Source organism: Zootoca vivipara, chromosome 6, assembly GCF_965207765.1.
Source record: "Zootoca vivipara chromosome 6, rZooViv2.hap1.1, whole genome shotgun sequence".
Taxonomy (NCBI): Eukaryota; Metazoa; Chordata; class Lepidosauria; order Squamata; family Lacertidae; genus Zootoca; species Zootoca vivipara.
In genome coordinates, this window is record NC_142589.1 from 57416877 (window position 1) to 57561055 (window position 144179).

Here is a 144179-nt window from a genome sequence, read left to right on the forward strand (position 1 = left end):
GTGATGAATGTGCTTTGAATGTATAGTGTGGATCTGCCCTGAGTGGTATATAAATCCTATAAATGAACAAATGAATTAAGATATATACTCCAGGTTTACAGCCGCGGCCCAATCCTAAACACAGTAGCCTTGTACAAGGGTCTTTCTTTCCTTGCCAATGAAAGGTCACCCCTTCCTTTTCTGCCAGTTTATTCCTTTTCCATTTATTTCCAGGCAGCATGGAGAATGTGTCCTGCCTTCCAGAACAGCCCCTGCTTTCTCCGCCCACTCAATTAACATTCTCTAGTTTCTATTCTCTCATTATGGAAGAGTCAACATAGCCATGCTGAAACCAGCTGTTTGGATTCCCTTTCCCAGCTGTGCCCAGAGATACAAGAGAAGCCTCCTTCAAATTGTTGGTGATAGGGATGGGCGGTGGTGGAAGCGACTATGTTTACCCAGGGGCTGTATATGACAATCAGTCTCCACAGGCCCGTTACAAAGCTATCTCCCTTGTGGCAACCTGATATATTAATATATTTCTCTTCTTCCCCCGCCCCATCCCTCATTTAATTTGGTTTTCATTTCTGCCTATTTATCTCCCAGGTGGAATCTGCAGTGACAAGCTAAATGAAGCCGCTTGTCTCTAAACACTTAAACAGAAATCACTTTTGGACTGACAAATTCCTGTGTCTGCTGGAGACCACGATTAGGAGGAAGCGACAGCTTAGCAGAACACACTTTTTGTGAATCAGGCTATTTGATGCGCCGTAAAGAGTCATGGCCCCTAGAACCCAGAACATGGACTGTTATTTAACCCATTGTGACATTTGTATCACGCCTAAGACTGAGCTGAAAGTGAACATTCAGCTCAAGTTTCAGGAGGTGGAAGGAGACATAAAAGGTAAAGGTAAATAACCCCTGACAGTTAAGTCCAGTCATGACTCTGGGGTTGCTGCGCTCATCTTGCTTTACTGGCCAAGGGAGCCGAAATTTGTCTGCAGACAGTTTTTCTGGGTCATGTGGACAGCATGACTAAGCCACTTCTGGTGAAACCAGAGCAGCACACGGAAACACCGTTTACCTTCCCACCTGAGTGGTACCTATTTATCTACTTGCACTTGGACGTGCTTTCAAACTGCTAGGTGGGCAGGACCTATTTTGCTTGCTTTCTTCTTGAACTGAAATTACAATTATACCTACAATCAAATACATAGTTGTGAGAGACCTCAATAATCTTCTAGTCTAACCTCCTGCTGATCCAATAAATAGATAGATGCCTTATACCAAGTCAGACCACTGGTCCATCGAATTTAGTATTATCTACACTGACTGGTATTAACTCTCCAGGGTATGAGGCAGGGACCTCTCCAACCCATACCTAGAAATGACGAGGATTGAAACTGGGGCCCTCTGCATGCAAAACAGATGCTCTTCCACTGAGCCATGGCCCTTCTCCAACAGATGGTTAGAAATGACAACAGATGGTTGGAGTGGAAGGCAATTTGAAAGAAGGGTGGCAGCCCAGACTGTGTCAACTCAGCCTACTTTCTCCTTTGGTGAAGAGTATTTTGTATCGTTTAAAACTCTGCATTACTGGGGAGAAGTTTCTGTTTGTCTCCTGCTTATATGCTATGTCAATCACCTGTATCTATATGCTTGTTGACACCCTCAAAGAACTCTAATAGGTTTGTGAGACAAGACTTGCCCATGCTGGCTCTGCTTCAACAAGCCTTGTTGTTCTACATGCTAGCTTATTTTATCTTTAATACATTCCACCAGTTTTCATGGGACAGACATTAATGTAACTGGCCTGTGATTTCCAAACTTGGATCCTTAAAACAAAAACTGGTGTTCTCTTCATTTGGACAAGACTTCAATTTTTTGAATGAAGCCTTCTTACCTTTAACAGCCTCTTTGACTCTGCTTGTTAACCACCCAGGCATCCTCTTGGTCCTTGTGGTACCATTCCTGATCTGCAGGATGCACCCCAACACAAGCCCCAGTTAAGTCGAGTACAGATCCCAGTTTAGCCCCATAAGGCCATTTTTCCTATAGTTAGAATCATAGAATCATAGAGTTGGAAGAGACCACAAGGGCCATCCAGTCCAACCCCCTGCCAAGCAGGAAACACCATCAAAGCATTCCTGACAGATGGCTGCCAAGCCTCCGCTTAAAGACCTCCAAAGAAGGAGACTCCACCACACTCCTTGGCAGCAAGTTCCACTGTTGAATAGCTCTTACTGTCAGGAAGTTCTTCCTAATGTTTAGGTGGAATATTCTTTCTTATAGCTTTCTTATAGCTTGAATCCATTGCTCCATGTCCGCTTCTCAACCTTTCACCCACTTCTATATGACATCCTTTCATATATTTGAACATGGCTATCATATCACCCCTTAACCTTCTCTTCTCCAGGCTAAACATACCCAGCTCCCTAAGCCGTTCCTCATAAGGCATCGTTTCCAGGCCTTTGACCATTTTGGTTGCCCTCTTCTGGACACGTTCCAGGAATACAGTGGTACTATTACTTCCCTTGATCTAGATGTTATACCCCTATTGATGCAGCCCAGAATTGCATTGGCTTTTTTAGCTGCTGCTTCACACTGTTGACTCATGTCAAGTTTGTGTTCTACCAAGACTCCTAGATCCTATTCACATGTACTGCTCTCAAGCCAGGTGTCACCCATCCTGTATTTGTGCCTTTCAGGGTTTTTTGTTTGTTTGTTTGTTGTTGTTGTTGTTTGCCCAAGTGTAGTACTTTACATTTCTCCCTGTTAAAATTCATCTTGTTTGCTTTGGTGCAGTTGTCTAATCTGTTAAGGTCATTTTGAAGTGTGATCCTGTCCTCTGGGGTATTAGCCACCCCTCCCAATTTGGTGTCATCTGCAAACTTGCTCAGGATGCCCTCAAGCCCATCATCCATCGTTCCTTGGTCAAGGAGGCTGTCCGTCAGAGTCAACCAACAGTGGGAGCAAACCACAGCAGCAAACAAGTGCACTATGGAATTTCTCACTGGGAACTTTATGGTGCAACCAAGTTCAGTGGGCTAACTGGAAGCACTGAACAGCTGCTTGGTGCTCGCAGGGAGTCCACTGGGATTGGCTGCCCTTCAGAGTTCCTGATGGGGAACTTCATAGCACAGCCAACACCTGCCCAAAGCTGCCTTGCTTTAAGTGCCAGTCAGCTGATCTGTACAGACAAAGTGGGGGTTTCTGTACATTTGCTCATTACTGGATTGAAAAAGCAAGCAGTGTGAAGAATGTTCTTCTGTAGGTGTAGCTTGAGCCACACCCTTAACAGTTTTTGTTTTGTTTTGATTAACCTGACATCATTGTGACATAAGGCGATTAACAGGTGGGAATTTCTATGCACTTGTCAAAAGAGCTGTTGAGAATGGGTCAGAAACACAAGGATCCAGCTCTCTTGCCAGATCCTGTTCCCCACCCCTGATCTACAGCCCTACCCTACATCCTTCCTGAGGGGCCTTTCACACTCATGGGTGGGGGGAGCTGGAGCTAGGGAAACCCCAACACATTACTTCAGTTTCTCTCATGTCTTCTCTGGATCCAACCCCGCATAGCTATTTAATTTAAGCAAAATTCCAGTGGTCAGCTCTTATGTGTAGTTTACAAGGGCATTATACTGTATGTGGTGCTTTAAAACCCAGATAATTCTTTGCAAGTCAGTCATAAGAGCCAGGAGTTCCCCCTGGGTTGGGGAGATAGTCAGATATTAAAGTCTAAACTGAAGGGTTTAAATTTTGAAGATTTTGACTTTTTTTGTGAAGCTTAGCTTCACCCCTCATTTAATATGAGAGCTACTCAAGTTGGTTGTTGAATTAAAAATGAAACGGGTTTGTTAGCTGATGTACTTGTCCTAATGTGAATTGGAGCCGATCACACCACATCTAAATCTTCCCTTTACTTAATAATTTTGCCGCAGCAGAACAGAAACCACCTAATTTGGGCATAAAATGTTTGCCATGTTGACTCTGAAGCCAAAGGATTCTGCTTACTTTCTCTTCAAAGGTCTGGCCTCTCTTCCCATATGACTTGGAGTTGCCAATTAAGCCTCCCGAAGGAGCCAGAACTGTGAAAGTTATTGATTAGGGGCTTAATTGCTTATCTCTAGGAATTCCTCCTCATACGCCAGTGAAATGAACTCAAAGGGAATGCACCGAGAAAGAGATGGATCATGAAGCGCACACCCTCTGCTCCACAGGGATCATGTTTAACAATTGTTTCCAACTGGTACAGGCTTTGCGATCACATCATCTCTTCCAACCCTCGTTGCAAATGATTTGTTGAAGAGGTTCCAGAGTGAGCCACGTGCCAATAAGCCTTTTCCCATTTTGATCAACCGGGGAATGATTCACATATGACTTCTTGATGCGCTACAGTCATTTTAAGATGGTTTCTCTTTGTGAATGACACACCAGGGCGATTCCTCCAAGGGGAGGCTGCAGCTTTTACCAGTTGTGGAATTTTGGTAACATTTCGTTTAAGTTAGCACCTTATTATTACCGGTATTTATTTACTGTCTTTATATCCCCATCTTTCTCTCCAAGGAACTCATTTCACCCCATTTAATCCCTGCAACAACCCTGTGAGGCAGATTAGGCTGAGGCAGTGACTGGCTCAAGGTCCCCCACTGAGCTTTATGACCAAGTGGGGACTTGAACTTTGGTCTCCCAGGTCCTAATCTGACACCCTAAAAGCAACAGCACACAGACTCTTTTAACAGCACCTTTCTGCACAAATTATTGCGTGAATTATTGCTCCCCTCACCAACCTAGGCATCAGGTTTCCAATGGCTGGTTTATCGCAGTACTAAACTGAAATTTGCACCCCGTTTTCAAGAAGATGGTCCATGCCTTATAAAATGAGATGCTACATGGGGATGAGATAATGTTTATTGAACTATTGGGGAGATTAAGGGAGGATTAGTCTTAATTTGGGACGCAGGTGGCGCTGTGGGTTAAACCACAGAGCCTAGGGCTTGCCGATCAGAAGATCGGCGGTTCGAATCCCTGCGACGGGGTGAGCTCCTGTTGCTCGGTCCCAGCTCCTGCCAACCTAGCAGTTCGAAAGCACGTCAAAGTGCAAGTAGATAAATAGGTACCGCTACAGCAGGAAGGTAAACGCCGTTTCCGTGTGCTGCTCTGGTTCGCCAGAAGCGGCTTTGTCATGCTGGCCACATGACCTGGAAGCTGTATGCCGGCTCCCTCAGTCAATAATGCGAGATTAGCGCTGCAACCCCAGAGTCGGTCACAACTGGACCTAATGGTCAGGGGTCCCTTTAGTCTTAATTTACCTAAATGAGATGCTGATATACCCCCCCCCCTTTTAGCATAGATAAACAAGCCTCATGTGACTAGCCTGAATAGGTGCAAATCAACTTTGGAAACCTCTGCCCCTGATATGATTCCTACTGGGTGTTGGCCCCAAATGTCCATTTATGCAAGGAAGGGATGGGGCACCTGCATCCCTCCAGATGCTGGACTGCAAGTTGCACCAGTGGGTCATTCATGGTTAGAGATGCTGGGATTTGTAGTCTAGCAACATCTGGGGGGCAACAGGCATCCTACCCCTGAGGCAGGAAAAGCTAAACCCTTCCCTAAACTGAAAGGTTCAAGGACATTCATCTGCCCCTACCCCATCTCCAAGGGCTCCTCCACTTCAAATGACTAAAATAAAGCAGGATGTTTCAGTTTGGCATTTGTGTATTTTGGGGAGGAGGTGAAGATTTTTATTTCATTTTGTAATATATATAGCACAGAGAGAACAATTGTAACAACAGGAGAAAATGAGAAAAGGGAAGCAAACTATAAAATAGGCACGCAGAATGAGCACAGCTGCACATAGTGGCATTAATGTATTGATCTGTCCTTTGCTGCTGCTTTTTCTACCCTGTCTTTCTTCCAAGAAGCTCAGCATGGTATGCACGGTTCTCCTGCACATTCTGTCCCCACAACAACACAGTGATGTAGGAGAGGCTGAGAATTAATGGCTGGCCGAGATAATCCAGTGATTTTAGAGACTGAGTGGAGATTGCATGCAGCTCTCCTCATTCACTACCCTGTCCACTGTGTGGCAATGGTGTTATGGTGGCTGCATGAGGCTAGTCAACCTTATATAGAACCATGGAGTGGAGCTCAATTTGAGTGGCCCACCACTTGAGGAAGGAATGGCAGATGCGGGAAACAACTACTCACATCAGCCAAAACAACTTCCTTGCATTTATAGAGCTGAGTGGGCCAGGTGATAGTCAGGGCAGTCTCGAGCAGGTCGCACGCTCTGGCGCTGAGGGGCGGAGATCGCTCCGGCGCCCCCGCCCTTGCAGGGCGCAGCATGGCTTCCGCGTGGCCTTGCCGCGCAGCGCACGGCCTACCGGCCCGGCGCCCTGGCACCCCGCACCACCGGGACTCTACCTAGAGCCGGCCCTGGTGATAGTGTCTAACCCAGAAGTGTTTAACCATCCAGGTGCTGTTGGGGACGGCAACTTCCATAGCTCTTCTGGCTGTGGCTGATGGGTGTTGCGGGCCGAAAACCACCGGAGGGCCACAGTTTAGCCACCCATCCCTGCCCTGTCTCCTAAAAAATCTTCCAGATAGCTGCCTGTTTGTTTAAGCAGCTAGAGGTCCCAGGCCCTAAGGAAGTCAGATTAGCCTCAACCAGAGCCAGGGCCTTTTCAACACTGGCTTTGACCTGGTGGAACACTCTGTCTCCTGAGACCAGGGCCCTGCGGAATCTGATTTCATTCTGCAGGGCCTGTAAGACAGAATTGTTCTGCCTGGCCTTTGGCTTGGAATCAACTTTATCCCCTCCCCCTCTTTCCTTTTTGCTTCTGTGATGGAACCCCTATTTGGGGACTTCCCTGTTTGGATAGTTGACCTTGGTGAAGATTTGACATTTTCTCCCCCCAAAAAAGTTTTAATCTGAGCTTCCACTGAAATGAGGCTGCATTTTAATTGTATTTTAATCCTGTATTTTAAGTTGTATTTTAATCAATTGTTTTTATACCTGGTGTTAGCTGCCCTGAGCCCGGTCTTGGCCAGGGAGGGTGGGGTATAAATAAATATTATTATTATTATTATTATTATTATTATTATTATTATTATTGGGTTACTGTTGCCTCAGACCACCAGATGAGCCAATTCTGACTGCTACGTCCTTCACCTTGCCTCATCTCTAAAAATAAAGGTGACATTGTATCGCCCCTCCCAAAAAATAAAAATCCCATGCAGGATCACATCACAGCAAAATTCACGAGCCATTAAACTCAGCATTCAGCTTCTGTTGATTCTTTACACCAGTGGGTGTTGAACTGAGGGAGATGTGGTGGGGAAGAGACATCAGACTCTTCCTCCTCCACTGTAAATCACCCCATCTAGTCCAAATTGAAAAGTACAACACTAGAAGCACAATGAGGCGCTTCTTTACAGTTGAGATGGGAATATTTGCCAACTCTGCTTCTCTTGCCAGACCTCATAACTGTAATAGAGATTCCTTGCAGGCTTCATTTGGTGAAGAATGAAAAGCTGTGTCAACCACTAAAAATGACTTGCATTGTAAAATATTATTTTTTCAAATGCTTCTTTTATCCAGTCTTATTATTATTATTATTATTATTATTATTATTATTATTATTATTATTATTATTTATACCCCACCCTCCCCAGCGAAGACCGGGCTCAGGGCAGCTAACAACAGATATAAAACATTTAATTAATTCAGCTATTTTATTCTGAAGCTTGCTCCTAATGTGCTCTCTAACCCCCCTGTGTCTTCCCCTCCTTCTGTCATTTTCTTCATTCTCATGCCTCACCATTCCCTTCACACCATTCCAGTCCTAACTAGAGATGGACATAGCCATCAAGTTTGGGTTTCACTCGGCTTCTCATTTTTCCGAAGTTCTGTTCGGTTCATCCCATTTCCACATTGGTTTGTGATTTGTTTTCCGTCAACTTAATGTACATTTCTCCTGATACACACATTTTTGTGTCCAGTTTTGCCTAATATGCAATCTTTACAAACAACTTCCCTTAATATATGCATTCCCCCAATTTTTCTGTTTGGAGAACCCTTATCACAAAATTTGGACAATTATAACTTTCAAAGGTTTTCTGCAATTCAGCTTACTTATTGGTGTGAATTAGTTACAGTAGGTTCGCATTAAAAAGTGAACAGAATAAAATTTATCCTCCATCCCTGCTACTAGTCCAGTTCTATTTTTCCTTTGGCAGAGTGAGGGATGCAGCAACACCTGTTACTTTCTTGTACCAAAGTGAAACCCTTATTGGGCTAATGCAGGTATCCCTTGTGAATAACTCCAGCAAGATTGTGCAGTGGTACCTCTGGTTAAGAACTTAATTTGTTCTGGAGGTCCGTTCTTAACCTGAAACTGTTCTTAACCTGATATGCCCTCACAAGCGACAGCTTAATTGTGAAGGGTGTTGTACAAATGAAGCCAACCGCATATCAAATACCCAACCTTAACCCAGACTTGCAGAATGCCAGGCCTTGTGCAATCAAGCCTATTGCATGTGCGATGGGCAGCATTATACTGCTTGACTTTTGAACGGTGGGGAGCAACTTGTCATTATGCTGATTTCAAACGCCACCAATAGAACGATTCACAAATGGGAAAAGTCATATTCTAGTTTCAGCAAAATTGTATTTATTTATTTGTTGCATTTATATACCACCTTTTTCTTCCAAGGAGCTCAAGGTGGTGGGCATGGTTCTCTTCCTCCCCATTTCATCCTCACCAGAACCCTGTGAGGTAGTGAGGTAGTTTAGGCTAAGAGATGATGACTGGCACAAGGTCACCCAGTGAAGTTCATGGCTGAGTAGAGATTTGAACCCTGGTCTCCCAAGTCCTAGTCCAATACTCTAACCATTACACCACACTGTATTCATTATGTATCCATGATGCCAATTTTCAAGAATTCAAACAAAACAAAAAAAATCTGTGCTGTGCAGGTTGTTGTATGGGCTCGGACAGATGTAAACATGGACGTGCAAGAGATGACATGGTCCCACTGACATCAAGGCTACAATTTCCTAACATCACCCCTCCTCCCATATAAGCTGCAGCTGCAGTAGGAGTGTGTGCTTCTTGTGAAGCATCACCCCACGGGATCGAGTCCCCTTGCTCTCATTTGAGAAAGAGGGGGTATACTCCTCATCCCAACTAAAGCCTTCTTAAGAACCTTCTCAAGGGCCTCATATCTGTCACATATGAGTTGAATGGATGTTCCCCTTCTTCCAATGGAAACTCTACTTTCTGTCTTTGTCATATATATCTATACAAAGTTGTATACACAGATAGAATTCCTGCTTGAACAAATGCCACATCATGTTGACATCACCTCACTGTTGGGCTGTGTGTGTGTGTGTGTGTGTGCAGGCACGCGCATATGCCTGTCAGCATGTGAGATGGCTCTGTAGTGATCAGATGTCAGTGAATGAAATCACACTGCCGTTCACATCGTTTCAAGTCCTTGACAAGATCGCAGTCCCTTGGCCTTCATTCTGGGCAAACCATGTCAAGCATTGTATTTTATTTTATTTTCCTGAGGTCATTGTCACAGCCTTCATTTCTCCCCCATTTCTCTCATCTCTCAACAAAGCTCATGAATAAAGAAATCTTCTCTCCATGGGGCTACATGGAGCTAAGTCAATAGAGCAAAGGTCAAAACAACTGAGGACATCACTGATGCTTTCTGGACTTGAAGACAATAAACCCACTGTACAAGCCCTGGCCTTGGATTCTTTTGGATGTGCACAGACAAATGTAGCAAATAACTATCCCAATCCAGTTCCAGAAATTCTTTTATAAGGTAAGTACTCTTGACTGGAATGCACATTCAAATGCATATCCCAATAAAGCATTTTTTTCTAGCTCAAATATCTATTCTGATGTGCATGCAAATGTTCATCCTGTTGAAGCAAAAGTTATATGATAGCCAAAACTGGATGTATGCTCTGATGGGCATCTGATTTTCTAGTGCTGAGCCAAAGTCAGGAAGGCATTTTCAAAAATATGTGCATCAGACTTGGGATGGGGAAGAAAGTCATTTTGGTTTGCGTATAAAGGCGAACCAATCTAATTAATACTTTTCTGAATGCAAACCAAAACACAATCATCTTTTGAATTGTGCAGTACAGTTTTCTAGCCATGTAATGTAGGCAAAAATGTATATATTAGGGTAAAGTGTGCATAAAATATATACAAATGACAAGCAAATCACTTACAAAAACGTGTGCATTAGAGAAAAGTGCATAACAAAATGTGTACATTAGGAGAAATTTGCACTGAACAGTTGATGCATTTTCATGAGAACTTTAAAAAACAACAACAACACACACAAACCGATATGGCAATGTGGAGAATTGGACTTAAGAATGGAAAAAAACAACAACAGAGAAACCGAAATTCACAGAATCACCCATCCCTAGTCAAAACTGAAAGGCAGCATCTCCTTTCAGCATTTTGGTCCCAGAGATCATTGTGAAAGTGTTGAGCAACTGCCCAGTTATTATGGTGATATGTGATTGACTAGGATGTGGCTTAAACAGAAGGCATTGACCTGTCTAACAGGCTTGAGCTAACCATGAGAGACATCAACAAGTATCTTAATCTCACTGGTTGCATTCATCCATTCACTGGGTACTCTATAACAGAGTTCTCAGGGTGGCCTACAAATAGACAGTAACAACCCGGAGCCACGATGCCTCCACAGCCAGTACATGAAACTTCACTGGTTGTGATCAGTAAAGGAAGAATAACAGAGGAAAACCGGCTGCCAATTGAGCAGCAGAGGTTTCTATGTGCTGGAAATTATGAGTGTGCAGTGTGGATGCGCTTCTGGTCCTGCCTGCTTTAATGGAGGAAGCCCCTATGACAGTGGGGGATCGTCGGTGAATGGAAAACAAGGATGACAGAGGGTAAAACATCCTTGCAAAGTCTCCTCAGGGACAGGGGGAATGGGCTTGACTTGCAGTTTGTCTCGGTACCTGGCTCTCACTCCAGCATGGAATGTGGGTGGCAGGGAGGCGCTGAGTGCAAAAATACTTCGCCTGGCAAAAACCCTCCTAAAAGCAGAGACATCACCTTGCCGACAAAGGCCCATATAGTTAAAGCTATGGTTTTCCCAGTAGTGATGTATGGCAGTGAGAGCTGGACCATAAAGAAGGCTGATCGCCAAAGAATTGATGCTTTTGAACTATGGTGCTGGAGGAGACTCTTGAGAGTCCCATGGACTGTAAGAAGATCAAACCTATGCATTCTTAAGGAAATCAGCCCTGAGTGCTCACTGGAAGGACAGATCCTGAAGCTGAGGCTCCAAGACTTTGGCCACCTCATGAGAAGAGAAGACTCCCTGGAAAAGACCCTGATGTTGGGAAAGATGGAGGGCACAAGGAGAAGGGGACGACAGAGGACGAGATAGTTGAACAGTGTTCTCGAAGCTACGAACATGAGTTTGACCAAGTTGCGGGAGGCAGTGGAAGACAGGAGTGCCTGGCGTGCTCCATGAGGTCACAGAGAGTCAGACACGACCAAACTACTAAACCACAACAAATGCTGCCATTAAGAAGCAGAGGTTTTCAGTTTAATTGGATCTTGGGGAAAATGGCAAAGATCTGTGGCACGTTTTTCTAGTGAGACAGAATGGTTTCTAGCAGACTGTCACCTGTTCCAAAACATCGAAGCAAGGGATGGAGAGATAAGACCTCTGAGAAACTTCAAGATTCAGTTCCATCCCAAGCCATGATGGAAGAAACAACAGCTGAGAAGTGAAAGAGACAACACCATATATGGACAGGTGGAATCTCCATGGATATAACAGTTTTCACACGCAGGGCAGAATAAAGATAATAGTTTGGGTTCCTCACTTGAAGCTTTATGAATTATATATCGTAACATTACGAATGGAAATCATTAATTATGTAGTTTTTGACTGAGTTATTATTATAACTGAAATGTACAGTGGTACCTCTACTTACGAATAACTCTACTTACGAATGTTTCTACTTATGAATGGAGCTCCGTCCGCCATCTTGGATGCGGTTTAGATAGGATTTTTTCTACTTATGAATTTTTAGATAGGGTTGCTTCTACTTAAGAATTTTTTTCTCCCAATGCATTCCTATGGGATTCTACTTACAATTTTTTTCGACTTATGAATGTGCGTTCGGAACGCATTAAATTCGTAAGTAGAGGTACCACTGTAACTGACATTAATTAAGATTATGGAACGCAGTGATATAAGATTGGATATGCACCCAAACCACCATGCAGGGAGCCACTTTAATTAAAATGTGTTAACTGGAAGTTGATTGGCATTTTGATAAATGTATAATTTTGGAATTGTTATTGTTATAATTTGGCTATTATTGGGAGTATATTGGAAAAAAAATTAAAAAAAATATGCAGTGTGTCTGCAATCATTTGCAAGCAGTGACAATAAGGGAAGAATCGATGAGCTTTTCAGAAAATTCCCACTGCTTTCAAGGTGAAAGTTGAACCTGGATGACATTCAGCTTAGCACCAGTTTGCATCAATGTTTACTGATCCAGCAATTGATACATGTCCAGATCTGCATAGCTGGGTTAACGCACAAAGACATCAGTGGCAGGCAGAATAGGAAGGACATCCAAGCCCTATAGATTTCTTGCATTTGCATGCTGTGCAGATCACAGTTAGAGTGGAAAGGGATTTTGCCCACTCACAAAGGTAATGGCTGAGCTCCCTATAATTTGCCAGGTTAAAAGATTGAACCATCTAATTTTGATAAGTGCTGCTTGAGAGAACCTGTATCTGCCCCCAAAAAGGGACGGGTCATATCTCTGATGCAGAGCATCTGATCTGCATGCAGAAGGTCCCACACTCCATCACCAGCATCTCTGGGAAAGAATCCTGCCTGAAACCTAGAGAGTCACAGCTAGCCAGCACAGACAATACTAGGATAGAATGATCAATGGTCCGACTGGCTATAAGAAAACCTCCTGTGATGTTCCTCATTCCCTCTCCTGCACTGCTATTACAGGTGTGCGAACCCTGTCCTCATTTGCATTTGGTCACCCTATGGTTTAGGTTTGCTTTGATGTAAAAGGAAGCTCCTTTTTTAATCAACTCCCTCCTTTATGCTCATTACAGGAACGAACCTCACCGCAAACCATTTCTGTCACTTCCCAGATGTTCATGCTGGGTTCCAGCTGTGGGCAAAGATACCTTGAGTCAACCTTTCATTTCTGCACTTCAAACACACAGGCTGTGTGAGAGCACTTCATCCTGGTATACCAGTCCCCTCTGTGCTGTCCATAGTGGTCCAAATGAATGACACTTAAGGGAGGGCAAGCAAGACACAGAGTTTTCATCACTGGCATCAGAGCACAGGGCAACAAGACAGAGGAATGCATTGGGCAAAGGGATGACGGAACAAGAAAACTATCTCCCAGGAACAAGGAAAGAAAACGAGGGCTGTCAACCAGCTTTGGCCACAGCCTGAACTAAATTGGACCAATTCTGGGAGGATCCAAGCTTGGGCTGAGTTGCCCAGGGTGATCCAGGGCTGCCAGGGGGCAGGACATCAGGCAGGAAGGCTGCAGGGGTCTGCTTCACCAGTGTGTGTTCCCCACAGGGAATGTGCTGGGGAAGCAGAGCCCCAAGAGACTGAGACATGTGGGGTGCAAGTGTCTTCTCACTCCTGACTGTACAGTATGTTAAATTGGTTTAAAGGGGCGGAAAACACCCCATTGGGGCTGGATCTGGGGTGAGGCAGATAGTCCCTGGGTCAGGGGGTGATGGTGGGGAATGTGCCAAGTGCTAGGAGGACAAACGGGCACTGCCCCACCAAGCTCAGTCTGCCCTCAGCCAATCCCTGCCAGCCAGCCTTCTTATTTCCAACCTGTCCAGGGGCTGGTTCTGGCGGTCAGCTTCCTCCTCCTTAGCCTCAGTGTTGCCCCATGTAAGGAGGAGGATGGAGGCAAAGTTGGAATTAGTTGGCTCTGCGTGAAATTGGCTGTGGCCCCACTTCCTGCTGTTCTCTCTGCCTTCTGCCCTACCAGTCCTAAGAGGCATCAGCCATCACTGTGGGATGCTCAGTAATGATAGCAGAGGAAGATTGGTGTCAGGGAGGTCGTGAGTTGGCAGAGAGATGCAAAGCCTAGGAACTGGAGATATTCTGCAGAGAGAACTAGAGACACTATGAGACCTCTTGACCAATCATTGTTTAAAAATAAGGTTTTAAGGGGGGGAACAGGGATTTTTTAATATATAATATAAAAGACCCATTTAGCATGAGGACAAATGAGCCCCATACCTGACTTGAGAATTCAGTGAAAATCCCCGAAAAGCCTCCTTATTAGGCCTTGACCATAAAGAAGGCTGATCGCCGAAGAATTGAAGCTTTTGAATTATGGTGCTGGACGAGACTCTTGAGAGTCCCATGGACTGCAAGAAGATCAAACCTATCCATTCTTAAGGAAATCAGCCCTGAGTGCTCACTGGAAGGACAGATTGTGAAGCTGAGGCTCCAATACTTTGGCCACCTCATGAGAAGCGAAAAATCCTTGGAAAACTAACTAAATGACTAAACAACAACAACAATTAGGCCTGCAAGGTCATTTCATCCAAGCCATGGGGAAATGATCAGTGTTCCCTACTAGTGTGAAGGAGTTGCAGTATTGGGGGAAACCAAGTTGTTCCTTGTGAAATAGCTCCATTTGCCAAGCTGATTCTGAATAAACACCAAGGGTGCAAGCTAAAACACAACTCAAAGAACACCTGAGTCATTAACTGATTGTGAAATGGGTCAAAAAAGCCACTCCCTCTTGGCCTCAGTCCCCCTCCCTCCAAACTTTTAAAGGGGAAGATGTTATAACTATCAGTGATAATCTTCCACAATGTTGGGAGTTTCTTTGTTTCTTTTACCAAGTCTGAATGTTCCTCCAAAAGCACAATCAAGGATGTGGATCAGGGAATTGCTGCTTCCACCGATGACTTAATTAATGCAAATGCATATGAGAAAACCTTGCCATGATTATAGCCCCTGGATGCTCCCCCTCCACTGAATATCAAGAATGCCTCCCATAACATTATATTGTAAAGTCAGTTGCAATTGCACATCTCAAGAAATTCCAAAAGCAAAACTGATTAAGCCATTTTATGGTGTATGTGTGTGTGTAGGAGGTTAGTTCCTATATTTGAGGGAGGGAGGGAGGGAGGGAGAGAGAGAAGTAATATAAAGGATACCCTAGCAGCAAGTGATTATTGCAGCTGGCATTATAATACCCAGAGGTCTGTGCACACAAGAAGCCGAAGATTTGTAATGAAAAAAACATTAGAAAACATTATCCTTTGTTGCCTTCAACAGAATCTTGGGGGAGCAAATCTATTATACGATTGCTAAATTCCACACTCCCCCCTCCTCCTGACTAACAGAAGACTTACCTTCAAACTTGTTATTAGAAGGTTTCTTTGAAGCTGCATTTAATGCAGAATCTGGTTTAATTCTGCACAGAATTTTCAAAGGGCTGGTTTATTGTCCTCATAGGCTGTTAAAGCAGACAATATCAAGCCGCCTTTGCCCTCAGTGGTCAACAACAATTCCACATGGCTGCAACAGGAGCAGAAATGGGACAGCAGCTCCCACTCCATCATCTCAACTGAGATACTAGCTGCCTTTTGGCTCCTCTTTTCCCTGAAAGGTTTCCATTCAACATGGTTACTATAAGAACCTGGTAACTTTAAGAACGAGGGTCTCCTGAGCTTGCTTTTCTTCCTCTCCCCTCACCCCCCTTCCCTTTTGTGTCATGCATTTCAGTTTATAAGCCTGACACCATGTATTATTTTGTTCTTTATTTCATATACCCCCACTTAGAAATATTTAGGTGCTTTAAAAATAAATCGTCATTCAAGTGTATTTAGGATTTAGTAGGCACGTATGAAGTTGCTTTACAGAGTCAAGGGTTACATTACAGAGACAATATTTTCCTGGACTGTGGCACCTTTGGCCTCTCTTATAAAAACACTCCTTCCACTTGGAAAGCTTGGAGGTCAAGTACAAAGGTTTGACTTGGCCATCATCCGAAAACAGGGGTGTGCATAGACTCCCTAGGCTACCCTGTGGCAATTTGCCCTGTTCTGTCCTGGAGAACCACCCACCCTACCATGCATCCATCCCTACAATAATTTGGGGAAAGACTTTTAAGATACAGGTTTTAAAAGGTTGGTGAGTACATGGCACCACATAGGATTGGCTCTTCCCGCTAAACAGCTATTAGGCATGACCTAATCCTGCATAGTGCTGATTGCTGCTCCTTCATGAGTGGCATTCGAGGGAAGCTGCTCCCAAATGAGGAGGAGCCAGCACTGAACAGAATTGGATCCTCCTGCTTAAAAGCTGCCAAGGATCTGGTGCTACACTCCATGGTGTTGAGCAGGCTTCCTCAACCTTGGCCCTCCAGATGTTTTGAGACTACAATTCCCATCATCCCTGACCACTGGTCCTGCTAGCTAGGGATCATGGGAGTTGTAGGCCAAAAACTTCCGGAGGGCCAAGGTTGAGGAAGCCTGGTGTTGAGCCTTCCTTCCAGGAAGACATAGCTGCCAATCAGGTAGGTCTTGACCTTTCTTGCATGATTTTCCCACCCTACCTGCCATCTTTTCCTTCTTCTTTGACCCCTTCCTGTCCCCACCCCCAGTCACAGATTGCTCTGGGTCAATCCAACCCGACTTGCAGCAATCCATCACTGTATGTACCCGACTTGTCCAAGGCTCTTCAATTATGTCTGTTTTGGCTGGGTCAAAACTTGTGCAAAGCCCTATTAGATGATGCTAGTTAGTGTGGGGAGTTTTTTGCTTTTTGATGGAAAGGAGGATACTCAAGCGTGAAGGGACAATCTCCCTCATCCTAATGGCCACCGATAAAGAATGCTGTATTAGTGGGTTTATTAACATAAGAGGAGCCTGCTGGATCAGGCCAATGACCCATCTTGTTCAGCCTCCTTTTCTTGCTGTGGCTAGTCAGATGCCACAAGCAGAATTTGAGCACAACAGCAACTCTCTCAACTTGTGATTCCCAGCAGCTACCGGTAGTATTCAGAGCCTCCAAAGTGAAGGTAGAATACAGCCATCATAGCTAGTCGCCATTGGCAGTCTCCTCCTCCTTGATTTAGTCTACTCCCCATTTAAAGCCATCCAAGTAGGCGGTCATTGCTGCATCCTGTGGAAGCGAGTTCCTTAGTTTAACTACCAGTAAGTGCTGTGTGAAGAAGTCTTTTCTTTTCTCAGTCCTGGATCTTCCAACATTCCACTTCATTGGATGTCCACAAATTCTAGTGTTACACGAAATTTTCCTGTACTGGCAGGGGGTTGACTAGATTATATTTGAGGTCTCCTCCAACTTAATGGTTTCTACAATTCTATGAAATGAGACCACTGAAGAAGAAGGGAAATGTTTCCACTTGATTATTCTGATTGTATGAAGTGGCTCCTAGAGGTCAGGATAGATTGCTCAGCAAATGGGACTGCCTGTCTGCAGGAAAAGAGCTGAGGTTTCCTTCCATCCTCCTGACAAGCGATTTCCCTGAAATTGTAAAAGAGAAGATATGCTGTGGGACTGATAATTGAAAATAGTCTGGTGTCAAAAATGCCTGTCAGTTCTCCAGGTAGATAAAATTATACTGTATTGATATTTTATAACAGTTTTCATCCAACATATCTGAAATGGCTCCTTTCCTCCACCCCTCAAGCAGACAGAGGCTAAGCTTTAAAAAAACACACATCTGTCAGCAAGACTCACTATTCCAGTGCTCTTTCATAAAAAGGAGAGTAGAGAACCTTTTGGCTTCAGTCAAGCTAAGGTTATAGCTTGAGGACTGCCTTGAAAATGATGCTTTTCATACATTCTACCTTCAAAATGCAACCTGTCTAAAGAGCTAGTCTAAAGATCCCTGTCAGGATCCTGCCCAAACTAGCTTGGAGAGATCTGAAGAGGAGGAGTGGGATCCTGCTGAGAAGCCCAGTGCTACTGAGCTTGAGTGAACCTGCTCCATTTGTTAGAAACCCCCCCCCCCCAATTAGAGGCAGAGCTAGCTGCTCTGGCACCCAGGGCGGCATGCACCCAGGGGGCGGGGCTAGCCGCCCACGGTGCTGGGGCGCACTTCCCAGCGGGTGATCCAGCTGCCATGCATGTCCTGGGGGGTGCGCCCCCTGTGGTGTGCTTCAGGGGCGGGGCAGCGATGTCACTCCTCAGGGATGGCACCCGGGCAGGCTGCACCCACCGCACCCACCTTTCTCCGCCTCTGCTTCCAATACTGAACATCAAGTGTGGGAGAGGGCCCAGGTAAAAGCCTAGACTGTAAGCATGGAGGAGAAATTTGATGAGGTTTGAATTCCAATGACCTGATTCTTACTTGCCAACCCAATATGTGAATGCAAACCTAGCCATTCTTCTAAATCTGCACATCTTCTGCAGGGTGCAATTGGTTTTAGCTCTGTCCCATGATGAACTAGCCTAGCACAGGTATTCTCCTTGGGGGCTTGCTCTCTACTTCAAGCATTCCTAGCAAGGTGGCAAAAATTCCAGATGGGGGGGGGGGGGAGTTCCAGCAGAGTTAGAGTCATCAGAAGCTGCCTTACACTGAATCAACCCATTGGTTCATCTAGCTCAGAACTGTCTACACTGACTGGCAGCAGCTCTTCAGAGTTTGGGGGAGGGAACATTCCCATCTGTACCTGGAAATGCTGGCGATTGATTGACCTTCCTCATGCAAAGCTGATCCTCTGCCACTGAGTTACCTCCCTTGCTCAGTTGAGGAGGAGATTGGGGAAAGGAGGAAACCTGTAAAGCAGTTTAAAAGAGCACCAGCTCTTATTAACACACAATACAGCTTATTAACTGACCTTCCTCCCTCTGTGTTCTGGAGTACAGTCCCAGTATATAGAAAACTGCCAATATCATAATGGGATTATGCACATCTATGGCCTGACATTACTTGGAATACTGTGTACTGTTATGATCATCTCCCAAAATGATCAAGGGGATGGAGCGACACACACACCCATGAAGAAAGCTTACAACATGTGTGGCTGTTTAGCTTAAAGAAAAGGGGGGGGGGTAAGAGAGGACATGATAGAGGTGTATAAAATTATGCATAGTAAGGAGGAAGTGGAGTGTGTAACAGGGGGTTACTTAAAACTAGCAACGCCCTGTTACAAATTTATGTCACGGTCCTGCATGGACCTGTACAGCACCACTGGAGGTTTTAAGATCAATTGATGCTGCACCAATGACACTTTGTATCTGCAGCTGCAGTTTCCCTCAGGCTGCCAGCTGGATGCTTGCACTTTACTCAGATAACACAGACCAGGATAGGTTTTAAATAACAAGTGTGTTTTATTTGTTGGTACAGAAGCGTGTGGTTACTGAAAGCATAAAGTCATACATAAACGTATAACTATTACCCTATACCGGCCTATACCTGCTAAATTAATTACCGGCCTATACCTCTAATTAAACCACGCCACCAGTTTCACCTCAATCTCCTATCCTGTGTGTTCCTTTCCCCCAATAATCCACCTAGTTCTCTGACTCTCACTGACAGCTCCAGCTCTCTTCCACAATTCCCCCACCTCCAACTCCAACCCCAACTGCAACTCAACTCAACTGCCCTAACTGCCACTGGGAAGGGTTTTTTTATACCCTGCCAGCACCTGCCCCTGAGGGTTCTAAGGTTCCAAACTTAACCCCTTACTTGCTCAACCTTCTTCCTTAATAGGTTCACCACAGAGTGAAAAGCTTCTCGACCTCTCTCCTCCTACTAGAACTTGTGGGCACTCAATAAAGCTGAATGTTGGAAGATTCAGGACAGACAAATGTTTAGCTATGCACTCTTTGCGGAGCGTGTAGTTAAACTATGCAACTCACTCCCACAGGAAGCAGTGATATCCACCAGTTTAGATGAATTTAAAAGTATGTTAGACAGACTCATGGAGGATAACTACTTTCTACCTCCAATGTCAGAACAGTATACAGTACCAGTCTGAATACCAGTTGCTGGGAATTACACAGGTCCTGCCATGGACATCTGGTGGGGCACGGTAAAAGTAGAGTGTTGCACTAAATGGGCCTTTTGCCTGATCCAACATGTTCCTCTTTTGTACTTAATTGAGTAGAAACTTCCAGTCCACATGGAAAGGTTGGGAACTATGTGGCCAGGGACATCTATGTTATCGATGCATCTTTATTGCCTTCTTCTTGTGTTAATGTTTCCAGTCCAGGCATAACATCTGAACACAGCTTCATTAGTTTTTGTGGGGGAGCCACAGGTTAGAAGTGTATATGGTAACCCCACCCCATTGTCCCCATGCACTACAATTATTACTATTATTATTTTGATGGGGGGGGGGCTTCTATTGGCTACAATAGAAATCTTCCTTCAAACCTACTTTCAGTGTGGAGAGAAGGTAGGGAGAATTGGGTCCTGTGGGTGCCTCTGCACTCACAGATATCGTATTAGCAACTGATGTATTAGGGGGAAATGCACACAACTCATGGGCAGTTTTTTCATTTATATTTTCTCAGCAATCTACAGGAAACTGGTTGGATTTATGAGGGGGAATGTGTGAAACTTCCACCTAGTGAAAATAGGCTGATACTGACAGGCAGGACTGAGAGAATTTGGGGAGGACTTTTTCACCCAGCCCCATTTTAAAGGGGATTAGATAAATTCATGGATTTTATCAGATGCTAGTAGCCATGAAAGCTAGGTGGAACTGAGGGAATGTATACTTCAAGATACCAGATGGGTGGTGGTGGTGATAGAAGTAGAGAACTACTGCCCTCACTCCATTCTGATGGGCTTCTGTCCACTTTTGGAAACAGACATATGGACTTGGTGGACCACTGATCTGATCCAGCAAGGCTCTTCTTATGTTTTTGTCCTTCAAGGGAAGAAAAAGATGTCCTTACTGAAATCCTTTCTCCTGCACAACTACAGAGAAGCCATGCTGCCCATTACACAAGGCCGGCCTACTGCTTTCTGTTCTGGAATCGTATCTGCACCACTGCCCTCTTTCATGAAGAATATCTTAACCGGATGAAAGGATGGCCCAGCCACAGGAAACTGGAAATGCAATTTCCTTTTGGGCTTTGTTTTTGCAACGGAACAAGAACGTTTGTGTGTGTCATATTAGTAGGCACGGATGATAACAGATTTCAATTGGCTTTTTCTGTCTACTTTGTTCTTTGCCGAGAGACATCTAAGAAGATGAAGGTCAGAAAGAGAAGGGGGGAATGACATAAGTGTGTTTGATGTTCTGCTTCACACACACACACAAAGGCGTGAAAGGAAACCCACTGGCTGCAGAGACAAAGAGAAATGAATCTGCCCTCTTCTCTGGCTGACCAGGTGGAAAATGTGTGCACTCTGCTTCTCCAGAGCTTCTTCTCAGCTCATCTGCTTTGACTTTGAATCTAGCAGAAGGACACTGCCCCGGCCACCATCTTAATCTATTGTCTTGATAATGAAAACCCATCATTTGCAACAATGGCTTTGTAACTTTTTCAGCGACTGTGCTTAAAATAAAAACAAAAATGGTAAGCTGCATTTTCCCTGACGTAGGTGCTCAGAGCATCTTATTTCTTTATTTTTTCGTTATTCAAGAGTGTTCTATCCCACTCATCTCCCATCTGGAGCTCAGAGCAGCTCACAACCAATAGATAAACAGTAATAGTAGCAGTAATAAAGCCATAAGAGGTGAGAGGGTGTGGCTTAGTGGTAGAGCTCCTGCTTTGCATGTAGAAGGTCCCAGGTTCAATCCCTGGCATCTTTATTTCAGGCAGGGAGAAAGCCCTGTCTGAAATCCTGTACTGTAAGGTAAGTGTAGATAATGCTGAGCTACGCAGATGCGTCAATGGTCTGACTCAGTAGAAGGCAGCTTCTTGTGTTCCTAACAGCAGCAATGCAAATGCAAAAAATATTGGTCAACCCACAACTAACAGAAGTTTACCGTATACAAATGTCTGGCCAGTATAAAAATATCTACAGTCTCCTTGTAAAAATGGCATGTGTTACCTCCGTCCCTCCATCTTCACTGCCCAGACACATAAGCAAACAGCTGAATCTTCAAAGTGCAGTACTTAATGAATCCCACAGCAGTTTCACTAAACTGTAGCAGTAGAGCAAAAAATAAAATAAAAGCATGTACAACTACAACAGAATAATCAGCTAAGAGCAGTGAAAATACAACAAATAAAACAGGAGAAGCAGTATCAATAATATGCCTCTTTACAGAATAAAAAAGTAAGAATGCCATCATACAACCCCCATTGGAGGATTTGTTGTGCCTCGTTACAATCCTGGATTTGCATGAAGACAATTTGAAACAGGGGAGCAATAGCGAAGGCAGGTTGTACAACTATTTTCAGATGGTGAAATTGTGGGAGTGGGGGGATGGGGAAGTAGTACTGAATATTCTCTGAATAGGGGTGACATTTTTTTCCATCAGCTCCCAACAAGAGGAGTTCAAAAGCAGACATTCTCATGCAACGTATCAGCAAATTCTTTTCTGAGGAATTCTGGCCCAGCTCAACAACACCTACCTTATTCTGAGACACATCACTGGTCCATCTAACCCACAGTTGCCTGCTGTATTTTATCATCACAGCACCACCTTCCCAAGTTTGTGGGATCCAGAAAACAGAAACCGGGGTGTTGGGGGGGTTCAAAATAAATAAAGAATAAACAAAATATTGGGTGGGGGAGAGTTTATTCCACTCTCACTGTTGCCTAATATCTGCTACATGAGATGATAGGTTCATTCTGCCTTATGATAGGGCCACCTCTGGCTATGTCCCAACGCCTGGAGCCACTGTGCTAGAAGTCTTTCTGAAAGTTGGCCCAGGAATAGGGTGAACTACCTGCAGAAGTCAGCAACCCTGATTGCTTCAGCAAGTCCTCCATATGCTATTTGTAGTCCATTTCTTATGTTGACTAACATTTGGAGTCAAAATTAGGAAGTCAAGGCTAATGACCAGCCCAGAATGTTTTTCAAGGTTGCCTGCGCCTAAAATTGAATTCCTTGCATCTCTATTTAGCTTTGCTTGGTTTTTTTTTTACCCGTCCTTTCCCCCCCTCTCTTTTCCATCCTAATTAGCCCTCCTCGGTGAACAGGGACTGACATTTAAAATTAGCTCTGCTGAAACTAGGTGCACCTTAACACAGCTTCCCCAAGCCACTCTTCCAGTGAATGGTTGGGCGAAAAATCGTAGTGGATATGTCAAGCTCTCTTTTTAATAGTTAGGTATCTGTTAATATTCATGTCAATTTCATTCATGGAAGGTGCCCTTTCTGCAAGACAGTAGGTCTCAGGCTGAGTGCAGCAGCACAATTAGAGCGCCACTAGAGAGGCCTGTAAGATGGTGCCTTGGAAAATAAAGTTGTACAGAAACCCATCACTCTATGCTCACTGGAGCAGGCAGACCCTTCCTAATGCACTGATTAGAGATTGGGAAATCTGTCAATTTTGAGTTCTCCCATTTCCCCATTTTTTCCAGTATTAAGGTCAATGCTCCACATTCTCATCAGTCCATAACTTAAAAAAAAAAACCTTCATGAAAATTCATTAGCTTTTTAATGCATTTTTTCTGATATACACATTTTTTGTATGCAATCTTGCATCATATACAGATTTTTGCAAAGCAAATTTGTATATTTGCATATTGTTTTCACTAATATGTGTACTTTGATGCGCATTTTACCCTAATATATGCATTTTTGTACACATTCTTTTGTTAGAGTATTAAATTCCAAAGTGAGAATTTCAAAGGATGGCTATGTTTTAAAGGGTTCACATAGGGTTCAAATATTTGGTACCATTATTTTTTAAATTGACCCTTGACAACACAACATGCCGTGGGACATGCAATGTTAGGAATATAATTAAAAGATATAGAAACTAATTGGATACATCAAAAATCAAAAGTTGTGAAAGTAGTGGAAAAGGCTGCGAAGTTGAAACAGACATATACAGGACATGTGGCAAGAGGCGATTCAGACCAATTGGGGGGGCATTGCTAGTGTGAGGACCCTGAAATTTTAAAAGACCAAGGGGGTGGTCACCTATACAGTGTGTGGATGATCTAAAACTAACAGCAAGGCTGTTTAACAGAAAATGCTGGGGAAAGAATGTCTCTGCTGACTTGCATAGGAGAGAGGGTAGTGGTATAAACGACAGCAAAGACCCACGAATCACTGTGACTGAAGTTCCCAGAGAAAACAGTTCACTGTGACTGAGATCTGTCAGTTATAATTAAACACCCCCCCTCCCATCTTTCCACTCTCTCCCCCAGGAGTGCCAGCTTGGCCCCGTGACTGTGAGTGCCCAGGGCCATGGGTCCCATGCAGCGTGCATGGCCCTGGTGCTGACATTTGTGGGTGCCCGGCCCCTTCATGGGGAATTTTGGGGGGTGCTTGAGCACCCAGAGCCCCAGGGAGTCAGCACCTATGCTCTCCCCACTAGTTAGCTTTCTTTCTTTTCTTTTCTTTTATTTTTTTTAAAAAGAAGAAGATTGCAACAGTCACTTTAAAAATGTCACATTTTGTGGGCAGCCAAACAGACCAAGTGACTTGGAACATTAGGGAATTTCTGATCCTATCTGAGACTCCTTGTTTACAGTGCAGTTTGACTTGAGAATGTGGACAGCTCACCTAAATCACCACAACTGGTCTCATAATTCGGGAAGTAAACGGCTGATGTGGACCCCTATTAGCAGACCCCTGTTTTGGAGAGCTCTGGAGTAGCAGCTAAGAACATGGGCCACTGTAGAGTTAGTTCTGAAAGCTTCCCCTTTATTTGGTACCTTACACCACAGGAACAATAACTCGACTTGCCATAACTAGCTTACTGCTTTGCTATATTGACACCTCCCCCACACTTGCAGACCATTCCCTCTGTTGGACACAGTTTGGATACTTCCTTTAAAGCTCCAAACTGCAGGGAAATCAGAGCTAAGTCGGGAAATCTACCACTACTGCATAAGGCTGAACTTGCTTCAGAGGCCACAAAACACCAAAAATAAATCTACAGGTATTGTGAGAAATGAGCCCCTTCCTGCGTTTCAGAGTTTTAAACCAATGAGTGCAGTCCCAGATATGATTGACATTTAGGAGACTGCTTGTATGAAAGTGATGAGTGGCATAGCCATTGTCAGAAGGGAGAAGGGATGCTTTGGTTCATTTTGAATCCTTTTCTTATTTTTCTTCTTCGCTGCTGGAGTATTGTTCATAGAAAAGAATAGCAAAATCCTGAATTTCAGTATAGCTGTTATTGAGCATTAGTTATTCTGCCCAGAACAAAAGGAAGAAGCAGAGACAGCAGTTCATGTTCTTTCTCGCTCAGGGCTTCTTTTCAAGAAATACCCTACCAATGCAGTTCTGCAAAAGAGCCGAGGATTGTTACATCCGTATTGCCAGCTTGGGGGATGGAGAGAGAGCAGTGTATGGAAATTCTGCAATATACGCCAGCGTTGCTATATATATTCCTTGCTTTTTAAGGAAATGTAGTTGGGGGATTAGGGATGGGGAGAAATTCAGACCAGTTCACATTTTAATAGTATTTAGTGCAAAACCACGTTTTCTGCAACAATACAAAAAAATGAAATGCCGTTGTCCTTCAGCATTCACGCTTCTCTGAATTTTGCAATGCAAAATTAGAGGGAAATTAGGGGAAAGTGCTCGTAAAATGCATTAGTAAGTGAAAATAACATATGAAAGTTCATGATATTAGGGGGAATTGCTTTAAAAATGTATGCATTAGGAGAAATGGAAAGGTACTACACTTGGGCAGAAAAAATGAAAGGCACAAATACAGGATGGGTGACACCTGGCTTGAGAGCAGTACATGTGAAGAGGATCTAGGAGTCTTGGTAGACCACAAACTTGACATGAGTCAGCGGTGTGATGCAGCAGCTAAAAAAGCCAATGCAATTCTGGGCTGCATCAATAGGAGTATAGCATCTAGATCAAGGGAAGTAATAGTACCACTATATTCTGCTCTGGTCAGACCTCACCTGGAGTACTGTGTCCAGTTCTGGGCACCACAGTTCAAGAAGGATACTGACAAACTGGAACGTGTCCAGAGGAGGGCAACCAAAATGGTCAAAGGCCTGGAAAAAATGCCTTATGAGAAACGGCTTAGGGAGCTGGGTATGTTTAGCCTGGAGAAGAGAAGGTTAAGGGGTGATATGATAGCCATGTTCAAATATATGAAAGGATGTTGTGAGGGACAGGGGATATCGCGAAGTCCCTCCCCTCCTGAGTTCAAGCCCATCCCCGAGCACAGGGGAAAGCAGAGAGAGTTCCGATTCCAATGGGGAAGCAGGAAGTCGTGTCCGAGGCTCAGGGAAGGTAGAGGAGCCAGGGTCCCAGGTGGGACAGGAGGGGGCGAATAAGGGGGGGAGGCCCATCCCCCCAACTCCGGAATTACGCAGAAAGAGGAGGGGAAAGAGGATGGGTCTGCCAAAGCTTTTGTGTTGGAGAAAGACGCGCCAAAAGCCATTCGGAGGTTCTGGAACCGACTGACCACATCACTCTGTGTAAATAGCAATGACTCCAGCACTGTAAATACGCAGCACCAATAAAAGAATAAAATGCAGAGCTGCGTAGCGTCGTTACTCTGAAGTAGCCCACTCCGGCCACTGTGACAGCAACCTCCGAATCACTTTTTGGGCTACTTTGGAGTTGCCGGGATGAGCGTCTCAGAGGCGGAGAGATGGCGGCAGATCGCGGAGCAAGCCCAGCAAGAACTGCAGCAGCTGTCGCTGCAGGCGCAGGGGGAATTGAAGGCAGCTAAAGAAGAGACTAAGAAGGTCCAGGACGACCGGCTACAACTTGCGGAACAGGTGAGAGCGCTACAGGAAAGAGAGCAGGAATTAAGGGCGGTGGCGGTAGACCTCCAAAACAAGCTGGATGCAGAGAAAAACAAGGCGGGAGGGGCACCCCAAGTCCAAGTGCTGCCAGGAAGGAGAGCCGGGACCCTAGTAAGCAAGTTCAACGGAGACCCGAGGGAATATCAGGGCTTTGAGACTGAGATTGTGTATGCTCTTGAGCTGCACCACGATGAGTTCCCTGATGATGAGCACAGGGTAGCGTTTATTGTGGAGCACCTTACCGGGGCAGCCAGGGAGTGGCTAAGACCGTTAATCGCAACAAAGAATCCTTGCATGAAGAATGTCAAACTATTTCTAGAAGGTTTGAAAACGATGTATTCGTCCGATAGTCATATGGACCAGACTAAGGAGGAACTTCATAATTTACGCCAAGGAAATATGACAGTTCGCGCGTATTGGGCGAAATTCACCATGCTGGTGCACAGATTGGGGTGGGAACTGGAGTCACCCCCAATGCAAGCGGCGTTCTACTTGGGGTTGCATGAGGAGGTGAAGGATGAGCTCTCGAGAGGTCCAAAGCCCAGTAATATGGATCAGCTGAGCAAAGCGGCTCTGGCGGTGGGGGTGAGACAGGAATCCCGGTGGAGCGACAAGCAAGCAACGCGCGCAAAGCGGGCTTGGTTCCCACGGTCGCAGGAGAAGCCACTCCCCCAACAACCTTTTCAAGCCACGCCTGGGGCCAGCCAGGACCAGGAACCCATGCAGATTGATAGCGCGCGCGCGTGGGCTTTTCAAACCCCAGCGGCGCCAAGACGCAAGGAGGGAAGGGGTGGGAATTGCTTTCTCTGCAACTCCCCCCAGCATCTCGTCAGAGACTGCCCACATCGCAGGGAGTGGCAAGGAAAGGCGGGAACGGTTTTGCCCTCCCCCACTGACGCAGCACCACAGCAGGGAAACGGGAAAGCCTGGCTGCAGGAGACAAGGGGCAGCAGCCAGGCACAGTCAGCAGACAACAGCCCCAGCCCACCCACCCGCACAGAGAGGAGCAGAGCCAGCCCACCCCTCCCAGAGCAGGAGTGGTTCTAGAAGTCACGCTAACGCTCCCAAATGGCTATCCCCTGACGGTCCTCGCCCTAATTGACAGTGGGGCGTCAGCGAACTTCTTCTCGAGAAACTTTGCAGAAGAGCACCAGATCCAGCTTCTGCAGCTGGATTTTCCTCTGCACGTGGCGACCATTGACGGCAGAGAGCTGCTGGGAGGGGCCATCACTCATCAACCCCCCCCCCATGAAAATGACGGTGGGAAGGCACTCAGAGACACTGGCATTCAACGTCACCACCATCTCAGACCCCCCCATCGTCTTGGGCATGAGCTGGCTGGCGCGCCACGACCCCTCCATCAGTTGGCACCAGAGATGCATCACTTTTGGATCGGACTTTTGCCTGGAACATTGCATGCAGCACCAACCAGGGGAGGGGCCTCCGATAGCCACGGTGGCCACCATGCACGTCAAAGTGAGGCGATACCCAAGCCGTACTGGGACCTGCAGGAGGTCTTCAGTGAAGCTGAGTCCGACCACCTACCCCCACACAGGCCTTTTGACTGCCAGATCAACCTGGTGCCAGGGGCAACTATACCCCCAGCCAAGCTGTACGCCATGTCAGACCAGGAACTGGAGGATCTGCGCGCTTTCATCGACAAGAACCTCAAGCGGGGGTTCATCAGAGAAAGCAAGGCAGCAGGGGGCAGCCCAGTCTTCTGGGTGGACAAGAAAGACACGCAACAGCGCCGTCTTGTGGTGGATTTTAGACGGCTGAATTCAGTGACAGAGCCAGTGGCTTTCCCCATGCCCAGAGTGGACGATCTGTTGACAGCGGCACGCAGGGGCAAGATTTTCACCAAGCTAGACCTAAGAGGGGCGTACAACTTGATCAGGATCCGGGAGGGCGATGAATGGAAAACCACGATGTTCACGCCTCTGGGCTCTTTTGAATATCTGGTGATGCCCTTCGGGTTGCAAGGGGGCTCAGCATGCTTCCAGGCCTTCATGCACCACGTCCTGGGGTCCCTCCTCTTCAGGAAATGCTTGGTCTTCCTGGATGACATCCTTATCTATTCCGATGACCCAGTGCAGCATGTGAAAGATGTCAGGGAGGTGTTGCAGCGCCTGAAGGAGAACCACCTGTATGTGAAGCTGGAGAAGTGCAAGTTTCACACCAAGGAGGTGGACTTCCTGGGCTACAAGCTGTCAGACAAGGGGCTGGCGATGGACAAGGACAAGGTGCAGGCCATCCTGGACTGGCACAGCCCCAGGACGCGCAAAGATGCCCAACGCCTACTAGGCTTCGCCAACTTCTACAGGAAGTTCATCAAGAACTTCTCTCGCGTTACGGCTCCCATCACTGACTGCCTGAGAGGCAAGCAGAAGTTCAGGTGGACACCAGAGGCGCAAGCAGCGTTCGAAAGCCTCAAGAGGGTGTTCGCCTCAGACCAGAACCTGTTCCACGTGGTTCAGGACGCGCCCCTACGCGTGGAGACAGATGCTTCTGATAAAGCTGTGGGCGCCATTTTGTTGCAACTGGACGCCAACAGAGAGTGGAGACCCTGTGCCTTCTTCTCCAGGAAGTTGACCCAGCCAGAGCGAAACTACACGGTGTTTGATCGGGAACTTCTTGCGATCCACGCTGCGTTCCAGCACTGGAGACACTTCCTGGTGGGCGCCAAGCACCCCATCCAGGTGTGCACAGACCACAAGAACCTGGAGTTCTGGAGAACTGCCAGGGTGCTCAACCAGCGGCAGATACGGTGGGCAGAGTTCTTCTCGAACTTCAACTTCTCCATACACTACATCCCGGGAGAGCAGAATGTCAGGGCGGATGCCCTCTCCCGCAAGCCAGAGTACATGGAGGAGGAGGCGCCACCGGCACCCAGACATATTTTCCCCCCCGTCAGCATGGTCCTGCGGAGCAGCAGTGGTGAGCGAGGCGGAACTCACAGCACTGACGGCAGCGGATGAATTTGCCAACCGCATCTTCAGAGAACTGAGAGGGGGGGGAGCAGGCAAAAGACTTTGCAGAACGCAGGGGGCTGCTTTTCTACAAGGGTGCACTGTACCTGCCCACCACCCAGCTTAGACGTACGGTCCTCAAGCAGATGCACGACAACCCAACGGCGGGTCATTTTGGGAGGGACAAAACCACTCACCTAGTCATGAGACACTTCTGGTGGCCAGGGGTGCGGGAAGATGTTAGAGACTATGTACGGGGCTGTGACACCTGCCAGCGGGCAAAGGTGGTCAGAGCAGCGCCACCGGGATTGCTGGAGCCCTTAGCCACGCCACACAGGCCGTGGGAAGTGGTGTCCATGGACTTCATCACAGACCTGCCTTCTTCCAGGGGCAAGACCGCAGTGTTGGTGGTGGTGGACCTAATGTCCAAAATGTGCCACTTTATACCGTGTGCCAGGGCGGTCTCTGCAGAGGAGACAGCCAAACTGTTTGTGGATCACGTATTCAGACTGCATGGATTACCTTTAAGGGTTATTTCGGATCGTGGCCGCCAATTTGTTTCCAGGTTCTGGCGGCGGCTCATGAACCTCCTGCAGGTGGAGGTCAGCTTGTCGACGGCTAGACACCCGCAGACCAATGGACAGGCGGAGAGGGTCAACGCCATTCTGCAGCAGTACCTGAGATGCTACGTCAGCCAGCGGCAAACGGACTGGGTGGATCGCCTGCCACTGGCAGAATTTGCATACAACAATGCGGTGCACGTCTCCACAGGGGTGTCGCCCTTTAAGGCCAATTACGGGCGCGACCTCAGATCTTTCCCAGAGAGGGAGGGGGAGGAGGAGGAGGAGGGCCCACAGGCTGAGGATTGGGCAGAGGAACTGGAGACGGTGCACCAGCAGCTTAGAGAACACTTGGAGAGAGCCAAGGAAGCGTACAAGAAGGGGGCAGATCGCCACAGGCGACCGGGGGAGGTCATTAGGGTGGGGGACAAAGTTTGGTTGTCCTCGGAGGGCCTTCCCATCAGAGGGAGGTGCAGAAAGCTGGCGCCCAGAAGGTTGGGCCCCTTCACGGTCACGCAACAGGTCAACCCGGTGGCATACAGGCTGGCACTGCCAGAGGACATGAGGGTGCACCCAGTGTTTCATAGATCGCTGCTGTCGCCGTACAGGGAAAGCAGCAGGCTCCGAGGCAGCGAACAAACCCCTGAGGGAGGGGGGGAGAGAGAAGGCAGGGAGCAACTCAATGAGGCCACGGCCATCCTGGACTCAAGGAGGGGGGTGGGGGGCCTGGAGTACCTCATGGCATGGGAGGATGCTCCACCGTCCCAGAATGAATGGGTCCCAGCCACTCAGATACAGGAGGAATTCCTGGTAGAAGAATTTCACGCCCTCTTTCCCCATAGACCCAAGCCCTGGCACATGGAAAGGGAGGGGGAGGGGGAGGAAGCACGGGAGAGCAGTTCACCATGGCGCTGGGAAGCGGAGTTCGAGGAACCAGAGGATGAGGTATGGGTGTCACCGAGATCCACCCAGTCAGAGGAAGGAGCAGATTGGCAGAACATTTTTACCCCTACCAGCTCTGACGCCACGGACTTTTTGGGATTCCCGTCCTCCCAGGCGGAAGGGGGGGCTCGCAGGACTGGGGGGAGGTGTTCACACCAACGGGCTCGGAAAGCACTGAGTTCTTAGGCTTCCAGTCGTCACCGACACCTGGGGGGGACCTGGGGAGGGGTGAAGGAGAGCTTGGGAGGGGGGTGGATGTGAGGGACAGGGGATATCGCGAAGTCCCTCCCCTCCTGAGTTCAAGCCCATCCCCGAGCACAGGGGAAAGCAGAGAGAGTTCCGATTCCAATGGGGAAGCAGGAAGTCGTGTCCGAGGCTCAGGCAAGGTAGAGGAGCCAGGGTCCCAGGTGGGACAGGAGGGGGCGAATAAGGGGGGGAGGCCCATCCCCCCAACTCCGGAATTACGCAGAAAGAGGAGGGGAAAGAGGATGGGTCTGCCAAAGCTTTTGTGTTGGAGAAAGACGCGCCAAAAGCCATTCGGAGGTTCTGGAACCGACTGACCACATCACTCTGTGTAAATAGCAATGACTTCAGCACTGTAAATACGCAGCACCAATAAAAGAATAAAATGCAGAGCTGCGTAGCGTCGTTACTCTGAAGTAGCCCACTCCGGCCACTGTGACAGATGTCATATGGAGGAGGGAGAAAGATTGTTTTCTGCTGCTCCAGAGAAGCGGACACGAAGCAATGGATTCAAACTACAAGAAAGAAGATTCCACCTAAACATTAGGAAGAACTTCCTGACAGTAAGAGCTGTTCAGCAGTGGAATTTGCAACCAAGGAGTGTGGTGGAGTCTCCTTCTTTGGAGGTCTTTAAGCAGAGGCTTGACAGGCATATGTCAAGAATGCTTTGATGGTGTTTCCTGCTTGGCAGGGGGCTGGACTGGATGACCCTTGTGGTCTCTTCCAACTCTATGATTCTATGATTCTATGAGAAATGTGCAATGAAATACTGATGAATTTTTCGGGGAATATTTTTTATAAACATCACAAACTGCTGCAGGAATGTAGCAAACGGAACTTATAGATTGGAGAAATGAGAAACTGAGAGAAACTGAGACTGGCACATTTGCCCATCTTTAGATGTGGGGAGGAGGCTGTGAAGTTGATTGTAGCAGCATTGCTGGGGTGGAATGAAAGGGTGAAATGGGATAAGTAATTGCTTTCCCATTCATGCAGGAAAGGAGGCAAGGACCTGCAGGCAGAGATGGGATGGGATTTGAAAAAGGGAAAGGGAAATCTTTATCACACACCCCTTCCAGTGATGCTTCTTCAGTAAACTTAGCAACACCCCCCCCCAACTAAGCTTTCCTATTTAAAATTCCACGAAACAACCATGTATATAGATTAATCCCTGTGCTCTTTAGCAGTACTTTACATGCTGCACCCAAAGTCCTAATTCTCACCCCTCCCCCATTCGGTCACTTTATGCCAATGGGTGGTTTGGTTTCAAATACCTCTACAAAATACACCTTGGGTCTCAGCAAATATCTGTTTATTTGCATGTTTGTTTATTAGTCATACTTCTAGGGCACACATCACCAAGCATTCCCAGGGCAGATTACAAAAATATCACAATTTAGTTCAATTGCTCCTCTCAGACTCGCCTGCAACCCAAATCCAGCAATGTGTCACTTTATGACCAAACCACACAGCCTTAAATGGAACAATGTATCACTCTCACCTGTCAGGCAAAAGATTTAATTAATTACAAAAAATAAGTAAACCACTTCTTCTTCTTCTTCTTCTTCTTCTTCTTCTTCTTCTTCTTCTTCTTCTTCTTCCTCTTCTTCTTCTTCTTCTTCTTCTTCTTCCTCTTCTTCTTCTTCTTCTTCTTCTTCTTCTTGTTCTTGTTCTTCTTCTTCTTTGCAGAAAATGAACAGCAGCGGAATGGAAACAGTCCTGCACGTGACAAATACAGAGTGGGATGGCAAATGATGCCATATTACATCCCTATCCTCCAGACTCTTAGAATTCATGATTCATGTAGAAATCAGGTTTAATTCCCTCAAGTACTACAGATTGTCTTACTTTCACACACACCATGATCTTAATACCCAGATCCACCACCCCCTGCCCATCCCAGTTATAATTTGAAATGAATAAATAAATGAAGCCTCCAGTTTTAATTCTGAAAGAACCTGTGTGTCAGGTACCAAAGTCTCAGGCACACAAAACTCACCATATCATCAGCAAGAACGACTCTGTTAACACAACAGGGAGAGGGCTTTCCCCCCCCCTTCTAAATCTGCTTTGCCTCTCTCATCCTCCCAGGTTTCGAATGAAGCGATTTGGACAATTCCTTACAGAACATTAACAACTCATTCAAGCTGCTTTACGGAGTCCTGGAATCGATTCACAATGAAAAGCCTCTTCCATAACATTGGCACAGAGAATGACGCAGCGCCGATAACATATGAACCCATGAATAGCTTGTCTTGAGATTACCGCTTGCTTTGCATGTCTACAACCTGACCACAGCCAAATCCTCTTGACAAAAGAGTGAACCGAGAAAGGATACCTGGCTTTTTTTTGTAGCAGTACAAAAGATCGTAGAAGCTGTTCTAGACTCTGATATTGGTGGATTTGGGCCCATATTTCGAGAGTCTTAAGGTAAGAAGCTGAAGTAGCTTAAGGTAAGAAGTGCTTAATCTAAAGAAACTTTCCTTCAGATCACTCCATTTTGCTAAATTCTTACTGCTTTGAGTGTATATTCTGCTGGAAGGCAACGCGAATATTTCTGTGGGGCTTTGATCAAAATCATCAGTTACCCCAGACTATAAAGGGTTCAAGACTCTAGTCTATTTGGTTCTACCCATCAGCACCAGAGACCAACAGCTGCTGAGAAACTGGGTAGACCTGAGCCTAAATGAATTTCCTCACCTCACTGCCCTGTTTGCAAGTTGCAAACACCGCCAGGACAGCCCATGGCCTTCCTGCACCTGTCAATGATTACTTTTGCCAAAGGCTGTGGCTGAGCTGGGATGGCTCCCCATGGTATGAAGACCTGTGGCCCAAGAGAGAGAGACACTGATCTAGGTTTTCAGCCTTTTGAAAGAACCCTCAAGGGGAAAGGGAGAAAAATCAAGACCAAAGTTGCAAAAGAGATCAACATTTAATGGAAATGGTAATGGGGTCTCAGATTGTATGAACCTCATAATGAAGGACTAGGAACATAGGAAGATGTTGTATACTTAGTCAACCATTGGTCCATCTAGGTCCGTTTAGCTCACAGTTGCCTATATCTCTGGGGTTTCAGACAGGGGACATACCCAGCCCTATCTATGGAGACTGAACCTGGTCTTTCTCCACGTAAAGCCACATGTTCTATCAATGAGCTACAGCCTTGCCTCACTCCACATCCTTGGTACACAATCATACCCACCCAGACAGCATGGCTCCTAATGCTCTGCGATTTTAAAAGGTTTGCAGGTTTGCATGTTAGATGTTAAGTGCTGCCAGGAACTTAGCTGCTGTGGTGCAAGTGTGGTCACATAGCAATTAAAAGAAAAATAGCTCTCAATCCTGATAGCAGATTGGAAGGTACTGATACCTATGGTAGAATACTCAATGGGCCAAGGGGGGCTGTGATCAGTCCTCCCCCTAGCCCCTGCTCTTCCTGGTCAATAGCCCGACACATTGGCGTTGCATGGGGGGCTGGGGGAGCTGTGGCCTCAACGACATTTTTTGAGGGGGCACAATCAGGTGCCTCCATGACAGGCTCCCTTGTTGAGGCCAGACCCATGGGGTGGGAAGCTGGGGCTGGGACAGGCCTTTGAGGCCTGGCTCTGGTGGATGAGGGAGCCGTGAAGACAGCTTATTTGTGCAATGGCCCAATGCCACCAGGTGGCCACATCTCCGCTCTTGGGTCAGGTCTGACCCAGGGGCAAAGAGGCAGAGAAGAGGCGATGGCAGCGTTTACTGATCCCAGCCTTGGGGCCTGACCCCACACTTGCAAAGCCAGGCAGGGCTGTCAGGGTGGCCTGAGTGCACCCTTGAAGCAGCGGTGAGCTGTAGCCACCATGTGCTCCCTCCATGGGAGCACCCCACCAGCATATGCTTTGCCGCTGGTCCAACAGAGGCCATCCAGATTGGCAGTGGTGGCTGGTTACCATTGGGGCTGGTGAGGCTGAAGGCAGGGAAGCCAACAAGAGGTTGCCCCAGAGCCAATCACATCCACAGCCTACTCGTTCCAGTTTTCGTCCCCATCCTCTTCCCTAAATGCGGCAGCACTGAGACTAAGGAGGATGAAAGTGGCAGGCAGTGCCAACCCTGGGATGCTATGTAAGTCGGAAGGTAAGCAGGTAGGACAGAGGTTGATGGGACAGTGATCCATTCGCCCAAATGGACCAGTCTCCACTGGCTACAGGTTTCAAGATAACAAACGTCAGAAAGAGATCAAGGGGCTGTTTCCCCCCCTCCTAAGCTCTGGCTACATGCTGGACACACAAAAGAGCCTCTGTCTCCTTGGCAACAAAATTCCCTGTGACGTCAGTCTCGGCAAAGTTTCCCTTCATCAGACCCCTGCGGCTAAGGGAATAAGCTTGAAAGATACCGTCCAAGATATTTTTCTTCTTATTTACATTTGTTAAAAGAAAGGGTTGTGGGAGGGGAGGAGGGAGAGGGATGAGCCATTCGTCCTCTCCAAACGAGACAAAAAAAGACCAGTGTGAATAACCAACATGGCCCTCTCATTTTCCCCATATGTTCCTAGGTATTAAAAGCAGCAGGGGTCATTATGAGCAACCCGCTTCACTTCCTGTCTTGGGCAGAAGAGAATTTTCACACAGCTATCCCTACACTTAATGGAAATTGCTCCTGCAAGGCTGTGTGTTTTCTTGGTCGCCTGGCTTGACGTAGCTCATTTAAAAGCATTTTTCCTTTTTGTAAGACACAGCTGAAGAGCATACAGATCACAGGCCACTATGTGGACAGCCAAAAGCTTTTTATGTATTCTGGGAAGGAGTGGAAGAATCCCAAATTAATCTTTGAATGTTTGTTTGCTGGTTCGTTCATAAGCATGTAATTACACCCTGACATATACACGGCGCATTTGTATGCCATCTTTCATTTTGCAAAACTCCTAAGGCAGCTCACAGACTAATCAAAACAGTTTCAAATGCAATAAAACACAATCTTAAATCAGGGGAACCACTAAAAGAACAACCTACCAATAAAACCACCAGAATCAGGAAAAACAAAACGAAGCAACTAAGGCCAGATGTCAGACTCAACCTACTTAAGATTTCCAGCATTCTCTTACCTTCAGACACTACCTGGTGTGTCCCTTGCTACCAAGGCTTGGGCACCTATCACATCACATGACCCTTAATTTATTTTCTGTAGTAAAGCTGATCCTCCCTCGCAGTCCAGGTTTTCCCCTTCCCTCTTTCCTAGCTTGTCACTAGGCTTAACAAACCCCAAAGTGGTTCCTTTGTCATATATGCCACTACTGTATACTTATGTCTCTGTCCTCTCTTTTCCCCCTTCTTGTTTCTCAGGTTACACCTTCCTCGTTTTGTCAACTTCCCTGTCTAACTTTCTTCCGACTGCTACCCCCCCCCAGCCCCTATGTTGTCACGTTGCTCCAGTTCCAGCCTGCCAATTTCTCTATCCAATTGGGCTAAGAGAAGAGCCATGCAGACAGCTATGGAATATCCCTTGCGCTCCTGACTCCAAGTTACCAGTTACTGATGAAATGCCAGAGTTTGAGACAAATAAATCAATGAAGCCTTCCTCTGACACCAGAAAGACATCAGATAAGGCCATGCTGGTTGGGGCTGATGGGAGCTGGAGTCCAGTAACAACTGGAGGGACACAGGTTCCCCTCCCCTGCTTTAGATTGCTGCAGTGGAATGTGAATTCCCCAACCCTATTTGCTATTTCATTGCTACTGCAATTCAGTTCACAGAAGGGTAGAGACACTTCTCTTCATCACCTAGAGACCTCTGTGGGTTTAGTTCTTTGGTAAATAAAGGCTGCTTCCACCAGTGACGTTAGTGGCATGACATTGAAGGCATTCATCTTCTATCCCTCTTTTGTCCTCTGACTCCCTATCCAGCTGCTAACAAACCAGTTCTGAATAAAGATCCAGGATTAAAGGGGTAGAGAGGCAACTACAAAGGAGCATACCCATGCCCAACTGCTCTCCAAGCATTTGCTATCAGAGGTCTGGACACACACATGCTCACATAGTAGAAGCCAATATAAGGCTGTTTGAATGAGATGAATGGTTTCATCTGGACTGCCTGACATCAAGACAGAAAACAGGGAGTCAAATCGGACCAGGTATCAAACTGCTCAAAATGCATGGGTGCTTCTAGTGTAGCCACACCTTCCATCCAGTTCTAGTGGTGTTTCCTTGGCTGGACAACTCCCTGCAACTTCAGCAACCTTGTCATAGATTGACTTCTTGACCTGTTGTGCTGGTTGCTGTCCTTGCTGGTATGATGAGGAATACAAAGCCTTATCATTCTAGGCTGATGGAAATGGGATACTGCCAATTGGAGAAGACAGTAGAAGAGTTCCTATAACTCCATGTGAGCAGGAGCAAGCTCGCACCACAGACATGACCCCAGCACATTTGAGATTACCATGAAGCGGTGTTACATGCACACAAATTTATGCACATTGTGCTCCTCCACACTCTGTAAAAATCAGGGTTCTCACTAACATCCAGTAACCCAGGTCCTGCACACCTCTCTATCTGGGCCTTGGGTCTCCCTCCAGACCACACCCGCTCCCAGCCATACCTCCTCCTGGCTCTGCTCTGCACCCCACATGGAGTATTTTTTGCCTGGTTGGAATGTGTCCTTGAACACAGCATCTTGCTTCCCTGGATGGTGAATAGAAAGAGACATGTGAGTGCACAAAAGGATCTCCCCCCCCCATTTTGGTATATGGTGCTACTCACCTTTTGCACATAACCCCCATATATGTGGCCAGAAGGAACACGGGTCTCCAGCTGAAAAAGTTTACTCAGCCCTGAAAAAACCCTATGTGCAAATATCTGTCCACACACTACAATCCTTCACACTGATGCCAAACCTGTGGCAGATGAGGAGAGTAGCCAGCACGCACAGAGATGTGCAGTTGCTGTGGGTGATAGTCATGACCGTATTCACCCCACATATTTGTGAATGCACAGGAGAGGTCATGTGAGCCGACTTCTACAGTAAGTATTGAGCTAGCTAAGCCAATGCTCCAAACCAGGCATCCCCAAACTTCGGCCCTCCAGATGTTTTGGACTACAATTCCCATCTTTCCCAACCACTGGTCTTGTTAGCTAGGGATCATGGGAGTTGTAGGCCAAAACATCTGGAGGGCCGCAGTTTGGGGGTGCCTGCTCCAAACCAATACAAGGAACGCTCCCAAATGCTCCTTGTTATAGGCAGGTGTCCTGTTGTGAACTGGCCCCAGGAGGCAGGGGGTTGCATCCTCCAAGTGCGTTGATCAGGTTGCATTTCTACCATCCTCCGAGGCAGTGCACCACAAGGCAGACTGAAGACAACAAGCCTGCATGCCATGTAGCTCCCTTTCTGCTGCTCACCTTCACTGTCTGATCCATTCAAGGCAAGGCCAAGTGAAGAGGAAGAGCATCTGTTTGCAAACCAAGCCAGCTGCCAGGTGTGTGGAATCTTTCCCCCCCTCATCGACAAGAGATGTTCTGATGGGGCCAGGATGAAAGCAGGTGACAGTGCAGCATGGCCTCGTCAGTCTAGCGTGATGCATTGCCGTCAGGGTTGCCGGGAAACAAAGTATTTCTAAACCAGTGAGGCAATTCAGGCTCACATAAAAATAAAAAATAAAAGTGAGGTGACGAGTCCAGCTCCCTGATCTGTCGATCACAATGATTTACTGTAGCATTTCCAAAGTGCCAGGGGCTTTACTGTCATCACACTGATCCCCACAAAATCCTGGGGCTCGTGATTAATTCTTCAAGCAGCACATCATTAATGTGCAGAATCTGTGGCCACAAGATGTAATGTCAGCCAGTATTGTTTATTATTTATTTACTTTATTTATAGGATTTGTTACTCACCCTTCACCATAAGGTTCCAGGGCAGGCTGTGACAATATAATGATACAATGTTGAAATCAGTTAAAACAATTTACATCAGAGGAATTGGGAGGGGAGGGGAGGGTGTCAGGAGCTGGAGTCAGAAACAGGTCAGCAATAAAACACCAGTTTCAGTGAAGTTAACTCTTGCTGTGATCACAACAACTCTTCCCAGTAGGTCTTGCCCCAATGAGACAGCTGTGAGGACTGAAGGTCCCCACCTTCCCACAGTTCCCTACGGCTGCTCCTCTCCTGGGTCCTTCATCAGCAACCTGAGGCTCCTTTGTCTGATCCAGGCATCCCCAAACTGTGGCCCTCCAGAAGTTTAGAACTACAATTCCCATCTTCCCCAACCACTGGTCCTGTTAGCTAGGGATCATGGGAGTTGTAGGCCAAAACATCTGGAGGACCGCACTTTGGGGATGCCTGGCTTAGATGGATTGAAAAGAGGCTTGTGAAATTCCGATACATCATGGGAGACTGCTGATCACATGTTCGAGCTGTTAGGTTCACCAGCCTCAGTGCTGTTGAGCTGCATCCACCTGAATGCCCAAGTTTTCACCCTAGAGTGGAAACATCATAAGGTTTGGGAGAGGGGCATTATATTATTGCATTTGGGAGTGACAGTCTGACTTTCTCCCAGCCTCTTACTCACCTTTGGCACCCACCCAGAAGCAAGGACATAAGAACACAAGAAGAGCCTGCTGATCAGGCCAATGGCCCAGCCAATCCAATAACCTGTTCCCAGAGTGGCCAACCAAATGCCTGTGGGAAACCTGCAATCAGGACCTGAGCGCAAGAGCACTCTGCCCTCCTGTAGTTTCCAGCAGAAGGGATTCAGAAGCATTACTAACCACGGCAGCAGAGCAGAGCCATCTTGGCTTGTAGCAATTAATAGCCTTATCCTCTACGGATTTGCCCAATCTTCTTTTAAAGGCATCCAATACGGTGGCCATCGCTGCCTCCTGTAGAAGCGAGCTCCACAGTTTAATTATGTGTTAGGTGGAATAGTACTTTCTTTTATTGCTAGCTGCTGTGGGAGCAAGTTCCATAGTTTAACTATGCTCTGGGTGAAGAAATAATTTCTTTTATCCATCCTGAATCTTCCAACAGTCAGCTTCATTGGATGTCAATGAGTTGCTAGTGTTACGAGAGATGGAGAAGAACTTTTTCTTTCTCCACTTTTTCCATGCTATGCATAATTTTATAAACTTCTATCTGGTAACATATTACTCACATATTTTTCTCTTAAACGAAAAAGTTCCAAACTCATAAGTCAGTCACTCCACCCCCCTGATCATTTTGCACTTCTTTCTTAATTTTGATGTTAGAAAGGGGAATCTGCATCTGCTGAGAAGCTTCTGCATTGCATTACTCTTTCATGGGACCTTCAATATCTCTCCAAACCTTAGCACATCAATGAGACCACCAGAACCACAATTTCCCTCTAATCCAGTGCCCTCCAGATGTTTTGGACCACAACTATGTCAAGGTTGCTGGGGCTGGTGGGAATTGTAGTCCAAAACATTTGGAGGACACAAGGTTAGGGAGAGCCTCTTTATGTCAATTTCTGTTCAAGCAGCCTCCAGTTTGCATCAATGGTTTGTCTTTCTTCCTGTCACCCGCTCAGGAAGGGGTACAGCATTGCCATCTGACTCTGCAAGGTGAAATTGGAGAAGAGCCATAGCTCAGCAGTAGAATATCTGCCTCGGTTGCAGAAGGTCCCAGGTTCAGTGCCCAACATCTCCGGTTAGGACCAGAAATGTTCCCTGCCTGAAACCCCGGAGAGCCACTACTAGTCAGTATAGACTATACTGAGCACCAATGATCCAGCATCTTGTGGTCCGACAGTCTTCATGCTTATAGAAAACCCCCAAATTTTGCAGGCTGCAAAGGTTCCTTGGGAAGAAAAATCAGTCATTTTGGACCCAGCATTGCCTTGCTGCTCATCTCCATCATCAAATTCCCTGGACATCTGGCTTTATAAAGCCTGCAAGCTTTAGAGAAAGTGGGGGGCGGAATCCCACCACAAACTGTTTCTGAAATAACTTTTTTAAACTACATTTTTATCCATGTTGGGTGCACATTGGGTGTGAGTCTTCATGAAAATCCTCATAGCCATCAGATTTACACAGCTGGTAGCAATCTTTCCCCTCCCCACCCCGCTCTCTCTCACACCTTTTAATACTACAATACTATAGTGTAGCCTGCTGTTTAGTGGAGAATATTAGCTCCCCTGTGCATTTTCTCTGCTGCTCCTTGCCAAGAAGGGGGTGGAGGGTGTTATAGCAGCACCGGTCCTGTAAGCTCTTATTTATTCTGGCTATTAATAGCTTTCACACAAACATTGCTCATTAGTCCAGTTTCTGACTGCTGTCACCAAAGCTCACAGGCTAGGCTTCCGAGAGCCTTGCAGTAGATGGATTCTCCACAAGAAGCATCCTTTTGGATCTCATCAAGGCTCAAAATTCATTCAGTATCTCAGGAGTGAGGAACCTCAGGGCTGGGGGGTGAATGTGGCCCTTCTGGAACTCTGGCCCTCTGAACTTGCCCCAGATTAAACCCCTCATGAGCTCTGCTTCACACCCCATCTGTTTTTGGCCTGGCCAGTATGCATCTTTGCTCCACCTGATTTTGCCTCTGGCCTCACCCAAACTGACATGTGGGCCCTGAAGGTAGCCTAAAAGCAAGGGTGCCACTTCCGGTCTGTCGCGGCGGAGAGAAGGACGCAGGGACCTCGCGTGCTGATGTCCCTGGCTTCGCGGAGGGGGGGAGGTCCGCAGAGCGAGCGGATTCCCCGTAAAAACACCGGGTAGAGAGTCCCGGTGACTCACGAGCCCAGCGGCTGCTCCGTTTTTTGCGGATCCCCCGCTGCCCGAGAGCTCAATAGAGCGATCGAGAGCCGGCGGGGTGGAACCGCGGGAGCCATTTTGGGCTATATCTTACCTCCGAGAAGTGAAGCTCCGAGTCCTGACCCGGCAAGCGGCAGATTCTTCCGAACAAATTTAAACGTCCAAAAAGTAAGTGGAATTGCGATTACGGACTTCAAATTCGTTAATTGGAAAACAGGAGAGACCCTAAAGAAACGGAAGTCGGTCTCTTCCTAATGGAAAATTGGGAGGCGCTTTAAATAATCTTAAGCTGAACGACAAAAGGCATCTGGAATTGTGGACCCGAGAGAAAGAAAGACCTTTTTGAACCCTCTCAACTCCCGAGTCCGGCACCCCTTGAGGTACAGCATTATTAAGGGGGAGAGTGCTTTGACAGCTGTCAAAAGCTGTCAAGCTGTCAAAAGACCGGGTGGACTTATTGCACTGTTAAAATCAGTAAAAATTGACTGAAAATGTGGTAGAACTATTTAATATTGGAATCAAGAATGGAGTTGTGATTGAGCTAAAAGACAAAGGAAAAGAACAGCCAAAATGGAGTCGACCGTCTGAGAAAGGAATTTTCCAGCACCTCTTTGTCCTCCACCTCCTGTTTGTCTGCGGTCAGGAGAAATATGAAAACAAAGTACTCTCGAGCCTTCCAGGAGGCTGTGCTAAACTATCTACAAATATGGGAGGATATCTACAAGGAACGGCAGCATCCCAATTTACCAGCAGATGAGGATGAAGTCCAAGTCCAGGATTTAGAGGAAAATTTGATTTTCGAGACTGTGGAGACTGAATCTGGATGCCAAGAGAAACAATTAGATGAAAATCTTAAAGAGGACTTGGACTTTAAAAAATATGTTTGGGATGAAGCAAAGCATGGACCTCAAAAGGAAGAAAATCAAGCAGAGCAAGAAAATGAGAAGCAAAGGAATTTGAGGATTGATGGACTTAAAGATCCTGGAGGGGTTGAAATGTGGGGTAATGTTAGGAAGGAATGGGAAAGACAGGGGCAGGGGGGGACAAGGGCCTGGAGATGGATATGGGAAAGAATGGGTGTGGGGTGAATAATCTAGTTAAAAGACTATGTTTTTAGTTTCTGAGAGACGGTTTCTGAAATTTTGGCCTGTTAACGGAAATGCTGATCCAAATGGGGGAAAAGACTTAGGGAGAAGAGATGGAGTGTAAATATGAATGGAAAAAGTTGTGCTTTCTGGAGGGAAGTATAAGAACGGCTTAGGAAAGAATTTAAGTTAATGTAAAATTTTGTAAGTTAAGTCAGGTTTAGGCAGAAAGCTGCCTACTCTCCTCTCCTTACTCTGAGATACTCAGTGGCAGGGGGTGCTCAGAGGGGTGAGGAGGGGATATAATGGAACCTTGGAAATGCTGTACCCCACGGGTCCCTCTTGTGGCAGGAGGGGGTCTGTGGGAGGGCAGCATGGAAAAGGAGGAGGGTTGAGTCAATATTATAAGAAAAGGATTTTAAACTGAAATAGAAAACCCGCCATAAATTTTAGATTTTGTTTAAGGAAAACCAGGAGGAAGACTATCGAGGAAGTCACAAGTATTAGGTTAAGGTAATAAGAATTGGGGAGCTAAGATTCTCCCCTACCATGTCTGTTTTTGTTAATGTGTACTTATGAAAGAGCTGGGGGAAGCCAATCCTCAGAGCTCCTCCACTCTTTTCCTTTCAGTGGCAGGGGGGGAGGAGGGGGGAGGAGGGAGGGGGGAGGCTAAACCCAACTTACAATGGACCCCCTTTGGTTCTCAAAGCACACGGGTTTCACTGGTGGCAGAGGTGAACCAGTGGGTGGAGGGAAAACGAAGGGACAGTGTTATATTGTATGTTTGTATGTTTGTGTAGTTTGTTTAATTTTGTTTGTAAAACTAATAAAAATTATTTAAAAAAAATAAAAGCAAGGGTGCCAACTTGAATAAAATATGGGGGCCTGGCCTTCTCAAATATTTTATTGGGGAGGCTGAAGGGACCTTACCCCCTATCAGTTGGCTCCTCTGCCTAAAAGGGAATGTGGCCCTCAGGTTGTAAAGGTTCCCTGCTCCTGTAGGGTCTTCTTCCTAACACTGACCAACTTCCCAAAAAGCCCATAGACAGGAGCATCATGAGAACATGAGTTGTCTTCTGATGTCTGGCTCCAACCATCGGTATTCTAGGGCATATTAAACATGGAAGCTAACTGTCATGGTGCATTACTTTTCGGAGGGCCATCCTCCGTGAATTCAGCTAATCCTTGTGTAAAGCTAGTGACCGTCATTGCATATTGTGGCAACAAACTCAACAAGCTATTTAGACATGAGAGGAAGGTGGACTCCCCTGCAGTGGAGGTTTTTAAATAGAGGTTGGATGTCAATCTGTCAGGGATTCTTTAGCTGAGATTCCTGCATTTCAGGGGATTGGATTACATAACCCTTTCGGACACTTCCAACTCTACAATTCTATGATTCATATGTTCCTAAAACGAGCAACCTGAGCTGGAAGAAATATTCTGTGAGGTTCCCACGTAGGCTAGGAAGCTAGGTTATGAACTTGAAAGGTTCCCCTTTCCTGCCTCCTCCTCCTTGTTCTGATTTATTATTTCCTTCCTGATGTTTCTCTGATTTGACGGCAGCAATTGCCAGTTGGCCTGCGACGGTTCGGTGTCCCGCAGATTTAATTTTCTGCCTTTCATGTAATGGCAGGCAACAGTTTTGTGGGAGTATTTCCCATGGGTACCACGCTTTGAGTACAGAATAGGAAAGATTCCATCTTCAGAGGAGAAGGAGAAACACATGACCTCAAGGTAAACATCTGCTGCAAGGAAGGTGAGCAGCTGATGACCCAGTTGGAGATGAAATCCTATTTGGGAAGAGCTGGGTAATACGATGAGACAGACAAGCACATATGGAGCTCTGGCAGAGGATGCAGTGCCCACAACAATCCTTCACTCACGCATAGGCAAGAAAACCATGTAACAGACAGTGACAGAGAACTACTTGGAGATCCGATTAAGTATCTTCCCCATCAGGAGCCACTCCACACTCCTAACCCATGAGGAACTCCCCCAGGTCTGGAGAATTCCTTGCCTGTCAGTAGACTAGGGTGGGTGGGCAGGGAGTGGGTGGAGATGGCTCGGTGGTAAAGTATCTGTTTGCAAGCAGAATTCCCAGGGTTCAATCCCCAGGGGCATCTCCAGGGACGGGCAAGAAAGGCTGATGTCTAAAAATCCAGGGAACGTTTGCCATTCAGTCTAGACAATATTGAGCTAGATGGAGCAATGACCGGACTCCATATTAGGTAGCTTTCTATGTTCCTATGCCAGTCAGAACAGCAGGGATGGGCTCTTCAGATGATGACGTTTGATGACCCTTATAAGCCCTAACCATTGGACCTGTTTCTCGGGTTGATGTGTGTTGTGGTCAAAGAAGTTCTGGAGGGTCATATGTCCTCTACCCCTGGCTTAAGGACCCTACTGCCCTGTGTTGTAGGCTTGCTAACCTAGCAAGGAGGTATGTTAATTCAAGTCATTTGGAATCTCTTTGCCAGCTTGGTGCATAGCTATGATTCCTGCATTGCAGGGGTTGGACTAGATGGCCCTTTGGGTCCCTTCCAACTCTGCAGTCCTATGATTCTATGAGTATATGCAGCTGGTTATTAACTGCTGCAATTATGCTTTAGCTAACCAAACTGGGAGTAATTACTCAGAATCTTTTGCCTACTCTGAGATTGACACACATGCACCTCATTTAGAGAGGATGTTGTAAATGCACCCTCAGCTCTTGGATCTGAATTAATTAACCCTTTAAGCACCTCAACACAACCCTTTTGAAATTCAAGGCCTTCTCAAATTTCTCTGGAATACCTGGATCAGTTTTGCCTGAATCAATCAGCACATGGTAGGCAAGACCAAGATGTAATTGCATACAAAGCTTGGCTCTCTATATACAATTTTAGGTAACTATATCAAGACTCCATTTTTCAAAGCTGGATTTATGCTGTACATTAGAATCCTGGCAATGCAGAGCAACTTCTGTGCCACAGCAGCTGAACATTTTGCTTTCTGCACCCAGTCAAGAGACCCAGTCTTGTCCAGTGTGTAGATAATAAACTAATACTGAATTGAAATCATGCTTCCTGTGTAATCTACCTACAGTCCTTGTGCCGGTAACAATTCCTTTCCAGTTCCTGCAGGATGTGCTTGGACATCAAGCATGTGGTGGCACAAGAGTATGAAGAATGGGAGCACAGTAAATTTCAATCATGTTACCCTACAGCAGCCTTCTCCAACTTGGTACCTTCCAGATGTTTTGAACTGCTACTCCCAACAGCCCTAGAGGTCACCTGGTTAAGGAAGGCTGCACTAAAGCTTATGAAAAATAGCTGCAAGGTTTAGCTGCAGAGTGGAATCTACACTGCAAAGTGCAAGGTGAGATTTGAGGAAACCCGAAAGCTTGTTCAATAAATCAGTACAAAGTCTCAGTATCAGCTCAAAAGACAAGATACAAGACTCATAAGTCTACAACAGATCTCTAAGGTTCATGATTGTTGTTGTTGTTTAGTCATTTAGTCGTGTCCGACTCTTCGTGACCCCATGGACCATAGCACGCCAGGCACTCCTGTCTTGCACTGCCTCCCGCAGTTTGGTCAAACTCATGTTCGTAGCTTCGAGAACACTGTCCAACCATCTTGTCCTCTGTCGTCCCCTTCTCCTAGTGCCCTCCATCTTTCCCAACATCAGGGTCTTTTCCAAGGATTCTTCTCTTCTCATGAGGTGGCCAAAGTATTGGAGCCTCAGCTTCACGATCTGTCCTTCCAGGGAGCACTCAGGGCTGATTTCCTTAAGAATGGATAGGTTTGATCTTCTAGCAGTCCATGGGACTCTCAAGAGTCTCCTCCAGCACCATAATTCAAAAGCATCAATTCTTTGGCGATCAGCCTTCTTTATGGTCCAGCTCTCACTTCCATACATCACTACTGGGAAAACCATAGCTTTAACTATACGGACCTTTGTCGGCAAGGTGATGTCTCTGCTTTTTAAGATGCTGTCTAGGTTTGTCATTGCTTTTCTCCCAAGAAGCAGGCGTCTTTTAATTTCGTGACTGCTGTCACCATCTGCAGTGATCAAGGAGCCCAAGAAAGTAAAATCTCTCACTGCCTCCATTTCTTCCCCTTCTATTTGCCAGGAGGTGATGGGACCAGTGGCCATGATCTTGGTTTTTTTGATGTTGAGCTTCAGACCATATTTTGCGCTCTCCTCTTTCACCCTCATTAAAAGGTTCTTTAATTCCTCCTCGCTTTCTGCCATCAAGGTTGTGTCATCTGCATATCTGAGGTTGTTGATATTTCTTCCGGCAATCTTAATTCCGGCTTGGGATTCATCTAGTCTAGCCTTTCGCATGATGAATTCTGCATATAAGTTAAATAAGCAGGGAGACAATATACAACCTTGTCGTACTCCTTTCCCAATTTTGAACCAATCAGTTGTTCCATATCCAGTTCTAACTGTAGCTTCTTGTCCCACATAGAGATTTCTCAGGAGACAGATGAGGTGATCAGGCACTCCCATTTCTTTAAGAACTTGCCAAAGTTTGCTGTGGTCGACACAGTCAAAGGCTTTTGCATAGTCAATGAAGCAGAAGTAGACGTTTTTCTGGAACTCTCTAGCTTTCTCCATAATCCAGCGCATGTTTGCTATTTGGTCTCTGGTTCCTCTGCCCTTTCGAAATCCAGCTTGCACTTCTGGGAGTTCTCGGTCCACATACTGCCTAAGCCTGCCTTGTAGAATTTTAAGCATAACCTTGCTAGCGTGTGAAATGAGCGCAATTGTGCGGTAGTTGGAGCATTCTTTGGCACTGCCCTTCTTTGGAATTGGGATGTAGACTGATCTTCTCCAATCCTCTGGCCATTGCTGAGTTTTCCAAACTTGCTGGCATATTGGGTGTAGCACCTTAACAGCATCATCTTTTAAAATTTTAAATAGTTCAGCTGGAATATCATCACTTCCACTGGCCTTGTTATTAGCAGTGCTTTCTAAGGCCCATTTGACTTCACTCTCCAAGATGTCTGGCTCAAGGTCAGCAACCACACTACCTGGGGTGTACGAGACCTCCATATCTTTCTGGTATAATTCCTCTGTGTATTCTTGCCACCTCTTCTTGATGTCTTCTGCTTCTGTTAGGTCCTTACCACTTTTGTCCTTGATTATGGTAATCTTTGTACGAAATGTTCCTTTCATATCTCCAATTTTCTTGAACAGATCTCTGGTTTTCCCCATTCTATTGTTTTCCTCTATTTCTTTGCATTGCTCATTTAAGAAGACCCTCTTGTCTCTCCTTGCTGTTTTTTTGGAAATCTGCATTCAGTTTCCTGTATCTTTCCCTATCTCCCTTGCATTTTGCTTGCCTCCTCTCCTCTGCTATTTGTAAGGCCTCGTTGGACAGCCATTTTGCTTTCTTGCATTTCCTTTTCCTTGGGATGGTTTTCGTTGCTGCCTCCTGTATAATGTTACGAGCCTCCATCCATAGTTCTTCAGGCACTCTGTCCACCAAATCTAAATCCTTAAACCTGTTCCTCACTTCCACTGTGTATTCATAAGGGATTTGATTCAGATTGTATCTTACTGGCCCAGTGGTTTTTCCTACTTTCTTCAGTTTAAGCTGGAATTTTGCTATAAGAAGCTGATGATCTGAGTTACAGTCAGCTCCAGGTCTTGTTTTTGCTGACTGTATAGAGCTTCTCCATCTTTGGCTGCAGAGAATATAATCAATCTGATTTCGATGCTGCCCATTTGGTGATATCCACGTGTAGAGTCGTCTCTTGTGTTGTTGGAAGAGAGTGTTTGTGATGACCAGCTTGTTCTCTTGACAGAACTCTATTAGCCTTTGCCCTGCTTCATTTTGAACTCCAAGGCCAAACTTGCCAGTTGTTCCTTTTCATGATTAGGCAATAGCTAAGACATGGTCCCAGCACTTGACATGCCCCTCTTTTAAAGAACAGGGTAGGACCAATCATTCACATGGCTTGCAAGCATGCACTCCAGCAAATAGTCTACGTCTGTTCATGCATGTCCTTGGCAATGGGAGGTGAACCAATCCCTCTGAGCCCCTTCCATCTCTGGTTCTTCAGACCTCAGCATGGATTCAGGTCATGGAGGCCTCACTCTTGGAAGGTAGGTTAAGAACTGGTCCACTTGGTTGTCCATTCCCTTCTATGATGTCCAGCAATAATGAGGCAGAGGACTATCCCAACTGAATACTGAAGTTCTCCCCAACTCCAGCCTTTGAATCACCCTCTGACAGATCCTTCCAGCCATGAGCCAGGCAGTACCATGGGACCCACGACATGGACAAAACAACTTTAATTGGGGTGCCCCCTTCCCTGGTAGATTTGCCAGTCATGACAGCACCACTGCAATTTTCAGCAGGCTGACAAGAGATGACCAACATTTTGACATTTTCCTAATGTCCCAACATAGCATCACCCCAGAGCATTGTAGGAATGCCAAAATGGCTTCCTCGCCACCTGCCACTCAGTTAATTCACTGGAGAAGACAGGAAACCCAACTCAATTGAGCTTCCAAGATGCTTGGCTATTAGCAATTGCCTGAAGATGCCAGGTACTGCTCCTAGTCCTGGATGTGAAGTTTAATTTCCAGATTCAAAATCCATACAAAGAGCCTGCTGGATCAAGCAAATGGCCCATCTAGCCCAGCATCCTGTTCTCACAGTGACCAACCAGATACCTGTAGGAAACTGACAAGCAGAATCCAAGCACAAGAGCACTCTCCCCTACTGTGGCTTCCAGCATCTGGTATGCAGAAGCATTACTGCCTCGTAACCATGGAGGCAGTTCATAGCCATTGTGGCTAGTCGCCATTGATAGCCGTATCCTCCACTCCAATTTGACTCCACTATCCTCATTTCACCTCTCTCCATGCTCTCTCTACTTATCTATAGTATTTATACTCCACCTTTTGATGCAAAGGTGGCTTACAAGCAATCAATATTAACAATGACGCGTAATAAAACAGCAAAACAAGAATAGAGGCACAATGATAAATGCAGTGCATTAAAATAGAAGCAAGAAACATATAAAATGATCTTCAGTGTCATTAGAAGAATGAGAGAACAAGATGGCCTTTGCTTAGTGCAGGGGTGGGGAACGGCAGTCCAAGAGACTGAGTGTGGCTCTCTGGGCCCCTTTACTTGGCCCCTGGTCTCTCCTCAGACCATGCCCCCCTCTCCAGCCCCACTTCATACCCTCCTTGAGTGTTTTTTTCCCTGCACAGAAGGTGCCCTTGTAGTGATATATTATTGAAAATAGCATACAATACTACATTATATTAGGGGAAACTGTTTTGCAAAAATATGTGTATCAGGCAAAAATGCACGCAAAAAGGTGTGTTAGGATAAATTGCACTAAAATGCTGGTGAACTTTCATGAACTCTTAAGAGAATCACAAACTGATGGGGAAATGTAAGGAATTGAACTTGAAATTGGAAAAATAAGAAACTGAAATAAAACGAAATGGGCACATTTCCCACCACTCATCCCTATCTAGTGCATAACAGATAACAGGTTTGGTAGCAAGTGGACATATCCTGGGAGAACATTTCATAGTCTTGGCGCCACCACATTAAAGATGGTTTCTTCATTAATCATCCATCTGAAGGGTCCTAAGAGAGTATCTTAAGCAAGGACCTGATAAGGGATAGGTGGCCTATTAGATTTGCTAGCTAAACCCGAGGACATTCTGTTTTTTACCCACCAAACTGCTCTGAGCTGATCTGAATTGAAGGGATTCCTCCAAAGACTTTGCTAGTACCAAGTTCATAACTCTACCTTCCTCAGAACACTTGCCAACCTTTCAGAGAAAGGAAAATTTCTTTCAGGAGAAATTGTGGATTGTTTGGGACAAATATATCCTGAAAGTAGCTGACCACTTGAGTAATATCATGCTTTTGTATGTGGGTGCCTGGTACTGAAGGGCCTCTGAACACAGAGCATCTATAGATAAGTGCTACCAAATGAAATAATTACATTTCCTGCTTTATTTCCCCCTCTCATGTTAAGCTGCTTAGGAAACCAATGGATAGGACCACATGGAGTAAGAAAACACAGGCTTGCAGCCATGGGTCAGGAGCTAGAAAGCTGCACAAAAGGCAAACACACCCACGGCTTCCAGGACAAACATATAGGAAGAGCCCTGCCGGTTCAGGCCAAAGACCCATCTAATCCACTGTCCTGTTCTCACAGTGGCTGACCAGATGCTCATGGACATCATGGCAAAAGAGGAAACTATCCTGAAATTTAACTTCCAGAGACCTGGCAAGCAGGGCTGAGCTCTGGAGACATGCCCCGCACCTCTCCAAAAGGCAAGATAAGGACAGAACAAGAAGACGTAGTTGCTGTTCATGTAGAACATTCCTAGACAGCTTAAAATTTAAAACTATCTAAGCCATATACAATACGCTATAAAACATAACGTAAGAAGATGCCACAAAATCATTAAACACATCATAAGAACAGTAAAAAATTACAACAGCAGAAGAACAAAAACCACAAAGGGGTAAAGATCCAGCCTCAGGGATCCAGAAAGGCCCAGGCAAAAAGAGATGTTTATGAGAGGCAGTCAAGACAGATAACTGAAAGCACCTTGTAAATTGCAGAGGGGGCAGCTATGGAAAACCCTGTTTCTGGTTGTAGTGCCAGGCTTGTTTATTTTTTATTAATTTGCAAAAATCCCTATACGGCCAACATTAAGGGAGAGGAGGGCCACATGAAGTCTTAAGAGAATCACAAACTGATGGGGAAATGTAAGGAATGTAAGGACAACATAAAATAAACACTCTAACCCTTGTATACTCTTTCTCCCTTCCCCTCCTTTTTCACATCTTTCTAGTTGCAGGTTCTTTTATAAACCAGAGGAAACAAAAACATATACACACAAGCCTATAATTGCCCATTCTAGACACTTCTTCGTCTTAGTATCCTGTTGAAATTCTGTAGGAGGCAGCCATAAAAGAAGATTAAAAGCAACAATGTCTTATTAAAGTTACCAATGGATCGGTTGATGTATTAATGTGTTCTTCTCAGCTGTTAGAAGTCTACACTTATCCAGAGACTCAAACGCTAATATATCAAGGCTCGAATGCCTGCTCCATCCCGTGGGAAATGAGAACCCCTTCTATTGTGTATTTATCTGCTCCTGAAACAAGGTGGTCAAAACACACAGAGGTCAGACAGAAAGGAGAGAGGGGGAGTGGAAGGCTGTGAGTGGAGTGACTCATCTCTATTACTCTCCAGAAATGAATTGTCTAAACCTAGCACAGCATTTCTCAAACTTCCAGGAGCTGAAACACATCCATGAGGGATGAGCTCCATGAGCATGGCCTGGGAAACATTTTATGGGATTCGCCTCCCGGTCTAGCTTCTTCAAGGAGCCCTCAAAGGGGGTGTGGGGAGCAGCATGGTCTGGTGCTCACTGGGACTGGTAGGGCAGAAGCTAAGGAGGCCAACAGTAGGTGGAGGCAGAGTCAGTGGCAGATATTCCAGTCTAGTTTCGGCCCCATTCTTTCCCTGCTGAGTTCTACAAGGACAGCACTGAGCCGGAGGAGGAGGAGGAGGAGGAGGAGGAGGATGGCCAGGGCTACAATGCCCTGGACTGGTTGGAAGTAGCTAGGTGGACAGGTGGTAATTGGTTGAGTGCAGACTGATGTTGGTGGGGTAGTGCCCCATTGACTTTAATGGACCTGCTTCCACTGGTTGGGCAGCTTGCATTTCACCAACTTTGGAGGAGGCTTAAAAAATCCAAATGCCCTCATGGCCCCCACCATCCCACCCTTGAACACCCAGACTCCCTCTCAGCCACAAATGCATTCTTCCAAGCCTCTCTGTCTGGCCCTCAAGACTCTCACACTCTCCTGGAGTGTTTTTGCCTAGCAAGCTTTAAAGTGTCCTTGAACTCTGATAATGCCTCTAGCTTTCCTGGATGGAGAACAGAGGAGAGAGTGCCAGAGTGTGTAGAAGGGGTCCTACTGTACAAAGTAAAATTTAAACCTGTTGCTCTTTCCACATTGTCCCATTTACCATTCTCAACACAAATAAGGTAAATGCACACACATTATTTTAGTCGCAAAATCAGATACCATCTTTATGCATAAAACCAGCAGACATTACGTTTGTTCATGTCCACAGCAGTAAACTCTGTATTCTCTCCTGTTCTTCATAAATCGATTGAAATCTTAAACAGAGGTAGGGTTGATGCCAACAGGCCTTTCTTTCTGGCGCCAATGTAAAACATTCCTGTGCCCCCAAGCATTTATGTGAGATAAGTCTATGGAATTGTTTGTGGTATCCTCTGAATTTTTAATAGGATTTAAAAATAATAATAATGGTGGTTTAATCGTTGCATCGTTATCTGCTCTTATTTTATTGTTGTTGTGGTCTCACTTGCCCTGGAATCAGCAACAATGAAGGGTGCAGTAGAAATCTTTTAGATAAATTAATGGATAATATTCAGCCACATCACCAGCTCCTACTAACAAAACCAAGTGCCTCCCATTTTTGGTAAATCTTTTAAATATAATTTTCACAATACAGAAAGAAACTCTGATGGTATTCCCCTTGTTTATGAAGGGAGAATGCACTCATTCCCCACTTTTACTTGTGGGCAAGTAAGAGTAAGTGAGGGAAAGAGTTTTTGCTGTTATCATTTATAATGATGACCTTATAAGAAATTTTAATAACAAAGATAAAGGGGAGGAATCCACAATAGTGGAAAAGTAGAGATACATAATAATGGTCAGAAAATGACAACTCTGACAACATCCTCCTAAATAAAAATGAAAGGATTGTACCCAGAGTAGAACCACTGGAACGAATGGTCATGACTCACTTTGGTTAATTAATTTCAGTTGAGCTGCTCTGAGTAGAACATAGCTGGATGTGACCCAAGGAATGAAAGAGACAGCTTCTGGTCATATTCCTCCTAATAAAGAATAAGGTTGAATTGTGATTTGAACCTTCTGGTTCCTATCATGAATGAATAGACACAGATCTGACGGCAATTCAAACTACTGACTGAGGGTTGACTCAGAGTAGTCTCATAAAAACTAATGGATACAACTAACTTGAGTCCTTTGATTTCAATGTGTCTGCTCTGAGTAGGATAAACATTGTATACAACCCCAAATTGGGGTTGAAGGTGGGGGGCAGAATACCACCAAAAATGTTCACCTCCCCAAAGGTTGAGTTGCTTCAGGTCACCCCTTAATAGAAGCTACCAGCAGAAAAGTCTCTTTGAAATGAGCTCCGTCCCTTAACAGGCCCAATAATCACTTGCCTCCACAAACCGATGCCCTAAAAATCCCTATCTCGTTTTCTTCAGATTCATTTGAAAGGCCTGACAAGAGGCCTGGAGAAAAGGGCAGGGTGAGGAACATGTATCCTATTAGCCATTTACAAGAAGCCTTCCATCAAAACCTTTAAGTGAAGTCTTTGGGTTGATTGGAAGCAAAAGGCTCTGATTCAATAAGAAACTCCATCTGGTTCAAGGGTCCAGCTGAGGATAGGAGAAAAAAGAAGCCCAAGTGAATACTTTCAGCTACTTGTCAATGACATTGCTGTAATAATGTCTCTCTCCTCCCTCCCTCCCTCCCTCCCTGATGACAATCAGGTAATAAGCAGGACTGAAAGAGCTGGACTGAAGAAAAGAACAAGCGGGGTGGAAGGCTATGGAAACATATGGGTGACTTCTCCTGGTTCCACTATTTGGGGGGTTTCTGATGTCCCAAGACCCAGACCTAGCACACCCTTGAAGGACAATTGTGTATTCTGATGTAGCAAAGATGGGAGCCTTTCAGCCCTCCAGATGTTGCTGGACTACAACTCCCTTCAACCCTGACCATTGGCCATGCTGGCTGGTGTTGATGGGAGTTGGAGTCCAACCACCCCTGGAAGGCCTATGGGTTCCCCTGGCATGTGGGGCAGTCACAGATTTGTGGCTCATGGGTGCAGCGGAAATGATACATGTGTGATGTGGTCTTGGGTGAAAACGGGCCACAACTTTATTGACTACACAGCTGATAAGTAAGGTTGGCATGGCAGCAGGGCAAGGAGTGGGTCAGCATTCCAAGCAGCCCTTGCTATTGGGGTGGTATTCTGCTTGATGGCTGGGAAGCACCCAATGCACCTATGGGTGTTCCATCATGATAGAGGAGAAGGGGAGGGCTGGGGCTGCAGGGCCATCTATCAATTCTGCTGAAGGACCAACAACCTTTGGATCTCCTCCTCTCCTTGAACTCCTTCTATTCAAGATGGTCATTACATGTATTGTGTAACTACAAAATAATGCCTGAGTATGCTTTTTCCCTCCTCCTTCCCCAGTTTTCTGTTGTGCTACGTCTTTTAGATTGTAAACCTGAGGGCAAGAATAGCTTTAATATTGATATTTGTTTTTGTTTTTTACCATAAAGCCAAGGACAGGATCGAGCTGCGGGTACAAAGGGGGAACACCACTAGCCCAACGCAGCACAGTCTCTGGCTTCTGGTGAAAGCGGTGAGCATCCATAAATAAAAGAATTCGGACTGGAATTTGAATCTTCTAAAAATTAGAAATTTACAACGATCGAATTCGGTAAGCTGAGGGGCGAAAATAGGGAGTCCGTCCCGGCAGCGGGGAGAAAAATGGCGCAGGAAGGAAATCACAGGAGTGAAGCAGCAGAAAGTGAAAGTGCCTGCTGAGTGAGGTACACAGAAAAAGACCTCTGTTACTTTGTACAAAGCAATGAGGCAAATACTTTTGTGGGAGAAACAAGGTGGAAAGAAGGAGTTTTAAAGGTTACTTTGTACTTTCTTTGGTAGGAGGATCCGGTAGCTTGACTGGGAAAATATTGATATTTGTAGGCCACTCTGGGAACTGTTTTTGGCTGAAGAGTGATATTAAAAAAGGTAAAGGGACCCCTGACCATTAGGTCCAGTCGTGACCGACTCTGGGGTTGCACGCTCATCTCGCATTATTAGCCGAGGGAGCCGGCGTATATTAAAATGTTGTAATATTGTATATTAAAATGTTGTAATTTAATTAGATTTCCCCCTTTTCCCCAGCATGCTCTAGGAATGACATGACACTGTGATGTGATATTATTCCAGGGCTTTCTGGAGAAGAAAAGAAGGTTGCAAAAGGGCTGGCTAATTTCACCCCCAGTCCCCCAAATTTGCCCACACCACCCCCGAAATACAAATGAAGGAAGAAAGTTTTGTCCCCTATCATCTCTGAACTGTTCTCCTCTGCCCCCCCCCCCCAAACACACACGCGGTCCAATGTTCTCTGCCTGAAATGAACTGTATATCTTGTGGCAATGCAAGTCTGGCAAACTTGGCAGTCCCTGTCCTTGTCGACTTACACAATGGGCTTTCAATTCCCCAAGTAATTGTGTAGAGGACATGCAAGTTGTGCCTCTCTTCTTGTCCTTAACAGTCCCTTGAGTTTCTTTTTTTCTACATTTTGATCAGCAGCCTCAGCCTCGCCTCCTTCCTGCATTCTCCCACATAATTAGAACATCTAAATCTCTCCAATATTTCACTCTGACTTCGTAAAATTTACTTTGATTACTGGCACCCAGACTGCGGACTTGCAAAATTCCTCTAAAATGGTTGAGATAAGCATAATTGCTTCTCATTGTTCCCTCTGAAAACATCTCCTACTTTTATAGCTGCACTGAATTCAATCACCTTTTGTTGACTCTAGGAATCTTTATGGAGTACTGTGCATAACGGTGAAAGTCCCCGGTGCCTCTTGATTGCTGAGTAATAAAATGCCTGGGTCTGAGAGAAGTTTCTTGAAACCAATCCCTTCCGATATGCTATTCCTGCATGTGCAATAAACAAATTCACCAGGATCTGGAGGAGAAGGAACTGTCAGAGAGCATTCAAAGATTCTAAGAACCAAATCTATATTTTCAGGTGTATATGGAAAAGCTTCAGAAATGTGTAAGAGGGAGGGGGGGATAGAGAGGAAGTGCCAATTGCTTAAGAACACAAGATCCTGCTGAATCAGACCATCCGGTTCTTACAGTGATAGAACAGGTGCCCATGGGAATCCCCAAAACAAGACCTGGGTGCAGTAGCACTCTGCCTACCTGTGATTACAAGAAACTGGTACTCAGACAGTGGAGGTAGAACACAGCCATCATGGCTAGTAGCCATCAGTAGCCTTGCCCTTCATGAATTTCTGTAACCCTTTCCTAAATCCATCCAAGTTGGTTGCCACCAGTGCCTCTTGTCGGAGAGAGATCCATAGTACGCACAGCATGAATAAGTACCTTTTTCGGTCTTCCCTGAATCTTCCAACCTGAAGGAGCATCTCCAACCCCATCGTTCAGCCTGGACACTGAGGTCCAGCTCTGAGGATCTTCTAGCGGTTCCCTCTCTGTGAGAGGTGGGGTTATAGGGAACCAGGCAGAGGGCCTTCTCGGTGGTGGCACCCACCCTGTGGAACACGCTCCCATCAGATGTCAAGGAAATAAACAACTATCTGACTTTTAGAAGATATCTGAAGGCAGCCCTGTTTAGGGAAGTTTTTAATGTTTGGTGTTTTATCGTGCTTTTAATATTCTGTTGGGAGCTGCCCAGAGTGGCTGGGGAAACCCAGCCAGATAAGTGGAGTATAAATAAATTATTAGTATTAGTATTCAGCTTCATTGAGTTCTATTATTTTGGGAGAAAAATGTCTCTCTCTCCACCATCTCCACAACTTATACAATTTTATACACCTCTGTTATATCACTTCTTGCTTGCCTTTTCTGCAAACTAAAAAGCTCACACGGTGCAACCTTTTCTCATAGAGGAGTTAATCCAATCCTTGGATTGCTTGGATTGCCCTTTTTTGAGTCTGAAGCTTGACCTTCCCGTCTTCTCTACTTGCACAACTCTACCAACTGTGAGACGCACAATATATATCTTGTGCCTCTGGTAGTACCGGTATGAGTGTAGGAGATGGGTATTCACTCCAGGCATTATAACTGCCATAATGGGTTGGGCATGTGTTGTGGTACAGCAAAGGCTTTGCATGCAGAACATCCCAGTTAATCCCTGGGATCCTTAAATAGGACTGAGGAAGGTTTGCTCGAAACCCTGGAGAGCAGCAGACGTTACTGAGCTAGATGGACCTGTGATCAGACTCTGGTCAAAGGCACTCCTCTGATGACATAATAACACTGGAAAGTGCCTTTCATTAGAGCACATGACCTGTCATCTCTTCAGGTTCCCTCTGCATTAGTGGTGTCCAAAGCTGCTCATACTGCCATGGAAAGGCCACCAAAGCCAAACAGGGCAAGAAGGATGAGAAAGTTTAGACAGGAACAGCACAGGGCAGTTGCTGCTCCCAGCTGGGAGTTATGGAGCAAAACAGAGAAATGGTTGCGTTACTGTTGCTTTCTGGTGCTTGTCACAGCTTGCCATCATCATTGCAATACAGTGAGCAAAGTAGACAGAGCTTTAAATGGAAAGCTTTTCTCCCATCCAGAAAAGTCTCCCGCATATATGCCTATTGCTTTCACTGCTTTCCATTGCCCCCTAAAAACATTTTTGTTTAGACATACGGACCCAGATATGTAGAATCTTGATAGGTGATTTCAACTGTTTTAGCCTATTAATGATTGTAGTTTTGTTTGCATGCTTTTAAATACCTGCCTTTAACTGTTTTTACTGATAATGTTATTGTTTTATTCTCTTTGTAAACCACTTCGAGTTTTCTTTTCTTTTCAATCAAGCAGTATAGAAAATTTTCAAAATCAAGAAATGAATATTTCTTTTTTTAGAAACAGAAGGATGTGCAGTTATATGGTGGGGTGTTAATAATAATAATAATAATAATAATAATAATAATAATAATAATAATAATTTATTTATACCCCACCCATCTGGCTGGGTTTCCCCAGCCACTCTGGGTGGCTTCCAACAGAAAAATAAAACACAGTGATCTATTAAACATTAAAAGCCTCCCTAAACAGGGCTGCCTTCAGATGTCTTCTAAAAATCTGGTAGCTATTTTTCTCTTTGACATCTGAAGGGAGGGCGTTCCACAGGGTGGGTGCCACCATCGAGGAGGCCCTCTGCCTGGTTCCCTGCAACTTGGCTTCTCACAACGAGGGAACCGCCAGAAGGCTCTTGGTACTGGACCTCAGTGTCTGGGCAGAACGATGGGGGTGGAGACGCTCCTTCAGGTATACTGGACCGAGGCCATTTAGGGCTTTAAAGGTCAGCACCAACACTTTGAACTGTGCTCGGAAACATACTGGGAGCCAATGTAGATCTTTCAAGACTGGTGTTATGTGGTCTCGGTGGCCGCTCCCAGTCACCAGTCTAGCTGCCGCATTCTGGATTAGTTGTAGTTTCCGGGTCACCTTCAAAGGCAGCCCCACGTAGAGTGCATTGCAGTAGTCCAAGCGAGAGATAACTAGAGCATGCACCACTCTAGCAAGACAGTCTGCGGGCAGGTAGGGTCTCAAGCTGTGTACCAGATGGAGCTGAAAGGCAGCTGCCCTGGACACAGAATTGTTCCATTAGTGCACAGATTGATGCTAGTGCAAGGGAACCTTTCCCTATGCATGCCCTGCCACCCTCCCCAGATCTGCTCTGGAGGGTTTGAGGGAAACTCACAACAGATTTTGGGAAGGGCACAAGGGAAAGGGGGGGTGGAGAGTTCCATTGTGTAAGTAGAAATCCTTGTGCTAACAGAAAAAGTGACAGTGCTACGTTGGAATCAAGTCATTAGGTGCAACAGTGAAGACTGATGAGCACTATTTAACCAGTAAGAATATGCAGTGGAGCATTCTGTATATGCAAAGCATAAAGAAACTAGATGTCATATTTCTTTATGGGGTGTTCCCTTGTTTTGGTTTTTTGCCTTTGGAGTTGTTCCAGTTTCTGAACCTGCACCTCAACATTCCACACATCCTGGAAGCTCACAGGTTCTTATTATATTAAACATTTGATTTTGATTAAAAGTAATAATAAGTCTATAGCCAATGTACTTTTGTTTTCCTAGACTCCCTAGGAAAGTGTGTGTCATAGTTGATAGAGTCTTGGACTAAGAGCTGAGAGACCAAGGTTCAAATCCCTTCTCAGCCATGGAGCACACTGAGTGACTCGTGTCATTCCTTCACTCTCAGCTTAACCTACCTCACATGGTTGTTGTGGGGAGGAAGAGCAGCTACATACGTCACCTTGAGCTCCTTGGAGGAAAGGTGTGATATAAAAGTGATAAATAAATATATATGAACAGGCAACAAGCAATTTAGGTGCATACTAAGGATGTGCGATCACACATATGCGTACAGTGTTAAACCTGGAAGTAGCCCCCACAATGTCATAAAGATGTCACAAAAAGGGGCAGGCAGAGTGGGCTTACATGCACTCTGCTGACGTGTGCAGGGGTCCAGAATGTAACCCCTGTGCAAAACGAAGATTGCCTATTCTCCTTTATATTTGGGTGGTTCTCTCTTGCTTCCAAGCTGATAAGCAGTTGACCACCTGAGATTGATATGATGAAAGATAATGGTTTCTCTCCCCCCCCCCCAACCCAACCCAACCCAAGCGGAAATAGTTCATTCTCTTTCCCCTCCATTTTCTCTTCCACCCTGAAGACTAACATTTAGCCTTCTGCAATCTGGCTTTGTACTTCTAAGCATAAATGGTCATTCATCAGCTCTGCAGGGCTATGCATTTCTGCTAATGACCTGATATGGGAACTTTGCCAGTTCTGCTAATAACAGAGCAACTGAGTAGGCAAAAAAGAAAAAAGAAAACCTAGTTATTGATCATTATTAGTTTCTTGTTAAATGAGGTGCGACACTGACAATTTACCTGCTTGGTGAAGAAATGTGCTAGTAGCCAATAAGGCAAGATATTCCTCATGTCTTCCTTTTTCCTAAAGCAGTCATTTTAAAAAAACACATATATTGTTGTTTAGTCATTTAGTCGTGTCCGACTCTTCGTGACCCCATGGACCAGAGCACGCCAGGCACTCCTGTCTTCATATATAGAATTATATAAGTAAAAATATGCCTAAAATTACCCCTTGTCTATCCCTAACAACTAGAATATTTCTAAAAAGAGAAATGTTACATTTAGGGCTGTCATTCATTTGCTTTCATTCATATTAAGTGAGTAATGAATTAAATTTCAATAAATTTGCATATTGCTTAAGCCTCCATACAGGTGCATTTCTGAGATATTGAAGGAAATGTGAGCTAATGTACAATGTAATAAAATAGCATCCATCATTCATTGTTTACATTTTACATTTTTTTCTGCTATGGTAAGTTGCAAGAATCCTAACAGCCTTAAGAAATAAGCATTTTCCCCCTTTACTCAAAGCCCACCAATTAAAATTCACCTCCCAGCCAATTAATCAACTGAAATTTTAGTTGATTGGTCTCCTGATTATACTTGTATGCAGCATAATCCTAGGCACGCCTACTAGGAGGAAAATCCAACTGAATTTAATAAGACTGATTCCAAGATAAGTGTGTTTAGGATTGTGTACTCAGACTACAACTAACATCATCATCATCATCATCATCATCATCATCATCATCATCATTTATTGCCTTCCCTCAGGATCAAATCAGAAACTGGGGTGGTTTCTGTAATTCTGGGGCTATCCCTGGAAAATAGGGACACGGATGGTATACTGTAAGTCACTCTGGATCACTAAATGAGAAAAACAATATGGGTGTCAGGATTACAGATGTCCCTCTTACACCAAGAACGCAGTGAGCTGGTGGTTTAATTGCTCTTAGATTTATTAGTATTTACACAGTAGTTTCAGTCTGAGCTCACAGCTCAATCATCTGCTGACGATGACGTTGAGCTCACTAAAGGGCAGGTCCTCCACCAACAGGATATCCTCCATTGGCTGCCCCTCCTCCTGTACCCTACTCCTTCGCCGTGTCCGTGGGGACTCGGGGGGGGGCAGTTTGCACACACACCCTCTGGAGCCAGCTCTAAAGCCTACAGTTCCTCTGAACCTGCCTCTGTCTGATCTACGCTATCTTGGGAATTTACAGCCATCTCTCCAGGATGGGAGGGGCTTGCATCACTCTCAGTATGGGAAGGAAGCAAGCCTCTGTTTCCCCCAGGCTGCCACCCCTCCTCTTTGGAGTCCTCGCTGTCGCTCTGGGAAGGGATGTTCTAAGTATGATACACTGACTGGCAGCTTCTGGCCAGAGTTTCAGGCAGAAGTCTTTTCCAATTATACTGAAGAGATCAGGGATTGACCTGGGACCTTCTCCATTCAAAGCAGATGCTCTCCCACTGACTCCTCCTAGACAGGAAGTGGTATAAGAATACTTTCTGTTCCAGCTGAGCTTGGCTTTGGCAACAAGGTGCTTCCTGACTTCTGATGTGTTCCTCTAATTCTTGGTTATTCTTCAACATGGAATCCTAGTTTGGCCCTCAACCCTACCACCTGGCTTCACCTTCATTCACTGCCTACTCTTTGCTTAGTTCATTCCCAACCATGCCTCCTAGTTCATCCTTTTTGGTTCTGACTACAAGCTGACACCATGGCTCCTGGCTTAACCCAGACTGCTGCATTCCCACAGGCCTCTGGTTGGTCACTGTGAGAATGCAATGCATGATTAAATGGCCTGAGCCACAGCAAGGCTCTTCTTATTCTCATGGACCAAACCTGGCAGGATCAGGCCATTATATTCTGCGCCTACCAAAGTGGAATCCATACATTCATCTCTTGTGTCCACATTTTCACCTTCTGGGAGGCAGACATGAAAGCAACAGATCCTTTAACATCTCACAACCTCTGCCAAGTCCTTCATACTTTTAACGTTTCCATTTCCCTTCAGAATTCTTTATTTTTTTAGTTATTATTTTTTTTTTTACAACATCCTATTAAAAGGGAAAGTGCTAAATAGATCTAAAGCTGCAAAGGATTTTGCTAATGAGAAGGTGCTGAGGACAATTTCAAGCCCACTTTTTCCTTTCCGTCTCTTTTTTTGCAGAGCGGGGGATATTGATTGCTATTTTCAATTTAAATCTTGGACAAGCTTCTTCCCCTCTCCTTGTCTTTCCCCCCACCCCCACCCCCTGCGCCAGCTCTCCTGGTGTGCATGAGGGTCCTTTGAGTTGCAAGCAATGAAAACTAAATTGCCATTTCTTTGAGCGAGATTGTGCTGGGAATAACTGGCGCAAACAACAATGGATGGTATTTGGCAAGGCATACCCAGATGCCTTGGACCCCAAACAGAGAGACCAATTTTCATCCAGTCTGATGGGGGGCTTTCACTAATAGATTGGGGATTTCTCAGAGCCTCTCATCATGTGGCTGAAACTGAGGGGCATTGACTCCACAACTGTATTAGCTGACCTTTTCTGGAAGTTGCCCAGAATGTTTGCAGAAAGGAGAAAACAAGGAAAGATTGAAGCACCTCCAATTATCAGGGAAAGTCAGGTATTTTTCAATCTCAGCATGATTCCTATGGCTGTTAAATACTAGAAACAGCTACCAGGCAGGCTGGTTGAAGTTCAGAGTTAACATGAAAAAACAAAGCAACTGTTGCCATATCCGCTGAGAAGAGAAAACAGCACAAGAGGTTTCAATTGCAAAAGGAGAAACCGAGGCCTGCTTTACACATCCATGTTCATTGCTGAATTTCTTTGCCCAGCAGCATTTCTGCCTGGGCCAGACCTACCATTATGGAGAGTGAGGCAGTTTCCTCAGGTCACAGATGCTGGGGCAGCACTTGTGAGGTGCTGAAGAACAGGGTTGTTGCCTTCAGGTGTAGGAAAATCAAACTTCCAATTGAGTTGGGTTCAGCATATGGAATGGGGGAAGTATCCATTTTGTCCTTCACCTTGGGCCAGCCTTGATACTTGTACGGTAGCATTTTCCAGAGCTGCTAGAGTCGACACAGCTCTCGCAGATGGACACGTGCCAAGGATAGGGTGACTTGGGTTGCTTATATTGAACTTGGCAGTACGGAGCCCCACCTCACAAGGGTGGTGTTGGCAGGCTTCTCACTAGGCCCAAAGCATCTGCAGTGAGGGGAGATGAATCAAAGGAAAAGCAAGAGAAGTCTAGGGATCTGTTACAGTCACTGAACAAACTGAGTCAAGTCGCAACAAAACAAGGAAACTGGGGGGAGTCATAGAAACAGTCCCCTCTGAGGTTTTAAGTGTCGTGGTACAGCATTAGATGGCTGGTATATCCTTCCTGGTTTGGGCCATGCAGCCCCTGAAGGGTTGGCCAAGAAGACACCCCACTCTAGAAGCAAGAAAGATGCCCCACCCCTTTTACAAATCTGGGCGCCTGGCCCTTGAAAAATATCTGGGAAGAATTATGATTCAACGAATGTGTGGGATGGCATCTGAGTCCAAAGTCTTCTGATGCTCAGTGATCTTTGCCACCAGCCCTCTCATAGGAGCTTAGGGAGCTGCCTCATACTGAGTCAGACCATTGGTCTGTAGCACAGCATTGCCTACACTAACTGGCAAAAGCTTTCGAGGGCTCCTAGCCCTCTCTGGAAATGCAAAGAATTGGACCTGGGTCCTCCTGCATACAGAGCAGGTGCTCTACCCTTCATTCATCCCTCTCTCTCATTCATTAATCCACCATTCATCAATTCTCTCTCTCTCTCTCTCACTCTTATGGTTGGGCTGCACCTGAGAAGCCTCCCCCCAAAGCCCACCCCAATTCCAAAATTGCCTTGAAACTTCCCTAGGTGAAATTCATGGTGGGATCTCAATGTTTTCCATGTGTCCCAGGCTGAAATGCTTGGTATACCACACACTGGTCTTACTGGGTCTTTTCCATGACTGCAAAATTCTCCTGAGATGTTCCTCTCCAGCAGGAACCTCCAGCTTTGCCTTGGATGCTTTCTGTCAGCAAAATTTCCCTGCCAGCTCTATTCTTAAACCTCCTTGGTAGGTTCTGCTTGAGGGAAACAGTTGGCCTTCCCTGAAGGGGGTGCCACCAGGGGCTCAGTTCAGAGATCAGCTTGGCAATGGCAGCCGAAACGATTACAGCCAAAACCAAGTGCACTAAACTGAACCTAAGAGGCTCATTTTGCAGCAAGAAAGGCTTTGAAAGGGCCATTCACTTCTCATCACTCTTGAATCACCTGGGAATAGGATGGTAAATGCTGTTAAGGGTCATTTATTCCAGGGAAGGAACAAGTGGACAAGGAGGCTGCTGGCTCTTGATGCTCAGGCTGTGCCGACATCAGTCTAGCCTGCCGGGTGCGGGGAATCAGAGAGAGCTCCAAATTAAATTCCTTTCATTGAGCCCTGAAAAGCTCTAAAGGGTAGCCTGTCCAAGATGTGTTGGGGAGCTGGGTGATGCCCAGTGGTTGGTGGTGTCACCATTTAAAATATTGGGGGTAGCCGGAGATCAACCATGTAGGTCAGGCAGGCCACATCAGGGGAATGACCCCTAGACACCTTTGCTTCTTGGAATCAATCTTTTCTCCCATGCTCTTTAATATCTACATGAGTTATTGGGTAAGGTCATCCAGAAGTTTGGGCTACGGCTTGTTTTGTTGTTTTGTGATTTTTAATGTGGTGAGCTGCCCTGAATGGTGCATGGACATTTTTATATACATAAAATAAATATATTAGGATGTATCCATCACAGTGCTAAGTGAATGTTCCATCAGTGTGAGGATTTCTGTTTGCTAAACAAAGCATTCTCCCCATCTCCTTCTCTTATATGTCCCCTAAATCTCTTCAAGATGTTCAGTGAACCTTCTGAAGCAGATGTGGGTGAGAGTTGCATTTGGAGGGAGGAGGGGGAGGAAGTCCCATTTCAGAAGTGGACATCTTTGTGTTAACAAGACATGGTACTTGAATACTGTCATTGTTATTATTATTATTATTATTATTATTATTATTATTATTATTATTACCAAAATAGGTTGCAAAATAAAAAAGCAAATGCACAAACACTGAAATATGAACACCCATATCTAAAATATATGATAAAATAATCCCATTATAATGTGAGGGGTGTGTGTGATGTTCCATCCATAATTAAAATACATGAAAACAGAAGACTCAGGTCAAGAGATCAAGGAAATACCTGGGTAAACAAGTGCATTTTCACCTGCTTAAATAAGTATGCAGGTGACACACAGCTCTGCTTCATGTTATAAGATTATTGGTAGCTGTCCTGGATTCCAGGAAGGAGGAGGATGTGGCATAACAACAACTAATCAGTTGGCCAAGCATGCCTAGAGGTAACCGAACCAGGATCCCAGTTTGGAATTCAATAAGGTCTGGATTAATTCTGGGTCAGACAGGAGAGGTTTCTGCCCAGCTCTACTAAGGGTCAATGTTAGTTTATTTCTCAGAAGTAGGGAGAATGTGAAAATGTGAAAAGGCCCTGTTTCCCATTGTGCCATGCAGCACTGTTTCTCTTCTGCTGCAGTTTCCCTTCTGCCAAAGTTCATTATTCATCTTGTTACCTGCTGTAGCAAAATTATGTAATATACATAATTTGTGTAATTAATTTCATAAGTTACGCAGGTTGCATTGTTATTACGTTACTCCAACCTCTTCATTTCAATGCAAAGGAAATGCAATGCAAACAGGGGAAAACATGCTAAATTACAGATTATTTGTGGACTGAAAGCAACAGCAGTAGGATACACCAACCATATTGGTTGGATAGAGTTCTGTTCCAGACATGGGACAACGAAGTAAAAGTTGGCAATTTCCTCTCCTATTTCTGTTTTCATCAGGATTCTCTGACCTTTCTATCCATCAGCATTTCCCACTGATTTCAGTCAGATTTACTTCCAAGCAAGTGCATTTAGGATTGCAGTCTCAGCTGTCAGAAAGGACACCTTGAATTGATCCCGGGTGTCTCTAGTCAGGGCTGATGCTGGAAAAACAGTGAGGAAAGCAGAAAGAGTCGTCTGTCTTTAAGCTGAAGGGACAGACAAAGAATATTTGAAAAGCCCAACAAAGTTGGTGTTCAGGGTCATGAAACTGGCTGTTCTGAGTGGATTTCTCCCCCACCAAATAAACCCCCACCTTTTGCTGGCGCATCAGATATAGATTTTTTCCCCCATCTTCTGTTGTTGTTCTATTTGCCTCAAAGGTTAATACATGTTGGTTATGAATGGGATTCTTGCAAAAAGGCAATTATCTCTAGTGCAATTATAGAGTTTCCCACTCAACAATAGATGGTTTCTCTGTATATACATTGTAACTACTTTTTTCTCATTAGCATTGGCTCAGTTGTTTATTGGGAAGATTATTCTAGCAAAGGAGCTGGAAGAATGTGATGGTGGTGGTGGTAAACTCGCTGCCTTGGCTGCACCACCCTTAGACTATCACATAGCAGACGTCTCTACCATGATAAAGGTGTTCCTGCTAGGGAAAGGGGAGAAATTTGGCTCAGTGCAAATTTGAAGGCGAACTTACATAATTTGCAATTTCCGAAACAATATGTGAACTGAGCCACCGCCATCCTTCAAAGTTGTCATTTCTCCAACAGCACAATTTGCAGTGCTGTTCTCCAACCATGCAATGTGTACAAAAATGTATATAAAGTAGGTTGAAGTGTGCATATATTAGTGAAAATAAGATAAAAAAAAACAAAAATGCATTATATCAGGAGAGATTGCATGCAAAAATGTAAGAACACAAGAAGAGCCTGCTTAGTCAAGCTAATGGCTCCTCTCATCTCATCCAGCATCCTGTTCTCACAGTGGCCAGCAAGATGCCTGTAGGAAACCTCCTGTGCCTTCCGGCAAGTGGTGTTCAGTCAGTCTCTGGCTGTGGAAGCAGAGCAGAGCCATTGTGGCTAGTGGGAATTGATAACCTTCTTCGCCATTAATTCGTCCAATCCTCTTTTAAAGCCAAAAAATGTTGGTGGTCATCATTGCCTCCTATGGGAGCAAATTCTATACTTTAACTATGCTCACCTACAAATGCATGGTAGGAGAAATTCACAATGAAACGCTGATGAATTTTGATGTGCAAATGTGGAGAACTGAGCTTCAGATTGGAAAAATGAGTGACACCAAAACTGATAGATTTGCACACACACACACACACACACACACACACACACACACACACCGGCACTCTATAAGAAGGAAGATTTCCATTGTGTGATTTCTCCCAGCGCCACCTACACTCTGGAGTAGTACAAGCCAGGTATGGTTTTACCGCCACCAAAAAAATTCACCCAGTGAAGACCTGAGTTATGAATGCATAACCATTATGCATCATTTATTCAGGTATACAAGCTCCCAGTGTGGTTTGCTGATTCTCCCCCCAATGTGTGGGAGACACAATGTCATTTGTCTGCTTAATGTCTGCTCAGTTAAGCAGTCACATGAGAGAAATTCCTGCTGCAGAAAACCAGTGTGGGTCTAAGGAAGTGGAAAATTTGACTCATGTATTCCATCCCACTCAATGTAATTTTGACAGTGGCTTACATGGAAGCATTTATTTATCAACTGTTTAAACACTACCCAGAATTAATAGCAATACTTCCAGTAATACTACTATTACTACTCATATTGTTGGGTTTTTATTTTTTTTCCAAAGACAATTTTCTATTATTAGATACCAGGCCTTAAGTCATGGGGGAGCTATTATTATTAAAATTGTTATCAATATCAATAACCTGCCCTTCATCCTAAGATCCTAGGGCAGGTTACAGCATTAAAAACAAAATAAAAACAATTTTAAAGCAACTTAAATTATTGGCTGCCGCTACAATGCACTGGAAGTTGATAGCAGAATATAAATAATCATTTTGAGTCAACAGCAAATTATCTGAAGTATGTATGCCACATTGGTTCATTCTGAAGAGTTTGGGTAATCTAGCCTCCCCCCAACTTAAAATTTACATTTTACATTTAAAAAAAACACCCAGATTGTGAAAACTAATCATACTGAAAAGGCTTTGAGAAGGAGGAGGTGGTGGAAACAGAGAGGGCATTGGGTGATTCCCCCAGGTATTCAGAACCTGATGTGCCCATTAATCTTCTGATACTGGTATTAGAGTGAAAGCCCTTCATACACTGACCAGGGAGTAAACCCCATTAGACACAATGGAACTTTCTTCTTCTGAGCTACATTTCTCAGAGTTTCCTGTGAATGAACCACTCTGAGAATGGTAGCTCTGTGAGGAGAATGGGGGTCTCCCACAACTCCCAGCACTCTTAACAAACTACAGCTCCAAGAATTCTTTGGGAGAGGACACGACTGTTTAAAGTATCATAATGCTTTAAACCTATCTGGAAGTGGTCCTTATTTGCAGGTGGAATCCACAAAATCAAGCAAGAAGGAAGGAAGAGTAAGAAACCCTTAGATCTCTTTTCAAAGTGTAGCATCTGATAGCTGGTGCTGGATGTAATAGCTTCCAAATCAGCATTAATCTTGCTGTTACAAAGCATCTCCTTTTCTCAGTCTGCTTTGTTAATAGCTTGTCAGATATCACCTGGAAAGCATCTGTTACTGATGCTGCAAACAGCTCCCCTTTGTGACTTATCTTGCCAGGGATAACGACTCAATCTCTTTGTTTTCTTGGAGGTGCCACCACCACCACTGCCAGTTTGAAGGCATCTATCAATCAGGCTGGAAACACAATCTAAGAGGCAAAAGGGGGTACCCCCAAATGGGGGTAAGGATAGTGAATCATAAGCCATTTATGGTGAAGAACCCATGGGTTGTACCAACTAAGTTTTGCTCAAAGTAGTCCCATGTCCATTAGGTTCAGTGGTTTACAGTGAGTAGGACAAACACTGGATATAACCACAGATTCAGGAGAGAGTACATAATATCATATATGCAAGTGTATTGGCAAGGCAGCTACGACAGTGGCTCACCTCTGCAGCTACAGAAGCGTGCAGGGAGAATGTGATGCTAACAACCAACACCAATGTGGAAGTCTACCAGGCTTGTGTGTCGAGCAGGCATCCCCAAACTTCGGCCCTCCAGATGTTTTGGACTACAGTTCCCATCTTCCCCGACCACTGGTCCTGTTAGCTAGGGATCATGGGAGTTGTAGGCCAAAACATCTGGAGGGCCGCAGTTTGGGGATGCCTGGTGCTGAGCATGCTGCTTTATAGAAGTGAGTCATTCACAACTTGCAACCACCAAGAGCTATGCCTCAATGCTTCCCATATGTGGTCCATCGGGAAGATTTTGGGCATCACGTGGCAGGACAGAGTCTCAAACAAATATGTGCTCTCCAAAGCCCACTTTGCCAGCATGTTCACAGTTTTGTATCAGCAACGTCTGTGCCGGCTTGGTAATGTACACAGAATGGAAGATGGCTGGATCCGCAAAGATGTGCTCTACGGGAAGCTGGCTTCTGGCCCTGGGGCTGTTGACAGACCTACTCTGTGTTACAAGGATGTCTGAAAATGTGACATGAAGGCTGGCAATATCAACCCCACTGTATGGGAATCCCTTGCATTTGATTGCAGTGCCTGGATACAGTTAGGCCATGCATCCATAACAGTGACCAGAGCATGGATGACTGTTGGGAGGAGGGCAGAGAGAAGAAACACCATGGTGCACCTGTAGCAGCAAAACTGGATGCTTTCATCTGCCCCACCTGCAATAAAACATGTCTCTCCCCTATTGGTCTCTACAGCCACAGCAGGTGCTGTAACTTCCCAAAGGTTTGACTTTACCCTTCCATTGCCTCCCAAGACAGATGGATGCCAACACACATGTGTTCTGAATTGGGAGTGAGTGACCAGGCAAAAGATCTTGGGGTCATGGCGGATAGAATCTATTGACATGGCACATAGTTAAACTATGAGGTGTGCTCCTGTATAATAACCAGCAACTTGAACGATTTTGAAGAGGGGTTAGACAACGTCATGGAAGATCAGACTATCAATGGCTACCGGTGTTGGCACTAGATTAGCCTGGATCAGTTTAAAGTCTGATCAGTTTGGATCAGTTTAAAGCAGTTGTCTGCATTTCTAAGGGTGTGGGACTCTGAGTAAACATGCATAGGAGCAAGTTGTAAGGCTACAATCTTTTGCATGAGAGTAAGTTCCACTGGTAAACATCTGGGTAAACATGCATCAGATCAGACTGCTAATCTACCATTTCCACTGGAATGACTCTACTTGACAAATAATCTTTCTGTCCCCAGTCAACGCTTTCCTCCTCTCTTTAAGTAACGAGGGTGACCCTGAGCTTCAAATCCCAGCTCTCTATTATTTTCCAGTGGTAGTGATTGCATTCACTTCCATTTTGCAAGTGCACAGAGACAAATGAGATTTCAATCAGCAGGAGAGGTGTGGGGACTCTCAGCTCATATTAGCTGATAATAATTGCTCTGGGAGTAGGAAAGTTGCCCGTACATTTTTATTTTTTGTTCCTTTCTCTGCTGGTTAGTTTGCAGAACAAAATGTTTGTTCCCATGCCAGCTGAAGCAGGCGGGACAAGTCCTTGAGTGAGGACAAAGTATTGCTTCCTTTTGTTTTGTTGCCTGGAAGTGAACAAAAAGAACCCAGGTGTTCAGCTTAAGACTGCTGGGAACATAGATGGGTGGTGGTATGACAGGTAGTAAGTAAACCCCAGCAGATGCAGTCAGGTCAAATGCTGCATATGTGGGCAGTGAACAGGAAAAAGTCGTGGATTCTCACAGGGAAGACCCAAGGGATGCTTTGTCAGCAGGGATCAGCTGGCTGTTGACAACAGCCTTGTTACAAATTGGAGCTTGGCTGCCATCCCAGCTTCATCGCTTGACCCTTGTGTGTGATGTCTTGGAATGCAAGCCCTCAGAGTCAGGTTTCCATGTAACACTAAACCCTAGTCCTGCCCCAGTGAACAGTCAGTATGCCACATTTGGCACTAGCTGCAGTTTCTGGAGCAACCTCAAGGGCAGTCCCACACAGAGCACCTTGTGGTAATCCAGCCTAGAGGTTACCATGGATGACGGTGGTCTAGTTATCCTGGCCCAGAAGTGGGTATAACAATATTACCAACATTTAAAGGCCAACCAGCCCAAAAGGCCAACACATTCCAAAACAATATGTGAACCAAAACACAGTCAACCTTCTTAACTCACACTTCTCCAAATTTTCCACTGCTGTTCTCCAACTATGTCTACAGAAATGCATGTACAAGGGTAAAGTGTGAAAATGTCATAGAAAAATTTGTTCTATTAGTGTAAATTGCTCTGGGGAAAATGTCTATAATTAAAGGAAATTATGTACAAGTGTTTAGTCATTTGGTTATAGTTAAACATTGTGTTCTCCAGAGGTCTACCACCCTGGTGAGGAGTATCCAACCTCTGAACCGCAAGAAACACCTCTCAAATGATACAATGGAGACAGTGAAGTAGGATGTCTTTGTTGCCCTCATAGCCACACCAGAGAGAGCCCTGAAGAGTGTTCATGTCAAAATTGCAAAGAGAAACTAGGGCCTTAACAAGATCACTGGCTCTACTCTACTCACTTGGGGGCGGGCATCCAGAGCAATCTCTGGGGTGGACCATTGGTGTCCTACCCTTGCAAGGAAGAATTACCAGCAAACCCAAATCTTACCAGGAAGTTGTATGACCATGAGAATGTAGTGATATCCACCCTACCTATTTCCATGCTGCTGCCACCCCTAACTGCATGGGGGCAAAGACTAAATCAAGGGTATGCCCTTCTCTAGACCCATGAACATCTGTGCATTGGACCAATGGCCATCTGAGAGAGGCACATGGTTGCCATGGAGGACATAAACTCGTGAGCCAGACCTGAGGGATCCTCAGCATGAATTCTGAAGTCACCCAAAACCACGGTCCTGGGTTCCTTCAACCCCATGCCACAGGCAACCTTGGCCAGCTTGATCAGGGAGATCAGGTGAGTGGTATCCTAACAGCATTCCTAACTTGTCCCTTTGGCCCAACATCAGATGCTTACCCTCCAGTCTTACTTCAAGAATGAGGGGTTTCCCAGTGGTGGAAAATGAACTCCTGTGGTCTACAGCATCGCCGCCACCCTGCCCCTCCATTCTAGTCTGATATCACACCAAGTCTGCAGGTGGGCAGAGCTGAGTCAAATTTGACCCTCCCAGGTCCCCCCGCCCCAATGTCTCGGTGAAACACACATTTGCATTCCACTGATGTAATAAATCATTTTCCCCCCTTTGGAATCAGAATTTGTGAGCAGTCTGTTCAGCAGGCTCAGGGATGACAGTGTGTGTATATCTAAACAAGGGAAATTAGAATCCCCTCATCAACCATCTGTTGCCAATAGTGATAAACTTGCCACTCAGATAAGTTGCTGCCTCCCCCTTCCTTAAACACAGTTTCCCTGCAACATAAAGGTCAATTGAATTCATTACGGTGTTAAATGAAGTTCTGAGATTGATTGAGGGCTCCTTTTTAACGTTTGAAATAAATGAGTTGGTTTCTGCTTGACAAAATGCTGTAAAGGTCTCATATAAACTTCCCGTTTAATATCCAAACTAATTTCTTTACATCATTTCCCCCTCAGTCTTTAATTTTGTGGCACTTAATTACCCTTCCCACCTTAAAAGAAAAAAAAAGCCCACTTTGCCTCCAATATAATGCAGTCAGTGTTAATTTGAAAAAGGGAGATCAACAATCTGAAAAAAAGTTGAGTGTGGTGAGATGCAGAAAATGTTGCAGCTGGGCCAGATGAAAACATAAGCACTAAGGCACCAATCCTGGGGACCGCAGGATAGATCAGGCATAGGCAGCCTTGGCTCTCCAGATGTTTTGGAACTACAACTCCCATGATCCCTAGCTAATAGGGCCAGTGGTCAGGGATCATGGGAGTTGTAGTTCCAAAACATCTGGAGAGCCAAGGTTGCCTATGTCTGGGATAGATGCTAGGAGCATCCCAGGGGAAATAGGATAGAGAATGGATGAGGAACCTCAGGTCTCTTTGCCTGGCCTTTGCCAGGACGCACACCCTCAACATGAACATGTGAAGGGTGCCTCACTTTCCGGCTGTGAAGAACGGAGCTGAACTGCTTCTCTCTCAGAGGTAGTGCCGCTGCCATCTGCTGGCTTTTCTCAATGACGTCATGGGTACTTGGCCCTCACAATTATATTATTTTGGGTCCCCAGGCACCCACTGCCCCCTGGCTCCTATTCTGTTACATAAAGAGAACACAGGAAAGGAAAAATGAGACCTTCTTAAAATAATGGGAACTGATAAAGAAACAACTGTGGCTGAGTTCAAACAAGTGCATCAGTTTCTGTTTTTTTTTTAAATACATTTTATTCCAGTTTTCCAAATTCAACAAATTAACAAAACCAATCTTTTATACAAAATCTTATATTCACATCTTTTACCTTGCTCCGCCGAGCTATGACTTCCCCCCCCCTCCCTTCATGCGGGTTTCTTGTTAATTCCCTTTTTTGCAGTTCCTTTTTTGACATATTGGTCAATTCGTAAGGTTTATTTTAATCCTGCGAGAGTTTTTAACGATCTACAGTTTTTCTCCATATAGTCCACATATTTACTCCAGTCCTTTTGAAACCTTGTCTCCCCCTGGTCACGAATCTTGCATGTCAATCTAGCAAGTTCAGCATAGTCCATCATTTTTGTCTGCCACTCCACAATTGTAGGTAATTCCTGTAATTTCCATTTTGGGGCTAACAAAGTCCTAGCCGCGGTTGTTGCATACATAAACAGTGTTTGATCTTCTTTTCTAATCTCTCCTCCCATTATTCCTAACAAAAATGCTTCTGGTTTTTTTGGAAAAGTATATCTAAACATCTTTTTCAATTCATTATATAAACTTTCCCAAAATCTTTTAATTTTTTCGCATGTCCACCACATATGATAAAATTCACCATCTTTCTCTTTACATTTCCAGCAACTTTTGTCACTCATTCTATACATTTTAGCTAATTTAACTGGAGTTAAATACCATCTGTACATCATCTTATATACATTTTCTTTCAAGGCAGTACATGCTGTAAATCTTAAAGTTTGATTCCATAATTTCAACCACGCATCATATTCAATATTATGCCCCAAATCTTTTGCCCATTTAATCATCACTTCTTTTGTCAACTCATCTTTTGTATACCACTCCAACAACAAATCATACATCTTTGCCAAAAGCTTTGTTTTGCCTTCTAGCACTTCTATTTGAAATTTGGATCTTTTATCCTCAAAACCTATTTTTCTATCTTCTTTAAGCACATCATTTATTTGATGGTACTCTATCCATCCTGTTAACACTCCTTTAATGTCATCAAAAGGTTTTAAACTCCATCCTTTTTCAGTTTTCGTCAAGATTTCCTCATACGTGGCCCGCCTCTTCTCCATATTTACTTTCTTAACTGTTAATACCTCTGCTGGTGAGACCCACCAGGGTGTTTTAGTCTCTAACAGCCTTTTATTTCTTTCCCACACCTCGTATAGAGATCTTCTTATCACATGATTCATAAACCCGGTATGTGATTTCTTTTTGTCATAACATAAATATGCATGCCATCCAAATCTATTGTTAAAACCTTCCAAATCTAACAAGTCCGTATTCTCTAGAGTTATCCATTCTTTTATCCAACAGATACAAGACGCTTCATAATAAAGTCTCAAGTCTGGCAGGGCGAATCCACCTCTTTCTTTCTTATCTACCAAAATTTTATGTTTTATTCTAGGTTTTTTCCCCTGCCAGACAAATCTTGATAAAATCTTTTGCCACTCTTGGAATTGCCTCGTACCTTTAACCACAGGTATAGTTTGAAATAGGAATAACATCTTAGGTAATACATTCATCTTTATTGTTGCGATTCTTCCTAAGAATGACATTTTCATATTAGTCCATCTTTCCAGGTCTTTCTTTATTTCCTTCCATACTTGTTCGTAGTTGTCACTATAAAGATTAATATTCTTTGCTGTCATCCATATTCCCAGATATTTTACCTTTTTAGCCACGTCAAGTCCATGTTTTAACTGTAATTCCTGTTTTTCTTCTTTCGTCATATTCATTGCCATAACCTTGGTTTTTTGTCTATTTAATTTGAATCCTGCCAGTTGGCCAAATTTCTCCATTACTTCTATAGCTTCTGCAACACTTTCCTTTGGATTTTCCAATGTTAAAACTAAATCGTCTGCAAAGGCTTTCACTTTAAATTGCTTTGCACCTACCTTAATACCTCTAATTGTAGATAAGTCTCTTAATCTGATCAATAATATTTCCAAGTGCATCAGTTTCTGGATGATGAAGAGAAGTGCCTGGTGAATGAGGGGAAAGAGATAGAGAAGGAGATTGTGAAGAACATGGATGAACATTTGGCCAGACTCTCTGAGGAGCTCTCCTCTCCTGAACGTAACATCCAGGAATCAGAGAAGTATCAGCAGCAGCAACCGAGTAAACTCCTGCAGACTTGTCATAAGTTTGTTGCAAATGTATGAGTAGGTAGAGAAATTTGAAAATCCAGTGGTTTTCCCTCATTCAGTGAGGTGGCAAGTATGGGAACTTTGTGATATAAATCCCATTCTGAAGGGTGCCACAGTGAGTCAATACAAAGACACTCTCACAGATGGATATTAGCTACATTAAATGACTCAACAGCTTTAGACCCAGAACTGGAACCCCCTGAAACACTTGCAGATCTCTCCATGGAGACTAAAGAGGTGGACAAAACTGGAAAGAGGAACTGACCCCAAGAAGATTGGCAACAAAAACTGATGGAATATGCAGAAATGGCAGAACTTACCGGAAGATTAAGAGATCAAGATGATAAATGTTTTCTAGCAGAATGGAGGGAATTTATTGAATATATGAAAACAAACTGTGAACAATTAAAAATGTTGATATAAACAAGAAATCTAAGGGAATTAAAAAGGATAAACTGGTAAAAAGGGTAAATTTGGATATGCAGTAAGAATATGATGGAAAAATAAGAAACCGCAGAATGGGAGGGAGGAAAGTCACAGAAAACATTATTGAATTTGTGTCAATTTACATTCATTGTTGAATATTGTAAAATGGAAAAATGGAAAATGGAAAAGAATATGTGTGTGTGTGTGTGGAACTGAAACTGACACATTTGCCCCTCCCTGTTCAGAAGAAAGACCTGCATGGGTTTCTCATGAAGCAAGGGTGGTGTCTGTCATTTCTAGGCTTCGTTTTGTGAATGCCTTGGTTGACCACTCTTCCCCTGTAGGGAAGAGCAGGAGGGAAGCGATCTTTAGGGCCTTTCAAGTTTGACAATGTGCCAGTACTAATGCAACACAAATAATGTTCCCTGTCAGCTCTGATAAAATTTGGAATCTATCACTTTCTTTTTCTTCAGAAGCTCTCGTTACCAACGAAAGTAATTACAATTTGTCCTTAATTCCAAATGTATTGCCTGGGAAAAGATACCAGGAAATGGGCAGGGAGGGTGAACATGAGTCCGATCAAATGGACTGCCGGGCGATCTCGGTAATTGCTCCCAAGCTCACTGCCTCACCTTGCATTCTTTTTCATTATACTCTGCTGTCTGCAAAGCGATTGCAACCAGAAATATTCCCAACAGGAAGGCCAGAGGATGCATCCTTCTCCTTGGCTGTTATAAGTTTAGTTGTCTGTGTACTTTCTGAGCCAAAATTTAAGCAGTAGTAATCAAAGAAGAGACGGAGCCAAATCCCTAAACTAAAACACACTCATCCATTTTTGAAGTCAAGAAGACCAGCTTTGGACCTGGAAACTTCACCTGGGATCTTTGACCTGCAAAACAGACTCTGTGCTACTGAGCCACATCCCTTCCCCTGAAAATAATAATGTTGGATTGAGGTTCTTGCAATTGTCCAGTAAAACCCAATATTTTCAAGATGCATTCCTTCACGACCTTAACCTTCTAGGAAGGTTTGCTGGCACAATGGGCAAGGATTTAGGAATGAGTGTGAAACAGGAATTCTTTCTTTGCAAATTCTAAACTGACCTGGTCTACAGCTCACGGACAGATGTGTGGAGGTTTTGAAACAAAGGTTGGCTGGCCATCTGCCAGGGATTCCTTAGGTGTGGTCTTTGCATTGCAGGACATTGGACCAGACCCCCTTCCAAACCTACAATTCTATGACTATGATGTCAGGTGTGGGGCAGTGCCTGAAGAGCCCTATTGAACGTGCTCTGCAAGATAGCACTCTGAAAGGGGCTTCTGAACTCCACTCATCCAGGAGCTTTTTGAAACTATGTTTGCCAAGTGCTTTCCACAGCAACAATCTACTTCCCTTTGCAGCTTGGCAGAACAATCACATTATATCAATAGTTATTAGTCCTTCTTCAAGGTAATGGAGAGTGCCCAGTATTACAAGACTGCGTATTAAATTTGACTTTAAAGTGAGTGGGATTAGTGGCTACTTTCCTCTAATATCTTCATTCACACTCCCAAGGGTTTATAATGCATCACTTTCGAGTTTGCTTCATCTATTTTTAGATTTATTTTAAAATGCGAGATTTTTCATATGATTTGGGTAAGCCTGATCACTTGCTAAGTAATTGGTTAATCAAATTACTCTTAAAGGGCTGGTTATAGGAGAACTATCCTGGTGACCACAAGTTTATAGCTATGTGACAGTTAAGTGTCTCCATAATATAGCCTTCCAAATGGCACGCAATTGTCACAGGAAAGCAGTGCTCATCCAGTCCAACCACTGCAAAACACAGGAATGTCAACTAAAGCACCCATGACAGATGGCCATCCAACTTCTGCTTAAAAACATCCAAAGAAGGAGAGTCCACCACCTTCCAAGGGAGTCGGTTCCACTGATGAACAGTTCTTACCATCAGAAAGTTCATCCTAATGTTTAGTTGGAATCTCCTTTCATTAGCTGTGATTCTTGTATTGCAGAGTGTTAGACTAGATGTCCAACCCTACAACTCTACAATTCTATGAATTCCTGACAGATGCGCATCCAACCTCTGTTGGATGGAGAGTCCACCACCTTCCGAGATTGTCCATTCCACTGTCAAAGAGCTCTTACTGCCAAAAAGTTCTGCCTAATGTTTATTGGAACCTTCCTTCTAATTTGAATCCGTTTATTTGGGTCCTGACACATAAGGAGAAAGAAACAGGGGAGGGGGGATGAATGTTGGAAACCTGGGTTGGAGGGGGGAGAATCCCACCTTTCTGCCCCAACTTCAGCCACTTTGGAATGGGGAGCAGGGATGCTGACTCTCCCCACCTCCACATTCTTGTGCAGTACAGAACCGCAGTGGACGGCAGTCAACAGGAAGGCAGAACTGGAGGCAGCAGCAACTGACCAGAAACCCAAACAAGTGGGTGCAGTCTTGTCACCTAGAATCACCTAGATAGCACCTTCGCAGATCAGACCCCACCTATGAAGGAGTGACCATTTGAAATTCCAACATTCCTGAATGACATGCAAATCTTGCAAGTGAGCATACCCCACCTTGTCTTTAATAGCTTGGTGGGCAAGGCATGGAAACTTGTCATGACATCTTTGTTGCTTCTGTCTAGTTCTGAATGACCTGCCCTTCCCTTGAACTCCAAAACCATGACTTATAAGCCTTATGTCTGCTGTTGAGCATGTGTTATTTGCCTGAATAAGTCTCTCCTCTCATTTTTAAGAGCCTCTGCTTGCATGTTTGTGGGAGCCAGCCAGGAAACTTCATGCTTTGCAGTCAAATGTATGCCTACTTAGAAGTAAGTCTTACTGTGTTCAATGGGACTTGCTGCCAAGCATGTAGAGGACTGCAGCTTTAATTTCTATATTTAAAAGAATTATATCCTGACTTTGAATTACAAGACATCCTATGTTTACAAGGTGGATTTTTTAAATAAAAAATGCAAATATAAGCAATAAAAATGCAATTATATCACAAATAACCAAGTGGTTAGTGTGCACATTACTTGCATTTCAGTTTGCTATTCCTACAAATATGTATTGTCTCTCATTCAATGTGCTATTGCACTGCTGTCTCTTATTCAACTTGTAATATCACAATGTGCCAGGCTGTTGCTTATCATTATTTTACCCATCAAGGTGCAGACCACCCTTTTGCCTTCTGTAGTTATCTGTCAAGTTGCTGACTGGCTAGCTACTTTCTGTCATCAAAGCATTGACTACCTTCCTGTTTAACATATGTCAGATTGTTGATGAAGAGTCTTGACTATTACGCTTCTTTCCATCCAGAGAAACAGGCTTAATTTGGAAATGCTTTACAAAACAATTTACTTTTTTAAAGGAGGGGGTATGTGTGGGGTTCCTGGTGGATAGCTCAGTTGGTTAGAGCATGGTGCTGATAACACCAAGGTCGCAGGTTTGAGCCCCGCATGGGACAGCTGCATATTCCTGCATCGCAGGGGGTTAGCCCCCCAGAGTGGCTGGGGAAACCCAACCAGATGGGTGGGATAAAAATAATAAAATTGTTGTTGTTGTTGTTGTTGTTGTTAGACTAGATGATCCTCAGGGTCCCTTGTAACTCAACAATTCTATGATTCCATCACCTCACTGAATGAATGTTGTTTATGTGTGGATGCAATAAACCTTTTTGGAAACTACTTGCCTTATTCTGAACAACCAACTTCAAATACATGATTTTCACCACAGGAGTCAAAAAGGCCATGGATACATGGTGCATCCCTACCAAATATTTCATGAGCACAGGCTGCTATTGATCCTCAATCAATGTTGATTCCTAGTAGATGAGAGAGAGAGAGAGAGAGAGAGAGAGGAGAGAGAGAGGAATACAGAAATAGCTCTTGAATGGACTTTTGACAAAGTTCTGTGATAAAGTGGAAACCAGAACTGAGCCAAAACTATTTACCTAATTTCATGTTTGCTTCATGAGTGAAAGTTGACCCAATTAGGGGTGTCAGAGATTAAAACAAAAAATGGGAACAGAAGTTTCTGGAGTTCAGTTTTTCAGCCCATGTCAAAACTATCCAGCAAATATAATCAGCATTCACAGTTGTTATTCCTTTCAGTCGGCAAATGATACATAGTTTATTAAGCCCCCTGCCATTATCATTGTGTTTCCTTCACATTGAAATGAATGGAATAGAATAATACCAATGTAACTTAGGTAATTTATATACATGCAGGTCTTGCTTTCCAAACACAATGTGTTCCCAGAGAATCATTCATTAGACGAGCAGTCACATAACAAGATGGTGTTTCACATTATTTCCTATGGAAACATTTCTAATCCATGCTTTCTCCAACCATGCTTTCTGTCTGAAACTTCTGCAGCCAATCAGCAAAAGCCAAACAAAGAGAAAACTGATTTGTCCAATCTCTCCTGATCCCTGATTTGTCAGACCTCTCTCCCTCCCTCCATGGTTTCTGCCTAACATGACTGGCCCCGACCAACAAAATACAAACATGCAAGGAAGTGGGCAAACTCTGGCTGTTTGGATATCTAAATCAGCTGTTTGTATAACGAGATTTGGGTAGATTTCTGATATTTTGCATAAGAAGCGTTCCAATAGGAGTTATGTGTAATTATGGAAGTTATGGAATTTCATCACAGCAGACAGTGAGACGAAAAATGTAGTTGTTGGCAGGAGATGAACAGAAACAGTGTCTCATGTGCTAAATACAGAGCTGAATGGAAAGCAATGCCTTCTTATTCCCCACAATCCCAAACTGCTGTTGCTGTGGCTTCCAGTCCACAAATGATATGTAAATGATTACTTTTCTCTCTCCTTTTTGCAGTGTGTTTCCTTTGCACTGAAGTGAATGGGGTGGAATAACATGGGGACAACTTAATTTGTGTAACTAATTGTGTAAATTTCATAACTTAAGTAAATTTTAAAAAATCCTTCCTGTGGCACCTTAGAGACCAACTAAGTTTGTCATTGGTATGAGCTTTCGTGTGCAAGCACACTTCTTCAGATACACCATCAGATACAAGAAGTGTGCATGCACATGAAAGCTCATACCAATGACAAACTTAGTTGGTCTCTAAGGTGCCACTGGAAGGATTTTTGTTTGTTTGTTTGTTTCGACTATGGCAGACCAGCACGGCTACCTACCTGTAATAAGTTAAGTAAATTTGCCAGTGCAGACAGCAAGATGAATAGTGTAGTTGTTGCCAGAAGAAAAACTGCAGCAGAATGGAAATGTTGCTGTGTTATACTGTGTCTTAGGGCTCTAGACATAGACCAGATGAAAAAACTTCAGGCAACACAGTTTCAAAGTTCGAAGAACAATTTTATTGTTTCTGTCAGACAAAAGCAATACGGTACAGTGAGAATAAGGCTTCTCTACTTGCACCAAAAACCATGTGCATGTACAGAGTATAAATACAACTTCATACAATAAAGATCGGCCCCATCCCTCTGCAGCAACCCTTTAACCAATCAGGTGCCTTCTTAGTTTCAAGCTGCATTGCTGTTTTGCTCCCCCCAGGAGGTGCTGAATAACTATTATTGTATCAAACTAGCTGGCAGTTACCTACTTTGCATCTACTTCTGAATTTAGACATTCTGTGGTTTAGCAAGTCTAGTTTGTTCTTAGGGGACTTCCATCGGCCAGCATAACAACAGGTGTTTCGGCTTGTGTGCAACGAGAACTTTGCATATTTGAGCAGCATATTCTAAAAATTGCATTTATAGACAAGATGAGAGGTGCCTCAGACACAATGGAGTTTTAAAAGTTTTATAGCCTTTTACCAAGAGGTCGGGGTGGTCAGATGCCACAGCTGCATGCCACGAATTCAAGGCAGAATGGGAAATGGTGTCTCCTTAACAGCCTTACACATGGAAGTGATGGCTATGGCCAGAGGCAAAAGTGGGGAAAGTCAGAGGACAAACTGCATGAGACCAGACACACACACACACACTATGCACACACCTCTCAATCCACAGAAGCACAAAGCACGAGCACAATTCAAGGAGACAGGTCCAATCAGGCAAAAGCACTTCAAACGGGTGTGAAGCATGGCTGGAGAGGGGTGTGGCTTGTGGAGATGGGTGTGGCCTGGAGATAGTGCCAAGAGCCAGATAGAGAAAACTGGAGGGCCACATTCAGCCCGCAGGAGAGAAGTTCCCCACCCCTGGAACATGATGAGTATGCTGGTTTGGAAGCAAATGCCAGAACAAGAGAATATTCTGTGCAGGTTGAAAAGGAATCAGTTACATGCATTCACTGAATGATTAATGGTTTTTTCAAGCCCCATTTCCAGATGGGCTGGCTCCCCTCCACAGATGTCCCTATCATTGTCACAGTAGCCCCACTGTCTTCCTGACGGGTTCCCAGGTATGTTGCGGCTGTTCTTCTCACTGAAGAGCGATGGCAGTGAGGGCACGAGGGGGTGTTGACTGTCAGGTCTTTGTTATTCCACCTGACTCATGGAACATAAACAAAGATTTTATGATGAATTCCACCAATACCAGGAGTCAGCAGGGCTTTGATGTTTTGCAATTGCCTTCTCTAAACAAACACACACACACACACACACACACAGAGAGACATTCTCTCTCTCTCTCTCTCTCTCTCTCTCTCTCTCTCTCTCTGTCTGTCTGTCTGTCTGTCTCTCTCTAGCAATGTGAAGGCACCATGCTGGTGTTAATGTATTCTGTCACTCTGCCTGGAAAAAACACACATGTCATTTTGTCACATGTCAGGAATAGAAAGAAGTCACCCATGTCTAAGCTGTTCACAAATACCAGCACTGGGAGGGAGTGGAAGGGACTGTGTTTCAGGAAGCTACACAAAGCTGGGGAAAATATGCAGAGCAGAAAAAGTGGCTTCCAAGAGCAGCATCGAGAGCCAGTGTGCAGAGCTCTTGGTCTTTGGTGAGCCTCCAGGAATAGAGGCTGCGGGAGGCAGAAGGTCCCAGGGTCCATCTCTGGCATCCCGCAGGAAGGCAGGAAAAGTCTCCTGCCTGAAAGCCTGGAGATGTGCTACCACCAATGTCAACCAAATGTAAATAAATAAATCCTTTATTGTGACCAACATTGTATCCAACATTGGTGCCTTCCAGATGTTTTGGACCACAACTCCCATCCAACAGCCAGTGTTTGTGGTGTAGTGGTTAAAGTGCTGGACTCTGACTTGGGAGACTGGGGTTCAAATCCCCACTCAGCCATGAAGCTCTCTTGGTGACATTGCGCCACTCACTGTCTCTCAGGGTTGCTGTGAGAATAAAATGGGGAGAGGGAGAGCTCCTGGGAAGAAATGCTTGTATGTAAATGCAATAAATACATACAAATGCATACAAATACATTTCTACAGTTTTCATGCATCCCTAACGTTTGGTGAGCATTTCACTTCTTATCATGAGCAGATGATTTCAGCAGTCGCTACAGGTACGCTTAGCAGGATGATAATGTAATTGAAAGAGCTTGAATTGTTCCTACCTGTTGATCAGGAAATGATTATTACTGAATGACAAACTGAAACCCAGCAGGATCAATTCTATTTCCTTTGAATTACAGTAGAGAAAAGCCCCCCATCACCCATTCTCTCTGCTTATTACGCTTTCTTATTTAACTTCCCTTCCATTACAGATGATTCTATTTAATACTTGAGTGAGAATGCTGGCGGCTTGGCTTCTTTATGGGCTTTTCCTCCAGCACATTACTTACCCACCCCCCTCCACCTCTTCCTGAGAGCTCTAAAACTTTTTCAATTAATTCTGAGAATCTAATTGCCCAAAGTGGGAAGTCCCATTTTACAATGTTACAGCAATGGAATAGTGATATACAACCCATTCTCCTTATCCCACCCTCTACTTTCCACAAGCTGTTTCCTGAGATCCATTCTAATTCGATCCACTTTTGAATTTGGAGGCAAACTTTGCTAATGCACACTTTCCGATATGATATGCAGGAATTTCCACATCTCCAAATTTTGCAATGCAGTTCCCCAGCCACATAATGTGTACAAAAATGCATATAACTAGGGTAAAGTGTGACTTAAAAAATGCATATATGGGTGAGAATAACAGACAGACATGAATTGTTCTAGGAGTAATTGCTTTGCAAAAGTGTGTTCATTAGGCAAAATGCAAGCGTGCCTATCAGGAGAAAATTGCACTAAGATCCTGATGAATTTTCATGAGAACCTATTTTTTTAATATTCTAAGCTGATGTGGAAATGTAGAGAACTGAACTTAAGATTGGAAAGTGAAGCTAAAATGGACAGATTTGCCCATCCCCACCCCACCCCCACCCCACTTCCCATGAGCTGTATCTCTAGTCCCATTCAAATTCTTTGCCTCAATGTATGCCAGTTTTCCAGGAGACACTGCACAGCTGAAAGATCCTGGCAGGTATGTTAGGCTATGATACAATGACTTGTCCAAGGTCAGCAAACAAGCTTCGTAGTTTAGCAAAGAGTTTAGCAGTTACTTTATTCAGGTATACTAGACCTGCATTACTTGCATGTACAAAGGTACAAAGAAACCCCAATTTCACTACATTCTTCTGCACTCTTAATCTTCCAAATTATCTCTTTAGGATATTGACCTCCCTCCCTCTTCTTTCCTTTCCCTCCTTTCTCTCTCTTTTGCTGTCTTTCGGGTCTATTCCTAATGACATCCTCGCTTTTCCCTTCATTTCCGCTTCTGAAAAATATGCATTCATCTGTCTTTCCTATCAATTGATTTTCATATTAAAGCTGCTCTTTGTCTGCCCTTGATTCATGCCTTGCAGGGAAACGGAATGCCCGTAAATGAAATGGCTACTCTACTGCTTAAGAAACTAAAATTTACTGACAGCTCATACGCTCCAAATCCCCCAAAGCAGGGGTGGGTGGGGAGGGGGCATGATTGGCTCAATTAATTATAAATGTTTTAATTTAAATGGCTAATGTAGGAGATAGTCAGATATAAAAACCTCAAACGACCAAAGTGTTTTATGAGTCCTGCAAGATCGCTCACTTCTCGCTCACAATCCTCCTGCAATCAATGGAGAATTGGTGCCCAGCTGATGGCCTGGGAGGCAGCAGAGGTTTTTTCTTTTAAATCAGCACTCTGTGGTACACACTGGGCAGTCCATTTTCTGGGTCAGAAATGCTTTCAACAGAGGACAGATGCTGCTAAGAATGGTGGAGAAATTTTGTTCAGTTCACATTTAAAGGCGAATATACCAAAATTGCATTCGCTAAAACAAGGTGGGAACCACAGCACAAGCGTCAAAATTCACACTTCTCTGAATTTTGCAATACAGCTCCCCAGCCCAAATAATGTGACCAAAAATACCTGTGTAAACACATATATACATTGCTGAAGATAACATTAGAAATTCACTATATTAAATAAAATTGCTTGCAAATATTGTGTGCGTGCGTGCAGACTTGCATGCAAAAATGTGTATATTAGGAGAAATTCATACAGAAGTGCTGGTGAATTTTCATGAGGACTTTTACCAAAATTGCAAACTGATTAGGAATTGTGGAGAACTGAAATGGAAAAATGAGAAACGGAGAGCAAGCAAAATGGACAGATTTGCCCATCCATGTACAGTATGCTACAGAATAGAAACGTAAAGAGAACCATTGAATGTAATGATTTTGGAATTGTGCTCATGGGAACTCTGTGGGTTCCTCCAAGAAAAGATCAATAATGGCAGATATGCTTCCCCATGTTAGCATATAGAGCTAATATGCAGAAGAAGTAGTTAACTTCAGTCAAATTAATCCTTGCTTGGAGCACAGCTTTAGTTGAAAGGTATTCAGATTGAGACTTGGTATAAAGTAAGAAAGCTTTATGTTTTTTAAGGAAACACATTCTTGATAGGAAAGAGTTCTGTACTTCTAGCTAACTATCTAGTTGGAGAAGCAAAGCAGCCATGCTTATCCCTCTCTTCGCAGAAGCTAGATGCAAGATGACCTCTTGCCTCAAGGTCCAGAGAAAGACTGTAAGGAGGAGCAGGAAATTGCAAACTGGATGCAACTAAGATATATCAGTCTAGACATCAAAGACATAGAGAAGTCAGCAAAACAATAAAAGAACAGGGATAGTTTGGGAATCTGGGTGCAGGGCCGGTTCTAAGGCAAGGCTGGGTGGCGCAGGGCGCCAGGGGCCGCCAGGGGAGTGTCGCACGGCTGTGCCCGCCTGCCAGCCGCGCTGGGAAATGGGGCGGGGGGCGCTGGAGGGATCTTCGAACCACGGCGCCAGGGCGCCAGATATGCTTAAGACGGCCCTGTCTGGGTGTCCCCCACTCTGTCTGTCTTAGCCTATGCAAACCTCTCTCAGAAAGCTGAGTTTCCAAACACCCCAAATTTCCAACACCCTAAATGACTTTGATTCTTTACAACAGGGGTCAGAATCCTCAGGCCCTAGGGCCATATGCAGTCCTCCAGACCTTGGGACACTCCCCAGGCAACTCACAATCTTCTTTCCCTCTTTCCCCAGCCTGCACCTCTCACTGGCCAAACTTAACATCCTCCTTGAGTGATTTTGCTTGGTTGGAAATGTGCCCTTGATCTGCAATGATGCCTTTTGCCTGCCTGGGATGGAAGACAGACATGGATTTGCAAAACTAGCCTCTTGTACAAAAAGTAAATGTATACATGTATACACCCACTTTTGCCTCTCTCCCCACCCACCACTGGCACGTGGCCCTTGGAAGATTGCTCAGAAGGGAACAGAGCTCAAGCTGACAATGGTTCCCAATCCCCGCTGCAGAAGACTCATGCCCTAGTGATGCCCAATGGTTCCCAACCCAGCAGCAGAAGACTCATGCCCTAGTGCAGGGGTGGTTAATCTATGGCCATCCATACGTTGGTGGACTCCCAAATCCCAGAAGCCCCAGACAGCATGAACAATGATAATGATGATGATGATGATGATGATAATAATAATAATAATAATAATAATAATAATTTATTATTTATACCCCGCCCATCTGGCTGGGTTTCCCCAGCCACTCTGGGCAGCTTCCAACAGAAAAATAAAACACAGTAATCTATTAAACAGTAAAAGCCTCCCTGAACAGGGCTGCCTTCAGATGTCTTCTAAAAGTCTGGTAGTTGTTTTCCTCTTTGACATCTGTTGGGAGGGCGTTCCACAGGGCAGGCGCCACCACCGAGAAGGCCCTTTGCCTAGTTCCCTGCAACCTGGCTTCTCGCAACGAGGGAACTGCCAGAAGGCCCTCAGTGCTGGACCTCAGTGCCCGGGCAGAATGATGGAGGTGGAGATGCTCCTTCAGGTATACTGGACCGAGGCCATTTAGGGATGTGGGATGGCAGGAGTTGCAGCCTCCTTTGAAAGCTCTCTGTACTTGTGGCCATTACGAAACTGAAGAGTCCTGCAAACTCCTTTGCAAAAGGATAGGTCCTTTTCCACCAATGCAGCCTTTGTAGATTCCCTCAGCTCTTTCAACATTGAATTAATGGTAGACAAGGAACTGATGCATATCTGCTTAGCTGCCAAGTATCCCATTTTTTGCGGGAAACCCCCGGATTTTAATCCGTTTCCCGCAGTTATCCCGAATGGAGAAAAATAGAGGGAGCCTCCATTTTGGGTGCTGCCATGCCGCCATCACCAAGATGGCCACCGGGCATGCGTAGAAGCGACTTCCGGTGCCGCTCTGCCCGATTTCCGGTGCCCACACATGGGCACAGCAGCCCCAGAAGTTGCTTCTACACAACTTCCGGTGCCGCGCCGCTGCTGATCCCACATTTTTCAGTGGGAGACTTGGCAGGTATGTATCTGTGATATATGCATTTCTAAATGTGTAACTTCATTTGATCTGCATTATTAAACAAACGTACCCAATTTTGCACACCCACACCCACACACCCCTTGACCGTTACACAGATTGGAATGTAATTGTATTTCAGATATCACATTCCTCCAATTTTTGCAATACTGAGCCGATAACAGTCTTGCAATATTTAGAGAATCACAATATATATATAAAATTGTATTCCAATCTATGTATGAGTCCTGGGGGTGGGGGAGAGAGGTTAGGTATGTTCCTCCTAAAAATTTAGACCAGACAAGATTCTCTCCATCCTTACCCCCAAATGCCCCATGTTTGCAGAGTCCCAGTGATGAGTGGAACACGGCAAAGCAAATGACAAATGTCACAATCATTTTCTGATTTGGTTAGTAGTTTTACATACCTGAGAATTCACCCAAGCACGAAGATATAGTACCCCCCTTCTTTCTCACTAGCCCCATTTTGCCTACAAGGTGATTGGCACATGCCAACCAAGTTCAGTATCAGAGGGAGTGATAAATCTGCTCACCTCATCTGGTGGGGGGTGTTGTGGCCAGGCATCTGGGACTCTGTAGTGATCCGACAGGGGGGTGGAGAGTTGACACCCCCTTCCATGTCTTCCTGCCCAGTTTGCCGGTGCTGGGTGGGGCCACACTAAGTGTGGCCCCGCTGGCCAATCAGTGCCAGGGGGCGTGGCCATGGGAGAGTTAAACCATGGCACTGCCAGGCAGGCCCTCCTCTCTCAACAGGTAAAATAGGTGTCTTCCATGCCTTGTTTCTCTGCTGTGAACTTTGAGGGTCCCCTCCCCAGCTCGTTTCAGGTTGTCTGGAAATGGCATTACTCCTGTTTTCTTCTCCTCCATCTCATCCAGCTCACTCACCCAAGCCCTTGTAAGCAGCTTAGCTGTTGAGAAAAGCCATCTGACAGTTCCCAGCCATCCTTTATTCTTCAGCTGAGCAACTTTGTGATTGAAAAGTATCCCACAGCATTGCCAGGACCCCAGCTTGCTTCTTCCAGCAGTACGTGAAAGCTTAGATCCGCAACCAGTTTTCTCCACCCAGTATCTGTGAGGAAATCTGTACTTAAAGAGTTCCAACATAATTCAGGACTGGACTGGGTGATCCAAGCTTCTGATCCAGCCTATACCTGTGGAGCAGTAGACTACAACTCCCATCACACCCTGTGTCTTAAACACAGAGTTTGGGGAATGGCGTAAGCATTGGAAGGGGTAGAGTGCAGATAGGAATGTCTGAAGGAAATTATATCCATACAGTACCAAGTGGCAATTGCATCGTTAACACTGCTGTTCACAAGAGCAGTTCACAACAAGCTGTGGATAACTTTGGAGCAGATCCCTAGTCAAGCCTTACCAATAGCACAATCCTAACCTATGGAGTTCTCTATTGAGAAGTAAGTCCAATGGAGCGCTGCAGTCAATGGTGAGTGTGTTTAGAATTGCAGACGTCAGAGGCATCAGTCTGTCTTCCTGACTGTGTGTGTCCCCAGTTGAAATCACCACACTAGGCTCCCCTCTTCTTACAATAGCCTTCATATGAGGTGCCTGGCCTGTGGGCACTTAACCTTTCTGGCCAGAAGCAAGAAGGATAGATTAAATGTTCCCTGCCCAGATTCCCTAAGTAGATGTGAAGGAATGGTCCCTTACCTTCAGCTAGACCTGGGGACACCCACTTTAGTTAAGGTTTCCATCTTAAATCGCAACCAGTGATATTTGCTCATTTGTTAGACACTGTGTTTATTTGAGTGGCATGCTCTCGCCAGGGACTGCCCCGAGCAGTACCTATTTATCTACTTGCACTGGCGGGCTTTCAAACTGCTAGGTTGGCAGGAGCTGGAACAGAGCAACGGGAGCTCACTCCATTGAAGGGATTCGAACCGCCGACCTTCCGATTGGCAAGCCCAAGAGGCTCAGTGGTCCTCAGATTGAAACCTCAGTCTGTTATAGTAACTGCAGTTCATATAACAGACCTATTGTAGATGGACAAGTGGTCTAGGCAGCTTTCTACACTGTCAAAATTACAATCCTCTTTTCTTTCTTTCCTTCCTTCCTTCCTTCCTTCCTTCCTTCCTTCCTTCCTTCCTTCCTTCCTTCCCAAAGTGGCTGAAATTTACAGGCACAGGATCCCCGTCTCAGTGTATGAAAATTTTCAAATTATGGATAAATAGGTCCAGGGCCTTTTTGTGAGGGAAGTAAAAGGGAATAACGTTCCTCCGTAAACTCTTATGAGGAAGGGGTTCCCTCTGCTCTTTCTTGCCTTAAGAAACTTAAGAGATGGCTGGATTGTGTGTGTTTTCTTGTTTGTGTCCTCCAGTGGGCCTTACATGAGGCTTGAGCATGAGGCTGTCTAGAATGCTGCCTGTGGAGTTATGAAGAGCTCTGTATCTTTCCCATTTTTCTTAAAGCAGGGAAACACATGGTGGTGGTGGTTTTTTAATTTAGAAATTTAAATGAAGCTCTTACTTTAAAAAAAATTAATATCCTCTGTTGATGAGTGATTAACAACATTTTGGGCAATCTCACTTCTTGCAAAGCCTATGGATCTAGATAAACATAAAGACAAGGAAAACATAGAGCTGTAAGATATATAAAAGCACAGAAGCAACAGAATGACATGAAGCTATGTGGAGGCCCTGATCCAACTCAGTGTGTGTGCAGGGATGTGGGGGGATAGGCAGCATTAAATTGTACTTCAACTTGGGAGGCTCATAAAGGCCTCCATATCACCCTGATTCACCTCATTAGTTGGCTCCCACACAGAGCTGATGCACACTCATAATAAATACTGTATGCTTGACAGGCAACTCTTTCATGATGCAGTGGCTCAAGGAATGGCATGTACAGAAGGCTTGCTGTTCTAGTGTACTGATGACTGGTAAACCTAATAGCAATCCAGAGCTTAGTGTATTGTAAGCAGATGTAAGCAAAGTGCACCACATCATCATGCTATCTCAGCAAAGATCACAATAAGTCTGAGAGGAGTTTCGATCGGATTATCTCAGGAATGCTCTTCATTTCGCCCCTGTGTCATCTGCAGGGAACACATTCGTTTCTCACAGCAAACTAAAACTCTAGGAGGGAACTGCAATTGTTCCAAGGGGTGCTGTCTCCACACACAGTATCAAACAGTGCCCTCTGGTTTATCTGACTTGGCAAAACCTACTTCCTGTCAATTCGGCCAGAAGCAAATTGTGGCAAATGCAGAAAGATATTGACAAAGCCAGCTTCAATAATGGCCCTTTCAAGAGGCAGCCAGCATTTTGTACTCCTCCTGCAGATGGGACTTGCCAGCAATTGCAGACAAAAACTATCAGATCAGGGCGTTGGTGAGGAGGGGAGTGCAGAATGGTCTTTGCGCGAGCGCCAAACTCTGTAGCCTAATTGCAGGCTGGAAGGTAATATGTTCACGTGCCAGCCATCTGGAAGGGTTATTAGCAATTTGCTTCACTTCTGTAGCAAATTAGAGAGAGGAGAAAGTCGAGGGCTGAGCTCAGTCAGGCTACCTGCCTGGACTGCTAATTGGAGTGGCTGGCAAGATGTTCCATGAGTTCTGGAGCATGAAGGGTGTGGCTTTCTCTCCCAGCGGAGCAGTTGCAAAGCGGAACCCAAAGATATCAGACATGTTTATTTGGGACAGCAGAGGCAGGGAACCTTGACGGGCCAAGGGCCACATGCCATTGGTGGGTGGGGCCAGAGACAAAACTGGGCTCAGCAATGGATATACATGTTACCTTTTTGCAGTAGGCTATTTTCTCAACATGATCCCACATTAATGCCCAGAAGAGACCTTATCAGAGTTCAGGGACATGTCCTAGCCAGGCAAAAACAATTGAAGATGTGAATCAAGGCAAATGAGTGGAGTGTCTGGGTAGGGGGTGTGGCCTGAGAAGAGTCCCAAAAGCTCAATAGAGAGGTGGGGAGCATTTGGGGGGCGCTGTCCCTGAGCTTACCCACTTCTCTATTGGGAAATGGAGAGGTCAGGATTCCAGATTAACAAGAAACAACACCTACTGTTAGTCCTTCATGTGTTCCCAGGCTCTGCAAGTGCTTTTTCACTTTAAGGAGGGCAAAGGATGGAGCCTGCAAGTTACTACGCAGTAAAAGAAATACATCATGTACTTATTTCACTTATAAAATAAAAAAAATTCCTTCAGTAGCACCTTAAAGACCAACTAAGTTTTTATTTTGGTATGAGCTTTCGTGTGCATGCACACTTCTTCAGATACAGTGAAATGGGAGTTTCCAGGCACTTATGTAGAGAAGGGGTGGGGAGGGGTGGGGAGGGGGAGGGGGGATCACTCAGAAGGGTGGTGGAAATGGGTGATTGACTGACTGATAGCTGTTGATGACCGGAAACGACTGCAAATGGTTTTGCATGAAAAAGCAAGGGTTGAGATGGCTGAAGATCGCTTATCATGTATAATGAGATAAGAATCCGATATCTCTGTTCAAACCAGGTCCCTCCATGGTTTTGAGCTTGGTGATAAGTTGTAATTCAGCAACTTCTCTTTCCAGTCTATTTCTGAAATTCTTTTGTAGTAAGACAGCTACTTTGAGATCTTGTATAGAATGTCCTGGGAGATTGAAGTGTTCTCCTACTGGTTCTTCTGTCTTCTGGTTCCTGATGTCAGATTTATGTCCATTTATCCTTTGGCGTAGGGTTTGGCCTGTTTGTCCAATATAGAGAGCTGAAGGGCACTGTTGGCATTTGATGGCATACACAATGTTAGAGGATGAGCAATTAAATAGTCCTGAGATGGTATGTTGGATGTTGTTGGGGCCAGTAATGGTGTTGTCTGGGTGTATATTTCACTTATGTATGAGGCACCCCTAAGGCATCCCACAGTGATGTACAATAACATCTAGAAAACAATTATGTATAGAATAACTGTTAAAGGAATTCCATATATTAAAAAATTAGCATATCCACTCAAAATATGAAAGCAGTTTAAAACAATAACCGGGTGACTTTAAGGAAAGTGTCGGGTGATACTATACATGTACCAGTTGTATAGAACTCCCCCTGCTGAAAGATGTAGGAAAGGTCTTCTTTTTCATTTGCCTTCTCTATTATGGAAGAATGAGGGGAAAAGTTATCTCTCCACACTATTCATGTTCATATTACTCTATATCAGGTCCCTCCCCACCTATTAGTAAGCTTAATTGCTTTTGCAGCTTGTTTTGCAAATTCATTTCTTCCCCCATCCTCAAGTGACCCCTTTAAACATCGTGGGAACTCCAAAATGATACCTTTTGGCTTCTGTTGCCTTAGTAACAGATTACCCTGAAGAACAGAAATGGGGCATTAGGATAGGGGGTGAGGTAAGGCCTTGGCAGGTTTATGCCAGAGTAGCTTCCCTGTGACTCCCTTGGCATTTTAGCTTCTAGGCTAGGACCAACCTGGTTAAATGAGAATATGCTGAGAATAACATCATATCACACCCTCTCAGATGCAACACAGATGGATTTCCGATTCACCCACCACCTGCTCAGTGCGGAAGAGTTATTCCTTGCCTCATAATTACTTAGAGGTGCTTACAAGCATTGGTTTCTAGGCAACCAGAGCTATCTTTATTTTTTATTTTAAAAAACCCTTCTTCCCCCTCTCCTTGTTCGTTATAAATGTTGGAACAATGTCGTCCAGCTTCTAAGCAGAGACAATATTTGTTTAGTGCTTCTTTTAATCAGTGGCCTACCTGCTAGCTTCCATCCCTTAAATTCACTGCCTGCTATTGTACAAGTAGGCCTAGTTCTCCCTGAAGAGGTAAACCTGTGTGGGGCCGAATCACTTGAGGTTGCACGTGGATGCTGCTTACATGATCCCCTCCACATAGTAAACTAAGGATACAAGGGTTGCTGGGGTTCTTTGTACAAAACAGAGACACAGAAATAGAAGCCCACCCACCACCCTCAGTCATCTCACAATAATAAGATCAGTTCAAACCCAGAACCTACTCCATTTCTAAAGAAATTCTCAAGTACCCTGAGAATGAGGCAGAAAAACATGAAGCTTCTTTCACAGGGAAGGAAAACCTGTGAAATACAGAGGATGGATTTTGGCACGGCACTAATTTAGGTGACCCCCTGGTTTAAACCATGGCCAGGCACTGGAGTGCCAATTCAACCCCCACCCACTCCTCCACACCCAGAGACATCAAAGCACCTTTCCAGACTTTCAGGTGATTGATGCAAAGGTCTAAAGAGGGTTTCTAACTGCATTCAGTTGGACATGCTTAGAAACATTCCCATGATCATCCTTGATAAGACAAGATTCCCAAGGGCAGGGAAGTTTTCAAAGCATGTTCGACAAAGCACTGTTTGAAACCCTCTTCAGAACTTAGGTTATGCATCTATGGTTGGAGTCAATAATGCTTCTGAAATGTCACTGGGAGCCACAGGAGGACAGAGTCCTGTTTGCCCATTTCCCACGAAATCTGGTTGGCTGCTGTAAGAACAGAAGCTGGATTAGATGGTCATTGGCTTGATCCAGCAGGCTCTTTTGTTCTTCATACAAAGCCCTGTGCTTTCAAGGAATTCAGAATCCTAAAAACCAGGGAGGAAACTGATGAAGATGTAGAGAATTTGGGGGAAAGCCCTGCCCCTATTCCAAGACAGGCTGTCCTGACTAATACTTCTCTAAGCCATAGAGGGTTGCTGTCCTTACACAGAGGTTACTGGGTGCAATGGTAACATGTTCCTGCCCACCTCTTTGTCCTCCTCTATCTCTCTGCAGGTTGCTGTCCCAAGCAGAAGGCTAAAGGTCCCCCATCAATTCACGTTCAAAGACTTCGACCTCTCTGTAAGATAAAGTGTAATCTAATTAACTTTTGCTTGGCTGCTCAGATCCCAGAATAATTTGGAGGTATCTATGTAGGTCACATTGCGAACTCTATGCTAGATGGCTCTCTACCACCCTGCCCCCAGCAATTTGTCTCCAAGGCATCCCTGATCACTTCTCCGCTCTTCATCCTACAGACTGTAGCTGTCCTTTTGCTCCCAGCTCTTGGACTTAAGACTATCATTACTGGTCACAGTAGCAACGATTAGGCTATCAATCAATAGGGTAATTAGTCTATTGGAAGTCATTAGGGAGTCGAGGTCCACACATTGGCTCCAGCTAATGACCTTAAAAGTCAGTGGAAGAGGGCTGAGCCACTCCACGGGAGAAGCAAAAGGGAATTAGATTTTGAAATGGCCTCTTATGAGCATGCCAAGGGCTGTTCTTTCTTTTTTATTCCCTCGTTCTTTTCTCTTTTTTGTTCTTTTTTGTGGTTCCCTGGAACTCAAATAGAGGGCAGCAGCTGATGGAATGAATGGACCGTCAGGGCAAGCACTTCCTCTGGACATAGATTTCATAAAAGGAGTAATGATTGCCTGGCTTCCAACTCTCACAGATCCAGCTGCGGTAAAATGCTAAAAGGTAAAAAGACAAAGAGGTGCATGAGAAGGTCAGTCTACAAAGAGCAGTGCTGAATCAGGTCCATCTGGAATCCTGTTCTCATAGTGGCAAACCAGATGCCTGTGGTAAGCCCCAAGCAAGACCTGAACACACAACCACTCTCCCCTCCTATTGTTCCCAGCTACTGGTATTCATATCTCCATTACCGGAGGTAGTGCACAATCATTGTGACTAGCAGCCACTGATAGCCTTTTCTTCCATGAATTTGTCTAATCCCCTTTTAAAGCCATCCAAGTTGGGAGCCCTCACAGCATCTTGTGGTCATAAATTCCAGACTTTTCTTAGGGTGTTGAATTTTCAGTATTGCACTAGACTAGAAGAGAGGAATTGGGTGTTGCATTTGTGTGCATTTTCCACATGTGAAAAATCTGCTTCAGCAGGTGCAGAAAGTGTTGCTGGGAATCCAGCCCCATATACATTGAATTGAATTGAATTTATTATTACGGTCACAGACCAGCTTACAACCCCATATACATCCATTGGCTGGCTGATGGAACTACAATGCTGCATTACACGGACCTTAGGCTGGGTCTTTTAAAAGTATCCGCACTAGCCAAGACTGCAGGATTCTCAGCTTGAATTGAATTGCTCAGCTACAGAAAAGGCGTGCTCAGCACCCATTTTTTATTTATTTACAGTGTTTATACCCAGAGGGGGAAAGGTCTCAGGAATGACTTACAAAAGTCATTTCTAAGACAGTGCCTGTCTCAGGCTTCCAAAAAGAAATGGCATATGGGGGAAAAGAAGAGGAGAAAGGGAGGAAAGGAAGGAAGGAAGGAAGGAAGGAAGGAAGGAAGGAAGGAAGGAAGGAAGGAAGGAAGGCAAGCTCAAACCTAAGTTTTTAAACTTTCCTAGAAAGTTTAACAATTTCCAGTAAAATAAATAAGTTTTTACCTGGCCAGTGACGTTCCTCATGAGAGCTCACACATTGCTTAGCCAGAGCCCTACACAAAATGTTGGTCATTGTTTTCTATGTTCAATCCTATGTTATAGGGCAGGGGTCAGCAAACCTTTTCTGGTCCACTGTCCCTCAGACGTTATGGGGAGCAGGACTATATTGGGGAGAGGAATGCACAAATCCATGCCTGTAATTTAGGTTTTGATTTTGCATACTACAAGTATGGCATCCATTGCAAAAGCTGGAAATTTAGTTTCTGGGTGTCATGTGGTATACTTTGGGAAGGAAGGAAGGAAGGAAGGAAGGAAGGAAGGAAGGAAGGAAGGAAGGAAGGAAGGAAGGAAGGAAAAATAGAAAAATATATTTCACTTTGAAAATGCCTTTTCTATTGTATACTTTTTTCTTAAGAGAAAAGTAAAAGGAGAAAGCCAGGCCAGAACAAATCTTTTGATGTGTAAATTAAATGCATCATCTAATGGGTCCTATTCCAAGAACCACATTTTTTTTAATGCTGGCCTGAATAGATAGGGTCATTGTAATGTCCTTTCTTATTTAAATGCACATTCCTCCCTGTTGAGAAAAATTGTTTCTCTTCTCTCTGGCAAAGTGGAGAGATTTTAGGGCAAAGTCATTTCTGTCTAAAAGCAAAAGACCTCGAAAGTACCGTAGTTGCCATCCATTTGATGTGGATTTTTCTTCCTCCCCTCCCCTCATCACCATCATCCCGTTAATCTACTTGCCTTCTCCACCTTGGACCAAACTTTACTTGCCTCTGAGCCATGCAGAGCACAGAGGAGGCAGAACTATGGGGAAAGAGCTTTAAAATTTATCATCATACACTTCATCTCGGCTCCGGGGAACTTTTACTGAGAGCATTAAAAGTAAGGAAAATTGCTCACACTTTATAATGTGACACATTAACTTAAGCGACCGCACCGATAAGAGTGCATTTAATTACTGCTGCACTAGTGTGTTCTGTGACAGTGTGCTCCCCATTAGCTCCAGCATCCTGCTACGAACTAGGACGGCTTGCAAAACTGCTAAGGACCAATAAGGCAGTAATTGCTAAACTGCTTCCTTGTGTTAACTCCCTCTCTTTTTTCTCTCTTTCAACGCTGCATAAAAATGTAAGAAGAGTCCCTGCTGAATCAGACCAAAGGCCCATCTACTCCAACATGCTGTTCCCACAGTGGCCAACAACCAGATCCTAGGGGAACCCCACAAGCAGGACCTGAGCACAGCAGAACTCTTTGCACTTGTGGTTCCCGGCAACTTGCATTCAGATACAGACTGCCTCTGATCCTGATAGTAGCATATTGCCAGTAATCGGAACTATTGATGCCTTTCTTCTCCATGAATTTGTCATTTGGCAACCATCGGCAACATGTTGTGGTTGTGAATTCCGCAGTTCAACACTCATAGAATTGTAGAGTTGGAAGGGACCCCAAGGGTCATCTCGTCCAACCCTCTGCAATGCAGGAAACTCAGCTAAAGCATCCATGACAGATGGCCAGCCAAAGTTTGCTTACAAACCTCCAAGGAAGGAGAGTCCAATTGTCTTTAACTTCTTTACTTTTTTAGTTTTTTTTTAAAATACATAAAATCATAGAATAGAATCATAGAGTTGGAAGAGACCACAAGGGCCATCCAGTCCAACCATATACACACCCACCTCCCAAGAAACATTCCATTTAAAGTTTAAATGTTTCTTGAGTAGCCAGCTGCTTTAATGATTGTTCTGTGCTACTTTTAATACTTTAAAAAAATGTTTCTATATTGCTATGCATCCTAATAATTTGTGAGAGAGTGGTAAATAGAAACTGCATATGCTCTTCCGTGCACATTACTTGGCTGGAGAACCGCACTGCAAAATTCAGAGGAGTGCAGGTTTTGAAGGACTGATGTCTTTTGAATCATGTATTGCTTCAAAAACTGCAGATTAGCTAGATTTGCTTTTAAATGCAAATTGAACCAAATTTCTTTCCCATCCCTAGCGCCGCACCCAACACACTCTCCCCGCTCAGATCATCTGAATCAAGTCAAAGTGTCCTCAATGAAAAAGTCACCGCCAGACCTCAAACAGCCTTTTACAGTTTCCACAACATGTTGCCAGTTGCTTCGCTGCTTCCTGGAGCTTTGGCAGCAGTTTAAAACCCAGCCAGCGCTAATCCATATAAATTCTGTTAATCATAGATATAATCTTTTAAGCATGCTGTAATTAAATTACACGCCAGCCAGCTCCAGCTACATTAACTTAGCATGTGAGTTTTTCTGACTTCCCAGCATACATAGGTAGTGATGGGGAGGAGGGGAAATAGAAGAAAACAAGACAGAAAGAGGCAGGGGGGAGAGAGAGTTCTGGCAGCTTGGGCAACCTCTGGGTTTGGCATACAAGAAATCTTTGATACAGACTCCTTGTGTTGGAGGGGCATGTGACTAAATCCCAATTTGCTTTCTACTCAGAAGCAAAATAGACATAACAAGATTGTATGCATATATATATATATATATATATATATATATATATATATATATATATTCACCAGCCCAAAGCTGCTTCAGGAGTTGGGGCACTCTGAATTGGTCCTGTGGCATGTGAATCTAATCCAAGCTTTGCCCACCTGCCAACCAGATGTTTTGGACTACATCACCCATCAGCCACACTGGCTGGGGTGTTTCGGAGTTGTTCTCCAAAACATCTGGAGAACACCAAGTTTGGTTGAAAGCTGATTGAACCCATGCTCCAGCACTATCAGGGTGAACGGCATTGTCCCCAGAGCATGGGGCAAAGAGTTTGCGGCCCTTCGTGCCCCCCCCCAATATGCAGTTTTAACTCAATTTGTTTGTTTGTTTTGTAGCCTAGAAGTGTATCACAAAATTCCTAAGAGTGTGATAGCCATAGGATAACTATGTTTTGATCCACAGATTAAAAATGTGAACCAAATGAAATCCTCCAGTCTCCAGAGGTGGCTGATGGGGCAGGAGGTGGGGCCACAGCAAATGGCTGCTGGAGACAACTATAACTCTAATTTTGTCTGCCATCCTTCTCCCTGCTTAATTCCACAAGAGCAACACTGAGATTGAGAAGGAAGAAGCTGACAGTCAGGGCCATACCTGGAAGGGTTTAAGTAAGAAAGCTGGCAGGTGGGGTGGGGCTGGCTAGGAGCAGACTGAGGTGGTGAGGCAGTGCCCCATTCTCTCTAGTGAACAAGCCTCCACTACCTCCATCCCTAACTGCTTCCCAACACACACACACACACACACACACACACACACACACACACACACACCATGTTTATGTTATTGCAGCAGTTAAATCCCCTCATGCCATGTCTTCATGACATTGAACAGGGGGATTTGAACCAGCTGCACCTGCAAAAAAGGAAAAAAAGGAAAAGAAACCACAAAGATTCCTTAGGGCAAAAGATTCAGGAATGGAGGTGTCAGTGGGGCAGGTGAACTTTCTCTCCTTGCTCCCAGCAGTAGTATTGCAGGTGCATGTCAGGATCCATGGCTGCTTTTTAACAGCATTGGGTAGCCAGGAGAGGTTCAGGCAAGGCTTCTCCTAGCTGCATGAGCCTGCCATTTTGGAAGTTTACTTTTCAGGATGTAAAAAGGAATTTATTTATTTTTGTTCTGCCCCGTATTCATAATATGCACATCCCTTTGTCTCACTGCCCACTGGGGCAAACTTACATAACTTACTCCATCATTTATGTGCATTATGTAAATTATGTAAGTCACGCTGTATTTATGTTATTCCACCATATTCATTTCAATGCAACGGAAACACAGTGCCAGTCAGACGGAGGAGGGCATAATAAATTGCGTATCATTTGCAGACTGAGAGCAACGATGACGACAAACACTGGTTGTATTTACTGGCTTGATTTCCATTCCAGACATGGGGCAAATAAGCCACTTCTGCTCCTGTTCTCATTGGAGTTCACTGACACCCCTATTTGCTTCAGGGGTGGGTGGGTGAGTTTGAGAGAAGACAAGAATTCTCCATCTAACCTAGACTGACAGGGGTTCTCCAATATCCCAAGCCAAGGTCTTTCCAGGAATCCCAGCACAGCTTGCTAAGGCCCTCACATGCCCCAGCCTAGGCCACAATTACCTCTTTTTGCCACAGGCAAGGGGTAAAATGTTGAGTGTGCAAATGTCTTTGCAACAAAAGAAAATGAAATAAAGAAGAGAAAAAGATTGAACCCTTCCCTAGAAGCCAGCAACAAATGAGGGTGGTTTTTTTTAACCTATGAGCCTGGAACGGCTTAATAAAGAGACTTATTGTTTCATCAAATTCTAATTTGCGGTGATTGCTTTCTAATTCACCAGAGATCCTTCTTCCAAAAAAAATATTCTTTGTAGTTTTCACCAGTGTGCAGGGAAATGAATAAAAAGAATGAGTTAGTGACTGATTCTGGGTGTAGAATAACTTGAAAAACTTACAGGGAGGGCACTGCCTACAAAAAATAGAAGGGTGGCCTGAGGACTTGGGGGGGGGCAGATTGAGGTGGGAGCTGACTCCCCTTCTTCCAAATTACTGGCAAATGAAAATAAATTCCACTGCTGTAGCTGAGATTGATTGCATAAGTGTTCTTTGATCAATTACTAGTTCTCATATTTGTCTTTTATTCACATGCATGCACTATTGCCATTTATATTAGGCTGAACTCCACTTGCTTGTTTTCCCCACTACAATCTCCTCTCCTCTCCCTTGCACCTTTCACAGGGAGAGGGAGAACTTCACACACAAGCACACAAATGTCAAGGGACAGGGTGTTGTGTGTGCATACACCTTGGGAACTGAGCAAGACAGCTGAAGGAAGGCTCTTTTCAATTGGTACAAACTTTTATTTAAGTCACATTGTTGCTCAAAGTGGTGCAGGACTATTTGCAGAGACAATCCCAGCCTGGCAAGGCTTCTTGGAGTGACCATGCAACATCGCATGGTCTCTCCAGGAAGCCCAGACAGGCTGTAAGGCTGCTCAGGTCATTTATTAGCAACTTTAGAAGTGCAAGTCCCAGTATTGATTCTTGAGGAATGCCATTTCATGCATCTCTCCACTGAGAGAACTGCCCATTTATGCCTACTCTCTGCTTCCTGTTCTTTAAACAGTTGCCTGTTCACAAGAGTATTCTTATTCCATGACAGCTAAGCTCACTCAGGAGTCTTTACTGAAGGACTTTATCAAAAGCATTTCAAAAATCAAAGCACATAGTGACGACTAGACCACCTGCATCCATGTGCTTTATTGACACTTGTAAAAGAGCTCTGAAAGGTTAGTTAGACAGGACTTTGCGGAAACCCTATTGGTTCTGCTTCAGCAAAACTTGCTTTTTCATATGCTTTACACCAGTTTTGCTGGAACAGTTGTTAAGCTAACTGGCCTTTAGTTTCCAGGATTGCCTCTCCCCCAGTCCCTTTTTTAAAATTTGGGGTTACATTGGCTACTTTCCAGGCCTTGGGAATGGTGGAGCCTGATCTTAGGTTCATTATGACACAAACAGAGGGGAAATTAATTACCCTGCTCTGCCCTCTTTGAATATGTGAAGGATCTAACCTCAAAATATCAAGCTGATGTTAGATATATGAGCCAATTTTCTCCTGGAGAAATTTCTGATATTAGAGTACTTTCTGGAAGGCAATGTTTTCCTTTCCTTTCCTTCAAGAAATAAACTTAAAAAAAGGAAAGGAAATAAAACAGGCAGTGGGGTCTTTAATCGTTATTTTTAAAACATAATCTAGAATTTTAGAAGTGTGTTGCTTGCTTGAGTGCTTGTGTTCCCGCTGCAAGGCAACATAAAAATAAATTAATAACTCAAAACACTTCTCTGGGGCAGTTTCCTCACTTGTGGAATGCCCTCCCTGGTGAGGTGTGCCTGCCTCCCTCCTTATTGGCTTTCAGGGAAGAGTTAAAAACATTCCAGTTTACCTAGTCTTTTGATGGTTTGAAGATACTGCTCCTGGCAATCCTGAAATCATTGGCAGAGATTTTTTTAAAAAACAATTTTTATAATGCTGTTCTTCATAAATTAGCCACCCAGGGCTCCTTTGGGAGGAGGGGTGGGATATGAATTGAATCAATCAATCATCATCATCATCATCTTTTGGGGGGGAAACAGACCACCACCACCACCTAAATTATCTTTTATAGCTGGAAGATGACCAGAGATCCACAACAGGACAGAATAATTATTTTGCAGAACTAAGTGTACCTAGACATTTCTGATGTTTTGCTTAACAGCAGAGAAATCAAATTATCAAAAACAAAGGGAGGTAGTTTGACTCTCATATCTCGGAACCAGCATTGCTGGATCAAGACAGAACTGTTGCACAAATTCCTCCTGAATTCGTGGAAATCAATTTTGCTAAACCTCAGCTGCATGGTATCTCAGAGGGGTTATAGTGCATCAAGGTTTCAGATGCCTGACAGACAGGACACATGTCTGCAGATATGATGGAGGGAGATGAACCTGCCAAAATGTTCCCTTCTGTGCAGCTATCCTGGATCAGGGTTGCTTCTTCTGCATGCTCACTTGGGAATCAGTCCCTGTGAACTGAGTGGGACTGAGTTCTGTGTAAACATGAACTGAATCAGGGTGCAGATGTAGCAATCAAACATTCTTTTTAATTTCACCTACCTTGCAAATTACTCTGGATGGTGAGCCTAGCTCTCCCTATCCCCCTATCCCCATTTTCAACACTCTGGTAAGTTAGGTTAGTTTGAGAAACTGGCCGGCCCTAGGTCAGGACTGTGCAGTTTTTGCATCCAAATATCCCCAGTCCTAATATGATGTTCCAACTACTATAGCAAAGCAAAAGAAGAAGAAGGAAATGTTCTCTTTCATCCAATAACACTCTCCCCACCCCGTGATCATGGTAATTTCTGATCCCAAGCTGCAGGACGTGTTCCGGAATTAATGAAACTGACAAGGCTCCTTCTTTCTCTCTCTCATTCTATTTCTGTCCCACTTCCGATGACAGGTTGAAGTCTTCAAAAACAGTTTCCCCCCACCCACCCACCACCATGCATCCTTCTCAGTTTCACCAGCCGTGAAAATTAACACATAGCTGCTCCAAATGGGCAAGCAATTTGCAAAACAAGTAACTCCTCTATTAGTTAATGAGCAGTGGGCTGACCTTCCAGAGACCCATTCATTAGGCGGCACTTAAGCCCCCACCATCTTTTTTCGTTCTTTCTATTGAGCATCGATTAAAAGGTGCAGGCTGACAGGCACTGCTTCTTGCTGTTTGAATGAATTAAAACGAATCTCCCATTTGGTTCTCAGCATTAGGAGGGGGAAAATTAAATACAGCAATTGTCACGATCCCCAAAGCCCCATTCTTTCAACCTAATAGTTTGCTATGCTATGCTTTTTACACGACTCAAAAACCACTCCCCCCCCTGAACTCCACTTCTCTCTCTCTCTCTCGCTCTCTCTCTCTCTCTCTCTCGCTCTCTCTCTCTCTCTCACACACACACACACAGAGAAATTAATCTGCTAATGTGCTTCTGGTGCAATTTTGCCTTGGTGATGCTATTCAAGCTATACTGGATAGGCAAGCAAAGAATGAGAATAAGCAGAAAGCAGCACTGGGTAAGGGTTTGAAGGCCTATCATGAAGCAGTTGCTCTGGACCTAAGCCTTTTTGGCCCCAAGGGACCATTTGGAAATCTAAGGAACTGTCAAGGGCACACAAAATACCCATTTCACAGAAGAAAAACAGGCAATGCTCAGACCACCACCACCCCTTTCAAAAAAGAAAAGAAACAGGAGGAAAACCTATAAGGGACTAATGGATCAGTTCCACATCCACTCCAGCATCCTGTTCTCGTAGTGGTCAGCCAGATGCCTATGGGAAACCTGCAAGCCCAAGAACACTCTCCAGCAACTGTAGCTTCCAGCAACTGGTATTCAGAAGCATTTCTACCATTGAGCATGGAGGCAGAGCATAGTCATCATCGTGGTTATTAGCCATTGATAGCCCTCTCCTCCTCCATGAATGTGTCCAGTCCTCTTTTAAAGCCATCCTAGTTGGTGGCCATCACTGCCTCCTGTGGGAGCAAGTTCTACAGTTTAACCATGTGCTGTTTGAAGGTCTTTCTTTTATCTGTTCTGAATCTTCCAGCATTATGCTTCATTGGATGTCCGCAAGTTCTAGTATTATAGGAGAGGGAGAAAAGTGCTTCTCTACCCACTCACCCCCCATGCCATAATTTTCTAATCTTTTATCATGTCACCTCTTATTCATCTTTTCTCTAAAATGAAAAAGTCTCAGACTCTGCAACTTTTCCTCATAGTGGAGTTGCTTCATTTCTTTGATAATTTGGGTTGTCCTTCTATACACTAGGAGTTTGTGTGGTCTCTGGGTTTATATCTTGAATAATGAGGCAAATTGGTGTGATTTGGGTCATGATTTCATGTTTCCAAAACGGATTGTCTTAAGGCAGACCAATGACCCCCACTAAGTTTCCAAGTCGAAACATTAAAGTCATGGCCCTTTTATCTGAGAAATGAAACCAAGCTGACAAGGAAAATGCCTAGAGCCCAAGAGGGGTAGAGAGGTGGGGAATCTTTTGTTTTGACAGATGGGCCCGACTTTCCATAACAATGAATTATTTTCTGAGTCCCTCCAATCATAGTGTTTTGAGGGAGGCATATTAAAGTCAATAAAACAGTTTTAATTCAGATGGGTCATCATTTTCCTCTGTGTTTTGGCTGTCACAGGAGGGTGTAAGTGGACTATTAGGACAACCTGTTTCTTTCCCAATATTTATGTTTCCCTAACAAGTAAAAATCATAGATCTTTCACTTTTTATGTCATGACAGGTGCTTCCAGGATGTGAAAAGTAAGGGATTTATTATTTTTAAGAAATTTGACAGACTTATTCCACCCAGGAGGATGGAGTCCATCCACTTACAGTATGCGGGGGTGGGGGGAGGGAGTTAGAACTGGTTTTAGATTCCTCATTATAGCCAACGGGGGGGGGGGAGCAGCAGCACATAAATACGTACCAAAAACCCAGAAAAGTTTGGAGAAAAAATGAAAGAGGTTTACAGTGGGGAGGGGAGAGTTGGGGAACAACAGAAGGAATTTGGGCTGCCTCTGTGAGGACAACAAGGAAGTTTAATAGGACAGAAGGTTCTAGGGTTGTCATTCCTAATGGTAATCCAGAAAGAGGCAGAGGGATGAAAAAGCAGGCAAGAGGGGATACTGTACCATGGGGAGTTGGGAGAAGTACTATATAAGGGAAGAGAAACAGTGTATATAAAGCAAAAACAGGCCAGAGTCCTGTAATTAGAGAGTATGAAGGTTTGTTTGGCTGAGCATAGAATTTTTGTGTGTTTGCTACGTTTATGCAGCAACTTTTTGCCACTGCAGTGCCAAGCCCCTGGTGGCCTCTTGTTCTCTGAGCACCTCCTGGTGTGGAACTTACTCAAAGCGTTTGGGTTGCCCTCTTTCATTACAGGATCCACCCTATCCAATAGGAGTCAGGAAAAGAACTCTATAAGGGAAGAGAAAACAGTACATATAAAGCAAAAACAGGGTGCCTAAATGTAGCAAACACACACAAAAAATGCTGTGCTCATCTTCCCAAGCCTTCATATTAGTGATGTATGATGCCATCTGGGAAAGAATCCGATATGAAATTAGCTCAGAAGGCCATGGGACCCATTACAGGGATGGGGCAAGGGAGTTCTCCTGCATTGGAAGTCCTCAGGCAGAGACTGGGGAGACATTGGCTAGGGGTGCTCCAGTTCTCAATTTCCTGCATCAAGCAGGAATGTTCAACTAGACGGTTCTGTCATTCTAAGATGCTGCTGACAGTTACATGTGTTGTGAAACCAGTGGCCTGCTTTGTCCTTGTGAGCATGTGGCTGGTTGAGGCCTACTACGTCCTTGATGATGCCTCGTGGAATCATCAGGCTCTCTATGCAGTATGAAAAGACAATAACCCAGTTCTACTGGCAGGAAGTTCAGTCATCAATCTTGTCTCCCATTCGGTCTTTTTCTGCGGGGGCCATCCCTTATCTGGTTAGCAAACAGCTTGCACCGTCTGCTTTTTGAATATATATCTTCATCTGCTTAATAAGCCACCACTGACACCAGCCCGGCAGTAGCCCAATAAGCTTACATCTGGCAGCTGTGAGCTCATCAGGGGCGGACACCTGATTTGTAATGAATAAAGGAGTTTAAAGTCCAGGCAGATGTTCCTCTCAAAGGCACCAGTGATTCCCAACTGATGGATGCCCCTGTAACTCTGCCACAATAAATTTGTTTGTAGCAGTGCAGAAAGCCTTCCTGGCTGTGTTGGTCCTGCTGGTGCCTCTGAAAACACTAATGATATGCTTTGGAGATCATGCAGACCAGTGGTGTTCTAGGGAGCCCCAGTGTTCACTGAAGTTCTTCAGGAATTTCACAATCAGAATATCAGTAGTGGTGGCAAAACTTCCAAAAGGCAGCTTACCCAGCTACCAACCTTCTCCCTTCAGTTAGCAGCACCAGAATCAACATTTCCCAGACTCAGAAATAGAGATGGATGGACCCACTGAAGTCCAGTTCTCAGGGAAGATAGAACTGGGGCTGTCCCATCCCATCCCATTTCCAGGTGGATGTTTAATAGAAACTCATGATAAATCCACCGAGAAATATGTTAAAGTACTTACAAGCTATGGTGTGGTCCAAGGGTTCCATGCTGTCTGTGTTCTTCCTCCTCCCCAAAAAAACTTCTGAAAGTGTCTTCTTCTTCTTCTTCTTCTTCTTCATCATCATCATCATCATCTTCTTTCACTCAAAGCCAACTAAGATTGTCTTCCATAAACACAGTTTTAACAGTGAGTCCATAAGTGACCATGGAGGCCAATTCTGGATCCACACGTCCTTCCACAGTGGGGACATAGTTTTCTGGGCGGGAGTTGATCACGGTGAGGGTTTGCCAAGCGTGCCTTCCTCTTAGCACGTTTCTCCCTTTCATCCTGAGTTCAAGCATCTTCAAAGCCCATGACACTTTTGTAAAGGCTGTTCTCCAACTGGAGTACTCGCAGGTTGTTGGTGTTTATATTACATTTTGTTAGATTTGCCTAGTGAGAATCTTTAAACCTCTTTTGTTGACCACCAGCATTACACTTTCCATTTTTAAGTTCAGCCACCAACAGCCTGAGCAACTATTGGTCCACCTGCTTTTCATCTCTTGATGTGCCCACCACTGGCATTTAATTCATGAAGGAATCTATCCGGCCCTCAGATTGAAAAAGTTTTCCCACTCCTGAGCTGAAACATCCACTAATGGCTGAGGGTTGTTCAGTGAATCCCTTTCAAAGGGATCCTACACTCTAACTGCATATAAAGCTAACTTACAGCTGTAATAATTATTCTTTCCTTATACACCATGAATTAACTTCTCCTTCCTTCCTGCAGTTGCCAGAGTTTCAATATATATGTTAAATAACTCACTCTTCATTTGCTCAGCATGACAGTGAGGACCAACAAGCCCAGCCATTTCCTCACTTACACTGGCTGTGAGGAGGGATACCTGGGGAATTCAATCTTCATGAATCCTGAAATGAACTGACCTCATGAGCACCTCCTGGAGTCACATACAATTTAGAACTTAGTTACCCACTGCAGCTTTCTGCTTAAGAAGAAAAAATTCAGATGGGACTATTCTGGTGCAGTTTTCTGCTCAAAAGAAGTATGAGCACATTTTTTTAAAATGTGTATTTTGAGAAACTGCCATTCCTGTCCTAATGATGGGCTCAAATCTGTGCCACCTCTCAGAGGAGCAAGTCTCAAGAGACTGCCTCCTGGAGGGAGGACAGCAAGAACTTCCTCTTGGAGTTCAGAACTGGCATTTTCCTGTAGGCCTGGTGCCTCCCTGAACACCTGTTTGCTCTGCATGGGAGTCCGACCCACCTACCCACTGTCTTGCCATTTAAGTTTGGCTATCCCGATGGGGGCTGTGTACAAATGTTTTAGGTGTTCCTCAAGGAACCTTTGAAGGCCCTTTTTTTCACCTGCTCAGCACCATTGGTAGTTGATGGGCTTGTGGTGGGCTCAGGCTGCTTGGCTGGATTGCTTTTTCTGTATATTTCAGGTTGATACTGAGTGGAAGCAGGTAAATAGATTAGACTGAGCCCCACTGGTCAGCACCCAGTGGCACACTTGTTCAAAGGACACTTCTCCAACCACCTTCCATTGTCAACTGGGTTGGAAGCCAACTTGGTATGTCCCCTGCTGAATGCTGAACAGTGGGAGTGGTTTCCACAGATCAGGATGGATATATATATATATATATATATATATATATATATATATATATATAATCTCCACAGCACGCCTCTAAAAAAAATTCCCTCTCATCACACAGTTGATGGTAAAGGAGCCCAGTCTCTGGGCACTCAAATTTCATTGGTGCCCTGTGTGATGCTAAAATTCAGTGGCCCCCGTCTCTCATGCTCCATTCTACAGCGTTGTTGCAGTGCCCCCTGCAGCATGGCACCAACCGCCTCTGGTTTTTGGAGATGTTCCAGAACCTCTAGGATGCATGAACGTCCCAATGCCAACTCAATAGGTTCTTCCAGGCAGACAGGTTAAGGCGGAATGTAGTCTCTGAAAGCAGAAAGTCTGAAAACTACTGATGTTTCGTGTAGGGAAGGCAGTGAACTGGATCCAAGCATGTGCTCACTTCGGCAGCACATATACTAAAATTGGAACAATACAGAGAACTGGATCCAAGCAATGGGTCTGATTCTTAACTCCTTAGATCCTCAGGGCAACGTTGACAAGTGGGTGGGGCTTAGTGCCGCCAATCCCAGTGGGGTGTGCTGTCAGTGAGCTCCACTTGCCAAGGAACAATTAGGAGCTCACTGTAAGTCCCCAAATGTTCCTTTGCAGCCACGTCCTTACTTGTCCCACACCTGACATCACAGACGACACCTGGTGCTGGGCAGGTGGGTGTGCTTTGGGGAAAACTCCCTCATAGAACCTAATCAGGCCCTCAGGCCAGAAGTTCCCCACCCTGGCAGCTTAGTTGATCCTGTTTTAATACACTGTATAATAAAGAAAGAAAGAATATCCAGGTCTTCATGCACAGTGCTAATCCTCAGGAGAAAAGCCACATGGTCCAGCATCTTGAGGAAGCCAACTTTTTGTTCTCCTTAGGTCCTACTTGCACTGTAGCCATATTTAAGCCCCATTTGCTATACAAGGTGGGCAAAGAAGGTGAGTGAAAGGACTGGAGAAAGGACAGACTGGAGGCTACAAAACCTCCAGATGCAACATTAAAATTAATGGGCTGCAACCTGGGCACCCTAGACGGAGGGCTGAAAGATATTTCACCCCACCCACAAGCCAGCCAGCAGCAGCTGCCAGTTTTATCTCAATGCATTGTGAACACTGAAGTTAGCAAGTTGTGACAGTTAAGAACACAGGGAGCTGCCTTATACTTAGACACGTCAGACAATCCCTACGGAAGCAGAAGAGGAAATTGCCGATGTTCACTTATTTCTCCCGCGTCTGGAACAGAAATCAATCCAATTCTTATCTGTTGTTGTTGCTTTCGATCTACAAATGGTCCACAAATGGCATGTAACGGATTGTGTTTTTGCCCATATCTGCATTGTATTTACTTTGCATTGAAATGAACAGGGTGGAATAACATGATGACAATGTAATTTACACAATTAGTTACATATATTGCATAATTTTCCCACAGTGGACAGAGAGAGGACTAACATGGGTTTTGGCAGAAAATGAACTGCAGAGGAATGGAAGCAGTGCTGTGTGTGATGAATATAGGGTGGAATGGTGAATTATCCTTTAGGCCAGGACATTTGCCCATCTAGGACAGCACTGCTGACTTTGATTGGTAGCAGCTCTCCAAGGTCTTAGGCAGATGGAGGTATTTCCTACCAGCAGCTATCTGTTCAATATTCAATATTCAATTCACCTCCAATATTCAACTGGAGGTGCCTGTGATTGCTACCAATCAAAGTCAGCAGTGGTGTCCTAGATGCTGGTAACACATATTTTCTTCCAGTGAGCTATGCTTGCTCCTTGGTTGCAACAGAAAACCCTGGAAGAAGGAATGGGACATTGTTTATTACAAGTCTGCTTGCAGGCATACATCAGAGGCTGAGGAAATATTGGAAAGAATTATAAAAGCAATTTGATAGAGGTGATCAGAGAAGCTCTGACATCCGAGGCATGGGAAGCCCATATATAAAGAAAATATTATAATAATTGGGCATAATTGGAATGTTGTTGTTTTTAATTAGGAATTGTATAATTAATTTGGATGTGATTGGATGTGATTTGTATTGGAAAATTTAATAAATAGATTTATTTTTTATTTACTTTTATAAAAAAAGGAAGAAGGAATGAGCAGCCAACAAGCAGTTGCAGCTATTCCAAGAAAGGTTGAAGGGAAATCCCCTCCACCATTTTGCAGTGCAGAGGTAGAGCACAGGAAGGACTTCTGCCTGAAATCTCAGAGAGCTGCTGCCAGTCAGTCTAGACAACACTGAGCTAGGTGGAGCAATGGACTGACACTGTAGAAGGTGGCTTCGTCTGTTTCTATATTTGCAGATGGCTAAGTGGAAGCTCATCTCAGCAATTTTGTAGCAGGCAGGAGGGATTTACCAGAGCAAAAAAGGAAACCACCATATACCATTGGTCCATCTAGCTCATTATTACCAACACTGACCAGCTGTGGCTCTCTACAGGGTTTCAGGCAGGGGTCTTTCCAAACATTATCTGGAGATGCCAGGAATTGAACTTGGGACCTTCTGCATGCAAAGGAGATGCACCACTACTGAGTTACAAACTTCCCCCTAAACTTATTTCATAACTACTGATGTTTTTCCCCCTTCCTCTTCAATTTCTCACAGTGTAAGAACTCAGCTTTCTAGACTGTTTCTTGCAGCTGCTGCCTGTTCCATGAAAGCTTGTGCTGCAATGACTTCATGAGTCTTACGAATCTTGAGCTGCCAGCAACATTTCACTAACAGTGAAATTTGAATTTAGAAGTTCCTGTTGAAATACAATGTCAGCCATATTGCAGGAAGTGAAAGAGCATGGATGCAACTTGCAACATTTATCAGGGGTGTTCCGGAGATTCATTGATTGCCACAGGGTTTCACCTAAAGTGAAATTTGAAAGCTCAAAGGGAGGTTCCTCCTCAAGTGATGCATGTGAAGAACATTGACGGAAACTGACAAAGCTACTAATCTGGACATGATTGGCCAGGCTAGAGGCCATCTATGGCGTTGGGAGACATTGACGAAGTGCTGGTCAGTAGCTTTCTGGAGATGACATGTCATCCACTCTTCTCATATTCTATTGGAATAAGCAATTAATATTTGCAGCGGCTGTGCCAAAGAGGTACCACCTGCTTTCTTCAGCTCCCAGGCATGAACAGGTGGTACAGGGTGTGTGAGCTCCCTTGTTAAGGATAAGCACAGCTGTTTCCATATTATGATGGGCAGCTGTAGCTCTCGCATCATCTCACTCAAACCTCTACCTTTTGCAAGGGGTCCTTTTAAGCCTCACTCCTGTGACATTTCCTCATAAGGTAAGAGATACTCAATCTGATTTTTGAGGGGAGAATGAGCAATGCGGAAGTCTGACGGATGGTTGCTGTCCAGACTGATCATGTCTAGTCAACTCCTTTCCTCCAGCAAATGGTATAGGAAAGAGGTCACAAGGATTATGTCTCCTTCAAAACTTTTTTTTCCCTGGAGCCAGTGGAGGCTGAAGAGGGCATCCCAGGTTTCTGGCTGGCTGGAACAGAGGAACAAAGACTTTTCACCTTCTGCATTCCATTGCTACCCAATTAAGGGATGGGGGAGAAATTCTATTCAGTCTGCATTTACTTTGCACTTTCTGAAACAATATTGATCACAGCTGTTCTTTGAAGTTTGCACCTCTCTGAATTTTGCAATATAATAAAATATTAGGAGAAATTCACAAAAAAATGCTTCTGAATTCTCACAAGACCGTTGTTTTTAAAATATCACAAACAACTGTGAAATATGGAAAAGAAAACTTGGAATACTAGAAACTGAGAGAAACTGAAATTGACATACGCTCACGTCTCTCAATCTGGTCAAGGAGAGCTTGGCAAAGCCCAGGACAGGGCTGTGGGTGGCCATACCCCAATTTGAACACAGAGGGTGCTTTTGGGGGCAGAAGGACCTCAGTTCAAGTCCTGGAGCCATATGCTGTAAAAGCTGGAGCTGAAGTTACCAGTGATATTCAATGATGCTCAGAAAAATCATAGACTTCAGGTTTCTAGTAGAAAACGAAGCACATCTTGCAAGCCTGTGGTCTGCCAGATTTGAAATCTACTTTCAGCATCTCAAGCAACTGTGGATTGGGTTTTTTATAATACCTTCTGGGTCTTTGGGTCCAAGTCATCATTATTCTGTTACTTAAGTAAGAAGCTAATTAGGAATCCATTCCTTTGTGGGCTCAGGGACAGCAAAACTGGTCGATGGAAATGATCTAATGCACAGAAGCTTTCCTGTTAGCCATGCTCTGTGTTTGCTTTCAGGTGGTTGGGAAGAGTGGAATTACACTGCATAGGAGCTCCTTTAAGCCATTGTCAGGGTTCACGAGGGGTCAAGCCTCCAGAGCCCATGAGCCAGGTGAGGGGCAGGGACGGGGGGAGCCAGGAAGCCAAGTCCAGGCAGGGATACAATAAGGTTTCAGAGACATCGGTTACTAAGTGGAAAGGGTGAAGAGCAGGAGCTCATTCTGGTAGGGTCTTCTCACTCGAGCAGAGTAGAGAACTCACTCACAGCCCTTCAGGTGTTGTTGGACTCCAACTCCTCTCAGTCCCAGCCAGCATAGCCAATGCTGAGAAATGAGAGTTATCATCTAGCAAAATCTGGAGCGCCAAAGTTTCCCCACTAGGGAAATGCAGCTGTGCTACACTTGCCTGAACATCATTTGATTTTAGTCTAGGGTTGCCTTCTCCCAATCATCCAACCCATTCATGTGGGGTAGGATTTAGGGAAGGCATTCAGCCACTTATTGGGGGGAGAGGAGAAAATATTTGAAGTGGTTCAGGGGGGAAAGGCTACATGTTCCAAGCTGTATGGAGCTTGGAAACCAGTGGTTTCCTAATTTGAAGTAGTTTAGCCAGTTCAAGAGCACTTCTGTTCAAAAGCTCTTCTGACAGGCATTTATGCATGGACAAATCTCCCAATTTGGTTTCTCTCACTTTCACGTTTTTCCTGAGAGAGGACAGAGAAGTGGGAGAGAGAATGAGTAGAAAGGTAATCCAGGAAGTGGCTGGAGCTCACTGGGACTGGTGGGGCAGAAGGCAGGGAAACCAACAGTATCTGGAGCCAGGTAGTGAATGACAGGCAGAGCCAACCATTCCTAATTTTATCCCCACCCTCCCCTTGTTGAGATCTACAAGGACAATACTGGGGCTAAGGAGGAGGAAGCTGACTCAGCCTCTGGAGCAGGTTATAAGTAAGAATGCAGGCAGGCAGGCAGGCAGGCAGATGTGGGCTGGCAGAGGGCAGGCTGAGGTTGGTGGGCCAATCCCCCATTCACCCTAATGGATCAGCCTCCAATGCAGTAATCTGAGTGGGCCCTTTTGTGTGTTCCACCACCTTCTGAGTTGCAGTATGAGAGGGCCATTTTGACTGTGGCATCCAGAATATTGAACTCCTTTCTGCAGGAGCTTTGTTTGTCTCCTCCTACACTGGCATTCTGCTGGTGACCATGGTTTCTCACCGAGCTTTTAATTTACTTACTGCTTAACGGTGTTCGATGTTTTCTGCCTCTCAGATTCTCTATTGGCTTTTAACTACAGCCTTCATTTGTTTTATTCGTATTCATTAAGGTAGTATATATCCCACTGCCACTCCCAAAATCCCTGACTATTGAAACTTGGTAGCTTCCAGAATGCTCTGAAGGATTTTTCAAGGGACAGAGCCGATGATCCTATCATGGCTTTGGTCTCACTATGGGATGGTGAGATTAGGAGGACTATTGACATGGTCACTGCCAAGGGTCCTCTCTGGTGCTGCAAAGCATGCAGACAATGAGGCAGGCTGAAAGAAAATATGTTTTAAACGTGACCAGAAGTTGTATCTGCTCAGAGTAGACCCACTGAAATGAATGCACCCAAGTTAGTCAAGTCTTTGTGGGTTCTCCTCTAAGTAGAACTTAGTTGGATACCAGATGTTGTATCTCTCTTCCTAACAAGCAGCATGGAAGGAGGAGAGGTACTTAGCCACTCCCATCATGTCAAAGAGCCATCCAGCAGAGTTGTTTTAGGTGGTCCAGAAGCTGGTCATACCAGAAGTGGTGGGTGGGTCTCTGGAGCACTCGGCAGCATGCTGTGAGCAATTAGCACTCATTTCTTCCTCGATGCCACTGTTGTAGCAGTTCCAACTGAGGTGCCCAGTTCAGTGCTTTGACATACAGTTGCAATTTATGCAGCCCAATGGTGGACAGCATTTTGCTAATAATAATAATAATAATAATAATAATAATAATAATAATAATAATAATAATAATTATTATTTATACCCCACCCATCTGGCTGGGTTTCCCCAGCCACTCTGGGCGGCTTCCAACAGAAAAATAAAACACAGTGATCTATTAAACATTAAAAGCCTCCCTAAACAGGGCTGCCTTCAGATGTCTTCTAAAAGTCTGGTAGTTGTTTTTCTCTTTGACACAGGGCGGGCGCCACTACCGAGAAGGCCCTCTGTCTAGTTCCCCGCAACTTGGCTTCTCGCAATGAGGGAACCACCAGAAGGCCCTCGGTGCTGGACCTCAGTGTCTGGGCAGAACGATGGAGGTGGAGACGCTCCTTCAGGTATACTGGACCAAGGCCATTTAGGGCTTTAAAGGTCAGCACCAACACTTTGAACTGTGCTTGGAAACGTACTGGGAGCCAATGTAGATCTTTCAAGACTGGTGTTATGTGGTCTCGGCGGCCGCTCCCAGTCACCAGTCTAGCTGCTGCATTCTGGATTAGTTGTAGTTTCCGAGTCACCTTCAAAGGTAGCCCCACACAGAGCACATTGCAGTAGTCCAAGCGAGAGATAACTAGAGCATGCACCACTCTGGCGAGACAGTCTGTGGGCAGGTAGGGTCTCAGGCTGGGTACCAGATGGAGCTGATAGACAGCTGCCCTGGACACATAATTGACCTGTGCCTCCATGGACAGCTGTGAGTCCAAAATGACTCCCAGGCTGCACACCTGGTCCTTCAGGGGCACAGTTACCCCATTCAGGATCAGGGACTCCTCCACAACTGCCCGCCTCCTGTCCCCCACAAACAGTACTTCTGTTTTGTCAGGATTCAACCTCAATCTGTTAGCCGCCATCCATCCTCCAACTGCCTCCAGGCACTCACACAGGACCTTCACTGCCTTCACTGGTTCTGATTTGAAAGAGAGGTAGAGCTGGGTATCATCCGCATACTGATGCTCTCTTGGCTCCTGTTCATCCTCACTGGTGAAAGCCATTTGGGGGTTTGGGTAGACTGGATGAACCCAGAGTGCAGTGGACATGTCTTTAGATGATGGAGTGGTGCTTTCTGACTTTAAACAGGTGTTAGTGCAGCTACTCCAGAATAAGCCCACCCTGAATACTATGGTTAATAACAACTACTGCCCAGTTGATCCCTCATATTCCTGCCTGATCACTGATGTTTTCAGTGGAGTTCCTGTTAGTAGTCTCCCAATGCTTAGATACATGGCTCATAGCCACAAGGATTGTGGTATTCAGTATTGTGGGCCCAGTTTTGTGGAATTCCCTTCGAGTTCAGGCCCGACAGGACCCCCTCCCTGTGGAACGTCCAGCTCCTGCTAAATACCATATATGTTTTTAATTCCAGCTGGCATTTGAACTGAATTCCGGGTTTTTTTTCATAATATTCGGCTACTTGTAAACCACTCAGAGCCAATTGTAATTAAGCAGTATGTAAATTGTCAGAATAAAAATAATACAAGAAATAAAATCAGATACCCTGGTGAGGACTGATAGGAGTTGGAGTCCAACCACATTTGGAGTGGGCCACATTGTCTACCCCTGCTTTGCCCCTGACGGAGCTCTGTAGTTCAATTTCATGATCAAAAGTTTCTACTGGGCCATGTTGTATTTATCATTGGTTCCTAACACACTTTATGGGCAGGAACGACACTGCTTTTATTGTATGTGCTGTAGAAAGTGACTAATGTGTGTGCTCTGGTTATTTTGTTACTGACTACATTTTTTTGCTATGCTATGTTTGCTTCTTAAAAGGTAAAGGGGACCCCTGACCATTAGGTCCAGTCGTGACCGACTCTGGGGTTGCGCGCTCATTTCGCATTATTGGCCGAGGGAGCCGGCGTACAGCTTCCAGGTCATGTGGCCAGCATGACAAAGCCGCTTCTGGCAAACCAGAGCAGCACATGGAAACACCGTTTCCCTTCCCGCTGTGGCGGTACCTATTTATCTACTTGCATTTTGACATGCTTTCGAACTGCTAGGTTGGCAGGAGCTGGCTTCTCGTTTGCTTCTTAAGAGTGGGGAAATAGGTGAAACGTGGTTAAACATTATTTACAAATAGAAAGGTTTTTTTAAACAAAAAATTAAAATGATGGTAAATCAACACTGATAAAACCTTCCAATGACTCCCAAATACCAGAGTCAGCATAAAGTCATGCCGCTAGCTAATAAAAAGGCTGCCCTAAACAGAACCACCTTATTCTCTGCTGGTTGCAGGTTTTATTGTGGTACTTTATGTATTTTGTCTTTTAAGATTCGTTTCAAATTCCCTGCACATTGCCCATAGGACTGAGTTATGGGGTGAATAATAAATATAATAAATAAGTAAATAGAAGCAGACGGTGGAAAGTAAAAAGCTGAAGAGACCAGATGCAGCTCGCAGGGAGGAGAATTCCACAGTTGGGGTTAAGGTGGTTATTTATGCACCACCAAAAAGAAATACCCAGTTTTTCATAAAATTGTATGTTTTAATATAGATGCCAATCTATATTAAAATACTTAGTATTTTAGTACTTAGAAATAAGTACTATGGGTTCTACTCCAGGGGTCCCCAGACTTACCGGCGTTTGGGCCTGTTCCCACCGCGCCAATCGCGCGGCGGGCCGGAGGACGGGTGAGCGTGCGCCTGTGCGGGCCGGCGGGCGGGGGAGTGCTTACTGGCGCGGCGGTGCGCTTCCAGGGTGGAAAAAGCGCCGAAAATCCGTTGTGCGCATGCGTATGGGCCTCCCCCGACACGGAAGTGCACCAGAAATGACCTCTTCCGGGTCTGGAGAGGCCCATACGCATGCGCACAAAGGATTTTCGGCGCTTTTTCCCCAACCCGGAAGAGCGCTTCCGCGCTGCGCGCCGTAAGAGCGGGCGGCGGGGGTCGTCGCGGGCCGGATTGGCAGGCCAATTGGGCCGCATCCGGCCCCCGGGCCGTAGTCTGGGGACCCCTGTTCTACTCCATACTCTACCATACACTTAGAGCACTCTTTTATGCCTTTAAATAAAGTCTTGGAGACTCCTGGGAACTGTTGTTGGTTAAGGATGCTGATCTCACAGAGCTACAATTCCCAACACTCTTAAACTGCAGTTCCCAGGAGTCACCATGAATGCTAATGTGGTATAAAAGTGCTTTAAATGTATGGTGTGGGTGTGACCTAAGTTCTACTCAAAGTAGACCCATTGAAATGAATGGATGGATGAATTTAAACAGAAATACAATGCCTCCCATCACAGTGTGGGAAACTGCAACCAAGTGACCTGCCTGTCATAGCTGCGTCTTGTCCTTGGTTTGATTTGGATAGCGCCTTGATAACTTTTTGATCAAGCGGTTCATACATTTTCCAAAATTGGAAGGCTTTCCTCTTTTCTTTCTTTTGGTTTGGACGGTTGTTTGGTGGGTAGCATTAAGCTGCCACGGTGATAGAATTTTCATATTGAATTCATTTACTTCATTTAACGAACCTATTAGTGTTGCCTGCTTTGAGCTTTAGGGGTGAGCCAGGCTACAAATCCCAATAAATTTCAAAATTGCATTTTCTCTCTAGAATTTCGTCAGCTATATTTATGTGCATGCATGTGTGCATGGGAGACGGAGAGAGAAAGGGGGGCATGGGGAGGGGGGAAGAAACAAGATTAATTTTTAAAAGGTTATATAGATTGCAGTCAAGCATAAACTTCAGGCAAGGGGGTGTTATGTAATTACGCACTCCAAGCAGTGCCGTACGATGGAGACAGCTGCTTTCCTCCCCATGTAGCCTTTCTGTTTTAGCAGCTTCATGATGCAATGAACCATCCCAAGCAAGAGAGATTAGAGGCTTGCTCAGAGTAGCCCATCTGTGGAGCCATAAATTTTTAACTCTAAAAGGGAGATGAAGAGGGCAGAGTCTATGATCCCAGACACTTATGAACTAAGACAGTGTTCTTGAAGAGGCTGCACTGTTGCAGGAGGCCAACGCCAACGTCTCTTGGAACCAAATTAACATGTGCAAGCTTTTATTTATTTAGGAACCCTCGGAAAAAGCTACAGCTACGTCTTCTTCCAGGATGCCTAGAGGACTTCCAAGTGTGTCAATGAAACATATGCCAAGTGCTTGTAGCAGATTCAGAGCACCTGAGCAAGCGGCCTGGGAGAGGTGGAGAGTCCCACTGTCTTAGCCAATCAATCGGGTCAGTTCTTGTTTTCTTCATCCCAGTTGAACTTCAACCTGTGTGTTGCAGAGGATGGAAGCAACATATCTTCAGTCCTCTTTTTTTTTCAGAAGCAGAAAGTGGTGAAAGGGTTCACAAAGGCCTGCTTGGCTATCACACTCCCCTCAGAGATTCAGTTGGTGACAATTTTGTTCAGTTTTAGATGGCAGCTGAAAACCTCTTCTTCTTTTTTTCTTGGCTGTTTTTCACCAGGTCTTTTGATATATGTCGTCCCTGGGACACCTACCTTCAGTAACTAAGAAGGTGTGGTTTTTAAATTTGATTTTAATGTTTGATTATTGTGCATTTTATTGTTGTAACCCACCCTGGGGTCTGCTGATGAAGAGCAAAATATAGGTTTTAAAAATAAATATGTGAGTGAGGAAAGCAGATTCATTTTGTTCTTTTGTGGATTTACTAAGGTCAAATGAAATAGGGGGCGGGGAGAGAAATGAAGGGTCCATTTAGTAGATTGGTTTCACTCTCCAGAATTTGTACATTAGTTTAGGGTTTCATTATACCAAGCATCTTAATTACTAAACACCACATTTGCTTTTTAAATAAAATTGTGACGATTTTTGTGTGTGTCTGTGTGACATCTTGTTTTGTTAATGATCAATGAAGAATACATTCATCTTTGCCCTGGTAATGGCACTTTGAAGCCCTAAACCAGGGATGCCCCCACCTATATGTGACTGGGCCCTAACTCCTCTCAGTCCCCACCAGTATGGTCATTGGTCAATGATTATGAGAGTTGTAGTCCAACATCAACTGACGGACTGCAAGTTCCTCATCCTTGCCTTCAATTATTTTATACCACTTTCAAGATCTATTTGATTGGCAGGCCTAGGAAATGGGCTTTTCTATGGTGGCCCCATTCTCCTACCCATCACAAATAAACCCCACATAGATATATTAAATACTTCAAGAGGCTCGCCTGAAAGCTATATATCAAAAAATAAATAGTTGATGAAAAAGCTACACCGTCACCAGAATAAAGTAACAGCCCAATCCCTAAATGGAACAAAGAACTACAAATGGCACATACCCACACACCCATTTGTACTGCTCATTTCTAAATGCATTTGCTTTGGGGTGGCTGAAAACTGAATACTAGTTCCAATTGATTCCATTTTTCATTAGTTCCAGAATGAATACACACTGCTAATCTTTCAGATGTGGAAGCTCTGCATTTTGCACTGTGGGCACCTGCTGAAATCAATGCATCCAACTATTTATCTAAATCCCATTGATTTCAACCAGGCTAAGTCTGTTTGCAGACAATAATTTCTAACTGGAAGCCTGCAGGCAAAGGACTGACTGTTCAATTCAGCCCGACTGCCCTCTTCTTCCTAGTCCTTGTTCCTCTTTTTGGATTTCTGGGTTACTGTGGTTGTCTGGGAACTGGAAAAGGTGCAGAAAATGTCAAGCCAAATGAGAATAGGGGTGGAGTCCCATTTCAACAAGGAAAGGCATTGGGTGCTTTTGTTTGTTTGTTTGTTTGTTTGTTTGTTTGTTTGTTTGTTTAGACCAGCCTTCCCTAACCTGGTACCATTCATATGCTGCTGGACTCCCATCAGCCCCAACCAGCATGGAACATCTGGATGGCTCAGGCTATTGACACAATTGCCCATGAGCACCCCCTCCCACTTTATGGAGCCTGTTTGGTTCCCTGGCATACCCTAGAGTTTAGGGAGAGGAAACAAGCTGGCAGATGGCTCAAACATGAGTACATGAGTGAAGGAAAACTCCAGCCCAATGCAATCAAACTTAGGTGAGGACTCATCACGAGTCTACCCAGTGGCAGTGAAGGCAACAAAGAAGCCATACTTTGCTGCCTCCATTGCATCCTCATTGTGTAATCCAGCAGAGATTTTCTGGGTAGTGTTGTGCCTCTTCCACACGGCCTTAAGGAGGTGGTAACACCAATAGTAGCTTGCTGTGACCAGTTTGCAAAGTATTTTGAGAATTCAATTGCTTGCATCTGCAAGGACTTTGGCTCCCCTCTTACAGCAGATGAATCTCAAGAGGTGTCCAGAACACAGTCTAGTCCTGTTTTGTTGGATAAGTCTCAGGTAGTTAGGCTTGAGGATGTGGACAAGGTCTTGGGTCACTCTGGACCCTTGCCCCTCTTAGCTGATAAAAAATAGCAGAGAGGGGACAGCAGGTTGGGCCAGGGAGGTGACTGATGCCTCCTTAGGGGGGGGGGGCATCCCTGCCTGCTTGAAGGAGACAGTTGCAAAACCACTCTTCAAGAAACCCTCCCTGGATTTAAAAAAAATCTAAAATCAGGTAGTAGCCGTGTTGGTCTGATGCAGTCGAAATACATTTTAAAAATTTTAAAAATTGTCCAGTACCACCTTAGAGTAGAGACCAACTAAGTTTGGTATCTGAAGAAGTGTGCATGCACACGAAAGCTTATACCAAGAACAAACTTAGTTGGTCTCTAAGGTGCTACTGGACAACTTTTTTATTTAAAAAATCTAAGTAATTACTGGCGCCAAACTCCTCCTCCTCTTCTTCTTCTTCTTCTTCTTCTTCTTCTTCTTCTTCTTCGAAAAATTTTTTTAATTGATTTTCCAATAACGTCCTCATTAACAATGCCAATTTTATCCAATTAATACAATTATTTAAGCCAATTATTTATATACAGAATTATACAATTTAGGTAAAGTGCTAGTTTTGATGGGTTCCTCTTTGTTTGTTTTTTATTTTTTGCATTCCAAAATCTTAATAATTTCCATTACATTCCCTTCAAGACAGTTGTCCCAACCATATATGCTACTGTGTCTTTCATTCTTCCAACTGTTGATATTTCCCATTGTGACTCAGGGGAATAATAATAATAATTTTTTATTTGTATCCTGCCCTCCTCGGCCAGAGCTGGGCTCAGGGCAGCTAACATCATAAAACTAACACAGTATACAAAAACATAAAGACATAAAAACAGGCAATCAATTAATTAAAATACACCTGCGGTTGCCTCACAGTTTCCCAAAAGCCTCTGCATCGCTTCATTCGTGATTCAAGAGCTTGTTAGAGACCCCTCCCTTCCAACAAATAAACTGTCCTCGCCATTTTTTTCCCCAACCTAGGAAGAGCGGTCTGATTCCAAACTGCCAATAATTAATAAGAAAACCTCTGACTTTGTGGCTGACAGACTCCTTTCCTCCTTTCAACTGAAAAAATGTAGTCAGTTATCTTTCCGGTTAGATTACATTCCAAATTGTCTCAGTCTCCTTCCCATTCCTTTGAAAATGATGAAGAGTGGGGGTGGCTTCTTGCTATATCCCAACATAGTCCTTTCAAAGAGTCAAACTCCCCCCCCCATTTTTTCTCTCTCTCTCCATTCCATTCCCCTCACACATGTAGTTCCAGTTTGATGTTAAATTTCATGTTATTAATCCCGTTTCTTCCACCCTCACTTTTTATATTATACTTTAACCATGCATTCCAAGGAAGGTTGCCAAATCAGAAATGTACAAGAAAAACTTTGAAAAACAACCATAGGCTACCTTTCCCCCACCATCTCTGGCACTGAATGAAACCTTATCTCAATTCCAACCTTTAAATCCTTGTAGCTGAGATGATCCACAGTTTGTCATCTCATTGCCTCTCACATGTGCCCATACTTTACTCCAATTAAAGCCCAATTAGCAGGATATTGTCTGCTTCCAGGAATGGATATGGGGGGTTGCGGCAGTCGGTGTACTCCATGCACCCAGTGCCTTTGCATTCCATAGGGTAGTGAGTGCCAGATCACAGGGGAATCTGCAGGTAGGAGTCCTCTCCCACCCAGAGAGGAATTCAGAGAATGTGTTTCTCCATCATTCTTTGTTTATCTCTGTCTGTCTCTCCCTGCAGTGTCGAGGGAGACCTCCATTCCTGGCGCAGGCGGAAGCAGGAAGCACCAAACTCCTCTCCTTGGATCTAATTTTTTGCAGCAGACTGATCTGCTCCAACACCCAAAGGTTCTCGAGGAGTGGAATTCCCAGCTGCCCTATGATTTTGGGAGTGTAAAATGTTCACACGAAGTATGTATTTTGCACAAGCAATGTGAACAAAAGGGGAAAGGGCAGCCATAGCACAGTGGGAGAAGATCTGCCTTTGTATGCAGAAGGTCTTGGGTCAATTTCTAGCATCTCCAGGTAAGGCTGGGAATGCCCCTTGTTTGAAACCCTGGACAACCCCTGCCAGTCAGTGTAGGCAATACTGAGTTAGGTGAACCAACAGTTTCAGTATAAAGCAGCTTCTTATATTCCTTTTTTTTAGTCGGCGAAAAGGATTATGTATTTTATGGGGGGAAATATGCAAAATGTGCCCAATGGGATGGAACGACACACAATGTAAGGAAAGAAATCTATGACCGCTGACAAGTTATGTACACATTTAAAGCACACACACACACACCCCCAAAAAAGTATATTGGGAACTGTAGTTTGTTAAGGGTACTGGAAATTGTAGCACTTTGAGAGTAAACTGAAGTTCCCAGGATTCTTTGGGAAGAGGTTGAAATGCTTTAAATATATGGTTTGTGTACATCTAACAACACCAAACAGGACAGAATTGGCTGATCAGCTTAATGTAAGGTGTGTGGGTATCATAGAATCATAGAGTTGGAAGAGACCACAAGGGCCATCCAGTCCAACCCCCTGCCAAGCAGGAAACACCATCAAAGCATTCTTGACATATGCCTGTCAAGCCTCTGCTTAAAGACCTCCAAAGAAGGAGACTCCACCACACTCCTTGGTAGCAAATTCCACTGCCGAACAGCTCTTACTCTCAGGAAGTTCTTCCTAATGTTTAGGTGGAATCTTCTTTCTTGTAGCTTGAATCCATTGCTCCGTGTCTGCTTCTCTGGAGCAGCAGAAAACAACCTTTCTCCCTCCTCTATATGACATCCTTTTATATATTTGAACATGGCTATCATATCACCCCTTAACCTTCTCTTCTCCAGGCTAAACATACCCAGCTCCCTAAGCCGTTCCTCATAAGGCATCGTTTCCAGGCCTTTGACCATTTTGGTTGCCCTCCTCTGGACACGTTCCAGCTTGTCAGTATCCTTCTTGAACTGTGGCGCCCAGAACTGGACACAGTACTCCAGGTGAGGTCTGACCAGAGCGGAATACAGTGATACTATTACTTGCCTTGATCTAGATGCTATACTCCTATTGATGCAGCCCAGAATTACATTGGCTTTTTTAGCTGCTGCATCACACTGCTGACTCATGTCAAGTTTGTGGTCTACCAAGACTCCTAGATCCTTTTCACATGTACTGCTCTCAAGCCTGGTGTCTCCCACCCTGTATTTGTGCCTTTCATTTTTTATTTTTTTATTTTTTTTTGCCCAAGTGTAGTACTTTACATTTCTCCTTGTTAAAATTCATCTTGTTTGCTTTGGCCTAGTAGCACTCCTTTCCAGTAGCACTGATTCATTCACAATGTTCCAGATTTTCTCAATTTTCTTTTTGGCATATCTTGATTGTTTGAGTAGGCATTCAATGTGAAATATTACAACCTGCAATCTATTTAATTCAGGTGACAAACAGCACTTCACATCACCTTTGAAATACTGTCATTAATAGCAGTACCTGCCAGTAATCAAACAGCATTGAATTTCAAAAAATGAAATCAAATAACAAGGGACAACAAATGATAGGAGAGGAATGTTTGCAAACATTGGTGAAGCCTCCCTATCTGCAGTATAGTCAACATCGAACTCCACAAGGGAGAACTTTGGGGAAATGCTCAGCAAGTGCTCATTGAGACTGGTAGGGCGGAAGGCAGGGAACCAAGCGATAGGTGGAGCCAGAGAGCCAATGACAGAGCCAACAAGTTCCAGTTTTGTCCTCCTCCTCCTCCTCCCTGTTGAGTTTTACAAGGGACAACACTGAGACTATTGCAGAAGAAGCTGACAGCTAGGGGCACTCTCTGTGCTGGGTGTAAGTAAAAGCCAGGCAGGTGGGGCTTGACTGAGCGCAGACAGTGGGGCTGTTGGATCAGTGCCCCATTCACCCTAATAGACCAATGCCCTCTGGTCCTTAGCCATTTGCCACCAATCTGAAAGCTGGACTATCCATGGAACACCCTGAGATACAAGGAGACAACCTCTCCAGCTTTGGTCCTGTTTGATAGGCAGGGTAGCAAATCACGGTGAAAACAAATATTCAATGTTCCTGGATCATATACTGCTTGCCACCTACTGTGATTAAATCATTTAACAGATTATTCTTAGAGTTATGCTTCTTGCAAATTTATGCGCTAGAAGGCTGTTAAATTATGATTATGGGATTCTTCTTATTCTTCATTTTATTTTATTTTTTTGCAGTGGCATTTCCCGTTCAGTTACAGCCCAGCCATGTTTGCAAGGTGCCCGAGAAGATCTCATTTTCTACACACATACGATCATTCTCTTGATGGGGTCAACATTTCCAATGTGTGTCAAGGAAGAAGGCGTCTTTCTCCTCCCTCTCCATTGTCTCTGGCTCATTGGAGTTTCCCGAGAGATACTCACTCAGTATCTGGTGTCAATGTGCCCCCGGATCTGGAGGTCTCGACGACTGGAGGAACAAAGTGCTGAGCACTGTATCATAATGGAGTAGGAACAGAAAGAGTTGCAAGCGGCTAACTGCGGGCCGGGGATGAAAGGCACCGTTGGCCTCTAGTTCTCTCCCGCCACTGCGTAATTGGAACAACGCACAGCCGAGTGACGGTGAAACTCAACCAAAGCGAAGAGCATCGCAAGGCCACGACTTTGCATCAATGAGCTCTGGGTCAGGGAGCATTGGTTTTCATCCCCTTTTGCTTTCCTCTGAGACCCTGGAGAATGACTGGTTGATTCTCTTTTCAGGTTTTACTCTGTCTACCAAAGGAATATGTAGAAGGCTATATGCCAGAGAAAAGAGCTAAAGATCTCTGCCGTTTTGGTTTTGCACACAGAGCCTGAACAACATAGGGGCACTTCCAGCTTTCTCTCCACCAAAATTTCACCCTGGATGTTGGAGTTCTGAATGACCTGGACTTGATTTCAGAGTGCTAAGGACAGCTGAGGATTTCAGAGAGATAAGGACAAGGGCTGGGCAAAAGGCAGGACAAGATCAAATGGTAAATCTCTGGATGATTTCCAGTACATCAGTAAGGATTTCTGACTTCCTGTTGTTTTGTAACAAAATTAATCCTCCAGCCTGCAATGATTCTGCTGGATTTAAGAAATAAAACAGTTGCCCAGGAGTGGACCAGCTGCCCAGGAGTGGATTTTTTGTTTGGAAGAACTGTGAGCCCAGTTCACTCTTGGTACTCAAAGCAAATTCCTAGGTTCAGTTTTAATCGTCATCATCTAGGGGTATGTCTTTTGCACCTGACTCCAGTTGGCGGATCTCAGGTTTGTAATAAAATAAAGGAAAAGTAGGTCTGCAAACCTAAAGTCAGCCCACCTCCGCATTAGGAATTCTCAACTGTATCTTTGTGCAAAATTTCTTTAACGTGCAAGAAATGTATTATTGTGTGCAGCCTGGTTGGGCATTGTGTTCTGATCCGCTAGTGTTGGATTGAGCTGCTCTGCTGCAAAAAGCGGACTGAATTAATCCCCACCCCATACAGTGAACTGGCCATTAACATCCCTTATGACCTGGCAGCTCTGTTGAAGCAAGGTCCTTCCTCCATTGTAGGAGGCAGTGTTGAAATATCGGTTGCTGGGAATCAGTGGGAAGAGTGCTGGTGCTCCGCTCAGGTCTGACTTGCAGGTATCCCACAAGAACATCGGAATGGCTACTGTGAGACCCTGGTGTTGCACTAGAAGGGCCCCAGGCCTGATCCAGCAGCAAGCCTCTTCTTATGTTCTTATGTGTCTGCTGTCACCCCACCCACCTTGGGATTTGGCCCCACCATTGTTACGCCTCCAAACACTTTTCCTCTTGGAGGGGGTTGTGTAGAGGGCATCTTCTCCACCCCTTCTTGATTTCTGTCCGAAGTCTCCTTTTTATACCACACTTTTAATGGCACTCAATTCTGGTGCTTCTCCTCAGCCGATGGTAGAAAAAAAAGAAAGATGAAGAAAGAAAAGAATCATTTTCTTACACAGAGAAAGAAAAAGGAAAGATTATACTGGGACTTAAAAGCTCTGAGTTATGGCTCTTGCTTTAGGGGTAAAAAGAAAAAAGAAAGAAAGAAGTAAGACAAAATGAAAAGCAAGGCTGAGCTTGGAGATTTAATTGATGTCGTAAAAAACCTTGAGTAGTGACATTGAGATGCAAGATAACATTAACCCGGGTTTTTATTTTCAGTCAAACACAACTTGACAGGAGGGCACTAAAAGGAAATGAAAGGAAAACAAATGTAAGCGGGTAGTAATGACACACCGCTTTGCAATTGCCCCCGAGGGAAATGAGATGCACTAGGGATGTCCAGATTAGAAGAAAGGTGCCAGGCGCAGGGGATGGCTGAAAGAGAAAGAAAAAGCAGCATTATCCTTAACAGTGCAATTGCTTCAAGGTTTGACCTGTACAAGTGAAATAAGGACATTTTGGAATAATACATATCCGTACACCTTTGTATGCGCTGCAGTGGAGGCAAAGAAGCACAGCGCTAGAATTCAGGGCTGCCAATATCATAACACAAGACCTTTGGGGCAACCGACAAAGGTGACTAGCAGGTGGTTCGTGACTTGACGAAAAGAGGAACTTCTTCATACCAAGCTGTTCTTATACTGAGCTGAGCCACTGGTCCATCTAGCTTAGGGTTGGCTACACTTAAGGTGGGGCAGGTTTTTCAGCCCAAGGGCCGCATTCCCTCGTTGGTAACCTTCTGAGGGGCCACATGCCGGTGGTGGGTGGAGCCAGAGGAAAAAGTGGGTGGAGCAATGGATGTGACTTGTGCCTTTGTACAGAAGGCTACGTCCCAACCATGCACAAGCAGGAGGTTTCTACAAACTCATCTTCCCACCCTCCATCCAGGCGTGCAAGAGGCATTATCTGAGTTCATGGATACATTCCAGCCAGACAAAGGTACTCAAGAAGAGCGATGAGCAGAAGTGTTCAGGGGAACAAGCTGGAGAGAGCAAGTGACATAGGGAGGAAGCATGGCTTTGGGGAGAGTGAAATAGAGAGGTTGGAGGGTAACTCCATTTGTTCCTATATGCCCCTTGTTATGCTTGTCTCGCCCTTCCCCTCCTCTCTCTTTGGCTTCATTTAAATGGGGTGCCCAATAGGTGCTTAACTGTTCCTCATTGCCAACTTCGCACTGAAATTGGTCCCTCAGGGACCATGCATGCAGCAGAGTGGCCACAGTGAGAAGTGGGGCAGGACACGAATCACCTGGAGAAAGTTGTTTGGATTCGAATCAGACACTAGGAGGAACAACGGAGAGTGGAAATAGAGATGCACAAATTTGTAAATTTTAGTTTCTTTCCATTTCTCATTTCTCCGTGCCTCATTTCTGCATCAGATTATGAATACATGCTATTTTCTATAATATAAAAATTTTTATGCACACTTTCCTGTAACATATACACTTTTGTACACATTATTTGGTTGGAGACAGCTGTATTTCAGGTCTGTTTCAAGAATCAACTGTCACATGGCTAGATTACTTGCTGTGGCCTATCTTTCTCCCTCTGGTACATTTCCCCCCTCCCCTTATTTCTTGGGATTTTAATAATGGGGGGAAAAGTGGGGAAGCTATATAATGTGCAATGTGACATGAATTCTTCTCCATCCATCAATACAAGGCCACAGGGAGGAAATCACTCATGTCCATCACTCAGCAATCACTTCGGCAATCTCATCCTACTGCACAATTCACAAATAGGCTTTATCCATGTGTCTATTCGATGCCACCACACAAACATCTTCCACCACTTCCCCCTGCCTTGTTTCTGCTAAAAGAAAGTGTGCCCAAGTAAAACTGAGAAATGTGCAACTTTTGTACAAGAAAGACCTGGAAATAAATCTATATTGCAGCTCCAGAACCACTCCATAAACCTGGCAATGGTGTGAGGTCATGGAACAATGCACAGGGCTTAAACCAAAAGACAATAAACCAAAATATCAAAGCAGACCCCACCTCCCTCCTGCCAATTCATAAAAGCAGCTCTTTAAAAATGTCTGCTCCAGTTGAGTATGGAATACAATCAGCTACTTGCTTTTCAGAACCAATCCACTCCAGGACTCACAAACATCCACTGAAAAGTTGGGCAAATGATACATAAATTATTTTGCCTTTGTGTAAAATTTGGGGGACCAACTCCCCAATTCACCCTGGATTTTGTTTTGGTCTTCTTCATAGTGGCTCCCATCCTATGGAATGACTTTCGTCTGGTCCATGGACAAATCCTTACCTGCAACACACACATCCCACCCAAGCAACTTCGATAGTTTCATGGGGTCACGCACCTGTCAATCATCTGACATCACAATAGCATCTTGTGACCAATCCCCTTTTTCATCCTTTGCTGAAGAAGCCTGGTGGGCCAAATGGAGAGCCTAGCAGGTCTAATTACAATACAGCATGCTGCTGTGGTGTTGGCATCCCACCTGCTTGTTAAAAAATTAGCTACCCCGAAGGGCATTCCCAAACCTTGGTTTGTTGTACTAACTCTACTAGAAATTATGGATATCTGTTGTACAGTGGTACCTCGGTTTAAGTACCTAATTGGTTTCAGGGAGCCATTTGCTCCCCAAAAACTACTTAAACTGAGCACCGATAGCGGCATGCACAAAGTGCCAATAGAGCGCTTCTGCGCATGCGTGCGTCACGCAGATCACTTTTGCGCATGCACACACCACGGAACCCGGAAGTAAATACTTCCAGGTCCGTGGAGTACTCAAACCAAGAGTACTCAAACCGCAGCGGACGTAAACCGAGGTATGACTGTATTTGTGTTTTTAATACATTATTATTTTATTGCATTGATTTTATCCTGCACACTACTTTGCTATTTTAAAATGAAAGGTAAAGGTAAAGGTACCCCTGACCATTGGGTCCAGTCGTGACCGACTCTGGGGTTGCGCGCTCATCTCGCATTATTGGCCGAGGGAGCCGGCGTATAGCTTCCAGGTCATGTGGCCAGCATGACAAAGCTGCTTCTGGCAAACCAGAGCAGCACATGGAAACGCCGTTTACCTTCCTGCTGTAGCAGTTCCTATTTATCTACTTGCATTTTGAGTTCTTGAAAGGGTGTCTATAAATGTTCAAAGAAGTAAATAATAAAATGTTGGTGGCAACTCTCCAACCCTTCCAGTTCACTGGTGGGGCAGATGCTTCACATGGAGAATGTGTCATGATTGACCAATTGCATTTAAACCTAAAAGAATCTCTCTCTAGCAACAGGTCCTGGAAAGACCTCAGGTTGAAACTGAGCGGAGCAGCCAGTCCCAAATTATTTGGGGCAATATAGTCTGGCAATATAAAGTATTGCTTCATGTCTTCTAAAAGATACATCATCAACAGCTAGGTACTACTTATCCTTACAGGATCCTGTAGCTACTCCCCTGATGCAACACATTGGAAGGACATGGCAACTCAGCCTTCGCCAACCTGGTGCCCTCCAGTTGTTTTGGAGTATAATTCCCATTAGCGCCAGCACCATACGTCCACACTCGCTGGGACTGAAACAACTGGAGGGCACCAGTTTGGTGTTGGTGGTAATAACTGGTGGAAGTAACATTGCAATCTTACATGGGTTGGTTTATAGCAGTGGTTTCCCCGGTATGTTCCCTGGCAAGCTTGGGATTCTTCTAAAGCTTACCAGGCATTCTTCAAAGAGGAGATCACACATGGCAGATCAACTGAAAGACAGCTGGTCCACCACTACAGATAGTAATTATCATAATTTGCTCTGTTCTTTGTTAATCTTCAAAAATAAATTCACACTTAACATATTTGACTATTGTTTGATCAGTATAGATGAGTGAATTGAACATGTCACTTCTCTCACTTTTTATCAAGGTCCCTCTTTAAAAAATCAGGTGCCAAATAATAGAACAACTAGTAGCAATAGACCCCGAAATTGGTCTTCTTTCCATACTTGAGGAGGAAGCCAAAGCTTCAAGGATTTTAGCATTCGCTTATGATACCTGCAAGATTTATTATCGTCAGGTTTGGGGAAACTTTAAGGGCAGACTTATTTGAAGTCTGGCATTTGCAGCTTTGGGATCTGGCATTTAATGGACAAATTAACAGACAGAATATGCAAGTGAAAGAATAACAAAAAACCAGACAAATTTCATAAAAGGTGGCTTAGCTTAGGATTTTAAAAAAAACTTAAATGAAACTTTTAGCTTTTTAAATAATAATTTTAAAACCTCTGTTGTTGTGCTTTTTTAATAAAAAAAAGAGCATGTGCTCTTTAGAGCTCCATGGGCAACATTTTGGACAGCTTCACTTCTTACAAAGCCCATAGACCTAGAGAAGTGCAAACATATGGGGAAACATAGAGCGATATGTCTAGAGGACTACTGAAATTACAGAGCAGCACAGGACTCTGTGAGCACACTGTCTGACTCTGGCGCAGAGTATTGGCTTCAAGCTCATAGCTGCCAAGTTTTCCCTTTTCTCGCGAGAAAGCCTATTCAGCATAAGGGAAAATCCCTTAAAAAAAGGGATAACTTGGCAGCTATGTTCAAGCTTGACTTGGGAAGGGAAAGGAGACACCTGAATCATCCAGATATGCTTTGTTATTCAGTCCACAAACTCAGCCAATGCTCAGACAAGGTAAATATTCTGCTCATTGCTGAACCAGGTAACTACCGACTGGTCAGCTTGATGTCGATACCAGGAAAGGTCCTATAACAGATCACAGATAATTGAACGGTCAGTCTGTGAGCACTTAGAAAAGGATGCTGTGATTACTAAGGCCCAGCATGGGTTTCTCAAAAGCAAGTCAAGCCAGACAAATCTCATTCATTCATTCATTCATTTTACAAGAAGTGATCTACACACCATTTGAATGGCAATGGGAGGGCAACCCCCTCGAATATTTTATTTGGGAGGCTGAAGGGACCTTGGACCCTATAATAAGAACTGTGTTGAAGAGCGGACTCTGGAGAAACTGAATGTGGAAGTCAAAAGCCACGGGAGACCCTTTGATTTTAATCTGATCTGGAGAAGAATTTGGGGGCTTCTGGCGCACATTTCCAGTCCTGACCTGGAGTCACTGCCATCTGCACAATGTTGGCCCCACTGTGTCCCACTAGAAGTTCCCAATGAGTTTTTTTACCTCGCAGGCAGTGGACAAAAGCCAACAGTGTGGGAAGACAGGAAATAATCTGCACGAACAATCCTGGCACTGTTACCACACGGACACCATGTCATTTCATTTTCTGATACGAGACTTGAATGTGAACTTATTGTTGTGAGAACCTTTTGTCAGCCGCTCTGAGAATCTCTTGAGGTGATAAAGTGGGATATTAGAATCTGAGAATTAAAAAATAAAATAAACCTGCAGTGATATTTACAGGCAGGAGAGGAAATACCAGCGAGGGCCATTCCCCTCCGATTGCGCGGGCATGACAATCTCATCCATCTCCGCTACCGTTGCCTCTGAGGAAGAAGCTGTGCTACCAATACGCGCCAGAGTTTGCTGCTACAGAAGCCACCTGGAGGGCACATCCCAGGGACTGAGGTGCAAACAGCTTCTCACAGTCAGGTCCATTAAGGCTGGCGAGTACCACTCTCACTTGCATGCCAGCCTTGAATGAGAAATGGAAAGGGGGAAAGCAAAACCTGGCAGGTCCTGTAGGTAGCACAGAGGTTTTACTGGAGGAAAAGAATAGATTTATTACAGTCTGCTGCTGCTATACATCCCTGCCTCCTGTGCTGCCACAAAGGCTTCTAGCCAGAAGAAGAAGATAACTACGCACATGTGAAACCAGCCTCTCTATTTTATTTGCAGATAAATCTGCATTGCCACGCACTGGCATCACATGCTTGGGACACTAACTAATCCACAAAAGCACCTGTTGTTGCACCCATGATGTTGCCCATAGAATCATAGAATTGTAGAGTTGGAAGGTACCCCAAAGGTCATCCAGTCCAACCCCTTGCAATGCAGGAATCTCAATTAGATCATACATGGCAGGTGGTCATCCAACCTCTGCTTAAAAACCTCCAAGAGAGGAGAGTCCACCACCTCTCGTGGGAGCCTGTCTCGCTGTCAAACAGCTCTTACCATCAGAAAGTTCTTCCTGGTGCTTAGTTGGAATCTGTAACTTGAAGACATCAGTTCGGGTCCTAGCCTCTGGAGCAGGAGAATTTAGAATCTGTCAAATTTGTTTTTTCTAAGGATTTTATATTTATTTCAAGTAGCCCAGAAAGCGGGTGGGCTACTCAGCCACATTTCCAGTAGCCAGGGCAGTAGTTCCTTTGATAGGGACGTGTATGGTGCTGTGGTCTAAACCACTGAGCCTCTTGGGCTTGCCGATCGGAAGGTCGGTGGTTCAAATCCACACAGTGGGGGTGAGCTCCCATTGCTTTGCCCCAGCTCCTGCCAACCTAGCAGTTCGAAAGCACACCAGTGCAAGTAGATAAATAGGTACCACTGTGGCAGGAAGCTAAACAGTGTTTCCTTGCACTTTGGCACTTGTCACAGTGTCCCCAGAAGCGGTTTAGTCATGCTGGCCACATGACCTAGAAAGAAAGAAAGAAAGAAAGAAAGAAAGAAAGAAAGAAAGAAAGAAAGAAAGAAAGAAAGAAAGAAAGAGGGTTGTAATTTTGACAGTGTAGGAAGCTGCCTAGACCACTCAGCCATTTACAATAGGTCTGTTATATGAACTGCAATCACTATAAGACTGAGGTTTCAATCTGAGGTCATCCCAGCACCAAATGGAGATGTTCAGAAATGAACACAAGGCTTTCTACATGTAGAGCTTGTGCTCTGACCCGGAAAGCTGTCAGTGGACAAATGTTGGCTCCCTTGGCCTGAAAGCGAGATGAGCGCTGCACCCCATAGTCACCTTTGACTGGACTTAACCATCCAGGGGTCCTTTGCCTTTACCTTTTACCTAGTTCCTTCAATAGTTCTTTGGCCTTCCTTCTTAGCAGACAGTCAATAACTGATGCAGATAGGCATATCTTATACACCTTAGGAAATTCACTTATTTGAAGAAATTTGATTAGATTTTTATTTTTTTAATGCACAGAATATTCTTCATTCTGACTTTCTTCATGCTGACAGGCTTGAAGCAAGAAGCAATAGTGCCTGGTGTGTTTTTGCCTCCATCGCCACTGCCACCCAAACCCATTGGTGCATTTTTACTTCCACTCCTGACCATTGGCAAAATCCCCCTCACCCCAAAACAATTAGCCCCTGCAAATTGGTAGGCTTATTGAGGGGGGGGGCATTTAGCAATAGCCCAAGTCAGTCTGGGTCTGCTGAGGACCTGGGCAGAAGATGAACAGTTGCCAATGCCCCCCTTGCAATATTTTGCTTTCAGCAGGAAGCCTAGGGGCGTGAGAAGGCATCGTTTCACGTTCCTCTCTGTATTTGTTGCCTGCGGCGATGTTTCTGTTCCACTGCAGTTTGTCTTCTGCCAAAAACTGTGTTATTCACCTCACTGACCACTGTGGCAAAATGACATAATTTGCATGATTTACATCATTTAATTACATGGTTGTTTTATTATTCCACCCCGTTCATTTCAATGCACAGGAAACACAATGCAAATTGGTGGGGTGGGTGTGGGTGTGGGTGTGTAATCAAGTATGTATCTTTTGCTGACTGAAAACAACACTAATAGTGAAGACCAATTGTGTTTGCTGGATTGGTTTCTGTCCCGGACATGGGCCGAGTAAGTGAGCACCAGAAATTTCCACTCCCATTTCTGCTTTTGTTGGAATTATCAGACATACCTAATTAAACTCAAGATCTCCCATGAACTCCTCCCTCTACGTTATGGCTTTTATTCACAAGGGACTCAAAATATTTCCCTTTGGTTGATCCAGGAAGCAAAAGCCTACCAAGTGATTAGGAATCCTGTGGCTTTACTGCAGCTGAAATGCCAAACTGCTGTGTGCAATGTACTTGCTAGCCTTTTCCCATCTGCCCCTCTCTGACTTCCCCGGCCAGCTGCAATTGAGACATCTGGATTGTAAGTCAGAATGGGGCACTCCTTGCTAAAGGGATGAATCCGGACAGTGAGTCTTCCTTGCGCAAAGGCTTTTTTTTTTTTTTTGCTCTGTCATCCTGACTCTACCAAAATTGTTTGGAGACAGGAAAGGGCATGCCGAGAAGTCCCCTCAATGCGTCTCCACTGCCACCTAGTGTCCATTCGAAGAACAGCTCCCCGTTGCTACTCAGCAGACACCAGGCGAGGAAGAGGGTACATGTCAAAATGCCGGACATCACTTCTTGTTTATTGCAAGATGGCTTAAGAGGACCAGCGCTCCTGCCCAGATGCTTATTAGAAATAGCACAAGCGCTGCAAGCGGCGGGAATCCCTGCTTTGACTTGATTGCTTGCTCTAAATATCAAGATGGGATCTAGACCTTTTGAATTGAAGGTGGTACAAATTGCTCAGAACTATAGCGTGTCTTCGGTGATTATAATCATTCTGCCTTCACCACTCCAGGCTAAATCACTCAGCAATGTCCTGTTGCTGGGGGATTAGGAGCACGGCCTCTATCTAGTTTAGACACCGTTGCAAGCTAATATGACTTGCTAGGGGATGGGGGATTATGATCTGGGGAGAAAGGGCTGGTAATGGGATATAAGCACTTTGACTGGCAAGGTTAGTGATTTGATTTCAACCTGGATCAATAACAAATGCACAAGTACAGATAGCTCTCCATCCTTGACTTCTAGTGAAGCAATCATTCCCGGCGCTTTAACAGGCGGGTGTTACTTGCCACAGCTCATCTCTGCTCCTTCACAGTGGCCTAAACAAGACTTTCAGAATACAGAGAAGGTACCTACCCTCTGACAGATGAAGTACGGTATGACTCACAATACTTCCATTGCACTTGGAGCTGGTTTGATTTTAAGGTGGTGCGCTCTGCAAAAATACGGCTAGGTTTGCCATTTCGCAAAAGCAGATGATTTTTTTTTTTATTCCATGTACAGTCAGATTAGTGATTACTTGAAATTATTTAGGCTCAGAATTGGTTTTGGTAAATTATGAACTTTCAACATGATCATTTGCAAAACAAAAAACAGAAAAACCTTTCATCTGCCACCTGAGAGTTATTCTTATTAACTAACTAACTAAAGTTCTATACCACTCTTCATCCAAGGACCACAGGATGGTTTACAATATAAACTGTGCTCTCTTTCAGCTCATTATGTTGGCATGTGTGTGCTAATTATGCCTTAATGCATCATTCCTCCACCACCTCCCTAGCGCTCCCTAGACCTTTAGTCCATCTAAATGCTCAACTATCCACCAGGGGCGAGGAAACTGTGGCCTTCCAAAGGTTGTCGGACCACAATTCCCATTATCCATGCTGGCTGGGGCTGATGGGAGTTGGAGTCCAACAACATCCGGAGAGACACGGGTTTCCTACTCCTGGTCTACATTGACCCTTCAAGATTTCAGAGAAGATTCTTCTGCAGTCCTCCCTGGAGATACCAGGGATTGAAGCCAGGAACTCCACCAAGGAGCTATGACCTTTCTCCTGCACCAATCATACTGGAGACCCGGAGGGAAGCGGGTGGCGCTGTGATCTAAACCACTGAGTTTCTTGGGCTTGCGGATCGGAAGGTCAGCAGTTCAAATCCCCACTACGGGGTGAGCTCCCGGTGCTCTGTCCCAGCTCCTGCCAACCAAGCAGTTCAAAAGCATGCTAGTGCAAGCAGATAAATAGGTACCACTGCAGCAGGAAGGTAAACGGCATTTCCGTGCGCTCTAGCTTCTGTCACAGTGTCCCACTGCACCAGAAGCAGTTTAGTCATGCTGGCCACATGACCCGGAAAGCTGTCTGTGGACAAACGCTGGCTCCCTCAGCCTGAAAGTGAGATGAGTGCTGCAACCCCATAGTCACCTTTGACTGGACTTAAGCGTCCAGGGGTCCTTTACCTTTGTTTTTTGTTTTTTTACTGGAGATCCACTTTGAAATTCATCCTCTTCACCTTCCCAAAAGCAAGCCAATTCAAGAACAAGCTACTCTCTGAAATACTTGAGAAATAAGTCCAACGCTCCTCTCCCATTGACATCCCATCTCCGTTTGGAACTCAAGGCATGCTCTCATGTTTCTGCTATTTGTTTCTGGTGGATGACTTCACCTTCACCTCTTGTCCTCTCTGTGGTGAGTTCATGTGAGCTTTTGGCTGGCACTGGCATCCGTGATATAGGATTTGCCCGACCCAGGCTGCTCCACTTCCTCCCGCCAGCTGAACAAATTTATCTTCTCTTTAGTGAAACCTTCTTCCTGAGTCATTTTGATTCCATGATTAATTAAGCTCTCAACAGAAATGAGGTTATTCCCTGCAGCCACAATTATAAATATTAGCAGATTAATAGGGTCCTGGGTATTTTTCAGATGGTAGCTCCCAACTGTAGGTGGAGGAATGTTTGGCGTAACTGTAAGCAGGTGAGCACTGACAATTGGATACTTTCAGGGGCTGTGGGATGTTTTGAACCCAAGTCTTCTTCCCTCAAGGCAGGATTGCAGCAGAGTTTGCATTCTGAAGCAGGATCTGCTAATGGACAGGGGTGAAATGTTTGGCACAAGAGATAGGTGGATGCTCAAAATAATGTGATTATACTGTAAATACAAGACCTGGGTGGATACACAAAAGCAATGGTGGCAAGGGAATCACCTATTCTGATTCAACAAATAGCAGGATGAACTAAAGCTGTGTACACATTGCCACAGTGCACTTCCGCTCAGTGGCAATGCTACTTGCTTGGGCACCGGGAGCGGCGTACATCCAGGGGCGTGGCTGGCGTGCATCCCAGGGGGTGTGGCTCACCGCTTACGGGGTCCGGAGTGTATGGCAGAGAGGCGCGCGACGAGCGCCAAGCATCCATGGGGCAGGGCAGCAATGATGTCATCCCACCCACCCACCCCCCGATGGCACCTGGGGCGCCGCGCAACACGACGCATGCACAGAACGGATATCCCGCCCCCCCGGCAGGGTGCCTTCGCGTTTGCCGCCCCGGGCAGCTAGGCGGCTAGCTACGCCACTGCAGCTGAGGTTCCCCATCCCTCCTTTAGGCCGTTAACTATGCTGATGAGCTGATCAAAGCTTGCAGTCCCACTTAAGAAATGCCATGTTGAGAAAAGTCTGCATTTGATTTCAGAGCGACAAAGGCAATGGCACTCTCTTGTCCGTCATCACCATGACCCAGCATCGCCCTTCCTTATCCTTCAAGGCTTAGGTTTCTCTTGGCTTGTGAAGCAGCGAGTCCCTCCTTAATTATCACTCTTCCTTCACCCGGCTGTTGCTAGCAGAGGGCTCGCTTAATTGATGTCACCTTCATTAGCACCCTGCCCCCTGCCTTTCACTGCAGCCCAGACCTTGTCATGTTCACTTCCCAGCAATCACTGCTTGGGAACAGAAAAGGACAGGAAGTTCCTAAAACCAGTGCCAGATTACCAAATAGACAGAGTAGACTATGGGCCCCACACCTTTTAGGGGCCCAGAGACAATGGATCATAAATAATATTGATTTGATCTTGAAATAAAATTACAAAAGTGTATTAGGAGATTATCTACGAGCCCCCCCCCCCCCGTATGGCTCATGTGACTTTACAAAAAGCGCAGAGACTGCTCTCTCTCTCTTGGGTCTCAAGATTTATGAAAATGCCCCTCCACAGGATCAAGCAGGAACATGCTTCACCTTGATTCCCATATTATGCACTGGAGGACCCACTAGTGTGCCACAGAAGAGCTGCACCCAATTGCACCCGTAGCAGCCACTCACAGCTTGTTGCCTCTCTGTGTGAGACACAGTACAGTGGTACCTTGGGTTACAAACGCTTCAGGTTACAAATGCTTCAGGTTACAGACTCCGCTAACCCAGAAATAGTACCTCAGGTTAAGAACTTTGCTTCAGGATGAGAACAGAAATCGTGCTCCGGCGGCGCAGTGGTGGCGGGAGGCCCCATTAGCTAATGTAGTGCTTCAGGTTAAGAACAGTTTCAGGTTAAGAACGGACGTCCGGAACGAATTAAGTTCTTAACCAGAGGTACCACTGTAGTGTTGCTCCCAGGCATTGTGGGAAAGTTAAATGGCAGGCCGATGCTCCCAGCTAACCCCAGCTGCCCACCACCACCACTTCTACCAGAGGACACTTTTCTCAGAGCTTCCTCAAATCCTCGGATCTCTGTCCCCACATCACTGATTGTGGAGGCAGACTCATTTATGCATGTGAAGACTTGTGGGTGGCCCTTGCATGATGCGGAGCGAAGCACCTTGCTTTGGGCAATGGATCTGGACCCCCTGGGTGCTGGATCAACCTGCTGCTGTCTCTGCCATCGTTGCCTCCTCTTCTGTCCGCCAGCTCTCCTCTTGCACTGTACACACCCTCTGTCCCCACCTTGTCCCCACAAGTCAGCCACCTATCTTGTTGCTCAAGGGAGAGAAGTAGTTGATAGAAAGGGTGCTCAAACCCATCCACTTCTTCCCCCTCATCACCTTGCCTTTTATTGCTGCAACTCAGAAGGGTGAAGGAGCTGCAGCATCCGGTGGCAGTTCCATGGTTCATCTCAGGTGCCAAAATGCAGTGACGTAGCAATGGGGGGGGTCACACAGGTGGTTACCCCAGCTGCTAAATTGTTTGGGGTGCAAAATTTCAACACCCAGTGCTGCTTCAATATAGCTGTGCACTCCCATTGCTGGGCTCTGTTGAAAATGGCTTCTCCACGCAAACCAGGAAGTGACCTCTCCAGACAATGGAACGACTTCAGCTAGATGGTCAAGGTATGTATAAATAAATAAATAAATAAATAAATAAATAAATAAATAAATACATCATCATCATCATCATCCAGGTGGCTGCAATTTCCTGTGTGACGTGGACACCATTCCATTAGGCAGCTCTGTCTGTTTCCCTCCCTCTACAAGGCCCCGGGCTCTAGCAACACGTGCTACGCCACTGTCAAAATGTCTTGGGTCAGCCCTGCAAAGACTACTACGTTGTCTAGCTCAAGGTTCATATTTCTCCTGTGACATTTTTATGAGAGTGATCTAAAAGAGAAGGGGGGAGTGGGAGTGTAGATCAACTCAAAGGAATGTGGCTCTTGGAATGTGGCTAAATAGTTTCCCCATCCCTCTATACTTAGACACAATGGGCCTGAGTTCAAGTCCTCATTCTAAAACAGAGCAGAGCAGCAGCATGAATTCCCTTAATGTATTTTGAGAAGACATTGACTCTTTATCCTCAGCCCAACCACAGCAATCTTTAAAATGTTAATATTAGTGGCCTCTTTCATGAGGTGATTATGAAGGCGAAAACGGCATAAAGATAATCTAAAAAGTCACAACGGGATCCTTTTTATTTTTTATTATTTTTTAAGAATTATCATTTTATTTAAATTAACAAGGAAAGAGGGAATTGGCTAGATTATTAGAGAAAATAACTGAATTGGCACAACGGCATAAAACAAAAAGTTGCTAAATAGAGTGTATTAAAACTTAATGAAATTAAAACAATGTAATATAAAAATGTGATATGACCATTACTGAATTATATGAAATAAAATTACATTGAATTTGGGAATAAGCCAAGTGAACTGTCAGATAACACATAAAAAGAAGAGAGTATTGTTATTGTGCCAAAAAAGAGGCAAGTCTGCTGTCCCTACCAGTTGCACTATGGATGGAGGAGGTATTAGCTTTAAACAGATTTACGCATGGGATTTGGTGGTTCTGACCCAACTGAGCTTTGTTGTTGTTGTTTAGTCGTTTAGTCGTGTCCGACTCTTCGTGACCCCATGGACCATAGCACGCCAGGCACTCCTGTCTTGCACTGCCTCCCGCAGTTTGGTCAAACTCATGTTCGTAGCTTCGAGAATACTGTCCAACCATCTTGTCCTCTGACGTCCCCTTCTCCTAGTGCCCTCAATCTTTCCCAACATCAGGGTCTTTTCCAAGACTGAGCTTTACTCGCATTCAACTGCCTTTTGTACCAACTGCCCACCTATATCTGAGCCACTTGTACATTGTTGGGTTTTATTTCATTTTTTAAGAAACCAAGTAATTATATGTAAAATTCTTCTTCTTTGGCGATCACTCATAGCCAAATAAGATTGTCTTCCATGAACATGGTCTTCACAGTGTGTCCGTAGATGACTGTGGAGGCCAGTTCTGGATCCACACGTCCTTCCACAGTGGGGACATAGGTTTCCGGGCAGGAGTTGATCACGATGAAGGTTTGCCGCACATGCCTTCCTCTTAGCTCGTCTATCCCTTTCACAAACCAGTGTTTCCAAATTGTCAGTGTTTATACTACAATTTTTTAAAAAAATGCCTTGAGAGAGCCTTTAAACCTCTTTTGTTGACTACCAGCATTACACTTTTCATTTTTAAGTTCGGAATAGAGTAGTTGCTTTGGAAGACGATCATCAGGCATCTGAACAACCAGGGCTGGCTCTAGGTAGACCCCTGGTGGCGCGGTGAGCCAGGGCGCCGGGCCGGTAGGCAGGGCGGTGCGCGGTGAAGCCGCGTTGAAACCATACTGTGCCCTGCGAGGGCAGGGGCGCCGGAGCGATCTCCGCCCCTCAGCGCCAGGGCGGCCAACCTGCTCGAGACTGCCCTGTGAACAACATGACCAGTCCAACAAGGTTGATGTTGAAGAATCATTGCTTTGACACTGGTGATTTTTGCTTCTTCCAGTATACTGACATTAGTTCACCTGCCTTCCCAAGTGATATGTGAAAAATTTCAGAAACACCATTGATTGAATCTTTTGAGGAGTTGGAGATGCCGTTTATAAGTGGTCCAGTATTACAATGTCCAGTATTACGATTCTTATCTGTTGCAGCCTTCATCTGCCTTCACAGCTGTTGTAACATACCACTTGTTATCTTCTGCCTGTTCTGCCCTTGAGGACTTCTTGGATCATTCTTTGTCCAGCTCCTCCCCCTTGACCTTGCTGCCTTGGGGGACCCTGCTAGGAGTATAAGACTCCCGACGGCTTCGCTCACAAGATCATAGGAACATACTGTACATTACGTATGATACATTTAAAAGAGACAAGTGCTATGTGGTATTATATTTCTACAGTATAATTTTGTGTGTATTTTTGTACATTTACAGTATATGCATCATTATATGTATCTGTGTTTATGTGCTGGTTTCTTTAGAAAACCTGGAATGTATACATTTATAATATACATATAATATTAAACAGAACTGGTATAAAAATGTCTCACTTCTCACTGAGATTAAGGAACAAAGCACAAATTAGAAGGGGGGGGAGTCCATGCGGCTAACATCAACATCGAGATTTTCAGAATTCTATTCCTAAATGGTAGCCGTTGATTTGGAGCACTAATGAACAATGTGACATCACTATGTGGTCGTGCCCTGCCATTAGAGTCCGTCAGCTCTGGTCGCTGATTTTTGGTGGCTTGAAAGGGCAGCAATTTCTTAGGCATTTATTATCAATGATTTCATTAAAGACTTGTCATTTTATGATCCGTGTTAAGGATACCTCATGTTGGCTCAAGTTCCACAAAGGTGGGGATAGAGAGACTAAGGCTGATCCATTAACAGACACACCCCATGATCAGCAATGATGTTGTGTGATATCACAAATTGTGCTCGCGTGCAACTTACTCTCCATGCACCCACATTTTTCCTCGGACAGACAGACAGACCACTTTCCAAACTATACAGAAGATAAGATGGCTTTATTTCAAAGCAGACCATTGATCCATCTAGCTTAGTATTGTCTACACTGACCGGCAGCAGATCTCCAGGAATTTAGACTCCCAGCCCTACCTGGAGATACCAGGGATTGGACATAGAGCCTTCTGCATGCAAAGCAGCTGTTCTACCGCTGAGCTGCAGCCCTTTTCCTAATGAAGAAAAGCTAATATGTAAAGGCAAAGCATCACGCAATATCTAATACCCTATAAAGCCCTATGTTACTGCAAACCTTTAGAACTAATGTCAAGTTCATTGCAGCTATGTTCAGATGTTCACCTGAACATGTGTCAGCTGTTTTCCACCCAGGT